At 47.4% G+C, this 109757-nt stretch overlaps 7 protein-coding genes and 1 long non-coding RNA gene across 17 annotated transcripts; 4 read left to right on the forward strand and 4 right to left on the reverse strand.

Moving 5' to 3' along the window:
- Nucleotides 1–525: 525 nt before the first annotated feature.
- On the reverse strand, nucleotides 526–12182 carry LOC122209892 (zinc finger protein 75A). Of its 5 annotated transcripts, none has more exons than XM_042922178.1 (9): nucleotides 12066–12182; nucleotides 9956–10474; nucleotides 8630–8795; nucleotides 7923–8014; nucleotides 7521–7647; nucleotides 6363–6454; nucleotides 5831–5957; nucleotides 3809–3919; nucleotides 526–3634 (listed from the first exon to the last, which is right to left on the reverse strand). In XM_042922178.1, the coding sequence occupies exons 2-9, from the start codon at nucleotides 10361–10363 to the stop codon at nucleotides 2955–2957; spliced, it is 1803 nt and encodes a 600-aa protein (XP_042778112.1). In that variant the 5' UTR covers nucleotides 10364–10474; nucleotides 12066–12182; the 3' UTR covers nucleotides 526–2954. The 5 variants fall into 5 exon arrangements, with proteins under 5 accessions (XP_042778112.1, XP_042778114.1, XP_042778113.1 ...); XM_042922181.1 differs by having other exon boundaries at nucleotides 3600–3684; XM_042922180.1 differs by lacking the exons at nucleotides 6363–6454; nucleotides 7521–7647.
- Nucleotides 11130–12954, forward strand: LOC122209471 (proline-rich protein HaeIII subfamily 1-like). The gene is made up of 3 exons (XM_042921339.1): nucleotides 11130–11175; nucleotides 11560–12505; nucleotides 12792–12954. The coding sequence occupies exons 1-3, from the start codon at nucleotides 11130–11132 to the stop codon at nucleotides 12952–12954; spliced, it is 1155 nt and encodes a 384-aa protein (XP_042777273.1).
- A 10397-nt stretch (nucleotides 12955–23351) lies between these two features.
- On the reverse strand, nucleotides 23352–73238 carry ZNF263 (zinc finger protein 263). 4 transcript variants are annotated; one of them, XM_042922353.1, is made up of 12 exons: nucleotides 72843–73238; nucleotides 60228–60384; nucleotides 55100–55196; nucleotides 50796–50927; nucleotides 50467–50524; nucleotides 41189–42563; nucleotides 29869–30650; nucleotides 28793–28973; nucleotides 28257–28330; nucleotides 27852–27978; nucleotides 25879–25995; nucleotides 23352–25393 (listed from the first exon to the last, which is right to left on the reverse strand). In XM_042922353.1, exons 7-12 carry the CDS (start codon nucleotides 30253–30255, stop codon nucleotides 24225–24227), a joined length of 2055 nt encoding a protein of 684 aa, XP_042778287.1. In that variant the 5' UTR covers nucleotides 30256–30650; nucleotides 41189–42563; nucleotides 50467–50524; nucleotides 50796–50927; nucleotides 55100–55196; nucleotides 60228–60384; nucleotides 72843–73238; the 3' UTR covers nucleotides 23352–24224. The 4 variants fall into 4 exon arrangements, with proteins under 4 accessions (XP_042778287.1, XP_042778288.1, XP_042778289.1 ...); XM_042922354.1 differs by lacking the exon at nucleotides 50796–50927; XM_042922355.1 differs by lacking the exon at nucleotides 72843–73238 and having other exon boundaries at nucleotides 60228–60674.
- Nucleotides 30595–35214, forward strand: LOC122210004. 2 transcript variants are annotated; one of them, XR_006197869.1, is made up of 3 exons: nucleotides 30595–30820; nucleotides 34441–34558; nucleotides 34746–35214. It is a non-coding gene; the product is annotated as an uncharacterized LOC122210004 (long non-coding RNA). The 2 variants fall into 2 exon arrangements; XR_006197870.1 differs by having other exon boundaries at nucleotides 30595–30809.
- Nucleotides 55382–69095, forward strand: MEFV (MEFV innate immuity regulator, pyrin). Its single transcript, XM_042922352.1, has 10 exons — nucleotides 55382–55673; nucleotides 58296–59132; nucleotides 60681–61060; nucleotides 61487–61582; nucleotides 64695–64925; nucleotides 65293–65315; nucleotides 67200–67315; nucleotides 67495–67527; nucleotides 67878–67910; nucleotides 68076–69095. Exons 1-10 carry the CDS (start codon nucleotides 55397–55399, stop codon nucleotides 68627–68629), a joined length of 2580 nt encoding a protein of 859 aa, XP_042778286.1. The 5' UTR covers nucleotides 55382–55396; the 3' UTR covers nucleotides 68630–69095.
- Nucleotides 73239–73346: 108 nt separating the features above from the next.
- Nucleotides 73347–89797, forward strand: ZNF200 (zinc finger protein 200). The gene is made up of 5 exons (XM_042922357.1): nucleotides 73347–73510; nucleotides 74260–74590; nucleotides 75197–75288; nucleotides 75622–75742; nucleotides 87526–89797. Exons 2-5 carry the CDS (start codon nucleotides 74344–74346, stop codon nucleotides 88275–88277), a joined length of 1212 nt encoding a protein of 403 aa, XP_042778291.1. The 5' UTR covers nucleotides 73347–73510; nucleotides 74260–74343; the 3' UTR covers nucleotides 88278–89797.
- A 3966-nt stretch (nucleotides 89798–93763) lies between these two features.
- LOC122210002 (olfactory receptor 1F1-like) lies at nucleotides 93764–101535 on the reverse strand. 2 transcript variants are annotated; one of them, XM_042922360.1, is made up of 3 exons: nucleotides 101459–101535; nucleotides 99550–100200; nucleotides 93764–95772 (listed from the first exon to the last, which is right to left on the reverse strand). In XM_042922360.1, exon 3 carries the CDS (start codon nucleotides 95766–95768, stop codon nucleotides 94815–94817), a length of 954 nt encoding a protein of 317 aa, XP_042778294.1. In that variant the 5' UTR covers nucleotides 95769–95772; nucleotides 99550–100200; nucleotides 101459–101535; the 3' UTR covers nucleotides 93764–94814. The 2 variants fall into 2 exon arrangements, with proteins under 2 accessions (XP_042778294.1, XP_042778293.1); XM_042922359.1 differs by lacking the exon at nucleotides 101459–101535 and having other exon boundaries at nucleotides 99550–100335.
- A 4572-nt stretch (nucleotides 101536–106107) lies between these two features.
- On the reverse strand, nucleotides 106108–107591 carry LOC122210003 (olfactory receptor 1F1-like). The gene has a single exon (XM_042922361.1). It carries the CDS (start codon nucleotides 107466–107468, stop codon nucleotides 106533–106535), a length of 936 nt encoding a protein of 311 aa, XP_042778295.1. The 5' UTR covers nucleotides 107469–107591; the 3' UTR covers nucleotides 106108–106532.
- Nucleotides 107592–109757: the final 2166 nt, after the last annotated feature.

Raw genomic sequence — 109757 nt, forward strand, 5'->3', positions numbered from 1 at the left:
GCAGGGAGAGATGGCTGCCTTGTCCACTTGAAAAAATGACCAACCTAGGGGTGCCTGGGTGGTTCAGTTGGTTAAGCGTGCAACTTCGGCTCAGGTCATGATCTCCTGGTTTGTGGATTCAAGCCCAGCGTCAGGCTCTGTGCTGACAGCTCAGAGCCTGGAGCCTGCTTCAGATTCTGTGTCTCCCTCTCTCTCTGCCCCTCCCCTGCTTGCACTCTCTCTCTCTCTCTCTCTCTCTCAAAAACAAACGTTTTCAAAAATTTTTTAAAAAGAAAAAATGACCAACCTGGATTGTCTCAGGTAAGAAATCAGTCCTTCTTTCCTATCAGCTAGTCATGTAAGCTCCTCATTGTGCCCACCAGTGTTACATTGGCTCAAAGGCAGATTTCTGATGAGGGTCAAAGTCCACATGGAACGACACAGAAAAGCTTCCGCAGCTCTAGTAGATAGCTGCCTCTATTTGTATGAGCCAGGTTATGCTGCAGAAACACACGACACCAACACCTCAGTGGTTTAACAAAAGTTTATTTCTCATTCCCATTAAGTCCATCACAGGTCTGGGACATGCTCCAGAACAGCTCCTCACCAAGGGGCCAGGGGGCGGGGCGCTCAGACTACTTTGACCCTGTGGCCCCTTCCTGTGTGGGCTTCCATGATTGACGCAGATGAGCACTACCGAGTCTTGCACCAACAATGAAAGGCTTCAGCCCAGAAGTGAGGCCTCTGCTCACAACCCATTACCCAAAACTACCTCGTGACCCTAACTTCAAGTAGCAGAAAACCACAACCACTCTCTCTACTCTTCACTAGAATACAAGTCCCGTGAGAGTGGATTTCCAGCTCTTTTGTTCACTACTATCTTCTCAGTCTAGAACGGTGCCTGGGCCCACGAGAGATCCCCATCAAAGTGAATGAATGTAGCACCAGGAAGATGTCCACATGTATCCCGGGATGACACAGTACCAGTAGTCGAAGGATGAGGGCGTTGGGTAACAGCTATGCAGACGGGAGCTTCAGAGCTGGCTGTGCTTACGAAATCATATTTGAATCATCTTGGAGAAAATAAATCTCATTGAGGGCGCCAGACCATCACGTGACTTATACCATAAAGCACTGAAGTCAAAGACCAAATCAGCTAAGCACTATCACCACCAGCAGCGCTCAACTCCTCAAAGGAGTTGCCAAGAGCCATAAGTGCACCTGCTTCCTAAGTGTAGTCAGTCTGCCCAGCGTATCATGGGGAGCAGGGGAAAGGGAAAGAAATGCACGGTGAGCATCTACTACTGGCCAGGCTGTGGGGTGCTTTTCCTTCACCAGCCCCTCTAGTCCCCAGAATAACCCTGAGTTGAAACAGTTTTCTCTCTTTCACAGAGGACATGGAGACTTAAGTGTTTCAGTAACGAATCAAGCCACAGGAATGTCTTATAAGCTAGAAACAGACACAACACATCATCCAGTCTGGCCCTGGAGGGATAACACACACATCCATCCTGCAAATCCTACCTCCAGGCCTGACTCATGCAACCAAGTGACAACCAACAGACCCACTAGCCATAGGGTATCCGAACCTGAACTTCCTTATTTATAAGGTATTTAGAAGAAATCATTGAACCTCTTTCCTGACACCACCTAAAAGCTCTAATGGGAATACATGAGAGTTGTTGTAGATAAGAGCTCTAAGAAGATCCACAGCCTACAGAGATTTTCAGCCGTCTATCATGTCTCACCCAAGGCTGTTGTTAGATGCTGTGTACAAAACAGAGACATATATACCCCACCTGCTTAGTAACAGTTTACAGTTTAAGACATCCATCCAACGTGGATGTGGAGTCACCCATTCTTACCCACCAGTCAGCATCAGTTCCCAAACGTTTTCTCTTGGGAACACTATCTTCCGCCATTCCCAGTGAACCACATCCTGCCTGCAGCACACATTCTGGTTCTAGTTTGTTCTTAAAAACCAAAGCCAAAGTACAGAGCAAATTAAAAAAACCTGAGAAGTTCATCCTGAACTTTCATTAATTCTCTTTAGGCTTCAAGAAAGTGCTAATTTTTATGCTTCATCATACTGAGATATAAGAAAAGGACTAGTTTATTTTACTGCAGAAATATCTTTACATGTCATACACAATCCATGGCTAAACATTCCAACCCGTTTTCATACGATCTCATTAGAGATGTTTATCTTTTTTTCAAACACCACCAATGAGGTATAAGATAGTGCATTATTAAGTTACCTGGCAGATTCACTAGTGGTGAAGTAAATAGCATTTCATCACAGTAAAACTGGCGCTAAAAGGATTCAAGAGCTAAAGTTGCTAAAATGTTCAGGAAGGAACTCAAGTGATGTCCAACTTTGGGAACAGTGTCCAATGACAGGGGAAAGGAAGAAAATCCAATTTAGCTCTTGGAAAACTTGACAACAGAACTCATTTTTTCCCACACGGGACTTAAAATTGTTAAGTCAACTACCTTGAAGGCAACTGAAGGCAATTAAATAAGTAGGTTATTGCTTTTTCTTTTGGGAGACCGTGCTATAAACGTTTCTGTTATATGTGTTTAAAAGTGACTGGGAATTCAATGCAAAACCAATAGAATTTACCCTCTGCGATCACAGAAGACTGAGTCATGGGCGCATCTGCTCATTAAAGCTGGCTTTGTTACTTTGCCAGATACTATTGCAAAATGTTTCCCTAACTGAGAATGTTTTTTTCAATACCTTTCTTACTAAGGAATTCCCAGAAGGTCATGTGTAAAAATGTAAGTAGTACAAAACTACTATAGAGATCCCTGCAGAGTCAACCTTGATTCCTTTCTGTGAAATATGTTTTTATCAATTTTTGCATCGATGAAGAATTACTCGTGCTTCACAACTTTGTATTTTTTCATAAATGTCAAGGTCAACCTCTACTTGGTGAATTTCTTCATGCTGAGGACACAAGATGAACTTCCGGTCAGCGGTGAAGTTTCTGGTGTCTAAGGAGGCTTGACCGCCTGCTGAAGTTTCTCCGGCAGGTGCTGCAAGTATATGGCTGCTCACCTGTGTGGGTTCTCCGATGCTTAATAAGGTGGGAGTTCTGACTGAATTTTTTTCCACATTCGTGACAGGTAAAGGGCTTCTCTCCAGTGTGAGTTCTTTGGTGCGTGTGTAGATTTGTATTTTGACTGAAGCTTTTCCCACACCAGGAGCATTTGTATGGTTTTATTCCTTGATGTGTTGTTAAGTGCTTATTAAGATCTGAACTCCATCTAAACCTCTTATCACACTGTTGACATTTATACGGTTTCTCTTCAGTGTGAATTCTTTGGTGCTTAATAAGGTCAGAGCTAACTCTGAAGCTTTTCCCACATTCTTGGCACTTAAATGGCTTCTCTCCAGCACGGGCTTTCTTGTGAAGATCCATAAGTTTCAGCAACTCTTGTTTCCAGCTTGAAAGTTTCTTTTTTTTCTTCACAGGAAATTCTCGATGCCACTTCCCTATCCTGTGTGTATCACCATGGTTTTCTTTGCCTGTTGTTTTCTGGGGAACTTTTGCTCGGGCCTTTTTTGATACTATGTCTCCTGGTGCTTGTATTTCCAAATCAGAAACACATATAGGCTGATGGTTTTCAGTGTCACTTTTGTGCTTTATTCCTGTCAGAATAAACGGAACAGTCAGCCCACTGCACAGCAGAGCAGAACAACTACAGGAATGGAGAGGAAAATCCAATGATTATTGACCACAAAATACAGACAGACAGAATTTAAAATGTTAAGCCCTGCGAAGGTTGCTATCAAGGCATTTATCCTGTCCCATGGTGTATTTACCTGTAGGCAGCTCTCCAGGACTGTCCTTGAGCTCCGTGGACCCTTGAACCCATGGCTCTTCCCCTTGCTCTAGATACGAGATCACCTTAGGTTTGGGGAGCACAAACAATGCTGTGAAATGCAAACAGTGAGATCAAGGACTGGCAACTCGACAAAGGTCCACCAACTCCATACGACTCCAGGAAGAGTAAAGGGCAGTGTACAGCGCTTTAACCCAAGGGTCACATGGGTAGACTCTGTCACACCCGCTATCAGGTTAACACGGTCTTCCATCTGCGGGTGGTACACAAGTGGACACGGAGAGATAAACCTAAGCTGGCTCCACGGAAAGGCGAAAGGGCATGGGAATCCACCCACAACGCCCCTCTCCTGCCACCGAGACCGCCCCATATTAAACAAGATGGCACCCAGCCCGAGAGGCTGCAGGGAATACAGATTCGTTCTATTAATTCTTTAGGATCCGCCCGAGTCTGGCGGAGCCAGGTGAAGGGCAGTGGGCTGCGTTATCACACGCACCAGTGATTCCTGTCATGGGAACAGTAAGTGTTTACTTAGCTCTTGAGCACCACGCACCGGACAGGGAAGCTTTTTCCCACTCTTAGCATTCACCGGTTCTTGTCCAGGTGGAAGAAACAGACCAGAATCCCTCAGTGAAACTTTTCTAATTATACACTGCCAAACCGGGAAGTGTGCATTACTCGGTCATTCAGGCAATGTGTACTGACTGCCTGTCGTGTGCCAGGCACTCTCCTTGGGCTGATGATACAGTGGTGAGTAAGTTAAAGCACCCTGGTCTCATGGAGCTTACCTTCTATTGGGAGAACGAGACAAGCAAACAGCAATCAACAAAGCGGTCAGCATGTAATAAATGTTTTGAACAAAACTAAAGCAGAATAACTCAGCATTTAAGAATCTGCTTCTCTGGGGCACCTGGGTGGCTCAGTTGGTTAAGCATCCGTCTCTTGATTTTGGCTCGGATCATGATCTCACTGTTTGTGAGATCAAGCCCTGCATCAGGCTCTATGCTACACAGTGGAGCCTGCTTGGGATTCCCTCTCTCTCTGCCCCTCTCCCACTCACGCGTGTGCTCTCTCTCAAAATAAATAAACTTTATTTAAAAAAAAAAAAAAAAGATTCTGCTTCTCTGAAGTTACTTGAGATGAGGTCGTATGGAAGGCCTCTTTGAGAAAGTGATATTGGACCAGAAAGGTAAAAGGGAGAGATTTAGTATGTGGCACAAAATGTGCCAGGCAGAGAAAAGGGGAAGGTAGAAATGTGCGTAGCAAGTTCGAGAAACAGAAAGATCGGTGAGGATCAAGAGGCCTGAGCAAGGGCACAAGTGGCAGGAGACGAGGGCAGGGAGGTGAGTAGGGTCAGATCCTGGAGGATCCGAATAAGCACTTCAGTAAGGTTTGGATTTTATTCTGAACGTGATGATAAGTCATTATAAGGTGCTGACACGGGAAACGTCACGATTGGATCAGTGTTTAAAAGATTCTGGCTGCTGTGTGGAAAACACAGAGTGGGAGGGCAAGAATGGTGGCTGGCGTACCAGTCAGAAAGTACCAAGGTCAGTCTGGTTAGACATGCTCCTAGCTTAAACCAGGAGGCTAAGAGCACGAGGGAATGAGACGTGGCTGTACTCGGGCTACACTGTGAAGGTTGAGCCACAAGACAGTGATGCGATAAAATGGGGTATGGCGGCAAGATCACCGTAAAGAATGACTGTATGTTCCTACCTCCGAGGAACTGGGTAAATGCTCTTTACTAAGTTGAGAAAAACAGGACAGGAACAGATTTGGAGGAAAAAGAAAAAAAATCAGTCAAGAAATCTAGACAGTGTACGAACACCTGGACAAAGCTCCCAGGTGATCCGGATGCACCTTTCCCCTGCCCATACACCATCTAGTTGAGAAACAACCAGTTACTAGAACAGAGCCTCTCACGGGAGTACATTCCCAGTAAGCAGCGGATATGACAGTTTACTTAATTTCTACCCAACGGGAGAGGGAGATTCTTTACCTAGAGAGATGACAGTCTCATAGTTTTCCCGCATGACATCATTGTAGAGGGCCTCCTGAGTGGGATCCAGGAACTCCCATTCTTCCTGGGAAAAATACATGGCCACTTCTTCAAATGTCAACAAGCTCTAAGGAAGACAACGGGCTTCAGCTCAGTACTTGCCACTAGAGAAGCAGCCCTTCCATCCAGTCCATGAACTACATGTTAGGTCAGGCACTGAACGAAATAAGAGCCAACATAAGTATACGTACCTATATATATATATGTGTGTACACACACACATACATACATATATATATATACATATATATATATATGTGTATATATATATATATATGTATATATATATATATATATATATTTTTTTTTTTTTAAGTCAAAGGGGAGAAAGGAAAGAGGCAAAAGGATCAGCAAGAGAGTAGGAAGAGCCTGGTTTCCAGGAAGAACACTGGCACCTGTGAGCACCTGCAGGGCAGCGTGGGTCATGGGCCCGGGGAAAGGCAGCCCTCGATGGCTGGACTGCACAGCTCACCTGGGACTCAGGCAAGACGAGCTCAGGTGCCACTGTCCAGTCTTTGGTGATTGTCTGCTCAGGAAAGGCTAGGATCTGGTGAGCAGGCACAGCTGTGGGTGGAAAAGAGCCAGAAGAAATGTCTCTCACTTCTATGAACATCCTTAGCTTATTGCTAAAAGACAGACAATCCTCAATTCTTTCATCAGAGATGTAATACCTTTAAAACTGTTGCCTGTTACCTAGAAGTGGCCTTCTGACCGGACGCAAGAACTGAACACCTACCGGCTTCTACACCAGGTTCCCCAGTTGACGGTCTTTGGTTTGATGAGTGAAAGCAATAAAAGGAAATGTTTTTTTCCCTTATGTCATAAATTGTTCAAAATTGGGCCAAAACTAGAGGTTTACAATTGCAGAACTCAGTCCAGTGTGCCAAGGAATGTAAAGGGGAAAGTAAAAAAGAACGTGGTGAGTTCAAGAAACAGCAAGATCAGTGTAGATAAAGAGGGCTGAGCAAGGGCACGAGTGGCGGATGAAAGGGTGCTAGATCTTGGAGGCTCCTGGGACCTTGGCAAAGAACTTGGGTTTTGTCCTAAATGTGTGAGAAATCATCTCAACATTTTAAACAGGGTAATCTCATGATCTGATCAAGTTCTTTAAAAATTTGGCCGCTGCGTGCAAAGTAGATTGTGGAAGGCTAAGAGCAGTGACAGAAGGAGCCAGTTAGGAAGTACTGAGGTGAGCCTGGTTACACATTCCCCTGGATGAGACCAACATGCTAACAGTCAGACTCAGGCTGTACTTGGCATGCGGAGCCCGAGGACATGGTTACATCAGTAGTATGGCAAGAGAACAAGATCAGAGTCAAGGATGAACACAAATGTTCTGGCCTCAAGTGTTGGGTGAGTAGTGCTGCTCTTTACGGAGATGGGAAAGACAAAAGAAAAGCAGCTTAGGAGAGACGGCAGGGAGCAATCACGAATTTTAGGGTAAGGAATGAGCGTGTGCATTTGCAAAAGGCTGTCCAGGTGATCCGGACATGCCTTTCCGTGCTCACACCATCTAGGTGAGAAACAACCGGTTACTGGAACACAGCCTCTCACTGAAGTCCGTTCCTAGGAAGCCAGGAACATGACAGACTACTCAACGTCTACCCGACGGGAGAGGGAGATTCTTTACCTAGAGAGATGACAGTCTCATAGTTTTCCCGCATGACATCATTGTAGAGGGCCTTCTGAGTGGGATCCAGCAACTCCCATTCTTCCTGGGAAAAATACATGGCCACTTCTTCAAATGTCAACGAGCTCTAAGGAAGAGAATGGGCTTCAGCTCAGAACTTGCCACTAGAGAAGCAGCCCTACCATCTGGCCCATGGTAGACCCCGGGCACTCAGCGAATTAACAGCATTGGATATTTTTTAAAGTGAGAGGGTGAAAAGAAAAAGGGCAATAGATCAGCAACAGACTCGGAGGTGCTCATTTTCACAGGGAGAACACTGGGGCTAACACGCCTGTGAGCTGGGCAGCGTGGGTCACGGGCCCGGGGAAAGGCAGCCCTCGATGGCTGGACTGCACAGCTCACCTGGGACTCAGGCAAGACGAGCTCAGGTGCCACTGTCCAGTCTTTGGTGTTTGTCTTCTCAGAAAAGGCTAAGATCTGGTGAACAGGCACAGCTGTGGGTGGAAAAGAGCCAGGGGAAATCTCTCTTGCTTCCGTCCATAAACATCCTCAGCTCATTTCTAAAATACAGATGATCGCGATTCTTTCAGCAGAGACAGGACACCCTTGCAAGTATATGTGGTGCCCTGGAGTGGTCTCATCATCATATACAAGAGCTAAGTATCTACCAGCCACTAGAATGGGTTCCTCAGCCTTTGAGAATGAATAAATGTAAGAAAAACCTTTTTTCCCCTCTCATGGTGTAAATTGCTCTCACTTAGGCAAAGTTAAACAAATTTGAAAATGAAGTACTCAAGATATCCGGTGTACAACAGATCTATTTTTTTTTTTAGCATTTATTTGTCTCCTGGTACAAAAGTGTGTTCATATTCTACCACCGCTTTCTAAAGAACAGAATATTTGGTGTTATTACCAGGGTTCTATAGTCTGGATGTTTCTGTATCCTGGGCCAACCTCCAAATTCACCCACAGCTGGTGCTCTACTGCCATCTAGGGGACATCGTAATTGCTACGTGGCTGAATCCGCCCATCCACATAGCTGGGCATGTTCTGGTTCAATAAGCTCTTATCACAGATCCCAATAAGGGAATTATCATGATGTGCCTTACCCCTCTCACATACAGGCTCAGATTCTTTATGAGTGTTCCCGCTCAGCTGTTCTTGCAAACCTTGGTATGTATTCCAGAATTCTTCATCCTGGGCCAGGCCCACTGGCTGGGACTCTGCTGTTTCTCTCAAGAGCACTGCCTCCTTTCCCAGCTCTTGGATGGCAACCTAGAAATAATCCCCACCTTTGTTACCACAAAAGTTATTTTTGGTTTTGGGGTTGATTGTAGAAGGAGGAAAAAGCGAACAGTCCAGATGGTAGAAGATATACAACACTAAAGGAAATGACAAAAAGGCTTAAAGAAACAACGGGCGACCAATTTTTCAAAAAGAATTCTCCACAAAATGTGGCAATATTGGGATAAAAGGAAAAGAAATGTGGCTCACGCTAGCCCTCCACCACAGCAGGCCCCACCCCTCTAAACACAGTGCAACTCAGACTACATAGGCCACCTGTTATCATGCTACTTTGACAGACCTTCTCTCTTGACTTTGATCCCTGCTTAATGTTTCTGTCTTCTCATTCTCTCAAAAGATTAAAGAACAAAGAAAACGGTCTCATCAACCAGATTATCCCCATGGCCAGGAAAGGCTTTCAGAGAATGGGGGACGAAATGGGAAAAGAGAGGGGAAGAGAGTGTGGCTCCAACCTACCTCCAGATGATTTCTGGCACCACACATATGCCTGCCTGTGTCTTCTTCCCAGTTGGCCTGACGCCAGCTGGTGTTCTGCCACGTGGCTAAGAACACACCCTGGATTCCCACGGACCAGCAGAGCCAAAGACCAACTGCGGAGGGCGCCGTGGAGGCTCTCTCATTTGAATCAGAGGACAACATCCCTCAATGTCTCTCTCCTCTCGGCTACTCTGCTAGGATTTCCAAAGCTGTTTCCCTTTTTTCTGCCTCCTTTTCTCTCCCCTTGCACTCTTCCTTCGTTGTTTGCGTTTTCCTTCTCTTTACTATCTCCACTCAACTTTTCGTTTCTAAGTGTTCTCCCTTTTTCAGGTCCTCCCCTTCCTCTCCAGCTCCTTATTTCCTTTTACTCATCTGTAACTCAAAACCCATGTCCTCGGGCAAGCCATACTAGGCTTATGACTCTCCATTCACCCTGGCTCTATAGATCACAAACGCAGTCGTTCTGGAAGGCCAGGAAAGTATCTGTGAAACCTGAGACTACTGCTGTGGGTCTGTGGTTTCAGGCTTTGCCTCAGTTGTACTAAAGGAACAATGGAACAGTGACCTAATTCACCTTATTTCTCAATGAAGTGCCCCCCCCAAATCCACTTTCACCCTATTTCATCACGGGAATCGGGAATCTTTCTTCTCACCCTGTTCCTCGTTTGACCAGATTCCCTCTCCAAGTGTTCCACCAGGGTCACGGCCTCCTCAATGCTTTGTAGATGGTCCTTCCTTATCTGGCTCTGGGTGTCCGTGGGCAGAATGGTCACAAACTGTTCTAGCACAAGCAGTTCCAGGATCTGCTCTTTTGAGTGGATCTCAGGCCTCAGCCACTGACGGCAAAATTCCTGAAGCCGGCCAACAACTTCACGAGGTCCGGGGGCGTCACGATAGTGGAAGTTCCGGAAGTGCTCGCGACAGCTTTCTGGACTGAGCCTGTCCGTTTGTGGGGTATACTTCTTACTGTGACTGGAACTCTCTATCTCAGGTCCCTTGCACTCCCACAGAGCCCTGATCTGAGGGCTCAAACAGTCAGCCACCTTCATATCTACCATCATTACTCTGCTGTAGGAACAGTTTTACTCCTGTGTTGGACACCCCGCCAGCACCACCTTTGGCAAACGAGGCCCAGTCAGCTCTGGAGCAAAATCAATAAAACGATCTTCGTCCTAGAGTAGTGAACAGAAAAAAAGTGCACGTCAGTGAGAGTGTCACAAGAACTTTGTTATCTCCTCTTCATAACAACAGACAAATGAACAGAAAAATCCTGCCTTGCTTTCCCTTTAAAAAATCCACTGCCAAGGGCACCTGGGTGGCTCAGTCAGTTAAGCCTCCAACTTCAGCTCAGGTCATGATCTCAAAGTTCTTGGGTCAGGCCCCCCTGTAGGGCTCTGTGCTGACAGCTCAGAGCCTGGAGCTTGCTTTGGATTCTGTGTCTCCAGCTCTCACTCTGTGCATGTGTTTCTCTCTCTCAAACATAAATAAATATTAAAAAAATTTAAAAATCCACCGCCAGACTCTTTGTCTCCTATTATTCAGGTGCAATAAGGTACAGCTCGTTGAGAGACAAACGTCCACTGAGGGCTTGGCCTTCCTAAAAATGGTCACAATTCAGGAAAGGTTGGACAGTGAGAACACCTACAGCTTCTAGCTGCAAAGAGCTTGTCCAAAGATTTCACTCTCGTGCTTCCTACCCCACCTTCCCCATGCCAAGGGGCCATCCGGACAACATTCTGAGTTTCTCTTCAATCTTAACGTGTCGTCCCGGTCTCCTGTCTATAGTAAGGGGGTACAACCTCTCTGACCCTTCATGCTGTCGTGAAGATGGAAGCCCACAGTGCATGGAACATTCCACCTTCTCAATTCCACGGTATGCCTACTGGCAGGAGACCTGGGACAGAGAAGCGACACCAGAGAAGGAAAAGTAATTAGGGAAAAAGGAGCCTTAGCATCCCCCCAATTAAGCAACTAGATGCTCAACACTCTCCTTCGGCACCTCTTTGCAAGAACTGTAAGAGGGCACCGTGCACACGACTCGTTCCTGCATTTTTAAATCTCTCCCTACTTCACCCAGAACAGTAAAGGCGGACCTTTGCTTACAAAATGTTTATCCAAAGGCAAAGTCGTAAAAGAGGAGAGGAGGGGAGTTGGGGATGATGAGGGTGACCCTTCAGCCCACCTGCCCTTTCTTCCACGGTCACTGAGACCTCGGGGCGAGGCTGAGGACAGTCTCGGGAGCCTCGCTTTCCCTGAGCGATCCCGCGGGAACGGCACCCAAATTCGTCCCGGAAGCCACGGTACTTCCCCGTGGCCGGCTCCCGGCTGCCCAGCGTGCTCAGCAGGCACGAGGACGCTGCCCAGGCTCGGCACCCGCAGAAGCAGCCGTCTCCGAGGCTGCACCGCCCGGGTGCCCGGCGTCCGGTGACACCGGCCCCCGAGGCGGGAAAGCCCGCTGCGCGCCCGCCCCGCTTCTGGACGCCCGGCCGGAAAGCCCGCGACCACAAGGCCCGCCCCGGTGACCGACGGGGTCCCAGCGCGGCCCCGGCACCGTCTGCGCAACGGGGGACAGCGACGTGGCCTTTAGAGCCCGAACTCCCCAACGGCGGAGTTCCCCAAGACGGTCCGGCTGTCAGGCTCCCGCCGCCGGGCCCGCCAAGTGCCGCCGCCCTCGGACAATGGCTGTCTCGCCCCCGCCCGGCGCGCAGCGACCGGTGTCCCTCGGGAGCTCCGGGACCGACGCTCCCCCCGCCCCGGGCTCACCTGCAGGTCGCCGCCCTCCGCCCCGCGCCGCTCAGAGGCGGGCCCCGCGAGGCACAGGCCAGACCTCAGCACACGCCCTCAGGTCCCCGTCGCCGCCCGCCGCCCATTCGACCCCGCGCTCCGGCCGGAAGCGGAGTGACGCGCTTCCGGGGGAGGGGCTCCGAGCAGCCGCGCCGCGGCCCGGGGCTTCGCGCGGAGGAGGCGGCCTTCCGCCCGGTGCAGCCCTGGCGGCGGGAAAGAGTTAATGCTACCGAGTGTCCCGGCCCGCCGCGGCCTAGAGGGGCCTGTGCGCGGCTCGGCGAGCGGCTGTCGCCGCCTCGCGTCGCCGCTCCGGGAGGCGCTGCGCACCCGGCGGCGCCCGGTGTCCGGGAGCCCCTCCCGGCGAGGGTGCCCGCCCCTGCGCGCGCGGGGCCCTCGGCCTTCCCGGGGCTTCCGTCCCGGTCACGATCGGCGGCCCCCAGAGGGCTCGTCCCTTTTCTGGGCCGCGCGTCCCCCACGACGATTACGTTTTCCTCGTGAGGTAGGTTTCAGCCTGTGAAACGGGATCCATGTGTGTGGTTGTCCTTGACCGGGAAATGGAGGCGCGGCTCGGCCTGGGCCCCACAGGTGACCGACCAGAGCCCCTAGGCTGGGATTTGGGGCCCCTGCGGTCCTGGCGCCCGCCTGTCCGCTACGGCATGCTCCCTGGAGGCTGGGAACCCCCTTTTCATCTGGCCTCCCCTGCAGTCTCTGCCAGAGTTGCCTGGGTAAAATGGGCATTCGTCCCACGGAGAGTTCGGAGTTCGTGAATCCCACCTTTCAGGACCGCAGTATCTCGAGGTGTCGCTGTCTCCTAGTCATCGGGGTTCTTGTAGTGTCGGCCTTCACCAGGCAGCGGGTTACTTACTAGGCGCACGACGTGCAGCCGGTGGTAGAGTCCGCAGGACCAGGTCTCTGATGCACGGAGTCTGGCCGAAAGACTGAGGCACTTTCGCGACCATCACTAGCTAGGAAGAGGGAGCCCTGAGCTGAGCGCTGCGGGATTCCAAGAAGTGAAAGTTGACCCGTGGTTGGGGAAATGGGAAAAGAAATGGGAAAAGGCTTGAGGGATCTGCCCGCCCCCGGGAGTGGGGCCACATCCACACAGAGAGGGAGAGGGAAGAGCAAAGCCTCGAAAGCTGGGAAAGATTGGGGTGTGAGAAGATCGGCGGTACCTTTTCACTAAGTGTGACTGGGCTACATTTGGAGGAGACTTGCCTTAGAAAAGAAGTTCTCGGGGACCTGCCGCGGAGTGCCTAACGGGAGTGAGGAGATGGCACTGAATAAAGTAACTCCCGGAGCATCCCCGCAGGCTTTCCGAGGGAGCTTCTTTCCAGGGCAGTTCGTCTGGAAGGAAGGTTATGGTGGGAATGAAAATGGGAGATCAGGTCCAGGCCATGATGTTAGTGGTGCTTTCAGATGGAATCGGGAGCCGCTCTCTGGTCCTTTTTGCGTGAGAGAAAAGGATTAAACACAGGCGGTAAGAAAAAGCATCTAAGTCACTGGAATGTTTCAAAGCAGGTTCATTTCCTTGGAACCTGAGTCAGGTTGGGACTTAATTTTTTCAAGAGCAATTATTCTTCCCAGGCTTCCAGAACCCGTGGACAGCGCTGCTCTTAGTTTTGAGATCCTGCCCATCAGGCCCAAGGCTGAGCATATAATGGAACTTATTAAAGTGAATAAGTGAAGTTGTGCTGGCGGTGCCCTTGCACAGTATTGGCAGGCGTGATTCATATCATGGGTACGGAGTTGGTTGGGGAAGCTGGGGAGAAAAAGCGGGGAAAGAGATCCTGTGAAGCAGGAAGGGGAAACAAGGCACAAACTGGTGAATAGTGAATGAGGACCAGTAATGATTTTTGTAGTTTGGAGTCTGGGGCCAACGTTGCCCACTCTTGCTGCGGAGCAAACCAAAGTCCCCTGAGATTCTCCTTGTGAAATCACATTCCCCTGTCAGTGCACCACCTGAAAAATGATGAGTGGGCAGCGATGACTGCAAATACATACACTTTATTCCGAGATACCACACAAGTGCCGTAGTGGGCTGAATGGTTTTGCTGGGTGACTGGCTGGAGTTAATCATGCTGCTACTGGCTAAAAAATTCTTTTTTCTCTTTCAATTTGTAATAGCTATGGATGAATAGTTCCCTTACTTATAGCTGCCTTTTAGAAAGCTGCTTGATCTTAGTCTGCATCGGTCTCCACACCGAGAACAGTCCTATTCTCTCATGATCTCTCAGTGCTCCACAAACCAGTTGTCATTTCTCGCAACAAATGTTAGCAGATAACTAGCGGCCTGGACTCTCCTGGGTTTCTAGATGAGAAGCTTGTGATAATTCTTTGTGGTTGAAGAATGAACGAAAGCCAGTCGGCCTGTGCCGTATAGGAGAGGAAACATGACTGAAATGCCAATCATTTTTCTCATTTCTCTGACATGCTTTTCTTTCTTCATAGCACCTGAAATGGATAAAAGTGGCAGTGTTTGTTACTTCTCATGAGTGTGTGTATCTGGAATGAAAACAATGAAATTAACCTAGAGTAGGACATTTGTAAGGACATGGAATGGCACTGGGCATCGCCAGGAGGACCTGCAAGGAATATTTGAGTTCGCAGAGCTACCAAAGACTTTGCCAGAAGAAGGATTTATAGGAGACAGTTGATCAGAAACACCATAGAGAAACCCTTTAAATTTCTCCAAGCAGGGGAAAAAGTGAGTATTCGTTCACATTAAGCAAAATCTACAGTAAAGAGAAACCAAGTGAAGTCTCAAATATAAAAAATCTGTTACTAAGCACCCTAATACAAATCTAGAAAAAGAAAGGAAAGGTCGAATCTTTTTAAAAAATTTTACCTATGATATTTTTAAAACTTCTGGATTGATCTATAAGCAACGCCAGGATTCTGAAACTTGATAATTCTGAACATGGAGAAGCGCCATTGAAAAACAAAACTTGTGAGTAATTCCAGATGTACACAAGGAAGGAGCTCTGAGAGCGGAAAAGTGCCACTCGCCAGTTTTTACGTACTTGCAGATTGCCTTGGTGAACGTAGGAAGTTAAAACTCAGTCTCTGAGAATGCTATATTGAATGTAATAAATGTTGGATTTCTTCACATGGACGACGGAACCTCCTAACTTTCTTGTCCGTCCGAAGATACTGTACAGCTGTTCAAGAATACCAGCTCTCCAGACATCCCAAAGTCAGGATAGCTTGAAGTCTTTATCCGGGAGGACGGACTGCTGCTGTCCAGTGAACACTACTTCCAGAGCAACACGAGCGCCGCTTTTTTTTCTGGCAGTGAGGTAAAATCGGGTCGTCTTGGAAGGGGAGAAGCCACGCTGCATCTCTGCAACACAAGACCGCTCTGTCTTTGCGTCTGAGGTTTTCCCACACCCTTCTCAAGCACCACCACTTTTTACGTAGACTTATCTCACCTGGGTCTGTCCTTGCGGCCTCATCTCGCCTCTCCTCCTGGTGTCTCTTCCTGTGTTGAGTCAGGGAGAGTATTCCGGTATTCCTGTTATTCCTGACCGGTGCTGCTGTATCTATCAAGAAAGGAGGTTGGGGTTCTGAGAACTGATCACGGTCATTCTGAGAACGTGTTGCAGGAGCAGCAGCTAGATAGGGCTTTGACTGTGGTGGCTTTCTGAGTTCATAAGACCTTCTCTCTAGACTAGCACTTCAGTCATGAGCCTTTATCCCTTTTAGCCCGTTACCCCTCCGTACAAAAGCCTGTGCCTTTGGGGGCTTTGAGCTAGTGTTTTGCTTTTAATTTTTTCCAGCTGTAAGGTTTTTTTTCCCCCTTCTTTCCTCCTGTTGGGTTGTTTGAAGTCAAATTCAGCATGAATAAAAGAGGAAAGTATACGACATTGAATTTGGAGGAGAAAATGAAGGTCCTCAGTAGGATTGAAGCTGGACGATCTCTAAAAAGTGTAATGGATGAATTTGGGATCAGTAAATCAACATTTTATGACATTAAAAAGAATAAGAAACTGATTTTGGACTTTGTACTGAAGCAGGACATGCCATTAGTGGGGGCTGAGAAGAGAAAGAGGACGACAGGAGCCAAATACGGTGATGTGGATGACGCAGTGTACATGTGGTACCAACAGAAACGCTCAGCTGGCGTCCCTGTTAGAGGTGTGGAGCTTCAGGCTGCCGCGGAGAGATTCGCACAGTGTTTTGGGCGCACGGACTTTAAAGCTAGCACCGGTTGGCTTTTTAGATTTCGAAACAGGCACGCCATTGGGAATCGAAAAGTATGCGGGGAACAAGTCCTAAATGCAGCTTCTGAAAACGTTGAGCCATTCCGACAAAAACTCTACACGCTTATGCAAGAGGAGAAACTGAGTTTGGCTCAGCTGTACAGTGGGGGTGAGACTGACCTCTTTTGGAAGTCGATGCCAGAAAACATTCCGGCATGCAGAAAAGAGATCTGCCTGCCTGGACGGAAAATAAACAAAGAACGGTTGTCTGCTCTCTTATGTGCAAATGCGGATGGAACTCATAAGTTAAAGTCCATCATTATTGGCAAGTCAAAGCTGCCCAAAAGCGTGAAAGAGGACGCGAGTACATTACCTGTGATATATAAACCTAGTAAAGATGTCTGGTTTACCAGAGAATTGTTCTCAGACTGGTTCTTTCAAACCTTTGTTCCTGAGGTCAGGCATTTTCAACTTAACGTTTTAAGATTCCATGAAGAGGACGTCAGGGCCTTGTTACTTCTGGACAGCTCTCCAGTTCACCCTTCCACCGAATCACTAACCAGTGAGGATGGCCGAATAAAGTGTCTGTTCTTTCCCGCTAACACTTCAACCTTGATTCAGCCAATGAATCAAGGTGTCATCTTGAGCTGCAAAAGGCTTTATAGGTGGAAGCAGCTTGAAGAGAGTCTTGTGATTTTTGAAGAAAGTGATGATGAGCAAGAGAAAGGAGAAAAAGGAGTGTCCAAGATTAAAATCTACAACGTAAGAAGTGCAGTTTTTAACTGGGCAAAGAGTTGGGATGAAGTAAAACAGATCACCATAGCGAAAGCGTGGGAAAATCTCCTTTACAAAAAGGAGCCCGAGTATGAATTTCAAGGCTTAGAAGATGGAGACGATGGAGAAATCCTTGAGAAATGTGGGGAGCTGGAAGCCACACTGGCTGATGAGAGGGTGTGGTTAAATGGGGATGATGAAGAAAAGGGTCATCCCCCAAAAGCGAAAAGTGAAATTACAAAGGAAGTTCCTCAGAAAGGAAGAGGAGCCAAAGAGCAGACTTCTGGATTTAAGTTATCTGCTGTAAGAGAGAGTTTGGACCACCTACTTGACTTTGTTGATGTCACACCTGAGTTTCAAAGGTTCCATTTCACGCTGAAAGAGATGCACCGAGAAATAGTGAAAAAGCAGTTCCAGAGTAGAATCCATTCTAGAATTGGTAGCTTTTGGAAACCTAGACCTCGTATTATCAAGGATTCCTTCAATATGCCTTCAACCTCTAGTAATTAGGCTTTGTGTTTACAGATTTCTGTAGTTCTATGATGTAGAATTGTTGTGAATTGTCATTGTGTTGATCAGCTGACCTCATTTTGCACAGCAATGCCCATTTATATATTGTTTCTAAAACATACAGTTTAAAAATAAATTTGCTTCTTTAAAGTATAAAAATATTCGTTAATCCATTTTTGCTTCTATTTTAGACAAAGATCTGCATAATAAGGAGTTTAGTGGTCCCGGATTATCTAAGGTGGAATGGATGGGAAAGCATTACATTCTGTCTCAGTCAGCACATATAACAAGGAAAGTATAGGCTATTTCTAGTTATTTTTAAAAAGACTAAAAAAGATAAAAATAGATTTGGTTTTTAGTTTAATGGTGTGACATGGTCTGCTTTCTTAAATCTGTACCACCTATTTAGTGTTTCCGTCCTCTTATTGTGGAATTAGCTGATTAAAGAAGATAGATATAGATATAGATATATAGATATATATATGATGAAAAGCACCCAACTTCTATCAACTAATGATAGCTTAACATTTTGGTATATTTTACATATTTAAAAAAATAGGCACATTACATTGTAAATACAATTTTATATCTTTTTGTCTGAACATACTTTAGGCCTATGCGTTAATAATACATTAGTGTTTGTTCTAAGCCTGGGGTAGAATGGATTGTGGAGGAAGTTGATGGGAAGGTCCGGTGAGCTTACTGTACCGCTTTTTAGTTCCTTTAAATTTAAGTGAGGGCACCAAACGCCCCTCCCCCGTGGGTGGTAAATTTCCAGAATAAGTGACCGGCAGTCACACCCTTTTGAAAAGTATTCACTAATTCTGGAAACTTCACGTTGCCTTTGCATGCTATGTACCGAGCCTGGTATTGGGCATTTAGACCTGAATTAGAAACAAACCGAATAGGAGCACACCCGCGTCCGATGTGTAAGAGCTAAGAGGAGTATGAAGAGGGCTTTGTGAGTGCTTGGGTAAAAGGGGAAGCATCTGAGAGGGTCAAAAGTGTCACTTCTGAGCTGGGCTTTAAAGTTTAATGAGGGCAGGGGCGCCTGGGTGGCTCAGTCGGTTAAGCTTCGGGTTTCGATTCAGGTCCTGATGTCGCGGCTAGTGAGTTCTCTACCCCCGCCCGCCCCCCCCCCCCCCCCAAGTCGGGCTCTGTGCTGACAGCTCCGAGCCTGGAGCCTGTTTCAGATTCTGGGTCTCCTTCTCTCTCTCTGCCCCTCCTCCCACTCGCACCGACTCTCTTTCTCTCAAAAATAAATAAACATTTAAAAATAAAGTTTAGTGAGGGCGGTGGCAGGGCAGTCCCCGCAAAGGGTAGCATGAGCTCAGGCTCTTCGATGTGAGTGCGCCCCCCTGGGAAGCTGCAAGGTCCCTGGATGATTGCCGTAGGGGCAGCTGGCAGAGAAGAGCAGGAAAGACAGGTCCGGGGCAGATCTTCAATGCCCTTCGGGGTCATCCTATGATTTTAGACTTCCTTCTGGGCCCGCATGAAATCGGTTCTGCGTCCCAAACGGCTTACCTTTTGACTCCGCTTGTCCCTTTCCGTTGCTCGGGTCCCGGCCCCGGCTGCCATCACCCCCTGCCCGGACAACTGCACCCGTCTCTAGTCTCTCTGCCCTCGTTTCTTGTCCCGTCTCCATCCTTTCTCAGCCGGTAGCCAGGGCGCGCGAACTGAAACCAGCGAGGCTTGAGGCCCTACTCGGGCTTCCCACCGCATTTGAGCAACGACGCCTCGCCTCAGGGCAGCCGGCAGGCCCGCCCTTCCCGGCGCCGGAACCTCCCCTTTCCCCGCGGCCGCACCACCCAGGTCTGCGGTCGCCCCGCTGCCGGACGGCGGGAGCCGCGCCCGCCGCACTCCTGAGATGCGCACGCACACCTGAGAGAACGGGGAGGCTTCGGGAGCGCGGTAGCGCCGCCGGTGTCCGCTGGGGAGGAGGGAGAGAGAAACCCTGCGGCCACAGGACCCGGCCCGGCCCTGGGAGGCGAGACCCGGGGGGGGGGGGGGGGGGGGTGGGGAGCGGCGCAGCGGTAGAGCGCCCGCCTGCGGGCCACAGCGTCCGGGACGGAGACGGGCTGCGGGAGGAGAGCGCCCCCGAGGGAAGGGCGCAGCCGGGAGCCGCCACAGAGCGTCCGCCGGCGGGCCAGAGCGGCCGGGGCGAAGAGGGTGGGCGCGAGCGGAGGCGCGGCCCGGCGCAGCCGCGGAGCGACCGCCGGCGAGCTAGGGGGGCGCGCGCGCCCGCTGCCTCCGGGGCGCGGTCACGGGCCCCGGGGCGAGAGCCGAGCGGCCCCAGAGCTTGGGCGCGGGGCGACGAAAGGTCTGTCGGGACGCGGCCGCCGAGCGCCCGCCCGGTCGGCACTGGATACCCCGCCCCCCGGCCCCGCGCGGGAGCGGTGCTCGATGGGACCACTCCGGCGGGGGGTTCTAGGGGCGCCGCGTCCCTTCCCCGAGGCGCGACGGGCTGGGCTTTGCCCAAGCCTAGGAAGGGACTTAAGTCTTTGCCTCTGGAAGTAACGTTTTCGGGATTAGAGCTCCTCCGAGAAACTCAGGCACTTCACCGCTGTTCCGGTGGCCGGGGCAGTCTTCCTAAACTTGAGCTGGCCGCCTCCCAGAAGAGCCGGGGCGGGGGGGGGGGGGGGGGGGGGGGCTCAAGGGCAGCTTCACCTTGAGGTAGGGACTCACACGACGGTTCTAGCACGTTTTCCTGCCTTGAGGGCAGGTGGGGATGGAGAGGCAAACACGACTCCACATTGTGTCCAAAAACATTCCAGGATTTCATTTTCTTTCCCTTCCCCTTTTTGCCTGGGGAAATCAGACCTGGAGCAGGTTTGGATCCCGGTGTGTTACCAGTTTTGACTTCTGACTATAGCTTCTGGGACAGCTAAATTGAGGATGTTAACTGGAAGATTTGACCGAAGTTCTTGGTGGTCTGAGGGATTTTTCAATCAACCATTTTGTCATTGTTGAATATACCTCGACCATTCCCACTGCCTCCTAACTGCATACATCAGGCAGCACACAGCTCCTCTGGGTAAAAATTACACATCAGAAAAAATTATCAGTCTCCCTTTCAAGAATGGGAGTCCATTCTTAAATCTAGAAGTGTTTGCAAGCTAGATCGAAGGCTAAAAGGATAAATGCACTAATATTTTTTGTAATGAATGCACTTTTGCTTTAATTCATCTTGATATTTTTGAGCTCCTGACACCCAAAGACATTAGTGTACTAGCAGTAATAACTGTGCTACTCTGTTTCTTGAAACACACATTAAGAACTTTTTACCTTAGTTGTTTCAAATGCTTGTGAAATAGTTACAAAAATTAGAAGTCTTAAAGCAGTGGAGGAGATTTTGCACTTTCCAAAATCCTATCGGTTGACAGTGTAATGATTCACATAGTAAACTCTTCTTAAAAGGGCTGGGAGTACAAAACCTGGAAGTTCAGATTATGATATTGAGACCCATAAATTTCTTGACTGCAATAAAAATTCTTAGTGGTTTCCAAGGAGTTTTTCTGGGGGAAAAAAAATGTTTAGGGTTTCACTGTTTCCAGTCTCTGGCCTTACAAGCTTTGTCCTCAGTGACGTGTGGCCTGCTGCTTTTGCTGTTGCTTTAAAGCGTGAGCAAGCAAGAGAGCGCGTGTGCGTGAGCAGGGCAGAGGGGGAGAGAATCTTAAGCAGGTTCCATGCTCAGAGCAGAGCCTGACGTGGAGCTGGATCCCACAACTCTGGGATCACGACCTGAGCTGAAATCGAGAGACCGAACCACCCAGGCACCCCTGGCCTGCTGCTCTTAACCTGCTTCTGCCAGGCCTTTTCAGTGCTTAAATGTGGTACCGATCCTCCACCCAGGAGCCCTTCTGCTGGTCTGTGCTACCTTTGCTACAAGGACTGTGGCTAGTGCTCAGGGTCAGTACGGTACCTCCCAGGTCTAGTTTGTACCCATACGGGCTGAGGGAGCAAGAGTATCGCCCCTGTGTCAGTCTCCCATTATCCTAAGAACCAGGTTGGAGACTGTTCTGGTTTCTTTTTCAAGGACTAGTGGGTAAGAGTCTATAAATGTAAAACATGTGTGCGCAACATAAAAATACGAATATAAAAAGCACACACTTGGCCATCCCTTGCAGTGACCTCACGGGAGCCTATGCGGAGGACCTCTGACCTGCTGTGATACAACCACAAGGAAAGAAATCATCAGTCCCGCCTCGCAGTTAACAGACTGCTCCCTGAAATTTCTGCCAGCAGGTCTTGTGTTGGTAGTAGTGGCGGGGGGCTTAGAGGAAAGAGTCTTGCCGGGATTATCTGCCCACAGATGACATGAATAAACGAGCACTTTCTATGTGCCAGATGCGGAGCTCAATGTTTTACATGCCGTATTCTGTGAGATCATCTCATTAAAACAGACAACAGCTCTGCTTGTGAATTTGTTGGAAGGGGAGCTAGCCCGGAGGCTGGGACTTGCGGCTTTTCCTGTTGGAAAGTCTTTTTAGTGCCAGGAGTGAACTCCTGGGGGCCCTCACGGCTCTAGCCTGACGCTTCAGTGCTCCCAGTAGGCGCAACGGCAGGTGGACCACGTCGGAAGGTCTGCATGGGTGATATTACGGGAGAGAGGGGTGAAAGGGAGAGGTGCTTTCCATTCTCGTGAGACTGACAATCCACGTAAATGGCAACCTCGGCTTTTTTCTTTTGACAGAGTGTGCAGTGGGTACGTGTGTCGGGCGGGGGGTGGGGGGTGCAGAGGGACAGGGAGAGGATCTTAAGCAGGCTCCCTGACCCACGACTCTGGGATCAGGACCTGCCCCGAAATCACAAGTGTTGGACACTTAACCGACTCAGCCACCCAGGCACCCCAGTTGCAGTCTTAACCAGAGAGACTGCTTCGTAACATCAACCTGACATCACCCACCCAATTTCATGCCATCAGCAGCCCAGCAGCCCTGTCCTGCTCTTACAAGGGTCCTAAATTAAGCTCTCCAATCTTCCTACTCTCCCCTGCCCCTCAACCCCTGCATTATCCCTGCCCTCTTGTGGAGAAAGGAGGAGAAATAACAAACTACGATTTTTAAAAATCAGCTCAGGAAACGAAGGAAAAACTCCCACTAAGCTGAGGCAGGGCCGAGACAAGGCTGATACGGAAACGCGGGAAAGGGGTAGGCAGGGTTGCTTCCCTCGCTTAAAATCGATAAATTTGGTGGCCAGTTACCAGGTAATGTTCCATCTTCCTCTCCCAGAAACAGTTAGCGATCTTCCTCCAGGGCCAAATCCTGAGAGGTTTTCCTACTCCTAGACTGCTTCTGGTATTCTACCTCTTTCTTATGACAACACACTCCTAGAATTCCCCGTTCTAAAACAGAATGCTTCCCCTAAAAAAAAAAAATGTGCCCTCCCCTGTATCTTCCCTCCATCAATGGGCTTAATTCACTTCTATGCAGGCTCGGAAGAGCCAGATTTTCCTTCAGCTTCATCACAAGAAAGTAAACACTCCCAACAAAGAATCAAAGACAATTTTACTGCTGTCCACCACAGAAAGGAAAGAAACCTTCTAGAAGACCCTTATGACCCCAAACAGCTACCGGGCATGACCCTTTGTTACCACAAAGCGGTCCTCACCTGGAGCCCGGCCAGGGCCGCACCCCACCTTATCTGTCCTCGGCCAACCTCATCGGAACCTTCTTTGACCAACCCAGGAAGACAGAAAAAGCAGGTCCTCTAGCCAAAGCAGACAAGAGACAAGTCAACACTGGAGGCCGAGACAAAAGGTCCTCAAAGAAGAGTCACACACTTTCTTATTTCCTGAAGACATTTATTACCGTCCAAACATATTTTCAACAAGGAAAAGCAAGATCCCTAATCTCCCCAGGATCCACACTTGCAAAGCCTCCCAGGGAACCCATCTTTCGTGGGACCCTCTGAAGACTCCAGAGCTCTGTTTCCTTCTTGGACAGAGGGGGGACTGAGTCTTAATCTCTGCAAGGGTGAACTAATCCACAGTCTGGCTTCCTCTGCCGACACCTGTGCCGAACTGCAAACTCCTTCTCACCACCTCCCTCAGGTCTCTGGTTCCTTTTTGCCTGAGGTGACGTTTACGTGCCTGGCCTGGGCGCGGGCACTCCGGCCAGAGAGGCGCTGTGGTGACGGCCCCGGACTGCCCACGGCTTCCCAGCCAGGGCTCTCAGGGAGCCGCAACTCACCAACCAGTCTTCTGTGGCCTTGAGCTGGTTTCCAGAACGCTCCGCCCTTCTTTTGTCCCAAGGGCCTCAGGAGCCCAAACGCCCCTGCTGGACATTCCAAGTGAGGAAGCAGTATCAGAAAATCACATGGATCCCCCAAAGTCGCTGGGACGGACAATGGACACGGTAAGGCACCCAAGTCACAACCTGCCTAAGTATACCGAGGCAGTCAGTGCGCCCTGGGACATGCGACTTCACGGAGGACTCTGTCCGGAGCAGGTCACCTCAAAGACTTGACACCCTCAGGAGTTCGGGCAGAATTGCATTCTAGTTCTAGGCTAAGCCTTTGCTGCCCCTGCACCTCCCTCACAGTGACCCCCACCTTGATCCCAGATGATCTGGTCGGCTGGGCAGAGAATATCAGCTCTTAACGGGACCCTGTGAGTAGGCCACCTTCTCTGGGCCAGAAAGAAATGCCGCTGTTTCTATCCCGTGTGGGTTCTCTGGTGACTCATAAGGCGTGAACTCCGAGAAAAGCTCTCTCCACACTCGGAACATTTATAGGGTCTCTCTCCCGTATGGGTTCTCAGGTGACGGATGCGATTGGAGCTGTGAGAAAAACTGTCTCCGCACTCATGACAGGTATAGGGTTTCTCTCCCGTGTGAATTCTCTGGTGCCTGATTAAGTTGGATCTATGAGAGAAGTTTTCCCCGCAGAGGTTACACTTGTACGGCTTCTCCCCCGTGTGTGTCCTCTGATGTCTGGTGAGGTGCATGCCCTGCCGGAAGCTTTTCCCACAGGTCAAACATTCGAAGAGTTTCTTCTCTGCCTTGAGGGTTCCGTGGTTGCTAAGAAAGAGGGTGCTGCCACTCACTGCTTCCCCACACTCCGAGAAGGGGTAAAGCCTCTCTTTCTCGTGAGTCCTTTCATGTATGACGAGGTGCGAACTGCGGGAGAAACTTTTCCCACACTCGGCACACCTGTAAGGTCTCTCGCCCGTGTGGATCCTCTGGTGCCTGAGGAGGTTGGAACTATGAGCAAAGATCTCCCCACACTCGGGGCACTTGTAGGGCTTCTCGCCGGTGTGCGTCCTCTGGTGCCTGTGAAGGTTTGAGTTGCAAGAGAAGCTTTTTCCACAGACGTTACACTGGTAGGGTTTCTCCCCCGTGTGGGTGCGCTGATGGCGAGTCAGGTGGGTATTCTGACTGAAGCTCTTTCCACATTCCAGGCACTTATGCGCCTCCTCTCCCAAGTGTGCTCTGTGTAGTGACAGAAAGTGCGGGTTCCCACCAAAGATTTCGCCACACTCCACGCCCACGCACAGTCTCTCTGCCGCATGTATTCTCTGGTGCCTAATTAGGTTCGAGTTGTTAGAGAAATTTTTGCCGCACAAGGGACATAAGTGGAGCTTCTTCGGCTGCGATTCCTTCGGTCGCCCCTGTTCTCTGCAACTTGTGGCCCCCACTAAGGACGGCTCCATCCCTTCCTCTGGGGGAGGCTCCCAGTGCCCTTCTGCCCTGTCCCGAGGCCTTCCCTGCTCAGGACTCCAGGGCACCTCCCCTCTGGCCTGGCCAGGCAGCAGCGCCTGCGGGTGGGCGCTCTCGGGGGAAAGGGACTGAGCACTTTCTTCCTGGTTCTCAAACTTCTCTTCTCCTGGCAGAGCGAGAGAAACCAAACCCCTACGTTATTCCTACACGAGACCAAAGGAAATCCCACAGACCTGCTCCTCCCTGTAGGCCAGACGTCCAGAAAGGCTGGTTCTATCTCAGTCTCCCATTTTCCCCATGTAGGTAAAATACCCTAGAGAGGATAAAAGGTGGGGCCGTCGCAAAGGAACAGAGCTCAGACCAGTCCTGACCTCGCTTGTACAGGCCCCCGACTCGCTCTACAACTGAGCCTCTGGCTTCTGCCCTGTGGAAATGGGTGGGTTGGAGCAAGGCTGGGATTGGGGCGGGCCCCAGGAGCGAGTGCCCCCTCACACTGGGCACCGTGGGATGGAAATGGGCAGCGGGGCGACGGGAAGCAATGCATCTTCCTGGCAGCGGTGATGGGCTAGCCCTCCGCCCCAGTGCTTGAGGGCTTCCCTCCCGACAGTGGGAGTCTAGCTGGGCAGGCTGCTCACCTCCGTTCCTTCTTACCTGGAGCTGGGCCTCTGGGACTCAGGCCTTCCTTGCAAGTCTGAACACTGGGATCCCATGGCTTTCCTCCTTGTTCCACCTGGGTACTTAGGGCCTCCCGAATGGGAACCTGAGCCTCTGTTCACAACGAAAGAAACAGATGTCTGTCACCACTCCCTCTACCAGGCAGAAGAAACAAAGACGGTCTTGGCCCCTGCGCTTAGTGGACATATCCACACAAGGCACACGGAGTCCGACAGTAGTAAGTCTGACAATACACTAAACTGTTCACAGTGGTTATCTCCAGAGAAAGAAATTGGAGGAGGGGGACTGTGACTTTTTTTTCTTGTTACGCTTTTGTAGTACTTGGGATATTTTGCAGTGAGAATGTACACTTTTGTCATTAAAACAACCAAACGTGATTCGAGTGATCAGTCCTTGCGGAATTAGTTTAATATTATAAAAGAGCCCCAACTCTCACAGATAAATATAAACTAGAACTACATTCCACAAGACAACTCCAGGATAAAACGTAACGTGGTGGACCATCAGAAAGAAATCTGGGGCTCTGAGATGCCCCGGAGGTTGAAGCCTAGGAGCGCCATTCCTGCGCGACGCTAAAACTAAAACCTCACACCAATCCCAACAAACCCGGACCTTAAACAGTTTAGTTCCAAGAACTCGTGAGCCCAACTTCTCTTCCCACGAAGCACTGAGAGCTAGGCTCAGCTCAGGGCACCAAACCATGGCCTGGTGATGGACAGCCTGGAGAAGGTCCCAGTGAAGGGAACCAAACCCAGCGATGACCCTTATGCAGAGTTACTGCAAGTGAACCGATAACTGTGCCTCTTTTTACAAAGACCGGATGTATGAAAACAAAGTGTGACTCTTTTCTGCCACGTGTCAGTATGGCTACAGTCGTAACATACACAGAATCGCTGTTATTTAAGACTTCCCACAACTTGCGGGGCGCCTGGGTGGCTCAGTCGGTTCAGCGGCCGACTTCAGCTCAGGTCATGATCTCACAGATAGTGAGTTCGAGCCCCGTGTCAGACTCTGCTGACAGCTCAGAGCCTGGAGCCTGCTTCGGATTCTGTGTCTCCCTCTCTCTCTGCCCCTCTCCTGCTCATGCTGTCTCTCTCTGTCTCAAAACTAAATAAAAGCATTAAAACGAATCAAAAAAAAAAAGACTTCCCACAACGTTTTAATGTAAGAATTTTCATACATCCAACGTTGAAGGAATTACACAGTGTCTGTATACGCTCTACCTAGATCCAGCTGTCATTTGTCATATTTCATAGGCATCATTTTTAATCTCTGCATAACAGTTTAACACATAGATACATCTTATTTATCCCATTATATACGTGTGTGTGTGTGTGTGTGTGTGTATATAATATATGTATATATTTATATATATATATAAATTTTCAAATTCCCAAAAGGCCTCCCCCCTCCTTCCTGAATTTTTAAGGGCTGGGATAGCTGCTGAACTGGAATGTTGATGCCAGTGCCCCCCGAAAGGTGGAGAAGGGCCTAGGAATACTAACGAAGCACAGAAAATATGAGTGAGACCAGAAGAATAAGCATCTCAAAATTGCAAGGCATCAAGAACGGAGAGTGTGTGCGAGGGGGGGTGGAGTGGGGGAGGCTGAACGGAGAGTGTGTGCGATGGCGGGGTGGGGGAGGCTGAACGGAGAGTGTGTGTGACGGGGGGCGGGGGGGGGGGGGAGGTTGTCAGCGGATTTGATTTGTTCTGCCCCGGGAAGTCCACTAAAACTCAGAGTCCCTGCCTCTGGCTCTGGCGGCTGGGGGCCGTAAGTCTGCCAACTGTGCCAACCGCCAGATATTTAACGGATCCTCATCCGGGGTGCTTTAGAGAAAGGGAGGTGTTCCGGCAAAACTCGGAACTTCCGTCCAGGAAGTGAGTGGCGAAGGGACAGGCCCCTGGTCAGAAAGGGCTGAGTCTTCATGCCTGGAAAAAAAGTCCTTACCCAGTGAGTCCACATTCTCATAACTCTCCTGCACCGTGTCCCTGGAGAGGGCCCTCTTACTAGGATCCTGATGCCCCCACTCCTCCTGGGAGATGTACATAGCCACGTCCTCTAAGCTCTCAGGCAACTGAAAGAGCACAAGATCTCCTTTAGCCCCTGAGGCGCCAGGAACAATTCAAGCAGAGTCATGAGTTACAGGGGCAAAACCCAGGGTGCCAAGGACACACTTCATGGGGGAGGAGGGTGCAGGCCCACAAGTGGGGTGTGGAGGAAATAAAGAAGGCGGGGAGGCGGCGCGTGGTGCGGGACAAAGGATCCTCTCCAAGAGGCAAAGAAGACCCCGTCCCCACAAGAACAACTGGGGGGAGGGGTGCCGGGGGGAGACAACGAGAACTTCCACATCACCTGGGGCCCAGTCATTTCCTTGTCTTCCATGTTTCCTTCAGCAGGAAAGAGAGAAAGCCAGGGAGCAGACAATGCTGAAGGTGACAGAAATCATGATGAGAAAGGCATCTGCAATTCTCGGGAGCCCAAGGATTATTACAACACGGTACCCATTCCCCAACACCCAGTCTCCGCTCAGGATCGAACAAGGAGCAAAAGGCGGCAACGGAGGCGTCGCAAAGCGATACCCAAAATGGCGGAGGTGGGCAAAGAGCACCAGGCGACTTCCCCGCCGGCCTGCGGCAGTCAAGCCCTCCATTGTTCAAAGCTCTAAACGTCTCTGTTCTGCATACACGGGGGCTTACTTAAAGATCCCCCCGCCCCCGCTCCCATCCCCCAAAGAACCCAGACCACCACGTTTAGGTCTTTGACTCCACGCCGGGGAACCCTGAGGTCAGAAATGCCCTCACCTAGGCGGTGATCCGCCACCTGCTGGTGTCAGGGAACGGCCCGGAAGCCCCTCCTCCCTCCCCCCAGCCCAGGTAACTGTTCCTCACCCCTCTCCTTTACAGCCTGGGGGTCCCTTTTGGGGCTGGGGCCTAGCAGCTCCTGCAGCCTGGGGCCAGGGCTTCGCTCAGTCTCCATTGGCTCCAGCTTGAAGCTCGGTGACTCTCGTGCCGTTTCCAGAGGCAAAGGCTCCTCCAAGAGCACTTCTGTTCCCCGCCTATGGTTTGTGACCTGGGAACCAACCCACATCACTCATCATCATAACAGGGCCCGAGAGGAAGGGACATTAGTACAGAATTCTGGGGGCAAGCCTTCAACGGAGAACTACCGGCGATCCCTTTGGGTCCAGCAAGAGAGGAGCATGGTTTCCACTTAACGCTTTTCTGATCCCCTGAGTGCTGGAGAACGTCGGAGCGGAAGACGTCCGCCCCCGGGGCACACCTTCCCCACACAGCTCTCCGGCACACCTGACTCCCTCTTGCCTCCTCCCCCCGCCCCCCATTGTATCTACAGGCTTCCATTCCTCACTTCAGGGTAAGTTAAACTTGACCGACCCCGGGGACCGGTGCCCTCGGAGCCTCAGTGCCAAACCGTGTTTCGCAATCTACCGTTAACCCGACCGAGCTCCGCAGAGGGGACCAGGCTACTGAACCCAACCTGACAACAGCTAACAGCCATGAAGCACTATTAGCCAGCAGTGGGGTCAAAACCACGTGATACTCTCCCCGTAACCCTCAAAACAACCCTAGGAAGATGTTTTGTCATTCTCACTTTACTACGTGGCAAATCCGAAGCCTAAAGAAATTAAGTAATTTGCCCAAAGTCGCAAAACTGCTACAGACCAGAGTGAGGATTTGGACCCTGCGAATTAACTCCGGGGGGGGGGGGGGGGGGGTCACACGAATGCACACCCCCTGCCTCCATGGGGAAAGAGGGCATTCTTCACTGCTGGTTCTGTCCTGCCGGGGAAAACCTGGAGAATGAATCTTCCTAACTGAACTATAAAAAGACCTCTTGCCCGTGTAAAGTCTACTCAGGGCACCAAGCACATAGGTATGGAGAACAGGGCGGCCGCGATGTCCTAGTCCTCGGGGCCAAACGAACCGAAGACAGCTCTTTCTCTCACCTGAAGTCTCAGTCTCCCAAGCTCTCTCTGCATGCCCTCCACAAGGGTGACCGCTTCCTCGCCGCTCTCCGGATGCAGCTCCTGCACCCTGCTCTGGATCTCCTGGGGCAGGATGGTCAGGAACTGCTCCAGGACCAGCAGCTCCAGGATTTGCTCCTTAGTGCGCAGCTCCGGCCGGAGCCACTCATGGCAAAGCTCCTGGAGCCGGCTGAGGGCTTCCCGGGGCCCGGCGGCCTCTTGGAAGCGGAACCTTCTGAAGCGTAAGTGGGAGGCCTCGGGACTCGGCCCCGGATCTGGCGGCGGCAGCTCCTGGCTCCAGGCGCAGTCCTCCTCCAGTTTCACGATCAGGAGCCCTTCCCGGTCTTGGGAGCCCGGGCCCGACGCCATCCTCAGGCCCCTCCGGAGCACCTCGGCCCCGAAACCAGCTGCACCCGCCCGAGAAGGCTTCCCGGGCCCCGCGGAGCCCAGCCTCGGCCCGGGCGCAGCCGGCTCCGGTGCCTTGGCCTCAGCCGATCACGGGCGCCGTCGCGCCGGCCCCCTACCCAGGAACCGGCAAGACCACCCCGCAGCAGGAGCTGAACACCGCGCTTTGACTCTCGTCTCCGACTCACGCAAGCCTAGGCGCTCGGCTGCACGCCGGAAGTCCCGGCGCGCTTAGGCGTCCACAGCCAACGGCGCAGGCTCAGGATCAACTTCCGGGTCACGATCTGCGAACTCTAGCGCCCATTGGGTCAGGTCTCGCCACAGACTTCACCGCCGACCAACCAGAGGGGAAGAGTTGCCTGCGGAGACGGGGCGAGCGACGGCCAATTGGAGACGAGAGGCAGGGCAGCTAAGTTTAGAGGAAAACATGCCTGAGGCGGGCGTGACCGGCTGACTACCGATCAGAATTCCCAGAAAGCTTACTAAAGTGAAAACCCGAGCCACGCGAAATCCAGCGCGTCAGTGTCGGGTGGGGCCAAACGACCCGAATTGTTAACAAGCTCTTCCCCCAGACAAGCTTGAGAATCACTGCCCGGTCATAACGGATTTAAAGGCAGTCCCCACCCGCTCTGGTTACTCGGGGCTGCACGAGAGAGCCCCTCTAGCCCGGCGGCCTCAGAAGCACGCAAGCCAGGGCTCTCTCCGCCGCCTCTCGGCGCCGGGTGGTCGGGAAGCCTGTAGACCGGCCCGGGTCGGCGTCGCTGCGGGGCTTGCCGGGAGATGTAGTCCGTTGCACGGCCCGCGCCTGCGCCCGAGGCAGGTGCCGGGAGCAGGGGCGGAGAGCGGAGGGCCGCGGCAGTGCTTCCGGCGCGCTGCTGGGGTCCTGGGGCTGGGCGCGCTTGGCCATCCCTTGCTCGGTCAGGGTCCTGCAGGCTGGGCGTCCACGAGAGCTCCTGGGGACCCGGGACGTGCTGCTTATTGTCCATCCCTGCGAGGGCGGGGTCGTTATTCAGCTCCCTCCTAGATCTTGTGATGAAAGTTGTGAACTTCACTGCGAGCGGGGAACAGAAGGAAACCCGGAGAGTGGGCTCAGCTCCTCCCTTCCCTCTAGCGACAGTCGGGCCCGTGGGCTCCGGAGAGTGTCGCAGGAGTAAATCGTGACAACCAGTAACCTTTTATCGAGCGCTTGCCTAATAGAGCTGGACCCTAACAGCACTCAAAACTGTAGGACGTAGATGCTGTTATCATCCCCCTGTAACAACGGCACCGAGTGTCAGCGAACACCCTTGTCCAGGGTCACGCAGCTAGTCCGTCGCTAAAGTCCAGGCTGCCATAATAGTAAAAAGGGTGAAGTGGGGACAGAGAGGCCGGCTTTGGACGACTGGGTGGAGAGAGTCCTGAGTATTTCGGTTTTTTCTTGTTCCACTAGAGGGAAAGGGCTCCACCGCTGTGGTGGCAAATGTGACCTCAGCAGCCTCAGCACACAGGCCGGTATAGGTCCATCTCAGAAACCCTTGCTGAGACATGTGACCTCAGAGTCCTCTAAGGCCATCCTCCTGTTTTCGACATATTTCAGGAGACTACAGATTCTAACCTAAAAGTCACTTCGCTGGCATTTACTACGTCATCTCAGACAAGTTACTCAATCTCACTGACCCCCAAACTTCAGTTCCCTCATCTGTTTTGAGGGGATAAGCCTATCTTCACTTTATATTTGGTGAGGATTAAATGAGCTAACGTGTAGGCTGCTTAGAACGGTACCTGGCAATTAGTACCAACTCAGTGAATGCTAGTAATGCACAGTAAACTCCTGAAGTCTCACCCTATGTCACAGAAAAGCCACTTGGATTTTTATTGCAGGATGCGGGGGCATGAGAATGTTTGCGAAACTACACATACCTGGAGATGGGAAGAATGAATCATCTGCTAGGTTTAGGTTATTAATGGGGACTTGAAGCAAGATGGACTGTTATTCAAAATTACTGTTAGTATTCTTCCTCCGTTTTTTGAGGCCTATCTATATTCAAACATAGAAAATAGCTGGTGTGTTACTAGGAGTGGGGTTACAGGCCAGTAGATCTACAGGGGGTCATTTGGGGCAGGAGTTCTTAACCCAGAGTCCATGAAATTATAGAGCGGCACCGTCCAGTATAACTTGCGGGGATGCTGAAACGCAGCTCGGGTTGCTAAGTGCCACCTAGTGGCTACTGTTTTGGCCATCACAGTTCTAGAGGGTCACACTGATGGATTTGGAGATCTTCTGAAGTTTCTGTTACTTTATACAATACTGCATGTATATGTGTATGTTCTAGGAAGCAAATCCATGGCTTCCGTCAAGTTCTCAAAACCACCAAAAAGATTAAGAACCACTAGTTTAGGTCTTCGGTGAAAAGTAAGTTAAGGGAAGTAAGTATGCCCTCCAGTAACCATTTTACTTGCTTCTATTTTCTTGTCCTCAGTGATAGGTGGCTCCCTGACTATCACAGAGAAAACACATTTGAATCTCAGATAAAGAGCCCCTACTAATCCTGGCCTTAGCTCTCATGGGCACTAGATTCTGTCTCTGGAGCTGCTTTCAGGCCTTCCCTAGGCCTTCTAGATTCCCTTGCACTCAAGTGGGGCAGCTGTCTCTGTGTGTGGTCTGCAAACTGGTATCCGATGAAACACACAGTGTTAAGACTTTCCGGTCCGTGCTTGTTGGTGAGGGAGCCGACAGACAAGCAGCTCTTAGCAGTCTGAACTGCTTCTTGCCCTGCCTCTGGCCTGAGGGTGCCCTGGCCTCCAGGCCTCTGCCACCTAAGCCTTTGCTTGCTATCTGCCACTCACCCTGGCTTTGGTTTCGTCCCACTTGACTAGACCACAGCTTTCTGTGATCAATGGATCAGGTGTACTTTTACGTATACCAAATCACGCTTTGATCTTAGTCTTAGCTTTGCAGTCCAATCATAAACAAAACGATGACTTTAAACGGCATTTCATTTGAAAAGCATTTTCTTTTTTTGTTAATCTGAAATGTGTTGCTTCTCTTCACGGAAGTATAAAATAAGGCATTTTGCTCCACTTCCTATATTTTGGTAAAGTGTTCTAGAATTTACATTTTTCTTCAGATTAACATTAACTTGCTAATATTGTTTGGTAACGTTAATATTTAAACATTTTCCTCCATGTGGATCATAAATGACTACTTACCAACCCACATTTTATTGCAGAGCAATAAACTCTGTTGGGGGTGGGGGGAGGTGGGGAGGGGAGGAGGGGGCACAGAAGAGGTGGCTCTCAGCGAGGGAAAGAGTGCTAGGATAGAGCAGGGAACTGAGCTGGGCACGATTTCACCAGCTGTCTCTGGACTGCCAGAAACACGGTTAGAGGGTTGTTTTAGTGAACTTCAAGATAACCCACTTCTAGGCTGCAGCTAAAAGAAACGTGTTAAGACAGCATTTGCCAGTCACCAGCCAACCCAGCTCACATATCGATTTTTATTTGAAAATCTCTGAACTGAAATGAATCCAGGACTCAGTTCCCAAATTCCTGCTTTTACCGCTTTTTCTCTCTTCTCTTGAACTCAATAAGAAAATGTTTCTCAGGTTTGACACAGTCAGAATTTTAGGAAGACTGACATCACACTTCAGTCCTAACTTCAATAATTCTCTTATCAAAATATTCAAAAGATAACGTAAAACTAAACATTTAGTACATTGAATTTTTTAAATTTATTTATTTTGAGAGAGAGAGAGAGAGAGAGTAGGAGAGGGGCAGAGGGAGAGAATCCCAAGCAGGCCCTGCGCTGTCAGCACAGAGCCAGACGCAGGGCTCGATCCCACATATCATGAGGTAACATCCCGAGCCAAAATCAATAGTCTGCCACTTAACCAACCAAGCCACCCAGGCACCCTAGTGCATTGATTTTAACACAGAACTAATTCACTCCTTGTTCACAGATTGGAGGACAACAGCCTTGAATTGAACACAAAAGAAGTTTCCCTCGTTTTGGTTTTGTTTTAATATTGAAATACTGCTGACAGAGGCTTCAGGTGAAATGATCCTAAGAGGAAATGGATACAGAGAGGCCATCTGCCCTAGAAATCGTCCTGAAATCACCCTCCCAATCAGTCGTGAGCCAAACTCTCATGCTTCCTGTCTTTTTTGTAGCCAGGATATCCAGTACCAAAGCCTGGCCTGGGCTTCCCATGGAGCACAGAGAAGAGCCACGGGTGAAGGGACTGCAGAATTTCAAAGAAATGAGACAAGGATTTGGCTTCAAGATGAGGTGAGTGTTCACTGCATACAAGGGGAGAAAGAAAAGAAAACTTCGGACTCAATTGATGTAAAAAGCTTTGAGATGTACTTAGGACTTTCTGTCATCCCATTACTGGTTTAATAAACCCCTTTTCTCGCCCTCACTTTCTTTCCCCTGGGGACAGGGTGACATTTTCAACTTTCATTTCTTCTCTCAGGTTTTAAGATCAGGAGAGAAGATAAAGAAGCTTCTTCAAAGCAGAAAAAACCTGGAAACTCTGCATCCACTCACTGTAACTTTAGGGGGGAATGCTCTCCAAGGGTCTACTTTACAAAAAAGACTAAAAACCTTTAGAAAACCAATGTGGAAATCCTAAGACTTAGCAGAACTTATAGAGCATCCAACCACTCTATAGGAAGAAAGCCCTGAGAACTCCAACCAGGAAGAACCTCTCAACATTAGATTCTCTGAGCACCAGGGGACTCATTCAGGAAAAGAACCTCACCGGTGCCTCGGTTGTGGGCAAAGCTCCCTTCGTGCAGACTTTTGTAAACGCTAACATCTCCCATCAGAGGAGAGATCCTGTGAATGTACTACATCTTATGGAAAGCAGTGTGACTGTGTTTTAAGAAAATTAAAATTTGGGGGTGCCTGGGTGGCTCCATCGGTTAAGTGTCTGATATCAGCTCAGGGCATGGTCTTGCGGTCGTGATATGGAGCCCTGAGTCAGACTCCATGCTAAGCGTGGAGCCTGCGTGGGATTCTCCCACTACCTGTCTGTCTCCCTGCCCCTCCCCCACTCATGCTCTCTTTCTCTCTCAAAATAAATAAACTTAAAAGAAGCTTAAAATGTTTCTCCTCTTCATTTTTTTTAAAGTTTATTTATTTATTTTTGAGAGACTGAGCGAGTGGAGAGGGGCAGAGAGAGGGAGGAAGAGAGAGTCCCAAGCAGGCTCCGCACGGCCAGGGTGGAGCCTGATGCAGGGCTTGAAGCCATGAACTTCAAGATCATGACCTGAGCCAAAGTCAGATACTTAACTGACTGAGTCACCCAGGCGCCCTGTTTTTTCTCTTTATTTATTATTTATTTATTTATTTTGAGAGAGAGAGAGCAAGAGCTTGTGAGTGGGGGAAAGGCAGAGAGGGAGGGAGAGAGAAAGAATCCCACACAGGCTTGGCTACGTCAGCACAGAGCCAGATGCAGGTCTCAAACTCCCACACTGTTTGATCATGACCTGAGCCAAAACCAAGAGTCGGATCCCTAACCAAATGAGCACCCCAGGTGCCCCTGTTTTTCTTTAATCAAGCAGTTCCACATCTGGGAAACTATTATGAAAGAGAAAAACAAAACAAAAGAGCAGCAACAAAAATAAAAGTCTTTACACACACATACACACACACCCCTCCTCCAGTGGTTCCCCACTGTCCTGATAATAAAGCACAGACTCCTCAACAAAGCTTTAAAGATCTTTGTGACACAGGCCCTGAACAGCTGACTCTGGCTCTCACCGCAAGTGAGAATAACTTTCTTCTGGGCTCCCAGGGTACTTTGTTTAGAACTTCTTTTTAGCACCAAACACAGTTGACTTAGCTGGGAGGCTTAGTTATAATCCTGTTCTGACCTGTGTCCTCTTCTGCTCTCCTGATATACCTACATCAACATCACACACATGACTGGGTCTTACAGGGTAGAGAACAATAAATATCAGTGTATTTTATTTCTAATCTCTGTTTAATGATAAAGGCATTTAAGGCTATGAGTTTTCCTCAAAGTACAGCTTTATTTCCCATAATTTTTATATACAACATTCTCTATCGAACATTTCAAAATAGCTTGTCATTGCAGTTTTTATTTTACTTCCCCTTTAAGCCAAGAGTTGGTCAACTGGTCAAGAAAATTTTCCTCTTAAAACAAATTTCAGGGGGCGCCTGGGCGGCTCAATTGGGGAAGCATCTGAGTCTTGATTTTGGCTCAGGTCATGATCTCAAGGTTTGTGAGATCTAGCCCCATGTCAGGGTCTGCACTGTCAGTGTGGAGCCTGCCTGGGATTCCCTCTCTCTCTCTCTCTCTCTCTCTCTCTCTCTCTCTCTCTCCCTCTCTCTGCCCTGCCTCTGCTCGTGTGTGCGCTCTCTCAGCACCGCCTCCCCCGCCAAGATTTTTTTCTGCATTGATTAGAACAAGAGGTTCATTCTACTCTGCTTTGAAAAGTTCATATAGGTTTTCCTATAGAAAAGGCTTGTTAAGTGTCCCCAAAGCCCTAGACAAGAAGGTTCTATTTGTAGGACATAAATGTACTCTTGGACCTCTCAAGTATTTTTGGATCTTTGGAAGCACCCTTGTGCTTATGTGAAGGGGAAGTGAGATGGAGGAGTTTGGGTGGCTTCCCATTCTGCCTCCCTGTGTGTGGTTTTTTTTTTTTTTTGAACTTCCTCTTCCCTTGTTAAGAGGTTGTAAAAGCAAACAAAAACATTCTAGGGACTTTATATAGCAATTGTTAACAGCTCCCTAGGTATTAAAGGTAGCAGTGAGAACAGGAGGCCAAAGGGCCTTGGAGAGGCCTCATCCCTTACTCCAGCCAAGTTGTCTTCCCAAAGATGCCATAGCTGTTTATCTTCTAGAAAGCAGAAAAAACCCTGCAGGGACCACGTTAAGATTTTTTCGATTGTGACCTTCCAGAATCTGCAGGGATTCTTTCACAGTGTGTTGTCTAGGCTAAAATCAAGGAAATCAGGGAAGAGACTGGTGACTAGGCCAAGGGGCTCACAACATGGGAGGGGAGTGGCAAGAGACAGTACACCTGGCCCTCCCGCACCTGCAGTCACCTTCACGTTCCTCAAGAAAGGTCCAAAGGGCCCTCCTGGAAACTCTGTGATCTTTAATTCTGAAATGAGTACTTGTCCTGAAATCCTCTCTCTCTCCTAGCCTAGTTATCTGGGCAGAATAATCTCAGAAACACCCACAGCTCAGACTTAAGCTTCCAGGCCCAGCTCCGTGCTTCCTCTCCCCAAGGGCCCGCTGAAGATGGAGAACAACGTGGAAAGGGGAGCTCAGCTCTTGCCTCTCCTCAGCACTTAGGATCAGTTCCGTCAGCCCCCAAGTCTGGGTGTTTGAACACCAGAGATGGGGGATTTTTCTATCCCCAGAATGAGACAGGTCCAACCTGTCTTTTCCAGTTGGTCAGACAGGACTTCTTAGAGGTCTAGCAAAGCCTATCCCCCCGCATTTTTTAAGGCTCCTAGAAAATTAAATATTATAAAAAGTGTGGTATAGTTTACGTGCTTGCATCTAGCATCTTTAACATCCAACACAAGAACACAACTAGGTGTTTTGGTGGGAAGAACTTAAAAGGGTGAGACCTTTCATGAAGGTGAGACCTTACCAAATGGCCCCCGAGAGGCCTGTCCATGCCTACTTTGCATTCCGTACAAACTCTTTCATCTCTCCCAAATGGGGGCCCTTGCCTGGGGGGCAGGGAGAGTGGAGGCCAGCAGGAAAGAACTAGTGGCCCCTCACCGTGTGCTCGGGGATGGGGCACCCTTCCACTGCCTTATCTCCTGGGACAATATAGTTCCCCCTGGGCAGGATGGAGTCCCTCCTCTTCAAGGTTTCTCTCGGGGTTGTCCAAATGCTAGAGGGCCCCCCGCCAACCTGGTTGACTAGAGGAATGAGCTCGAGAAGCCCACGGAAGTAGTCTGGCTGCCTCAGGGCACCACATGTAGGCTCTCAACACGTGAACAGTCCGGAGGTGCCTTCTCACAAAATAGAAATAACAAAATCAAGCAAGTAGACATCACGTTTGTTAATTATGGGGGATGGTGACGTCGGTATTCATGTTCTGTGTTATTAAAAATCTATCTATCTCCCAAGGTTATTCCAGCCAATCTCTGGCTGTTGGTTTGAAGCAGGGTGTGCGCTCCAGCCACAAGAAGAAGTCTCTTCCAACAACAAAGGGAAGAAAGAAAGCTGCAGGTTCTGCTGCGGGGAGGGCGGCAGGGAACGCGAGAGGTGGGGACCCGGGGTCCTGGCCCTGGCACAGCTTCCTGTCCACCCCGCCTGCTCTGCGATGCTGGGAGTACCCCTCAGGCCTTTGTATTTTTTTTCCTCAAGACCCTCCTGGCAGACAGACGAGCCATTCACACGAGACTTGTACTTCTCAAAGGCTCCCTTCTGTCTCCTCCCGGGAACTCAGGGTCTGCAAGTTCCCTCTGCAGTTCCATCAGGCAGCTCCAACAGCGTAGAGCTTCCCCTGGGAAGCAAGCAGGCAGCCTGTGGGACTGAAGCTATTTCAGAAAGTGCCGTGCTTTCTGTCCTTACAACCGTTTTGTTCAACAAGGTCCCTGGGCAGAGGACTTAGAGAGTAAGCATCAGACCCAGCACAGACAGAAGCCGCTCACCAAGACGTTTCATCCTCGGAGCTGGCTGTGGCCAGAGGGTGAAAGATGCAGAGCTCGAGCGGGCTCCGTGGCGCACAGCGCTCAGCCCTGGAAAGGGAGGACGCAGGCTCACTATCAGCCAAAGCTTCTCGCAATTCCATGACCAGGTGCGTACAGCCAACCCATCGCTTTGCCGACGAGGACTGCTGGCTGACAAGTGCTAAGCAGCCGCTTCTGAAACCGCTGGTGCCGGGTCAGTTACTCACAGTCTAGACCAGTGGTTCCGATTCTTGTAAACAATGGATTCATCTGCAGAGCTTTAAAAACTTCTAACACCCGAGGGGGCGCCTGGGTATCAGTCAGTTAAGCGTCCGACTTCGGTTCAGGTCATGATCTCACAGTTCGTGAGTTCGAGCCCCACGTCGGGCTCTGTGCTGACAGCTCAGAGCCTGGAGCCTGCTTCGGATTGTGTCTCCCTCTCTCTCTGCCCCTCCCCCGCTTGCTCGCTGGTGCTTGTGCGCACACGCTCTCTCTCAAAAATAAATAAACATTAAAAAAAATTAAAAACTTCTGAGACCCGCTGTCTTAGTCCATTTGGGCTGCTATAACAAAATGTTACAGCCTGGGTGGGTTATAAACAACAGGAATTTCTTTCTTTTTTTAAAAAGATTTTATTTTAAATAATCTCGATGCCTAATGTGGGGCTCAGACTCATAACCCCAAGATCAAGAGTCTCCATGCTCCACTGACTGAGACGGCCAGGCACCCCCCAGAATTTATTTGCCATGGTTCTGGAGGCTGGAAGCCGCAGATCAGGGTGCCGGTATGGTCAGGGGAGTGCCCTCTTCTGGGTTGCAGACTGCTGACCTTTGGTACTCACAGGGTAGAGGGGGCTTGGGAGCTCTGTGGGGTCTCTAAGAGGCTTAATCCCATTAATGAGGGATCCACCCTCACGACCCAAGAAACTCCAAAGGTCCCACCATCTAATCCCATCACACCAGGCATTAGGATTTCAACACAGGAATTTTGAGAAGACACAAACTTTCAGACCACAGCACCTGGGTGCCAGCCCCTGGAGATTCTGATGTATTTGGTCTGGACATCAAGATTTTTTAAAGCTCTCCAGATGACTCTAATGTGCTGCCAGAGATGAAAACCACTGGCCTGGACATTAATTTGAGGAATGGCATAAGAAACTTGGAAGGAAGCAACAGGCCCAGTAGAAGATTTCCAAAGAGACTCCGTTTGCAGTGACTGGTAAAAGAAACAAAAGGGGTGGGTGTGCTCTGCTTTAATGAAGGTCACTATAAATCATGGGTCAGGTTGAATTTCCTGTTGAAAGTCTTTTAACATCACGTTAAGTGTGGTAGGCTAAAAATGGCCGCAAATTCCTTATTACTTATTGACAAGGGGTGCCTAGACTGGCCTTGGTGACAAGCTTGGGCAACAGAACAAAGTGGACATGACCTTCTGGGCCTATCTGAGAAGTCTTGAAGCCACCACCTGGGGCTTCCTGGAATGCTACCTCTGAGAACACCAGCCGCCATTTAAGAAGGCTGATTATCTTGAGACCGCCACGCCATGAGGAAGCCCAAGCTATGCACACGGACAGAGACGGACGTGCAGCAATCTACCTGTTCCAGACAGCCCAGCGCAGGCACGCCACATGCAGGTGAAGAAGTCACTTGGATATTCCAGTCCCAGCAGACACAAGGGGGGCAAGCACCAAGGAGTCACCAGCAGACAGCCAGTACCGAAGCCACAGACACATAATCCCAGTCAAGCGTCCCATTCCTTTCCAGCAATCTCTGGACATGGGAGCCACCCCAGCTGAAGCTCCAGTCATGGAGCAGACATGAGTTGTCCCTGTTGTGCCCTGCTCAAAACCCTGACCACAAAATTGTGAGAGGAGAAAGGCTGTTTTTACACCACTAACTTCTGGGGTGTTGGTTATGCAACAATACATAACCAGAACCACAGTAGTACATAAATAAACAGTCACTGTACAAGATTCAAAGAATATAGATGGGGAAAATGGGGAAACTTTTCCATCACCCCCTCATGTCACTTTTTCTCCTTTTTATAGGTAACAGCTGGCTGTACATCCTACCCATTTCCTGACGTGTTTACGCATGTATATGTACTTGTTATGTGTACGTATGATGCGATACACATTTTCCCAGTTTTTTAAAATAACAGTGCGCGTGAATCAAGATGCACAGGCCTTGCGTACTCTTATCAGATGCACGGTATGCCACAGGATGGGCATACGACACTTGTACTTACTCTCTCTTCTACTGGTAGACATTTAGGTTGTTTTCAATTCTTGGTTTCACGAACAATTCTGTGAGGGACATCTTGTAGTGCGACTTTGCATACATCCAGTAATTTCTTTAGGATAGTCCTAGACATAGAATAACTGAATCAACGGGTATGCGCATTTTTTAGGCTTTTGGGGTGGTAGAACGTAACCTCAAATTTACCATTTTAACTACTGTTAAGTGTACAATTCAGTGGCATGAAGTACGTTCACATTATTGTACAACCATCACCAGCACTCATCTCCAGAACTTTTTCATCATCCTGGACGGAAAGTCTAAGCACTAAATAACCCTCTACTCCCCTCCCCTCCCAGGCCCTGATCATGACTACTCTACCTTCTGTCTCTACGAACTTGAATATTCTAGGTACATCATATAGGTACAATCATACGTTTGCTCTTTTGTGTCCGGCTTACTTCATTTAGCATAATGCTTTCTAGATTTATCCATGCTATAGCATGTATCAGAATTTCCTTCTTTTTCAAGGCTGAATAAGTGGGTAGGCACATCACTCAGCCAGGGCCACACAGCTGGTTAACGGTAGGCACTGTATTCTCACTGAGGCAGTCTGGCCCTGGAGCCTGTGCCATGAAGGCATATGAGGCACTCACAGGATTCTTACATCACGCATAAATTTAGTGCTAATATACGTTAGCTTCAACCGTTAAGTGTCACCCATGGCAGTTCCAAAGCTATGATTTTTGGTGTTTTGATACCCTCCTGCCACCACTAGATCAATCTTGGAAAATGTTCTGTGTGGTCTTTGATGTCTGATTTTAGCTTTGACTTACAAGGTTGTTTTCTCCTAACTACTGCCTGAAGCATTAAGAACTGTTTCTAACTGCTGTCTTCTGCAGATGGTCCTGGGGTGGGGGGTGGGAGGGGAGTGTCCACTGTGCTTCTACCGCCAGCCCCAGAGACCACGTGCGAGGGCACCCCCTCCAGGAAGCAGAAGTGCCACGTGAGCTTGGGGATGCACAGCTAGGTCACGCCCTGTGTGAAGGCTGTTGTGCAAATACTAAGACCTTCCTGGGCAAGTGGCCTTACCGTCATTTCAGCTCAAATTTTTTTAAATTGTGGCTTCTGTTGTGTGACATCAAGGGAGTCAAGGCTTGAGGCCGTAAGTCTGCATCTGCGTCAACTTGATGCCTGCAGCATGTGTGTGCGTGTGTGTGTGTTTAAGTTTAGAGGTAGGTCTGTGCTGTGTGTTTAACTTCAGAGGCAGGTCTGTTCTGTTTCTCCAGTATTGGCAAACCTCACATATTATTTGAAAATCTCACATATGTGTTTCTCTGTGGGCACAGTCTGCATTTTCAAAATCCTTTTCCTACTCCCCTGCACTGCAATGAAAAAAAAGCGTTCCAGTTAATGAGGTTTTATTTAAGTTTTTGTTATAAAGAATAATGAGCAGGGGCACCTGGCTGGCCCAGTCCTAAGAGCATGCAACTCTCAATCTCAGGGTCATGAGTTCAAGCCCCATGTTGAATATATTTACGGACTATGTTTCAAGCGTCACAAAAAGTTTAAATGTTCATTGAAAACCACAAAAATGTACGGAGCACAGAGTGAAAACCACAGCCCCTGTCTCTAATTCTACTTTCTACAGGTGCCGTGTTATTTCTTGTCTCCCTTCAGATACTGGAATTTTGAAAATACTTTTCACACTTTTTACAAACGTGGGATTATAGTGCCATATTGTACCATAAACACGCTTTTATTCAAGTTCTGTAGTGACCATCTCTGCACATCAGCACGTGGAAAACCACGGCACATTTCCAACAGATGCAGCGCAGTCCATGGAACAGGTTCACCGAAATTTACTCGGCCAGTGGTCTGGTGATAGGCATCAGGTTGTTCATGGCTTCTAACTAACTGCCAAGCGTGGCAGGCAAGGGAATGTTCCACAAGGTTGACAAGGATTTGAGTAAGAAGGTGTCCCTCACACTGATAGGGGAAAATCTGTCACTAGACGGCCGACAGGACTCACAGGGGAATTCCAGACCTTGCCCGAAGACTCTCCTTCTGGGTTCTTCTTCCCACCCCGCTTGCCCCGCTCCAACAGACTATAAATTGTCCCCGCTGCTGATGCTCGGGAGAATGATCTCCTCTGAGCCTGCCGGTGTAAAATAAACCTCCCGCCTTCCAAGATCTCCAAGTGCCGCTTGGTTCTTCCGCTGGTGATCCAGACCAGGTTATGTAACATTTGGTTCCCCGACGGGGAAACCCAACCGCGCTGGCCCACTGTTGCCACCGGTTTGGGAAAATGGAGAGGCGGTGACGGAACGAGGAGCCGCAAGGGAGAAGGCGCACCCTCACTGGATTTCGGCAGTCTCCCGCTCGGTAGCCTCGGGCCAGCCTGCTCTGCCATTCCTGCCGGACTCGAGGAGACTTAGCAGGTGAGGCCCTGGACCCAAGGTCGAATACCGGAAGGCCTGGGACCCAATTCTGTCCTGTCCAGCCCACCCATAGTGGTGGAAGGGGAACCTGATCATTCCCCGGAGACCTCAGGGGTCTCACAGGGAGACATTCTGTGGGAGGGAATGTAGCAACCTCTGGTGTGTACGTGAGTGTGAATGTGCGACTCGGTCTGGCTTGCCTGCTGAGTTCGATTCTGTGGCTCCACGGGCGGGCACCCGTAAGGTCCCCAAAAGCCCACGGAGTCTGAGTGGACCCATCTGCAATTCCATGGTGAACAGCACACAGTGTGTGCCGGCATCGGAATACTTTCCGATCGTAAGTCACAAAGCTGAGACTGCTACAGCTAAGTGTCACCCAGGTTCCTTCGGGACACGGCCAGACAGGCATCTGACTGGTCTCCTCATTAGAGGGGGCACCCTTACACCTCTGTCTCATGGGAACATTATGGGGGCGGGACAGAGAAAAAAAGGTGTTTTCAGGAGACTATGGAATTAATATAACCACCGGCAAGTTAAGGACCTCATGTGAGTTGGTGCAGGATGGCCCTCAGAGGGAACCTTGGATGTCCCAACGGTCCGCCACATCTGGCATGTTGTCGCCAGAGACCCAGGGTACCCTGATCAGCTCCCATATATCGAGTCCTCGTTAGAGACTGCCCAAACCCTTCCCCCTTGCGTGTGATCTACCTGCAACAAACAGGGACAGGCTAGGGTCTTCGTCACCTCGACAAAGTAGCTCAAGGAAGGTCAACAGAAGTCCCAACCTCCACAAGGTCTCACTGGCGATCCAGAGGAAGAACCAATCTTGCCCCCACCATATGAACCTCCCGGTTCCCGATACTCCGCCGCCTTCGGTCTCCCCACCACCTCTGGACCCAGCAGATCTTCTCTCCCTTGGATCAGTGGCCGGACTGCGCCCTCGGCCAGGCACAGCACTCTCCAGGTGCCGGTCCACAGCCACCGGTACCAAGAGGCTCTCCTCCGGGGGATCCGAGCAAGGGCTAAGAAGCCTGTGAGTCTGCCCAGCCCAAGGGGAATCCCCTGGGGATTATTGTGAGAGCCTACTCGAGGCTTACACCCATTTGACCTCGAGGCACAAGAGAGCCACAACAAAAGGACAGGGAAGGTCCAGCTGCCAAAAGGGGGAAGCCCAAAACCTCCTTAGCAAGGGATCAATGTGCCCACTGCAAAGAAAAAGGACATTAAAAGAATAAATGTCCCAACCAGGTAAAGGCCCTTGAAACCCAACCGATATGCACAAGAACCCTGCAAAAAAGACTTCATAGGCCTGGCAGGAAGAGATTCAGATTGAGGGGGACCAGGCTCACTTCTTCTCGGCCCCCACGAGCCCACAGCCAAAATAAAAGTAGGGGACCAAACTATGACTTTTATGTAAACTCGGGGGCCACACGGTACGGCACGAGTTCCTCTACCTACCTGAGTGCCCTATCCCTCTCGGCCAGGATATACTCTCAAAGCTGGGGGCCCAAATAACCTTTGGGCCAAAAGACGCACCAGCCTCCAACTGAATTAAAAAATAGAGGTTCTCCTGTGCCCAGGCCCAACCGAGCAGCCCACCTGAATTCAGGACTGCCCTCTCCACTGTATGGGCCTAGGACAACCCCCGCCGCCCCCCCCCCCCCACCGACTTGCCCACCACCGGCCCCTGTCATTGTAGAACTAATCCCAGGGGCTCGACCGCAGAGACAGCGGCAATACCCCCTCCCACAAGAGGCAAGGGCAGGCATCCAAGAACACCTGACAAGACTCAAAGAAGCAGGCATGCTGGCTGAATGCCAATCAACCTGGAACACCCCACTTTTGCCAGTCGAGAAGCTGGGAGGAGGGTATCCACCCAGTTCAAGAAGTGACCGTCTCCTTGCACGCAGTGGTCCCGAAGCCATACACCCTCTTCGGCCAGATTCCAGGCTCTGCCAGATGGTTTACCTGCCTAGACTTAAAGGATGTCTTCTTCTGCCTCCGCCTGCCCCCCCCCCCCCCAAGCCAACCCTTGTTTGCCTTCAAGCGGACGAAGCAGACACAGGGCGTCAGATGCAAATGACTTGGAGGTGCCTCCCACAAGGGTTTAAAAAACTCGCCTGCCCTCTTTGGGGAGGCACTGGCCAGAGACCTCGCTGGCTTTCAAAGGGAGGCCACACACTGCACCCTTCTCCAGTATGCGGAAGAGCTCCTCCTTGCCAGCAATACCCAAGAGAATTGTACAGAGGGCACAGGGCCCTCCTCCAACTTCTGTCGACCTCAGGGTATCAGGTATCATGGAAAGAGAGCTCTAGAGCTGGAGAAAAAGAAGGTCATCACTTCCCTACCCCAGACACAAACTAAGAGGGGGCTACAAGAATTCCTGGGGGCTGCGGGATTCTGCCGAGTCCAGATTCCCAGATTCTCAGTAGTAGCAAGATCTCTCTATGATCTCCTGTTAGGGCCAGATCGAGAATGCCCTGTCTGGCAGAGGAGGCCAAAGCTGTCTTCCTAGAGACAAAGGCCGCCTTGGGGTAGGAACCAGCCCTTGGCCTGCCGAATATAGAAAAGCCTTTATTCTCTTTGTGCATGAGAAGGAAAAGGTCATCCTCAGGGTTCTCACACAGACTGTTGGCCCTGTCGAAGAGGATGGGCCCAGGGGCAGCGGATGGCCACTATGCCTTAGGGCACAAGCGGCCACAGTTCTGCTCATTAAGGAGGCAGAGAAACTCACCCTGGGACAAGAACTAAGGCTCCCCATGCTGTCACATCTCTCACGCCTCTCCAACTCCCAGCTAGCACAATAGGAGGGGCTCCTCTGCAGGAATCCACGGGTCACTCTTAAAACAGTGTGGACGCTGAACCGCACAACCTTCCTACCTTCCGAGAAAGAGAAACCAGATCGTGACTGCTCTGAGGTGACCAAGAAAGTTTTCGCAAGCCGCCCGTATCTGCGTGACCAGGCCCTAGAGAACCCAGGCCTCACCTTGTTCAGGGACGGTGGCAGTTTCATCACAGAGGGCGTTCGAAAGGCAGGGTATGCGGTGACATGCCTTAATCCAAGCTCTCGCCATTAGCAAGGACAAGCGAGTCAACGGACTCCCGGTACACCTTTGCTACTGTACACATACATGGGGCAATCTACAAAGACAGGGGCCTCCTCACCACGGCGGAGAAGGCGATCAAAAACAAGGAGGAAACACTAAAGCTCCTCGAGGCCGTCTGGCTTCCAAAAGAAGTTACAGTTCTACACTGCAAAGGACACCAGAAGGGAGACGACCCTACAGCACGAGGAAATCGTCTAGCAAAGGAGCCAAGGTGGCAGCTAATAAGGAGGTAGACACAGCTCCCTCCCTTATCCGCGCCGCGACCCCCACCAGGAGTTCAAAGAAGAAATTGTCCCCCGGTTCGGCCTGCCGGCCACAATCCACGGTGAAAATGGACCTGTGGACATTATACAAACTTTAACCAGCTCCCTCAAAGCTTTACAATGCTTACCGGCCTCAAAGCTCAGGGAAAGTAGGGCGAATGAATCTCACCCTCAAGGGAACCTTAGCCAAGTTCTGCCAGGAAACAGACCTCCCATGGCCGGACCTGTTGCCCCTGGCCCTCCTGCATGTCCATTGCACACCAGGAACTCAAGGTTTGTCCCCTTTTGAACTAATATATGGAAGGCCCCCTCCATGTTAGGGAGCCTCCCAGAAAGGAAATAAGAAAACAACTTCAAGCGTTAGGGGCCACCCTACATGAGTTTCAACGATACCCTCGAGAAAGCACCAATCTCTTTAGGATCCCCTGTACATCACTTCTCACCGAGGGACTCACTCTAGGTCAAAGACTGGAAAAAAGATCCTCTCAAACCACAGTGGACTGGGCCTCATACTGTTATTCTGGCCACCCCCACTGCCCTCAGGGTCACAGCTATCACTCCACGGGCCCACCACTCCAGAGTCAAGAGGACCAATCCCGAGGAGCCTCAGACTTGGAAGAATGACCCAAGTCCGATCTTCAGCCCTGCTCCAGCCACACCCTGGAAGCTGGCTGGTCTATGCAGGGCAGAAGCTTGAGGACTCACCAGTCCTATAAAATAAATAGACTGTTCTTACTCCTTGCCATCAGATTGGCAGAGGCTGCCCCAGAAAGCTGGGGAAACAGTGAGAGGTTCCTGTCCGCAATCACCTTCCTCTTATGGATAGGATGTTTTGTTGGTTTTGATTGCCTCTAATCTGGGCCCCACTGTGGAAGAATCTGGGGGGTTTAAAAGCTTAAATGTGGTGTAACCTCTTTCAGTCTGCTGGTTTCCCTGCGAGTAAGGTTGCCAGTGCCATTTGGGGGAAGTGTTTGCACTAAAGTATATGCCTCAAGCTTCAGGAAAAAGAGATTAAAAGATTCTCAAGATAAAAGTTGGTGCTTAGATTACCCTTCAGTCTTAAGGCTTGGGCTAAACGAGCAGTGTTACTACCCCTCCTCCTAGGGGCAGTGATAGCCACGGGGATAGGGACATAGGCTCTTGTGTGGGACTAACGAGTGGCCAACTCCCTAGTGTCCCTACAGAGCCAAATAAGTTCCCTGGCAGGAGTTGCCCTCCAGAACAGACGGGCACTTGACCTCCTCACTGCCAAGAAAAGGGGCACCTGCATCTTCCTCAGAGAAAAATGATGTTACTTTATAAACCAGTCAGGAACAGTCACAACCAAAGTCAGGGAACTGAGAGAAAGGACCAGCCCGAAATAAATAAAGATGATGCCCTCTAATACGGCCTATATCCGTTTAAAGGGGCATCAAAGGGGGGAATGATAGGGGGAAATCTGTTATAAGACGGCCAACAGGACTGATAGGGGAATTCCAGTCCCTGCCACAAGACTCCTGTTCTGGGGTTTTTTTCCCACCCCGCTTGCGGTGCTCAAACAGACTATAAGTTGTCCCCGCTGCTTAAGCTCAGGACTCAGACCTCTGGAGAACGATCTCCTCTGAGCCCACCAGTGTAAAATAAACCTCCTGCCTTCCAAGATCTCCCAGTGCCGCTTGGTTCTTCTGCTGGGTGATCCGGACCAGTTTCCGTAACAACACTACCATGCAGGTGACAGTCTGGTTATGCTTAACCTGAGACTAGGAAGTAGTCTTGATGGGAAGGACTTAAACAAATAGAATGTTGGAACTAGAAATACAGATACACCTAGTGGAGTGTTCCTCCCTCGATTCTCCTGCAGTATACGCGGACCAAAGATCTTTCTTGAAGGTGAAATATGTAAGACAATGAAAAAGTACGGGCGCTTCGACTGACGTGAGCATCTATGGCTAGAGGTCCCTACTAGGTTCCCCCAGGTGGACTTCAGGAACTCCATGAACCCCCTGAAATGACACACGAAACTGCAGGTGCTGGTGTTTTCCTGAACAAAACCATTATCTCTACGGCTCACAGCACTTCCCTACATTTTTCAAAATGATATAGAAGGGTTTAAGAATCTCTACCCTAGGGGTCTTGCTGTTTGAAAACCAACAGAACGGCAGTGCTGGCGATGGGCTGAGTGACCCATTTCTTTCAATGCTCCCCTCAGGACCAGAAAACGACGGTTTTCTCCCCTCTCTGGAAGCCAGGAGACAAGGGCCCGGGGCAAGGGTGCCCCACGACCTGCCCGTCCTCGGCAGTGGGCACTCGGTAAATACTTGCCGTAAACACGAGTGAACGAGGTCTACAGGCTCTTACAGAGCGGAGGGCTGGGGGAAGCAAAGGCCGCGGCGCAGCCCCCGCGCACCCACGTCCGCCAACCTCGGGCCACCGTGGACCGCGACCACTGCCACTTCTCGGCGTCGCGCAGGGGATACCAGCGGCGACCGCCGCGCCTCCTTGGCGCTCGGCGCGGGCCGCTACGGGCAGACGCAGGTATAGGCTGCGGAGGCCGCCAATCCCGACCACGGCGCCGTGCCCCAGAGCCCCCTGGGGGACGTAGGCCCCGTGAGCCCACCCGCCCGCCCTCCGATTGGCGTTGCATACCCCCGGAGCCCCCTGGGAGACGCAGTTTAGGGCACGCCGGCCCGGCGCGGGAGACCCGGGCCGTGACCGCGCGGCCCGTGGGGCGCCAGCCCCCTGGGCGGGTCGCGTCTGCTCCCGCTCTCCCTCCCTCGGGTCGAGCCCTCGCGGCCACGGCGGAGACCGCGTGCGGTGTGGTTGTCGCTCCCAGCGCCTGGAGCCGACACTTCCCTTTTATCCTCGGGCTGCTCTTCCCGTACACCACCCCGTGCTGCCCGAGCAGCCTCCCCTGGGAGCGATTCTCCCACGGGGTTGCTGCCGGGCGGGAGACCCGCGGAGCGGGGTCTTCCTGCCCCCACGCGCCGAAGTGAGTGCGGCCGCGGGAACCGCGCGCCGTGGGCGGAGGGGGTCTCGGAGGTGATGGCTGTTCGGGGACGGGGATCTTCCGTCCGCCCCTCGGACGCCAACCACGACAAGCCCGGCGCTGAAGGAAGGTGATACTGACTCACGGTGCCAGGCTCTTTTGCATACATTATCTCACTGAAATTCCCAAACCACCCATTTGACTTAGAGGAGACCAGCTCAGAGAAGTCGAATAACTGGCCCCCGGTCACACAGGTCCTAGATCTCGGAGTCCCGTTTTTTCCCCCACTACTTTGTGCACATTGGAGACTCAACGACAGTTTCAATACAAGGTGCTGAATGACCGAAGCAGCACTCGGGGCAGCTTGGCCGCGGGGAGGGGGGTGGGGTGGGAGGCGGTAAGGAGACAGGGAGGTGGGAGTGAGGGCAGGATAATGTAAACCAAACCTCAAAGGATGCCAAAGAAGGGAGAGCAGTTGCCTTCTAGGCAACTGGGTTTTTCTCTTCACTAACCTGTAAGCCTTTGACGGTCAGGGACTGTACGCCCACAGCCAGCCTCCTAGTAGGGTCCCTAAAAGTATTGTCAGAACAAATTTTTTTCAATGTTTTAAATTGTAAAATGTCTACAAAAAAAAAATTGTAGAGAATAAAATGAATACCCTCTTACCCTCTATATAGATTTAACAATCAGAATAAATGATGTATAGCACTTTGTACCTTATGAAGCTTCTTACTGGGCGTTAACATATTGCAAATGAAACTCATTGGTGAACCAACCAAGGAACTATTCGACACCACAACTGCACAACATCCACAGTTCAAGGCCACCCACAGTAGCCTACCTTGGGGATCTGGCTTGCTCTCCGTTTCCATCCTGCTCGGGAGGTTGTAGGTGGCCAAAGAACTCAGTTTGTTCTCAGAAAGCACAGTTACAAATATGTGTCTCAATGGGAGGTTCATTGCCTGGAAATTCACTTTGAACTTGAGAAGTTAGCCTCTCAAAGTCTCAGATTTCTCCCTTAAAATTTAATAGACTGGAGTGTAGGGAGAGTTGGGTCACAATGGGATCTATTATTTTCAGCATCGTATTAACACAGGAACTCACTCTTCCATGATCTTGCCAATGGTTCGTTCTTTTTCTCAATAACAGATATGTACTATATTTAAATACCATAAGCCTTTATCATGATGGTTGGGGGGGCAGGACTGATACCCCCTTGAAGGCAAAGCTAATTATAAAATACTTTTTAAAAATGTTTTTTTTTTTTATTTTTTTTAACGTTTATTTATTTTTGAGACAGAGACAGAGCATGAACGGGGGAGGGTCAGAGAGAGGGAGACACAGAATCTGAAACAGGCTCGAGGCTCTCAGCTGTCAGCACAGAGCCCGACGCGGGGCTCGAACTCACGGACCGCGAGATCATGACCTGAGCCGAAGTCGGACCCTTAACCGACTGAGCAACCCAGGCGCCCCTTAAAAATGTTTTTAATGTTTATTTATTTTTGAGAGAGAGAAAGAGATGAAGTGCTAGTGGGGGAAGGGCAGAGAGAGAGGGAGGCACAGAATCGGAAACAGGTTCCAAGCTGTCAGGGCAAAGCCCGATATGGGGCTCTAACTCATCAACTGTGAGATCATAACCTGAGCCGAAGATGGGTGCTTAACCGACTGAGCCACCCAGGTGCCCCTCAATCAAACATTGTTTTTTTGTTTTGTTTTAATTTTTTTTTTTACACTTATTTATTTTTGAGAAACAGAGTGAGACAAAGTGTGAGTGGGGGAGGGGCAGAGAGAGGAGACACAGAATCTGAAGCAGGCTCCAGGCTCTGAGCAAGCGGTCAGCACAGAGCCTGACGCGGTTCTCGAACCCGCAAACTGTGAGATCATGACCTGAGCCGAAGTCAGATGCTCAACTGACTGAGCCACCCAGGTGCCCCCCCTCAATTAAACATTGTAAAGACATTCCGAGAGGGGCGCCTGGGTGGCTCAGTCGGTTGAGTATCTGACTTTGGCTCAGGTCACGATCCCATGGTTCCTGAGTTTGAGCCCTCTGTGGGCGGACTATAATCTTCTTTGCATGTTTTTTCATTAAAAAAAAAAAATTACTGGAACCTCAAAAAATGGAAGCTTAGTGATCTTCTCTTGACCTAGAGGCCTCAGTGGCATCAAAACACTACCTTATAAGTCCATGATCCAGAAATGCCCGTGTTGCAAAATTATCACTGCAATTGCAAAATATCCTGCTGTGGACTGGAAAGCCCAACTTCCTACCCAATCCTGTCGTTTGTACGTGAGCCTCAGCTCAAAGGAGTTTCCCGGCAAGGGAAGACAGGGCATGTTGTTGTACTATTCGGTTTCTGTCTCGGCAGGGGGAGGCTGCCTGCGAGGTAGCTGTGTTACTGCCTTCTGGAAGCTTGTACAGGTCCTGGTCCCAGAGACGCACAGTCAACACCCTTCTTGCCCAACCTGAGAATATCACACATCTAACATTTGCATCACACATATGCATTTGGATCCATCCATTTTTTTAGAGAATATGTTGGGTTTGGGGTTATTTTTCTCAGGAGGATCCAGAGAACCAAAAGCACTGGATACTCTGTAAAAATACGAAGTACGAGGACTGACTGGACAGTAAGAAAAACTCAACTAAGCAGAACTCAATCTAAGAACGATCCCAGGCTGGTCACACACTGGCAGGTGACACACGGTGCTGTTTGTCCTGCCAGGCATCGGAATGTTGTAACTGACCTGTGGTCAGAATGACCATTTTGAGCCTCCTTGGTCAGCTGGAAAAAGTGACATTACTGGTTAGTGAGGAATAGTAAAATAATAAATTATTATCATGCACGGGGCGTCTGGGTGGCTCAGTCGGTTGAGCGTCCGACTTCGGCTCCGGTCATGATGTCACAGCTCGCGGGTTCGGGCCCTGTGTCGGGCTCTGTGCTGACAGAGCCTGGAGCGTGCTTCTGCTTCTGTGTCTCCCTCTCTCTCTGCCCCTAACCCACTCGCATTCTGTCTCCGTCTCTCTAAAAAATAAGCAATAAATACATACATACATACATATCATGCAGATGGACAATATTGCAAAGTGGCTAAAAGAGGGAGTTTGAATCCTGGCTGAGTCACTGGGCAAGTGGCTAAACCACTAATCCTGGCTGTAAATGAGGATGATGAATCCTGCCCTAAGGGCTGCTGCAGAGATTCCAGGGATCATGCGTAGAAAGCAAGCCGTGCCTGGTACAGAGCACGCGCCGCTGGAGGGGAGCTGTGTTACCAACCAAACATCTGTAAGCCGAAAATTTCATGACAAAGACAGAAAGTTTAAACCAGGACTTGCAAATGACACCGACTAAGTGACAGAAAAGTCACCACTTTGCATATACCATTGTAGCAAATGATTTAGGAAAGGACTGCCGCCAAATGCCAAAATCATGGGGTGAAAGACATTTCCACACACTCGGGCTACTTATTAATTACAAAGAAAAAATACAGACATCCCAGGGAATGCCTGCATGTACCCTCAGTCTAGTAACAAGGAGACACCCAGACAGATCTAAACTGAGGGACATTCTGCTTGGAACGCACTTTTCAAAAACATTGTCTTGACAGAACTTTAAGAGGTGGGTAAGTGTGAGAGTGTTCTAGATACAAGCAGGCCACAGAGATGTGACAACTAAAAGTGATGCAGGATCTCTGACTCAGCCCCGGATCAGGAAGGGGGAAAAGCTGTCAAGGACATTATCACCACGGCAACTGAAGAAATCTGATTATGGATTCATTAAACTATGATAATGATGTTAATTTGGCAGAGTGTGATGACTGTATTCTGAGTATTTAAAATATCCTTGGGGCGCCTGGCTGGCTCAGTCAGGGGCGACTGGCTCAGTCAGTTAAGCATCCGACTTCAGCTCAGGTCACGATCTTGCAGTTTGTGGGTTCGAGTCCCATGTCAGGCTCTGCGCTGACAGCTCAGAGCCTGGAGCCTGCTTCGGATTCTGTGTCTCCCCGTCTCTCTCTGCCCCTCCTCTGCTCATTCTCTCTCTCAAAAAATAAATAAACATTAAAATAAATAAAATAGTATCCTTATATCCTCGTTCTTAGTACTTAGGGTATCTGGTATTTGGAGTAATATCTGATAATGTTTGAGATTCATTACCGAATGGTTCAGAGGGGGAAAAAATGAAAAAGAAACTTCATGCATGTGTGTATGTAAGAGAGAGAATCACCAAGTACTGGGAGATGTGAACAGTTGGTGAATCCAGGTAACTCTTCTCAACTTTTCCGTAGGTTTGAAATTTTTCAAAACAAAAAGTTGGGGATAAAAATCAGGGTATGCAGAAAGACAGAAGCAGTTAACTGTGGCAGAAGTCAGCTCACTACACATACGACTTGCGTTAGCTCTGGAGTGACTTCTAGAACCCCACACTGGGCCATGAGCTCCAAAGGACACCTATGCCTTTTTCACCCTTCTTTCTCCAGCATCCTGGCATGGTGTCCAAAATATGTGTTTAGGGCACCTGGCTGGCTCAGTCCATAGAGCATGTGACTTTTGATCGCCGGGTTCTGAGTTCAAGCGCCGGTTCAACCATTCTGAGTTCAACTGAGTTCAAGTTGGATGTAGAGCTTACTTTAAAAAAAAAAAAAAAAAAACAACTTGTTATACAAATGTGCGTGGACCAGCACCCTCCCTCGGAGGTATGCCCTCAGGAAGCCAGGGCAGAGTAGGAAACAAATCAGTTTGACATTTCCACGCAAGGTGTTTTGAGGCCTTCACGATGCTGCACGTACCAGACAGCTGGACCTACACCAGCAAGGGTGACACCAGGGCTTGTGTCCTGGCAGTGCCCTTCTGGCTTCACCTCCTTCTTGGTGAGGGAAGGGCAAAGCTTGTGGGGCTGCATTTGTTGATTCCATCCCCCCCCCCCACATTTTCTCTGGAGAGTCAATAAAATCCCAGGAGTCTGCAGGAGAACAAGTGGCCAAGGGGACTGACCCTTTTCCTCTTCAGCGTGGGACCAGGGCTTTGTTCCTATTCCCCACGCCCGCCCCCATATCCTGGGAGGAGAGAGGGAAGCATCTGAGTGCCTACTCAGGATGAAGGCTCTGGAATCCGATCCCAGACCCCCTTCCACGCACACACATATTTACCCGATGCTCTGCAGGCCGGTATGTGGAAGTGAGGGGTGGGACATCTGGAGGAACATGTGTCGGGAAAGGCGTTGTGCCCTCCCAGCCCTCTCCAAACCTGTCAGAAAGAGAACATGAGCCAGTGATGACACTGGGAACAAACAAACAATGACACTCACAGCTCCATTTTCACCAGAGTGCAGAGTGTTTCCTGTGCCTTTTCCGTTATTTCACAACCTGTCTCTTTTTACTCACCCTCTGGGCTCCAGGACAGAAGCTGTTTCAGACATCTGGCTCCGGCCTCTCCTGGTCAACACCATGATCAAGACCCCTAGTGACCATCTGCTGCACTCCCTGGAGGGGCTGGTGCCCAATGACTTTGAGAGGTTCAAGTTTAAGCTCCAGAACACCAGCCTGGAGAAGGATCAATCCCGGATCCCCCGGGGCCAGCTCCAGAAAGCCAGGCCAGTGAAGCTGGCCACCCTGCTGATCACCCACTATGGGGAAGAGTGTGCCGTGCGGCTGACCCTGCAGGTCCTGAGGGCCATCAACCAGAACTTCCTGGCAGAGGAGCTCCACAAGGCGACTGACCCAGGTAAGCAGGTCCCATGCCCTTGCATCCTGCAGCACGACTTCGGGCTGTTCATGGGGTGGGGCGGAGGTGCAAGAAAGAACTTGGTTCTGGACCAGTGTGTTGTGACCTGAGGATTAGGAGTCCCGGGTTTCCCAATGACCCCAGTGACACTGGCCGAGCAATTCCTTTCTGCCGCTCAGGTCTTTGGAGCTGGGTGAGTATAGCCAAAGCTCCCAAAGGCTTAAAAAAAAAAACAAAAAGACTGAGATTCTGACTGTGGGACAGAATCAGAAGAGGCAGGAGCTAGATGCCTGATCTTACAGGATCCTGTACTTCCTAAGTGCTTAACGCTTGTGGACCGACAAGTATCTTGGGGAGAGGACCCACCTAATTTCTTTTGAGCTCTCTGACCCATTTCACAACGGTATTCTAAAATTCTCAATCCTTTTTCTTCCTTTCCTCCATCTTTTCTCTTCCCTTGTTTTCCTCCCTTCTGCCTCTTGTTCTTCTGCTCCTGTTTGGTTGTAAGTTTCTGATTTCATTACACTGTGATCGACGAATGTGACCTATTTGATGTTTGCTTTTAAAGATTTTTTGTGTGTGAGATTTGGGGGGAGAGCTAATACGTGGTCGGCTTAAAAAAATATTCTTTCTCACTTCTCGGCCTTTTGGCTAAGATCAAGTGTAAAAAAACATACTCTTTAGTGTTTGAGTATTTCTTCTACCTCCAGACTCCAAGGACACATTAGAAATGCTTTCCATGTGTGTTTTTTGAAGTAGAAATGTTTAAATAACATGGAACTTCCTGCTCTTTGAAAGAGTGATGGATTAAACCGTAACCGGAGTCTAGAGTCATTTGATGAGAATTTTTTTTTTTTTTTTTTTTTGGATGAGGAGAATTTGTAAGTTACTTTGTTATGTTTTAAAACCTGGTTATTAGCATCTTCAGGGCTTTCCCCCGAGTTCTGGAGCCAGTTCCAAGAACTTAACATTTTCCTAGGAAGCAACATGTTTTTACAACAGCCAAGTGTTTTAAACCACTCTGAGGTCATTTCAATAAGAGCTTCTTCAAACGAAACATTAAGGTGCTAATTACAAAAAATCTTCATTTCTTTACTAGAGTAGCAGTTTTCAAGTTACATCCCAGGAAGATATCTCAGGGATTCTTTGGAATGTCAGCAAATACTTAATTCAAATTTTATTAACTTTTCGGGGCGCCTGGGTGGCTCAGTCGGTTAAGCGTCCGACTTCGGCTCAGGTCACGATCTCGCGGTCCATGAGTTCGAGCCCCGCGTCGGGCTCTGTGCTGACTGCTCAGAGCCTGGAGCCTGTTTCAGATTCTGTGTCTCCCTCTCTCTCTGACCCTCCCCCGTTCATGCTCTGTCTCTCTCTGTCTCAAAAATAAATAAATGTTAAAAAAAAAAAAAAACATTAAAAAAAATTTTATTAACTTTTCTAACTCACAAAACCAACAATTTCATATTAACATGTGTCATTAGGGGCGCTTGGGTGGCTCAGTCAGTTAGTCTGACTCTTGGTTTCGGCTCAGGTCATGATGTCACGGTTCATGAGTTCAAGCCCCGCATCAGGCCCTGTGCTGGCAGCATGGAGCCTGCTTGGGATTCTCTCTCTCCCACTCTCTCTGCCTCTCCCCCGGCTCATGCTGTGTCTGTCTCTCTCAAAAAAATAAATAAAAACTTTAAAAATAAACAAATAAAATAAAATGTGTCATTAACTGAATCTTGAAATTCTGGAGGCCACCAGGGTGACAGTTTGTACTGCACTTGAACTCTTTTTTTATGTAGACCTTGGAATTAAGGCTTTCCTGTCACTTCTGTAGTGAAACTATATCCTCAAATTTCCAAGCAAATAGTTAAAAAAAAAAAAGTCACCATTTAGACTTACTCATCTGTGTGTTAGGATTTTCTTCACATCGTGAAACCAAAGAATAAAACAGAAGTGAGTTTCTGAAGTTTTAACAGAGTCCTTCAAAACCTGTTTTCAAATTTTTGTGCCAAACACCTTAATACTTCTTTATTGAAGGATTTTATAAGTGAGCTTTGTACATGTATAATCATGCACACACTTATAGAAGTAAACTAGGGTTTTTACGTATTTTATGTATTAAGAATTCTGTGTAAGACTTTATATTGGATGTTCTCCTGTCAAAGACGTTTGAAAAGCACCATTTGGGAAATATATAACAACTAATTAGCATTTTCTTATTTGATGGTAATTGACTGCTGTTGCCTAGAACGCTCTGAACTTCTGCAATTTTTTTTTAGACAGAGCACGAGTGGAGGAGGGGGAGAGAGGGAGAGAGAAAATCTTTTCAAAATTTATTTGTTTTTTAAAAAGATAGAACGCACATGGGGGAGGGGCAGAGAGAGAGAGAGAGAGACAGGGAGACACATATTCGGAAGCAGGCTCCAGGCTCGGAGCTGTCAGCAGAGCCCGATGCGGGGCTCGAACCTGTGAACCACGAGGTCACGACCCGAGCCGAAGTCGGACGCTTACCCGACTGAGCCGCCCCGGTGCCCCAAAACCTCTGTAATTAAGAGGATTCCCCTTCTCTCCCTTCTCCCAACCCCTGGCCTCGAGCACCACACATTTTCATGCCTTTGCATCTTGCTGTCTTTGCAGAGTCTCTGATACAAGAAAGTGGCGCAGATGGTTCAGCAATGTCTTGTTCCTCCGGGGAGAATAAGCCCAAAGGCCTGAGGATACCAGATGTCCTGGAAGGTGACAGGCAGCGGCAAAGTGGTGACGGGGCCCCCAGTCTGCCATCCAGCCAGCCTGAGGCTGGAAGGGGGACCCAGAAGAAGCCTCAGGGAAAACGGAGAGATCAGAAGACCTCTGAAGGCCTGGATATGCTGGGCAAGCCAGGGGCTAGGAACGTGACTCTGTCCTGCAGGAAATGCCCATTCTCTGGCAAGCTGCAGGGGGAAAGGGGGATCGATCCCAGCGTCAGTCTACGCAGGAATGCCAGCTTAGGAAGGCTCCAAGGACTGAACTATGGGTCGCTTCCTGGGTCCCTAGGAAGGACAAAATCCAAAATAAATGAAGCACATTTACCTTCTGCACAGAAGCGCCCCAGAAGTCTTGAAATTACCATTTTTTCAGGAGAGAGAGAAGTCCCCAATCCAGAAACTCTTCTGTCTCAAGAGAAAATGAGAAGTGACAATCCAGACTCAGCAGCCACCCTCAGTGAAGTGGCCACTCTGAATGTAGGGGCTACTGTGACTCCAGAGAAAGGCGTTAGGAATCCAGAACATTCCATGAGCCTGAAAGGGGGAGCATTCAGGAATACACTTCCCAATGTATCGTTGACTAGAGCAAAGACGACGTGGGAGCATCCAGAATCTACAGGACCTTCTAAGAAAAACGGAATTGGGGGTCAAGAACCCCCTGAGGCCTTGACAGAGGTGGTAGGCGGTGAGCTCCATGAGCCTTCAGATCCAGAAGTTCCTCCTTCTTCAGGTGAGAAAGGACCCCAAAACTCACAAGACCTGGCATCCTTAGAGATGGTGACCAGTGCAGGTGTTCCCGCACAAACCTCCTTTTATCCCCACTGTATTTATGTCACCAGATGCCTGGGTTTCCCCTGACATCCCCGACCCTTTGGGAATCTGAGGTAGGATGTGAATCCTGAGAAAATGCACGTATGCACATCTTCACAAAATGCTGCATCAAAGTTCAGCAAGTCAGTTCTTAGACACCCTGAAGTCCTTTAGAATTCCAAGGGATTCATGGACTCCAGCTTGAGCATCTGGGAAAGACTGGGTAAAAATACCCGCTTCTCACAATGACCCCATGGCAGTATGTCACGGGGCCGAGATTCTGCCATTCACCCCTCTCTCTGGGCAGCAAGGAGAGCTGCTGGCTAAAATCCTAAATCTCTTTCACTTAGGAGGCAGAAATTAGGATTGTGCTGGGTTGTGGGTGACAGAAATGCCAACGTAATGCAAACTGACACAAGCTAGAAGTTTATTCTCTTTCATATACGTGACTCACAGGTGGTTCATAACAAGGAACCAGGCTCCTCCTGCTTTTCTGTTCCACCAAGTTGGCTCTCAAGCTCATGGTCTCATTCCGAGCAGCAGGGTGGAAGGACAAAGGAGAAGAGTATCACTTAGGCAAGATTTCCAGAAGTTTCTAGAAGCTGCTCGTGATGCCTCCATTTATATCCCTTTGGCCAGAAAGCAGTCAAATAGCCACACCTAACAGCAAGGGAGGCTGAGAAATGTAGGGGTTTGGAGGGGGGTTGGGGGTGGGAGGCAGCCATCAGTTGATGGGAAGCAATCAATTCTGTGATAGGAATTCCTGGGACCTTGTGAGAGAGGGTGGGAGGGGACTGATAGATCGTGTTTCCGTTTCTTGTACCTCCTGTCATTTCTGCCTCGTGAAGTTGTGCTGTGGTCCTGGGGCACAGCTGGTCGCAGCTGTTTGTCATCATGGTGGGTTAAGCCCTTCAGCCTTATAAAGTCAAATCCCTTTCTTTACTTCTGCTTAAGACTTCCTGAACTGGATGGGAGGAGAGGTCTTTCACTGCACACACACTTCTCAACTCCTTACCATGTGCCATCGACTCTCCTAGGGGTCAGGCTGCGAGTAAATCCACGTCCTCAGGGAGATCCCGCTCACGTCTTGAGCAGCCTGGGCGGTTTTCAGCGGCAGAGCAAACACTGGTCAGAATGTCTCGCTGCCTTTATATCACCTGCCAGATCCGCGTCTGTGTGGGAAGAAGGCATAGAATTTATAACAAAAGACCCTTCTTTAGGATAAATACCCAAGGATTGCAAGTCTCAGGACTGCCCTGAGATCTAGCCCTTAGCCCTCAGTTCCAGTGGGCGGTTGACTGCCTTGCTGGAGCGAAGTCAGGGGAGGACAAGCTAGAAGCGGCCACAGTCTAACCAGGAACTCGTGTGTCCCAGGCGTGGGCTCGCTCCCTCTGCTGTGCTTGGTAGCACCCCTGCATCACACCTTGGCTTTGTCACTCAGGAACTTTTTCCACTGCCGTGTCTCCAGGGAAGCCACGGGATGAGGCTGTGTATGTCCTTGGCCGTGCCCAGGAAAGAGACCCGGTTGGTGGCACGCATGTGCGCGATTCCTGCAGACGCTCCGTGGCTTCTAGGGATCCCAAGACCTCAGACAGCTGCTCAACTAGCTGGCTCCAGAGCCAGGCCCCACTCTTGGTAAAGAACTCAGGAGACTGCAAGCAGCAGGAGGGCCTGCAGATGACCAGCTTGAGCCCCAAGGTCCTGCCACAGTGTGAGCGACATATGAGGCAGGCCCAGTTACTCTTCTGCGAGGACCACAGGGAGCCTATCTGCCTCATCTGCAGGCTGAGTCAAGAGCACCGAGGCCACCGGGTGCGCCCCATCGAGGAGGCTGCCCTGGAATATAAGGTAGGGCTTCCTGTTGTGGCCGGGGGCGGGGGGCTTTCTCTGCCGGTCACTGGGACATGCCAGGGAAGCTTTATTTTCCCAACAACCCTGGGGGGTTGATGCATTAGCCAGCACTCTTGGGTTGTAAATGACAAAACACAACACAAACCAGACCAGCAAGGAGGGAATTTAGTGGTTCATGTAGCTGAGATCCGAGGGCACTGGCTTCAGGCATCGCTGAATGCAGGTGCTCACAGGTCTTTATGAATCTCTCACCACTTCTTGGCTCTGCTTCCCTTGTGAGATGGATTCATTCTTCCTCTTTCCTGGGCACCCTCCCTATGCTCTTGGCTGCAGCACCATCCGCCTTACTCCCTACGGCAGATTTTTCCCTCTAGAGTTGACACCAACTCCAAGTTTAAACTTCACAAAGTGCCCCTTTTCCAGGAGCAAATTCAAAAGCAGCTGGAGTATCTGAAGGAGTTGAGAAAATCTGGGGAGGAGCAGAGATCTCAGGGGGATAAGAAGACCGCGGACTTCCTGGTAAGGCCAGGGGTGTTCTGTGGCCAGTCCTCGCCTGGATTCACCCCTACAGAAGGAGGGAGGGGACCAAGTGTGAGCAGGGGGGGGGGGTCCCCAAATTATGTTCTGGTTCATAGGGAAACAGAACTGATCACATATTTAGAACCACCTGCTTTTGGGGCTCCTGGGTAGCTCAGTCGGTTAAGCATCTGACTTTGGCTCAGGTCATAATCTCACGGTTCATGGGTTCGAGCCCTGCATCGGGCTCTGTGCTGACAGCTCAGAGCCTGGAGCCTGCTTCGGATTGTGTCTCCCTCTCTCTCTGCCCCTCCCCTGCTTGTGTGCACTCTCTCTCTCTCAAAAACAAATAAACATTAAAAAAAAAATAGAATCGCCTGTTCTTGACGGGGCAGGAATCCAAGGATGAGCTTGCCCCTGGAGAGGGAGACCCACCTCCAGCAGGGAAGGGAATCTCCGAGGGCCCTGTGTTTCTCATACTCGCCGCAAAATGGTTCAGCAAATCTAACACCAGTGGCTGTTGCTGAGGGATGGGATTGAGGAAATGGGAGATGAGACTTTTCCATTTTGTTTTATTTTTTAAAAATCTTATTTATTTATTTTCAGGGGGGAGGGGCAGAGAGGGGGTAGAGAGAGAATCCCAAGCGGGCTCCAGCCTGTCAGCGGGGGGCCCCACTCAGGGCTCAATCTCACGAACCGTGAATTCATGACCTGAGCCAAAATCAAGAGTCAGATGCCTAGCCAACTGAGCCACCCAGGTGCCCCAAGACTTTTCCATTTTAAATAGTCCTCTGTATCGTTTTTATAATTGTTGTCCATTTTATTTTTTTTACAAACACCATATTGATTTTTAAAATTCAAATGGTTAAAGTCGACATTTCCTTTAAAACTGTCACTCTGTGGTGCCACGTATTTCAATAAATACACTTGTGGGCCTTCCTCTGTGGAACTTGGGACACATAAGTTGCTTCCTTTTTCCCTGCAGGCGAATTCGCCTCCCCGAATGAGCCTTAATTTGCCTGACGCGTTTCTGTGGCCTGGACACCATCTCCTACCACACCACAATGGGGAACAGGCAAAGATAACAAAGGGCAGGAATGGGGACAGGCATGGCATTGGCCCAGGTGTCTGACTTTTGGGAAACTCATGAAGTGTAATAAAAGAAAACCCTATCATCCTAAGTGGCTTGGAACGTGTGGGGGAAGGAGAGGTCAGGGATGCCCCTGTCATGAAGGCGAGGCAGAGCCTGGGTCGCAGGGAAACTCAGGTGGACAGGAAGGTCTGCCCTTCCCTTAAGACACTCACAATGACATGAGCCCCTGTAGAAAGGTGATGTTGTTTTCCCCTTCTGTTCTTCCTCCTTCTTTCAACAGTCAAAAAAAATTTTTTTGTTTAATCATATGGTAGGGGGAAGGGGAAGCTCTTTTTTATAGCGCAATGCCAGCTAAAACAAATATAGAAGAATAACTGAATTAGAAATTTTCCAGGGGCACCTGGGTGGCTCAGTCAGTTGAGCGTCTGACTTCGGCTCAAGTCACGATCTCACAGTTCATGAGTTCGAGCTCCACGTCAGGCTCGCTGCAATGAGCGTAGAGCCCACTTCGGATCCTCTGTCCCCCCCGCCCCCGTCTCTCTCTCCCCTCCCCCACACCCTCTCTCTCAAAAATAAACAATAAAAAACATTTCCATTATACGAGCACCAGTATAAGAATTGACATCAGCAGGGATCATCGACAGATGCTAAAAGTTTCAGCAGGAGATTGTAAGAGAACAGGATACTGACTCCTCCAATTACTTGATAATTATAAAGAAAATAATGTATATTTACAGTGGAGAGATGTGATAGACCCCTCCTCAACCAAGTGACGATCTCAGTCTCACAATAACAGTGAGGGGCAAAGTGGACACTCTGCCTCCCCGTGCGATGTGCTAGGGAAGCCAGAGCACTAAGTATATGGTATTCTTGTCCACGACATGTAGCCGAATTTAATCATGGGCAAAACTATCAAACGATTTTAGAACAGTAAACATGACAACTGGCCTGTCCTCTTTAAGAAAGAAAAAAGCCAGTGTTGCTACCATCAACAACCACCACCAAAGGTAAGGAGACATTTTTGGTTCAAAAGGACCGACGATGCTTTTGAGCCAAAAATGAAACGACTTTTTTTTTAAGTCCAGATCCTAGAGGATCCGAAGGGGTTTCTCTCTCCACGAAGGAAGGGGGAGGTGCCCTAGAGCCACTTCACCTCTCTGCAGGAACTCTCTAGTGATGAGGAGAAAGAGGGTGGTAGAGTATGGACCAAGGGCTGACCTCTGTGCAATGGTAGTGGAGGTCAAGTTCACTTCACATGAATGGACGACGGCCTCCATTCAGAGCCATACTGAAGACCTTCTACATGCCAACACTTTGACAGGGAGTGAGGTCTCCCTCCTGGACGATCTGGTAGTTATAACCTCGTCCATTTATGACCCCAGGTAGAGACCATCCGCACACTGGCTTTCAAGGAAGAAAGACGGTGACACCGGGTATCTTAGTGTCCTGTGGCTGCCGTAACAAAGTGCCACGGACAGAATGGCTTAAACCACAGAAATATATTCTCTACAGTTCTAGAGGCCAGAAGTCCAGCATCAAGTTGCTGGCAGGATTGGTTCCTTCTGAAGGTTTTGAGGGAAAGACACATCCCGGGATTCTCCCCTCAGCTTGTTCGCCTTCTGCCTACGTTTCTTCACATGGCGTTCTCCCCGTGTGTCTGTGTCCCAACTTCCCCACTCCAGGATGACCTCATCTTAACTAATTGCATCTGCAATGACGCTGTTTCCACATAAGATCATATTCTTTACGTAGTAGAGGTTGGGATTTCAACATAGGTATTTGAGGGGATACAAATCAACCCATGATACTAGGTTTCAGGGCATTTTACGAGAGCCAGCCCCTGCCACTCTCAGTCTGTTCTGGAAGGTTCTGTCCATTTTGCCTCCTGCTCTGAAATGCAGGCCTCCAAGAAGCTGAGGAAGCCTGCCTCTTACCCATCGCCAGGAGGTGGGCTTCTGGGGATTCTCTGGGCACACACATCCAGCACACTGCACAGACCCCCTACACCTTTCTGTTCCCCAGAAACAAATCGAAACCCGGAAACAGAGAATCCGGCACCAGTTGAAGCAGCTGTACCATTTTCTGGAAGAGCAAGAGAAGTTCTTCATGGCCTCCCTAGAGGAGCTGGGCCAGACCATTGGCCATGTCAGGGAGTCATACAGCACCCGAGCGTCCAGAGACATCGCCCTTCTCAATGAGCTGATTGGGGAGATGGAGGTCAAACAGAGCCAGCCGGAATGGGAGCTCATGCAGGTGAGTGTGGTTGGACCCGGCCTTCCCCTGCCCGCTGTGCCCAGCAGGACGACATGGGCTCCCGGCACTGCAATAGTTCTACCCAAGTCAGTACAGGACGAGAGTCTTACGCCCAGATCCCTTTGACGAGCTCTCAAGAGCCCAGGGTGTCCCAGCATTCAAGGGATCCCCTGGCATCTCTGAGAAGAGAAAAGCAGGGCTTGGGTGTGGTTCTGCTGCAAGCCCCACTGGGCGATGAGAATTAGAACCGGGGAGAGGTGCCCACTTTTACGGATACCCTGGGGCTGAGAGATCGGGAGGAAGGGTCAGGAGTCAGCACAGCCCCTAGGAGACTGGTAATGGAGAGCTTCCCTCTTTTCTCTCCTAGGACATCGGAGTCACCCTGCACAGGTACCGAGAGGTTCGCTCCTGTTTCCTTGGGTGTGCTACAAGAAGCAGTAGGGGAGGCATTCCTAGGAGGGAGATGCTCCCAACCCCGGGTTTGTGACTCCTCCTGGGCTTCTCCCATCTCCTGCAGCTTGCAAAGGCCTTTTTGGATTTGTGTAGGGAAAATGGGAGTGTGATCAGGAGGGAGAGCACGGGCTGAAGACCGGAAAGAACAAACACAGCCTGTGGTGCTAACGGTGGTTCCTAAGAAACCTCCCTAAAGGCGAATTGCCTCACCAAAACTGTTCCTGCAGAAGCGCCTCCCTCCCTGAGCCCACGAGTGCTTATGGGGAGGGAAACGCCTGCTAAGGGCGGAGATGCTACGCCCAGCCCACAGGGGAGGGAAGAGAAAGGGAGAGAGGACGACAGGGGAGGGAAGAGAAAGGGAGAGAGGAGGCTGGTTATAGTCATCCTGGGAGCTTTACAAAAGCCTGACATCCAGGCCCTGGCACACAAATTCAACCCAAATCTCCAAGAGTCTGACCCTGGCATCATTTTTCTTGTCCTTTCCCCGTTTTTTTTTTTTTTTTTTTTTTTTGGTGGTGGTGGTAAAACATATCTTACATGAAATTTACCACTTTAACCATTTTTAGATGTACAGTTTAGTGGCATTAAGTACATTCGTATTATCGTGCAACCGACACCACCCTCGTCTCCAGAACTTTTTCATCCTCCCAAATGGAAACTTCATACTATTAAACCTTAACTCCCCACTGCCCCCTCACCCAACCCCTGGCAACCACCAATCTACTTTGTGTCTTTGTGAATTCGACTACTTGAACCGCTTCAGAGAAGTAGAATCATTCCGTATGTGTGCTGTTGTGCCTGGCTTATCTCACTCAGCGTAATGTCTTCAAGGTCCATCCACATTATAGGATGTATCCGAATTTGGTTCATTTTTTTAGGCTGAGAAATACTCCATTGTATGTAGACACCAATATTTTTTATCCTTTCATCCATCAGTGGACACTTGGATTGCTCCCACCTTACAGCTGTTGTGAATGATGCTGCTACAAACACATCTGTTTGAGTCTCTGCTTTCAATTCTTTGGGGTATATACCCAAAAGTAGAATTGATGTGTCATATAGTAATTCTATGCTTGGTTTTTTGAGGAACCATTATACTATTTCCCACCGTATCTGCACCATTTTACGTTCCTACCACCAATGCACAAGGGTCCCAATTTTCCCAGGTCCTTGCTAATACTTGTCATTTTGATTTTTTTCAAAATAATAATAGCCATTCTAATGAGTCATATCTCATTGTGGCTCTTTGTTCTTATTGTCATTTCTATTTCAACAGCAAAAGACCGAAGAAGTGTAATTAATTTGACCTAGCTAATTCTGGGCTGAACATTTCAATATCAGCACCATTTTCAGGCCACTATTAAAACTGATTGTGGTTTTGATATCAGTGTTTTTTAAAAACCCCTAGGTCATGCCAATCTGTGGCCAAAGTTGAGGACCAGTGTTTAAAACTCAAAGTCCAGAGAAGACTTTCTTTGCAAAACCCAGGCAGACTGGGTGTGCCCTGTGGAGGTTGCACCTTACTTCCAGCTCATGGGAACTACCCCTAGGCTCCTGCCTTCTCTGGCCAACAGTCTTTTTTTAATTTCAGAGAAAGAGAGAGTGCTCGTGGGGGAGGGGCAGAGAGAGAGAGAGAGAGAGAGAGAGAGAGAGAGAGAGAGAAATCTTAAGCAAATTCCAAGCTCATTGTAGAGCCTGACTCGGGGCTCAATCCCATGACCCTGGGACCATGATCCCAAGATCATGACCTGAGTCAAAATCAAGAGCCAGACGCTCAACCGACTGAGCCACCCAGGCGCCCCAACAATCTTTTGTCTCTAGGGCCAAGATGGTGACTGTCCCTAAGCCATGGGCCACTCCTCCAGAGGTGGAAAAAAAGATGCACTTGTTCTACCAGAAATCGGAGTTTGTGGAGAAGAGCATGAAGTACTTCTCGGGTAGGTGGGCTAGGAAGAAAATGGGAGGTACCTGCTGACTTCCTCCCTGAGATCCACATAGCCCAGAACCCCCTGGCATCTCTTCCGCATCTCCCACGGCCATTCTGACGCCACCTTCAGCCTCTTCCTGATCTGTCCCTAGCCACGGAACCTAACTCAACCTCCCTTTCTTCTTTTAGAAATTCTGCATTCAGAAATGGACACCATCAACGGTGAGTATAGTGGTGGTATAATGTGCTTGCCAGGGGTTACTGTGATATTCCCTGTGCTGGACTTCTGGGCATTATTTAGAAGAGAGAGAAACACGCGTATCAAAGGCAGAAGAAAGCCCTCATAGGCTCTGTACTGGACTTGTTGGTTGGGTCGTCTCATCAGACCACAGAGTCTCCAAGGCAGACCCTGGGGTCTGGGAGGAATGGGGTTAATCCAAGCAGAGGAAGCAAGGTCCTGAGCTGGGATGGGGGTCCTTGTCTGTCCTGGTTGCAGTGACCAGAGTAGACTTAGCCTCTCTGAATTGGGATGCTCAGGGTTCCCCCCTCTCCCATCTTGTTTTTCTCTATAGTTCCAGAACTGATTTGCGCTCAGACACATGCCGGTAAGTGCCCAGACCAAGGCAAGTGGCCTTCACCTGCTGGGTCCCCGTGCTGACCTCCACTGAATTCTAGAAGAATGTCCCTTTGCATGTTTCCTGGAGGTGGGGAGGACCCTGTGGGGATGTTGCCCATGGACCCCCAGCTAGGTATTCTAATTCTCTCTGCAGTTAATGTGATTCTGGACACAGAAACTGCCCACCCCAATCTCATCTTCTCTAATGACCTGAAAAGCGTGAGACTTGGAAACAAGTGGGATCGTCTGCCTGACAGTCCAGAAAGATTCGATAGTTGCATCATTGCCCTAGGCCTTCCAAGCTTCCTCTCTGGCCGCCATTATTGGGAAGTGGAGGTAGGAAACAAGACAGGGTGGATCCTGGGTATCTGCAAGGCATCCATGAGCAGGAAGGGGAACATGACTCTGTCACCTGACAATGGCTATTGGGTGGTGATGATGACAAAGCGAAGCGAATTCCAGGTGTCCACCATTCCCCCAACGCGCCTGCAGATGACGGAACCCCCCAGACGTGTCGGCATCTTCCTTGATTACACCACCGGAGACATTTCCTTTTACAATGTAACAAACAAGTCCGTTATCTACACATTCACCGGCTTCTCTTGCTCTGGGCCCCTTCAGCCTATCTTCAGCCCTGGAACACATGATGGAGGGAAGAACACGGATCCTCTGATCATCTGTCCAGTGGGTGGCCAGGGGCCTCCCTGAATGCCCAACACTTTGCATCTCTCTTCTGGCTCCCAGCCTTGTATCTTGAATCCGTATACTCGACTGTCATTATTGAACACTTACTGGGTTTCAGCTGCTGTGGGTAATATATTGAGTAAGAGAACAGCGTCTGTGTCCAAAATGCCTATGGGATGGTAGCAGAAATAAGCTAGGTACACGAATATTGGTAAAACAAGAGTGAAGAGAGCACATGTACTGATGATACCTCAAGGGAGGAAGTACATGGCTGTTGCTTAATAAATCCTTGTATGAATTAGCACCCTAAGATGCCCCCGAGACAGAGACCTCACCCTCAGGTTCCCTCAGAACTCTATGGCAAAGATGTGTCCCTTCATTCCATCCCCCTCTTTTCTTGAGGACTTGGAAAGCTGAAAAATCAATCAAGCAGACTGGGCCTCATAAATAAACCGATTTGAAAATTTGGTCGTCATCGCACTCGGTTTGCACTCAATTTGTTGTCACTTAGTCGGTCACTGTGAGATCCCACTTCCCTACTGAACACCACGAGAAAGATGGAGTTGCTCGAGTGGGAAAAGAGACGCACATTTCAAGTGTCAGCTTTTTAAAAAAATCTGTCCTGATCCATGGAGAATCTGTGGAATATTGGGTGTTCTAGTTCAGGTACTCCCTCTGTCATCCCCCATTTAAAGAGATGCAAAGAGAAAGGATGTAAGAGGGAGGGAGAAAAGAATCAAAAGAATATTAGACTCTAAACCTCTCCTACTCCAACTCATCTTTCCACTTTCATGCTAGAACCTAGACTGGACTCAAGTTCTCCACAGTTGTGGCCAGAACGTGAAACAAGGCCTTGGTTCCTTCCTGGAGTTTGGTTCTATGCACACAATTGATACTCCAACACAGTTCGTGTGTTCTATTTGCTTAGCTGTTCCCAATTTCCCCTCGATGAAACCTTTCCATGAACATCTTCCTGTATTTTCTCCACCACCTCCCCGTACATATATATTTTCTCCTGTTATTCATAAAATGGCTTCAGAATGTGAACTATTTGATGACACTTGTTACAGCTGGCCATACGACCCTTCAGAAAGATTAAATAATGTTTCATGCCCAAAGTAATGTTTGTCATTTAAACATTTTTTTTTTGCGGACTCAGTAGAGATGTCATGGGGTTTTACCTATGTTTTAATTTATTTCATTTATTTCATCACCTGTTAGTGAGGCTGTGAATTTTCCATATGAACTCCTACTTTTCACTTCATTCTACAGGAACAGCACAGTTCCTTTAACTACTTGCTAGGTAGAATCTAGATATGGAACTCAGCTGTCTGTAGTTCCATAAATATTTTTATGGAACTACATAAATATTTTAGATACTAAACATTTGTATTTGTAAGATGAAAATTTACGTTTTGTTTTTTTTTTCATTGAGATAGAATTCACATACCATAAAATCCACCCTTTCAAAGTGTATATTAAGGGGCACCTAGGCATGCAACTTCGGCTCAGGTCAAGATCTCACGGCTTGTCACTGTGCTGACAGCTCGGAGCCTGGAGCCTGCTTCGGATTCTGTGTCTCCCTCTCTCTGCCCCTCCCCTGCTTGCGCTCTGTCTAGCCCTCTTAAAAATAAGCATCAAAGTATGTATCAAGCGGGTTTTAGTATATTCACAATATGTAGAAACATCAGCACTAAATCCAGAATATTTTCATCGCCCTCAAAACAAGCCCTACCTCCACTGGCAGTCACTTGCCATTCTGTCCTATCCCCAGCCCCTGGCAACCACTACCCACTTTTTGTCTCTGTGGATTTGCCCGTTCTGGACACTTCATGCCAGTAGAATCGTACAATATGCGGGCTTCTACGACTGGGTTCTTTCGCTTGGCATGTTTTCTAGGTCCATCCATGTTAAATGATGTGTTAGTACTTCATTCCTCTTTTTATTGCTGAAAAATAACCCATTGTAGGGACACACTACATCTTGTTTAGCCACTCATCAGTTAATAGACATCTGGATTGTTTCTTTTCAGCCATTATGAATAATGCTGCTATTCCCATACAAGTTTTTGTATGGAACTATGTTTTCATTTCTCTTGAGCTTATACCTAAGAATGGAATTGCTGGGCCACGGTAATTCTGTGATATCATTCTGAGAGACTGACAAAGTATTTCCAAAGTGCCTAAGCTTCTTTTCAAATATTAATGGCCATTTAGTTTTCGTGACTTCATAGGTTTGCCTTTTGTCTTTTATCAGTTGGCAGGAGTTCTTTGTATGTTGGCAATGTCTAATTCTTTATCTGGTCTTTCTTTTACAATTGCTTTCCAGTCTATTCATTATTTGACTTTATTAATACTGTTTTTTAAAGTTTTTTTTTTAATGTTTATTCATTTTTGAGAGACAGAGAGAGACAGAGCATGAGCATGAGGGAAGGGGCGGAGAGGAGGAGACATAGAGTCTGAAACAGGATCCAGGCTCTGAGCTGTCAGCACAGAGCCTGATGAGGGGCTAGAAGTCACAAACTGCGAGATCCTGACCTGAGCCGAAGTCGGATGCTCAACCGACTGAGCCACCCAGGCGCCCCAAAAGTTTTTGTAAAATACAGTTACACAGGATTATATTTTACTTTAAGGCATTTCAGTTTCTTGTTTTGCGTCTACATTAACGTTCTTTTGTGTTCTTTTACTGGTTATTAAATTCCATTTTTTTGTGTACGGTATAAGGAAACGAGCCTTACTTTTTTTCCAGAAGAAGAGACAATCTTTGCTCAGCATCATCTATTTTACACTAAGCTGAAATGCTACCCTTCATACAGGTTCACATACATTCAGGTCAATTTTGGCATTTACTATTCTTTTCTACTGTTCTATTTATTTACTCCTAGTTCAAATCATACTGATCTTATTTATTTTGAGAGAGAGAGAGAGAGAGAGAGAGAGAGGAGGAACGTGAAGGAGGGGCAGAGAGGCAGGTAAAGAGAGAATCCCAAGCAAGCTCCACACTGTCAGCATGGAATCTGATGTGGGACTCAAACTCACTAACCATGGGATCATGACCTGCATACTTTTTTTTTTTTTTTTTGAGGGGGCAGGTGACAGAGAGTGCAAGCACAAAGGAGGGGCAGAGAGGGAATCCCAAGCAGGCTCCGAGCTGCCAGCAAGGAGCTAGATGCAGGGATGGAACCCACGAACCATAAGATCATGACCTGAGCTGAAATCAAGAGTCCCCCACTTAACTCACTGAGCCACTCAGGCCCCACCAGCACCCTTTTTTTTTTTTAGTTTATTTATTAGAAAGCACACGCCTGAGCAAGGGAGGGGCAGAGAGAGAGGGAGAGAGAATCCCAGCAGGCTCCATAATGTCAGCACATAGTTCAATTCAACACAGAGCTCTGCCTCACCAACTGTGAAATTATGACCTGAGCCCAAATAAAGAATTAACCGACTAAGCCACTCAGGTGCCCCCAAACCATACTGATTTGCTTGAAGGAATTTTTGTTGCTGTTTGCTTTGTTTTGTTTCTGATGCCTGGAAAGGCAAGTATTCTTTATTTTTACAAACACTTGTGGTAGAACACAGTTTTGACACTACTCTGTAACATATTAAAAAAAAATTTTTTTTAACGTTTATTTATTTTTGAGAGACAGAGCACGAGTAGTAGAGGAGCAGAGAAAGAGACAGAGAATCTGAAGCAGGCTCCCGGCTCCGCACTGACAGGCTGACAGCAGTGAGCCTGATGTGGGGCTTGAACTCCCAAACGGCGAGATCGCGACCTTAATCGACTGAGCTACCCAGGCGCCCCTTCTGTAACATATTTTAAACCACGGCTAAGTGAGTCACCTACAGTCAAGGTTAAGAAAAAAAAAAAAAATTGTATTTTTACTTTTGTCATCCAGCCGGAGGCTGGTGTTGCTTAGAGGAATAAGGCAATCCCTGCCCCGAGGCTGTCACAACCCTGAGCAGTGCCTCACTGGGGAATAAACCGAGTACAGGAACAACGCAAGGAGAAAGGATGCTTAGGCCTCCGTGAGAGGCTGAGGACGGAAACGAAGGCGACTGGAGAAGGACCACTAGGATTTCTCTGAAAACAAGATGACCCGTTCAGAACGCACGGTAGAAGCTGGCAAGCAGGGAAAGGGAGGGTCGCCCGGCTCTGACCTACGGGCCGCCCCCGTCAGGAGGGACAGCTGGGACAGGACCCAGAACCCGGCAAAGACCTCGACCCTCCACCCACTCACCGCCTCCGCAGTCCTTTGACCCACACCGGACGCTCTGGCGGAAACAGCCGCCGCCTCGCGCAGATCTTCCGGTCCGAGAGGCAGCCCACATCCGGCCGAGCCGCAGGGGTGGGGTGTGGGTGGGATGGGAGTGGGACTGCCCCGTCGCCACCGCCGCGCCTGGCGGTCTCCCGTTGGCTATTTGGGGCCGAACTACATTTCCCAGCAGGCCATGGAGCTACGCCGCCGGTACCTGGGGAGGTGCCAGTCCGTCATGGAGGACTGGGGCCAGCTTTCTGCCTTTCGTCTCCCAAACAGAGCCCCAGACACAGCGGCTGCCGCCAGTCTAACCTCCCTCTGTCGCTGAGAGGTCTGTCGCCGGCCTCGAGCCTCGCCTTCACAAGCGCAGACTGCTCGCTCCGAGCGGGGAGACCAGGCTTCCGCACCGGAAACGAAGTACCGGTCGTGACGTAGCAGCTGCGGGGGCACCCGGTCTCCCAGAAGGCACCGCGCCCGGCCGTGCTCCTGAACTGACGGCGGCGCTCGCCAATAGTCGCCGGCGGCCCGTGAGGGCACTCCGAAGGGCGAGGGGAGGGCTTGGCCTCTCGCGCCCAGTTTCCCCGTGTCTCTGCGCCTGGGTCTCTGGACCGTCCCCTGCAAGCTCCCAGAGGCGGCACAGCCCCCGAGAGGTGAGGGGCTCCGCGAGGGCGGGAACCAGGCTGACGCGGCCTCTAGGGAGCAGAGCTTGGTCCGTTGCTGGGGGTGCCTGACCGCCTGGGGAGCCGGGAACGTACCCCGGGCAATGCCGCTGGCTGGTCGTTGTGGTAAAGGTGCCCCTTGGCCGGTGGGAGAGGCTCTAGAGTGGGCCTGGCCTGCTGGCCCCTACTGGGATGTCCCTTGCCGCTCTCCACGGGGCTCTCACGGCGGAAAAGTCAGCATGCCATGTATGGACAGCTCTTGCGGCCTTGCGATTGCTCCTTGAGCCGTCAACTGCCCCCCCCGCCCCCCCCCCCAGGGGCATCTGAGGGACCCGGGGTCCTAGGTGTGCGGTACAGCTTGATTCAGTGGCCAGGCCAACTTATAAGCAGATGCCCTTGGTGTCGGACCCCAGGTGTCCTGTCTTCCAGCCCATCGCTCTTCCTACCTGCTTGAGTTCACCCGCTCTTCCCAGTGGAGTTTGCATCTCCTATTTCTCGGGAGGAATGACCCTTGAGGTTTGGACATCGTCCGGCTTTCATTCTCAGATCTTCCTCTCAGGCCAAGCTTGTTACGAGTGTCTAGTTCAGGGACCTTCCGTTTCAGTTAGGAGTTCCCCCCACCCCAGCTTACCTTTCCTTCTGCTTTACATTTCGTGTGGCCTCACTCTCCAGGCCATGTACTGGGGTGCAGGCATGCCTACCTGGTTTTGTGGGTAACCCGTGGTTTCTCTTGTCTGCAGCTTGGCTATCTGACAGATTTCCTTCAGTAAGAGGGGACTCCTGAAGCTCTGCAAAACGAGTGTGGTGTGTGATTTCAAGGCGCGATGGCTGCAAAAGTGGTTCCAATGCCCCTAAAGCCAAAGCGGTCCTTTATACTGAGAGTTCCTCCGGACTCCAAGCTGGGCCAAGACCTACTTCGAGATGCTACTAGTGGGCCCAAGACCATCCACCAGCTAGTTCTGGAGCACTTCCTCACCTTCTTGCCCAAGCCAAGCGTGGTGCAGCCCAATCAGAAAGTCAAGGAGACTTTGGTTATTATGAAGGATGTGAGCTCAAACTTTCAGAACAGATGTAAGAAGCATATGCTGTTTCACTAGAAGAGAAGAGAATGGTATTGGGGTCCGAAATAGGTGTTCATGTTAGTAATGAATTCAGGTTAGGATAGTGGGTATTGAAAAAAAGGAGTGGATTTTAATAAGTCAACATACTGGGGAGAGGGAGTATTGTTTTTCTCAAGCTGGAGCTTGAGTGGATTGCTGGGTGTGTGTAAAGCCATGGAATAAACTGTGTGTAACTTTCCATAGTGGAGGGGGAGTGTATATCTTTTTACCATAAAGAAATTTGGATGAATTGTTTAATTGACTGCCGTTTATGTGGAATTTTGGAAATTTTGTGCTTGTTACGAGCATCTCCAGACTTTACCCTCCCCTTTACTGGCGAAGAGAATTTAAAAAACCCTTAAGGGAATCATTCTTTTCATAATGAGGAGACCCTAGATACAGGTTCAAGACCCTGTGATTTTTATGGCTTAAGCTCTTCCCTGGGCTCATAGAAGCTGAAAAAAAACCATGAGTTGCCTTCTGAGGGAGTGAGGACAGTGTGGCCTCAAGGTGTGGTTAGGGTTTCCATATTAGAGTCACTGACATTTCCATTAACTACAGCTTCCTCTTTCCCCAGTGCAACCTCATCCCATAGTGAAGCTTCTACCCAGAGAAGGAATCCAGCAGAAACAGGACACATTGTCTCTGTATCTGAAAACTGAGCCTGAGGTGGGTTCGGTTTTCCCGTTCACTGTTTTGAGTACATCACCTTCTCTGCTCTTACAGCCCTCCCCGCTCAGTCAACCCATATATATATATTTAAAAAAAAGACATACCCTTGGAAGGAGAGTGGGCTTGTTTTCATTGCCTCTTTGGATGTTTCTCTTCTGCTTATCCTTTGGCTCCTGTCTGAGCCTGGGTTTCCTGTCTGCTGCATCTGCGTAGGATTTATAGGTCCCTTTCACCTTCCCTTCCCTGATCCTCGGGCTCCAGCCTATTTTACCAGCAAGGATGTCAAACAACCTCTGTTATTAAGAGGAATGGGGTCTATTGCTCTTTCAGGAACTGGTGGTCTTTGAGGATTTGAATGTATTTCACTCCCAAGAAGAATGTGTGAGCCTAGATGCTACTCAACAACCCACCTCAGAGAAGGAAGACAGTGTTGGGGAGATGATGTTACTGGGTAAGAAATCTTGTGTGTTCATATTGAATGCTATGGAAAAAGCATGTTCTTCTATTGCATCAGACTTTTTACTTATTTATTTTTTAAATGTTTATTTTAATTTTGAGAGAGAGAGTGAGTGAGCAGGGGAAGGGCAGAGAGCGAGGGAGAAAGAATCCCAAGCAGGCTCCGTGCTGCCAGCACAGAGCCCGATGTGGAGCTCAAACTCACGAACTGTGAGACCATGATCTGAGCTGAAATCAAGAATTACATGCTTGGGGTGCCTGGGTGGCTCAGTCAGTTAAGCGCCTGACTTCGGCTCAGGTTATGATCTCGCAGTTTGTGGGTTTGAGCCCCACGTTGGGCTCTGTGCTGACAGCTCAGAGCCTGGAGCCTGCTTTGGAGTCTGTCTCTCTCTCTCTCTCTATGAAAAATAAACATAAAAAAAAAAAATTGGATGCTTAACCGACTGAGCCACCTAGGCACCCTTCATCAGACTTTTTAAAGACCTGATTAACACACTAGCTAACGTACATGTTCACACTCGTTTAATTTTTATTACATGTGGCAGAGCTTGCACCAGCTGTGGGTGGCCATTTTTTGTGTATCTTTAGGGCAGCAATGGTGGAGGGGACTTCTCTTGGGAAGCAAGACCTAGAGCTAATGTACTGACATCAGATATTCAAACAGATAAAAAATGCAGCCGGGTTGTTTCTCAATCCATTTTCTGGATCTAGTGCTAATCTCCCAACATGTGTATTTTAAATTGTGTTTTCATTGGGTGCATGAGTCTTTTTTTCCTTGATGTCCAAAGGCTAAGAAGTCTACTAGTGTGAATGAAAATATATCACACTATTGGTAGAAATGATATCTAGCACTTAGTACTTGTGTGTTATTATGTACTAGGCACTAGTCTGAGTGCTTTGCGTGCATTTATTACCTCATGTATTTCTCACAATACTGTAGGACGTAGGAATTATTACTATTTTAAGATGGTGAAACTAAAGCAGAAAAATGTCAATTGCTAGAGGTCACACAGCAGTAGTTGGCAGAGCAGGGATCTGGACTCAGGGATTCTAACACCAGAGCCTGCAGCCTTAGCCCAGAGTTGTACCACCTTCTTGATGCATTTCTCACAATTGTTTCAGTGAGTTTCCTGTATGGTTGGTGAATGGATCCTTCTTCACTTCTGCTTATTTCCCAGTAATGGTTAAGCAGCATTCGCAAATGAGAATACCGCACACGCACTCATGTGTCAGCAGTTCTCTGAAGCTGTTGAGAGATGATTCACCTTTCTCTACAAATACACTGCTACCCAAGAGTGACCAGCCTTCAAAAATCGCTTTGCTGAGCGCCTAATACTTCTTACTTTGCCTTCAGGGCTGTTTGCTTCTGAGGCTGAAGCAGAGCAGAAAGTGGATTTTGTGAGTTGCCTGGGGTGACAAAAATCCATGGCTGTTGAACTCTAGTTGTCTTATGCTGTATGGTCAGGGTAGTAGTACATAGTGAGCCTGCTTCATTTTCCACAAGTTATTTATTCTATGTAGTATTTTTTTGTTAAGCATATATATATATATATATTTATAATAATAATAATTATTATTATTATTATTATTTAGAGAGAAAAGAAAGCTCACGAGTTGGGGAGAGGCTCAGAGGGGGAGAGAGAATCTTAAGCAGTCTCCGTGCTCAGGGCAGAGCCCGACATGGTGTTCAATCCCATTACACTGGGATCATGACCTGAGCTGAGATCAAGAGTCAGACACTTAACTAACTGAGCCACCCAGACACAGACACACACACATGTTTTTTTAAAGTAAATTCTGTGCCCAGGATGGGGCTTGAACTTATGACCCTGAGATCAAACACCGCATGTTCTACAGACTGAGCCAGCCAGGCGCCCCTGTTTTTCTTTGCTTGTTTTTTTTAATTCAAGTTAACATATAGTGTAGTATTGGTTTCACAAGTAGAATTTAGTTATTCATCACTTAGACATAATACCAGAGCTCATCCCAGCAAGAGCCCTGCTTAAATGCCCATCACCCATTTAGCCCACCTCCCCTTGACCAGCCCTGTTTGTTCTCTGTATTTAAGAGCCTCCTAGGATTTGTCTCCCTCTCTGTTTTTATCTTATTTTTCCTTTCCTTCTCCTGTATTCATCTGTTTCTTAAATTCCGCACGAGTGAAATCACATGATCTCTGTCTCTGACTTATGTTGCTTAGCACAATACGCTCTAGTTTCATCCACGTTATTGCAAATGGCAAGATTTCATTCTTTTTGATCGCTGAGTAATATTCCATTATATATATATTTAATATTCCAATACATATGTATTATACTACATCTTCTTTATCCATTCATCAATAGATGGACATTTAGGCTGTTTCAATAATTTGGCTATTGTTGATAACGCTGCTATAAACATTGGGGTGCATGTGCCCCTCCAAATCAGCATTTTTGTATCCTTTGGATAAATACCTAGTAGTGCACGGCTGGGTTGTAGGATAATTCTATTTTTTAACTTTTTTTTTCCCCTAAGTTTACTTATCTATCTTGAGAGAGCAAGAACACACAGGAGGGGCAGAGAGAGAATCCAAAGCAGGCCCCGCACTGTTAATGCAGAGCCCAACGCAGGGCTTGAACTCACACACTGCAAGATCATGACCTGAGCCATAATCAAGAGACGGACGCTTAACGGAGCCACCCACACGTCCCTATTTTTAACTTTTTGAGGACCCTCCATACTGTTTTCCAGAGTGGCTGCCCCAGTTTGCATCCCCACCAGCAGTGTAAAAGGGTCCCTCTTTCTCCACATCCTTGCCAACATCTGTCGTTGCCCGAGTTGTTCATTTTAGCCATTCTAACAGGTGTGAGGTGGTATCTCATTGTGGTTTTGATTTGTATTTCCCTGATGATGAGTGATGTTGAGCATTTTTTCAGGTATCTGTTAGCCATCTGGATGTCTTTGGAAAAGTGCCTATTCATGTCTTTTGCCCATTTCTTCACTGGATTGTTTTTTGGGTTTTGAGTTTGATGAGTTCTTTATAGAGTTTGGTTACTAACCCTTAATCGGATATGTCATTTGCAAATATCTTCTCCCATTCTGTCGGTTGCCTTTTAGTTTTATTGATTGTTTCCTTCACTGTACAGAAGGTTTTTATCTTGATGAGGTCCCAATAAGTTCATTTTTGCTTTTGTTTCCCTTGGCTCTGGACACATGTCTAGTAAAAAGTTGATGCAGCCAAGGTCAGAGAGGTTGCTGCCTGTTTTCTCCTGTAGGATTTTGATGGTTTCCTGTGTTACCTTTAGGTCTTTCATCCATTTTGAATTTATTTTTGTGTTTGGTGTAAGAAAGTGGTCGAGTTTTCCCAACACCATTTGCTAAAGAGACTTTTTTCTATTTTGTCAAAGATTAGTTGGCCATATGTTTGTGGGTCTATTTCAGGGTTCTCCATTCTGTTCAATTGATATATGTGTCTGTTTTTGTGCCAGTACCATACTGTCTTGATGATTATAGCTTTGTCATACAACTTGAAGTCTGGAATTGTGTTGCCTCCAGCTTTGGTTTTCTTTTTCAACATTACTTTGGCTATTCGGGGGATTTTCTGGTTCCATACAAATTTTAGGATTGTTCTAGCTCTGTGATGAATGCTGGTGTTATTTTGATAGGGATTGCATTGAATGTGTAGACTGCTTTGGGTAGTATCAACAGTTTAACAACGTTTGTCCTTCCAATCCATGAGCATGGAATGCTTTTCCATTTCTTTGTGTCGTCTTCAATTTCTTTCATAAGTTTTCTATAGTTTTTAGTGTAGAGATCTATTACCTCTTTGGTTAGGTTTACTCCTAGGTATCTTAAGGTTTTTGGTGCAATTGTAAATGCGATCGACTCTTGCTCTTCCTGATGCTTCATTATTGGTGTAAAGAAGTGCAATAGATTTCTCCACATTGAATTTATATCCTGCAGCTTTGCTGAATTTGTGTGTCTGTTCTAACAATTTTTTCGCTGGCATCTTTTGGGTTTCCACATAGAGTATCTTGTTGTCTATGAAGAGTGAACATTTGACTTCTTCCTTGCCAATTTGTATGCCTTTTATTTTTGTTGTCGTCATCGTCTGATTGCTGAGGCTGGGATTTCCAGTACTACGTTGAACAGCAGTGGTGAGAAATGTACATAGCCATCATGTTCCTGACCTTAAGGGAAAAGCTATCAGTTTTTTCCCATTGAGGATATTAGACTAATGTTTTCTCATTGTAGGGAAGAACATAAAGAGATCGGATTTATTACACTGACTTTTTCTTCAGTCTTGGGTAAAACTAGCATTTATTTTAGGTGACTGGTTGGTGGGTAGGTTGTCAATTCCAGGAACACTTTGGCCATAGACCTTGAGGCCCAATTCTCACCCTTTCCATTCCCCTCCCTTGCCTATACCACAAAGCTGAAGATTTAAACTTAGAATCATTCACTAACATTTAATAAATGCTACTTGCTTTTTCCTTAGGCAGGGTTGAATTCTGGAGTTATCAGTGAGTTAAAATGATACATAGTGCTCCATTCCTGCCCTCCAAAGCTTCCGGTTAAAGAATAGACTTATCTTTTAAGTCTATTAAAAGTCTTAAAAGATAAGTCATTCACCTAAAAAGATAAGCAGTATGGGGGCATCTGAGTGTCTCAGTCAGTTAAGCGTCTGATTCTTGGTTTTGACTCAAGACATGATCTTAGTTTCGTGGGTTTGAGCCTTGCGTTGCGCTCTGTCTGCACTGGCAGCACAGAGCCTGCTTGGGATTCTCTCTCCTTCTCTCTCTGCGCCTCCCCACCTCATGCTGTCTCTGTCTCTCTCTAAATAAAGTTTCTGAAAAATTTAAAAAAATTTTTTTAATGTTTATTTTTTGAGAGAGACATAGAGTGCGAGCAGGAAAGGGGCAGAGAGAGAGGGAGAGATAGAATCTGAAGCGGGCTCCAGGCTCTGAGCTGTCAGCACAGAGCCCAACATGGGGCTTGAACTTAGAAACCATGAGATCATGACCTGAGCCAAAGTCAAACAAACACTTAACCAACTGAGCCACCCAGGTGCCCCTAAAAAAATTTTTTTAATAAAAAAAGATAAGCAGTGTGAAACCATTTTAACTATAAAGAGCTATGAGAAGGTCAAGGCCAGATTTGGAAGTAGGAATAGAGTTTAGAAGAAGATGGATTTGATTTTAGATGAGATTGAATCCATGATAGGAAATAAAATGAGATTATTTTCTGGGTACTTGAACATTAGAAATTGGAGGTCACATGTAGAGATCTGGGAGTCAGTAACATTTGGTCAGTTTGGAAAGGGAAAAGTGTAATGGAATGAACCTTGTGGGGAAAGGAATCACAGGAGTGTCCTTGACCGAGGAGGACAGAATGTGTGTCTCAACTCAAGTGAGCCACATAAAACAACTAAAAATGTAGAAAAAAATTCTTAAACACATTCTCAGTGAGACAGTTCTCATGTTTGTATCTGACGTCTCCTGTGGCAAGAGAATATAAACCTTTTCAAGATTATTTACTTACTATGGAAGAAAGAAAGATTCAGTAGATTCCAAAAAGTAGAAATAACACAGTAGGATCTATCACAATGTGATACAACTAGAAGGTAAAAATGAAACTTGGGGGGAAAAAGTCCCCTTCACCTAGAAATTTTAAAACTATTAAGTAACCTTGGATTAGAGGGGAAGTACAAATTAAAGTTACATAACGTTTGGAGACTATACTCTGTGTTAGCATCTACAGTATAACCTCAAGTGGTACTCAGAAGAAAATTTATGCCTGTATAAACACACACATTAAGTTAGAAAAATGAAAGTAGGAGCACCTGGGTAGATCAGTGGGTTGAGCATCCGACTTCGGCTCAGGTCATGATCTCATGGTTCATGGGTTCGAGCCCCGCATTGGGCTCTGTGCTGAACGCTTGCTCAGAGCCTGGAGCCTGCTTCAGATTCTGTGTATCCTTCTCTCTCTGCCCCTCCCCCACTCATGCTCTGTCTCACTCTCTCAAAAAAATAAATGTAAAAAAAAATTAAAAAGAAAGAAAGGAAAATTAAGCCTCTGGTTCAAAGTTAGGAAAACAGTACAATGAAGGAAAACAGAAAGAAAGTATTAGTAAATACAAAATTGGAAATCAGTAAGTTAGAAATAGAGGCACTAATACGTAGAAAGATGTAAACAGAAGTAGATAAACCAGTTTCCATAGAGGAAGTTGGAATTGTCAAAAAAACTAGCCCCCAACCCAGGGAAAGGACCCTCAGTTTCATAGGAAATTCTTACAAAGCTTTAACAATTGCACAATTTAAATGCTACGAAAATTTTCAGAGTGAAAAAAAAGGAAAACTTCCATATTCTTCTTGTGAAACTAGTGTGACACAGATACTACAATCTGATAAAAAAAACTGTCCTGACCAAGGAAGATTTATTCCAGGAATGCAAAAGTGATTTAATAATAGAAAGCCTATTATATTTTATAGTAAAGGAGAAAAATCCTATGATCAATTTCATAGTTACTGAAAAGATATTTGACAAAATACCAATGCCTTGTGCCTTCTTCGCAAAAACACTGAACAAAAAACAGTAACTAATGGATACCTCCCTTATGGGATATGCATCCTTTCGGTCTGGAAGGACCGAAACACTGGAAACACTGGAAGGCATTCCCACTAAAATCAGAACAACAAAGCCCATTATCACTACTACTGTCTAATACTGTGTTTTAGGTATTGGCCAGAGCAGTTAAATGACAAAGAAATTAAATGTTTAAGAATTTAAGAATCTATTACGTATGATATAATTGTGTAACTAGAAAACCCCAGGAAGTGTCTGAAAATTATAAATAATAAAAGCATTCAGTAAGGCAGTGGGATGAAAAATTATTATATGGAAATCATTAACTTTCATATATGCAGTCATTTAGAAATTATAAAAATAGGAACAAACAAGATTAAACACCTAGAAATAAACTGAAGAAACATGCAGAAATTATGAGGAAAACTTCAAAACATTTCTAAAGGACAAAGAAGTCGATCTGAATGAATGGGAAGAAATACCATGTTGGCCAGGAAGATTTAACATTAAAAGGTCAGTTCTCCCCAGGTTCATTCATGAAGTGAAGGTAATCCCTTTAATAATGCCAGTAGGATTTTTCCCCCTGGTACCGCACAATCTGATCTCTAATTCAAATGGAAATAAATAAATACAATGACCAGGAAAATTGAAAAGAGCAGCGAAGCAGAGGAGCTCATAAAAGGTGTTGGGAAAACCCAGCCATTTGGTGCATCATACTTTGTACCCCAAGAGAAAGACCAACAGATTCGCTTAGGAATACAAATGACCCATGAACACATGAAAAGCTGTCCAGCCCAACTCATAATTAGAAATGCAGATTAAACCTTTGCCAAATTACCATCTTTTTTCATCCATCAGATTTCTAGAAATCCAATAACGACACACTGGTGGTGAGTGTGTTGAGAAATAAGTATAATACTGGCGGACATGCAGAATGACTCCCTATATACGGCAGTCTAATTACCAGTATTAAAGATGCATTCACCGGGGCGCCCGGATGGCTCAGTTGGCTAAGTGTCGGACTTCAGCTCAGGTGATGATCTCGCGGTTTGTGAGTTCGAGCCCCTTGCGGGCTCTGTGCTGACGGCTCGGAGCCTGGAGCCTGCTTCGGATTCTGTGTCTCTCTCTCTCTGCCCCTCCCCTGCTCATGCTCTGTTTCTCTCTGTCTCAAAAACAAAACAAAACCAGATGCATTCACCTTTGAAAACAATCCAGGTGTCTCTGGTTGAATGTGATGTGTCCACACAGCATACCAAGGTAATCTCTATGCACTGGAATATAACGATCAAAATAAAGCAAGTTCCAGACATATACAGTGTACTACCTTTTGTATAAGAAAAGAGGAGAAAGGAAAATATGTCACCTAGATAAACAATGAAAAAATAAAAAGAAACTAATAAAACTGGTATCTGTCCGGGGGGCAAGTAGAATGGATGGGGATAGGGACTGGAGGAAGGCTCCTTAGCGTACACCTTTTCACATTGAGTTTTGTACCATGTAACTATATTAGCTACTAAATTTTTTTATCATAAGAAAGAGTACACTAAAGGAATATAAGATATATTCATTGACACTCTCAGGAAAATCAGAAAAATTCCTATGAGTTTTGATGAATTGTCTTCAAAACAGATAGCCCTTTACTATAACATGACATTTATGGTCATTCATCAAACACTGATGGTAATTCTTTTTTAAAAAAAAATTTTTTTTTTAATGTTTATTTATTTTTGAGACAGAGAGAGAGCATGAATGGGGGAGGGTCAGAGAGAGAGGGAGACACAGAATCTGAAACAGGCTCCAGGCTCTGAGCCATCAGCACAGAGCCCGACGCGGGGCTTGAACTCACAGACCATGAGATCGTGACCTGAGCCGAAGTCCGACGCTTAACCGACTGAGCCACCCAGGCGCCCCTGATGGTAATTCTTTAAAAATGAGAATAACGGGTGCCTGCGTGGCTTAGTCAGTTACAAGTCCGACTTCAGCTCAGGTCACAATCTCACGGTCCTGAGTTCAAACCCCGCATCAGGCTCTCTGCCCTCAGCCCAGAGCCCACTTCAAATCCTCTCTCTCTCTCTCTTTGTCCCTTCCCAGCTCGCTCTCTCAAAAATAAACAAACATTAAAAATTATGAAAATGAAATAAGGAAACCTGCCATCACTATTATTAACTAGATAAGGCAAAAAGATAAGGGGTTAAGAAGAATAAATATTGGAACCAAAATATGGTTTGTATTTAGAAAATCTAAAAGGACCAACAAAAACACTGTATTTAATAGTTTTAAAGTAGGTAAATAGGGAATGTATAACAATAGCATTCTTTCTTTAAAAAAAATTTTTTTTAATGTTTATTTATTTTAGAGACAGAGCATGAACAGGGGAGGGTCAGAGAGAGGGAGACACAGAATCTGAAACAGACTCCAGGCTCTGAGCTGTCAGCACAGAGCCCGACGCAGGGCTCGAACTCACGGACCGCGAGATCATGGCCTGAGCTGAAGTCGTCTGCTTAACCGACTGAGCCACCCAGGCGCCCCAACAATAACATTCTTAAATTAACAAAATGGGGGCGCCTGGGTGACTCAGTCGGTTAAGCGTCCAACTTCAGCTTAGGTCATGATCTCATGGTTCATGGGTTCGAGCCCCTCATCAGGCTCGCACTATTAGTGCAGAGCCTGCTTGGGATTCTCTCTGCCCCTCATGCTTTTTCGCTCTGTCAAAATAAATAAATTTTTTAAAAAATTAACACGGGCACCTGGGTGTCTCAGTCAGTTAAGCATCCAACTTCATCTCAGGTCATGATCTCACAGTTCATGGGTTCGAGCCTCTCATCGGGCTCAAAGCCTGGAGCCTGCTTCGTATTCTGTATCCTCCCCCACTCTGCCCCTCCCCACTCATGTTCTGTCTCTCTCAAAAATAAACATTAAAAAAATTTTTATTAAAAAATTAACAAAATGATGGAAGCTGTCATTCAGAATGGCTATAAAATAGGAGTGAACCACAGATGTTTCATTGGTAAATATAAAAGTTTTTTGTTTTTTTTTTTAAGTTTCTTTATTTTTGACAGAGACAGAGTGCAAGATCATGACCTGGGCTGAAGTCGGATGCTTAACCGACTGAGCTACCCAGGTGCCCCTATAAAAGATTCTTAAATATCGGACAGACACGGATGTAAATGGGAAAACAAATCGTGTAAAGATATTGGTGCCCTCCAAATTTATTTACACTGTAGGTAACAGAGTCAAAATTTTCAAAAGGATATTGTGGCTGGTTTTACCAATATTAGACATGTTACAAACAATAACATACAGTGTGATACTAAGCTCCAAATGTATTAAAAATTAACTGTAGGGACGCCTGGGTGGCTCAGTCGAATAAGTGTCCAGCTCTTGGTTTTGACTCAGGTCATGATCTCACAGTTTGTGACTTCAAGCCCCGCATATGGCTCCACACTGTCGATGCTTGGGATTCTTTCTCCCTCCCTCTCTCTCTGCCCCTCCCCTGCTCATGCCCTCTCTCTCAAAATTAATAAATAAACTTAAAAAAAAGAGTTAACTGTAAAAGTAAGTCATAAAGGAATGGCTAGAGAATAGAACATTTATCTGATTTTGAAAGACTGATACTTTTTGATGGTTTTAAGTTGTGCAGTGACAGAGGTAGGCTTCAGTTAAATATTTACATTAGTAGTGACTGCCTACACAGGGATTAAGATTTGCAAAATGTAAAATTTATTTAAATTTATGAGTCTCTCAGCCCAATAAATTAGTGGTTTGTAGTAACAAAGTACAAAATAAAGCTACAACGAGAAACCATTTTATACCTATTAAATGCTGACAAGATTAGGTAAAATTGATACCCATATCTTGATGCTTGTGCTGAAATTGGTACAGCCTCTTTTGAAAGAAATATGGCAGTGAGTGTCAAGGACTGTGATAAAAATTGCCATATGCTTTGACTCAGCATTTTCATTACCTAAGGGAATAAATGAAAAAGAAAACGCCTGTTAGTGTGAAACTACTAATCCAGCAAAAATTCATATCCCAGATCTGTGGTTAGCTGTCTATCTAAGAGGTTGACTTAGCCCTTTAATATCCATAAGTTGCCCAGAGTTTAGGGGGTCCCTTGTTGCTCTACCTTTTCACAGCATACTTTTCTTTTTTTAATTTGTTACTTAATCTTTGTATGTTATTTTACACAGACTTCTTTCGGAGGTAATAAATACAGAAAACCCTACAGATCAAAAGTGTACGCCTCACGTTTTCACAAAATGTACACGTCTGTCTGACCATCACTCAGACCATTCCTGGCATCCAAGAAGTCCCTTTTGTGCCCACTGCCCAGTTACTACTCCCCTTTCTCCCCCAAAAAGACCACTATGGGTTTCTACCATAGTTTAATCATTTTTAATCACCCTAATGCCCAAATAATCATCTACGGAGTGAACATGATAGGCCTTCATTATTTTTGGTCATTTGAATTATTCCCACTTTTTCCCTATTATATAGGGAAATACTGTAATATATATATTACAGTATTATCTAATTCCATACTATTGTAATACTTAACATAGTGAAAACCTAGAAGTAACTCATTGTACCTTTCACTTACTAGCCTCCTAAAGAATTGGGATGGTGTACCCTTGAGTATTGATGTCTTTCATCCCCTGGCCCTTAGCTCACTGTTCTACACAGAATATAAGATCAATATGAACTTCTTGAGGAATTAGTGCTTACTCAGAAAGCAAAACTATAAAATCTTTCAGTGTAGTCCCCCTCATTTCATTAAAAAAAAAAAAAAAGGAAGAGGGTAACTGGGTGGCTCAGTCAGTTGAGCGTCCGAGTCTTGATTTCTGCTCAAGTCATGATCCCAGGGTCATGGAATCGAGCCCTACATCAAGCTGCGCACTGAGCATGGAGCCTACTTGGGATTCTCTCTCTCCCCCCCTTTGTCCTTCCCCACTTGAGTGCTCTCTCTCTCTCTCTCAAAAAAAAAAAAAAAAAAAGAAAGAAAGAAAAAGGACTGTGTGCTTGCAATGCATTGCATAGAAAGATTTATCAGTCATATATTCCATCCACAGAGTGGAAAACGAGTGTTGGTAACAATTATCTGCTAGTCCTCAGACTTCTGATACTCAAGATTATTGTTTGATGAGAAATCCAATTTGTTTTTTTCCTGCGGTATCATATCCTGCAAAAGTTATTCAATTCTCTTTGTTTCCACAGACAATGACATTAATCCTGAGAGTGACGATCTTCAGAAGGAACCCGGAGAGAGTGAAGATCATAGAGAAAAGACTTCAGATTGTGATGAAGTGGACTGTTCTATGGTCTCGGAGCAATCTCCATATTGCCATAAAGACAGACTAAGCACATCCGCTCCAAAACAAAGGAAAGTGAGAAATCTTCTAGTTACTATTGAAAATGATACTCCACTAGAGGAACTCTCAAAGTATGTGGATATCAACGTGATTGCACTTACCCGAAATCGGAGAACGAGAAGATGGTACACTTGTCCATTGTGTGGGAAACAGTTTAATGAAAGTTCTTACCTTATATCCCACCAGAGGACTCACACCGGTGAAAAGCCCTATGACTGTAGTCACTGTGGGAAAAGCTTCAATCATAAAACAAACCTTAATAAACATGAGCGAATCCATACAGGAGAGAAACCTTATTCATGTTCTCAGTGTGGGAAAAACTTTCGTCAGAACTCTCATCGGAGTCGCCATGAAGGAATCCATATAAGGGAGAAAATATTTAAGTGTCCAGAATGTGGGAAAACCTTCCCAGAGAATAAAGACTTTGTGCTTCATCTGCAGAGCCATGAGGCTGAGAGGCCGTATAGTTGCAAAAAATGTGGGAGAAGATTTGGTCGGCTTTCCAACTGTACCCGGCATGAAAAAACCCACTCAGCATGTAAGACACGAAAGCAGAAATGGGATCAGGAAAGGTCTGATGGTCCTGCCTTGACCTGAAATCTTTAATAGGGAATTCTAAATTCCCAGGCTTCTGAAAAGACGCAGATATGTGCAAACCTCATTATAGTCAAAATTGGGAAAATACCCATCTTGGCTGAAACCTCAAAGTTTTAGAAAATTTCACAGGGAAGAAGACATTCTCAAGGGCTATACCTCAGTCAGCATCCACATTTTCTGGATTAAGGAGCTCTCTTTTGTGAACTTCTACAACAATGTACAGGCCACAGATCCCTTTTCCCAAAAAGGCTTTGAATAGGAGTCTGGAGGCCACTTACCTGCAAGGTGAACAGAGTGGCTCATGTGTACGGAAAGTGTATCCATTTTCCCCCCACATAGGAATTCACACTTGTGAAAAAAAAAAAATAATATAATAATGCAAAAGTCCTTACCTGGAACTGTGTTCCCCTGCGAGAACCAAACTACTGATTTATTAAGCCAAGAGCTTCTATTAGCAGTTCACATAACCTTCTAAGAATACCCTGTTGAAGCTTGAGTGTTGAAAGGGATTGTTTACTTTGGAATATAGGAAAATAACAGCAAGTGAATGTCAAAGACTTACTCTGTCATTTGTATGTGATCTAAACTAACCATCGATGTCAGTAACGTTTGCATTTTGCAGTGAAAAGTGACTTTTACAGGAATACTTTTCACAACATACTTTTAAAGTGTCTGTTGTTCTTACTGCATTTTTTGTCCAGCTCTTCGCCGCTCAGATAGCACTCATGCCTTTCCATTGCCAAAAGAAGTTTGGATCACTCAGGCCCAGCCACCCAGCCCTACTACTGGTAAAGCTCTTCAGGATCTTGTCCCTCTGCTGAGCCAAGAAGAAGGCCTGCTAGGAAGGAAATCCAGGTGCTGGAAGAGGAAGACGTCGGCTTGGACACATGACTGGCCAGTAACCTTACCATGTGCTCACTTCGCCTCCAAGCTGTCTTCAGACCCTTGGCAATGGGTGGTCACTACCTCACAAGCAAAGTGTTTTATTTTTAACAGTTGTCTCCAGTGGCTAGTTCACATTGCCCCTCGAGAGGCAGGATTCCAGAGTCTTCATTGTAGTGGATGTTTGTTCTCTTTGGCCTCCTGATACCCAGACTTTCCTGACGTGTCCACCCAGAGGCCAGGCCAGCGGTGCCTTCACGGGACCGATCCTGTGGTGTGTTATTTTAAAGATTCTTGATCAGTTTTGCTTTATTTTAGGTTTCCTGGAAGTTTACGTTGGTATTTTGATTGAAATAGGTTAATCCTATAAACTATTTGGGAAAACTTGTTAGCTTTACAAATTTTGTTTCCCATGCCTTTATTAAAGTATTGTATTCCTGAGTAAATGTTTCTAATTTTCTTAACGTAAGTTGTATACGACTTTGTTATTGCAAATAGTTTTTTTTTCCATTGTATTTTTCTAGTTGGCTCTTGCTTTTACATAGGAAAGTTATTTTTAATTGTATATTTGTGAAACTAGCCACTTCATCGAATGTTAATTTTCAGTAATTTCTCAGTTCTGTTACAATCTGTGGTTCAAAATTATACCATCTTCAAATAATAGTTTTGTTTCTTTCTGCCTATTGCTCTTTTTTTGTTTGTTATTTTTTGCTTTTTTTTTTAATGTTTGTTTATTTCTGAGAGAGACAGCGTGAGCCAAGCAGGGGAGGGGCAGAGAGAGAGGGAGACACAGAATCCAAAGCAGGCTCCAGGCTCTCAGGTGTCAGCACAGAGCCTGATGCAGGGCCTGAACCCACAAATCCCAAGATCATGACCTGAGCCAAAGTTGGACACTTAATTGGCTGAGCCACCCAGGCGCCCCTTTTCCAATTATTTTTTAAACCTGTAGTTCTAAGTTTTGTTTTGGTTCAAAGCATACTAAAAATGAAAGACATCTGATGATACAATTCAGTCCTGAGTCCTAATTCAGACACTTAAAGGCCACAGACACTTAAAGGCCAGGGACAAAACTGGATGCCAGCAACGTTCTTCTCTTATTCCTCAGGAAGACTGGCTGGGGTCTTCCTGGTTATCACACCTAGAAAACAAAGCCTAAGTGGCTGCTGGGCAGTAACTGGAGAGGGTGGGGTCTATGGGGCGAGACTGTCCCCATAGGGACACAAGGATGCAAGGGTCAGACCACACAGTACTCAAGGCCGGTGGGTGTGTGATAACTCCCACGACGCAAACCCCTCCCCCCGGGAGCTGCTCTCTGCCGTGGGCTGTGGTGTAGGCGAGGGCCCAGCAGTCAAAGTCCTTGTCACCTGTCCCCAGAGGATGGGGCCTGGGCCGCCTGACTTCCCTACACCTACTCCCTGGATCCTGGAGGGTCTGGAGCAGAATGCTCCTCACCCCTGCTCTGGAGTTCAGAGGCAGGATGCCCAGGGTCCACACCCCCGAACAGGAGAGCACTAGGAAGCCGTTGGACGACTAAGTGCTCGATAAGGAGCTGACAATTAGTTCATGAAAATCAGTAAACACTCAACAACGAATGGTTTTCCAATAGAGCAGCAAGGGCCAGTTAGCACATCTGAAGGCCTAAGGTACCCGGGTGGCTCAGTCAGTTGGGTGTCTGACTCAGTATCAGCTCAGTGGGTTTGTGAAATCGGGCTCCTCGAAGTGACAGTGTAGAGCCTGCCTGGGATATTCTTATTCCCTCCCTCCCTCCCTCTCCCTCTCTCTCCCCTTGCTGCCTCCCGTGCACACGTTCTCTCTAAATAAATAAATAAACTTAAAAAATCTGAAGGCCCAGATATCCAGTTAGAATAGCAACTTCAAATTGAAGGCATGCATCCCCTAAAGACACAACACAAGGACCAGGGGTTGTAAAGGGAAGCAACGCACCCATGGAGTTTCCTGGGATGGAGGATGGGGAGAGGGGGTCAGAAACTCAATAAAACTAAAAAAACATATACAGCTCCAGAATGACAAGTGCTAGGAAAGGAAGAATTCTAGAAGGGTGTTATAAGTGGATTTTCCAGGGAGGACCCTGGGGAAGTGGCCTTTAAACCGAGACCAGAAGGATGAGATAAGGGGAAGAAGTGGGCAGCAAGGGAACATTCCAGTAAGACATGAACAGATAACTGTTAGGTAAACTTGAATGGCTACAAGAAGTCTGAAAGAATGTTCAGGCTTACTAGTAATCTAAGAATGGTAAATTGAAAGAACAAGGTGTCAGGTGTATTAAATGAGCAGGCTGTGTGTATGTGAGTACGTAAATGTTTGGCTTGGCAAAAGAGGAATAATGGTATCCATCTACTGGGACAATCTTAAAAAAATATATTACTATTAGTCCCATCAATTACGTTCTCAATACAAGCAAAAATACAACACTGTAATACTGAAAATTAAAAACAGCCCAAATGAATAAATATGTAGAATATTAGATAGCTAATAAACGAATGCTTTTCATCAAAAAAAAAAAATTTAATGTTTATTTATTTTTGAGAGAGACAGACCCTGAACGGGAGAGTGGCAGAAAGGGAGACACAGAACTTGGAGCAGGCTCCAGGGTCTAAGCTGTCAGCACAGAGCCTGACGCAGGGCTCAAACTCCAGAACCGTGAGCTCATGACCTGAACCGAAGTTGGACGCTTAACCGACTGAGCCACCCAGGTGCCCTGCCCCCAGTGCTTTTCATTTATTTTTGTTGGTAGGGTGGGTCTCGTCCTCTCTTTCCATTCTCTCAAGCCCACACCGGTTTCACCTTCAATTCCAACACTTCCCTGAACATTTATAGAATATTTCATCCAAGAGCAGCAGAACACACATTCTTCTCAAGTGCACAAGAAACATCACCAAGACGGACTGCATATGGGCCATGAAACACACCTTAGCAAATTTTAAAAAATAGAAATCATACAGAGTATGCTCTCCGATCACAGTGAAACTAAACTAGAAATTAATAACAGAAAAGATAACTGGAAAATACCAAAATATATGTGGAAATTTAACAACTCCCTTGTAAATAACAAATGGTTATTTAAATCTCAAGAAATGTAAAAATATTTTTGAACTAAATGAAAACGGACATACAACTTACCAAAACTTGTGGGATGCAGTGAAAACAATGCTTAGAGGAAGATTTATAGCCCTGGATGCATATATTAGGAAAGAAAGACCTAAAATCAATCATCTAAGTTTCTACCCTGACATCTACAAAACAACAGAAAATTAAATCCAAAGTGAACAGAAGAAAACCCAAATAAAAATCAGAACAGAAATCAACGAAATTAAAAACAGGAAGCTAATAGAGAAAACTAACAAACGAAATCAAAAGCTGGTTCTTTGAAAAGATCCATGCATTTGATAAACCCTTAGCCAAGCTAACCAGCAAAAGAAGAGAGAAGGCACAAATACTACTGTGAGAAATGAGAAAGAGGTCATCGCTGTGGATCCTTTGGACATGAAAAGGGCCCTAAAGAAATATCATTGTGAAAATTGATAAAAGGAAACTTCACTCTGAACGGAGTAGGGAGGCTTAACCTCCCCACTGTGTGAGAATGACAAGCTCTCACAAGCTGCCGTTGGCCATCAACCGTAGACCCAACAGGAAGACAGGCCTCATGAGTAGATACTACCGCCTACCGCAGCAGGAGAAAGAAAGGTTTTGTCCTTGCCTAGAAAGAACCAAGCCAGGGACAATCACAACTCAGCCAATAAGGAAGCACGACACTTCAGAACGCCATTTACTCCAATGGACTTTTTGCTTATGACGGCCCCTCCCAACTCCCCATCTTTCTCTATACAAGAGCAGTCCTCTTTGTCTTCTGGGAATGCCTGTGGTTTCGTCATTGCATGCTCGTCACTAATTGTAGTTCTCTTCTAGTTCCAGATAAACCCATTTTTGCTGGTAAGATAACTGACAGTTTTATGTTTAAAGTCAACCATATGAACAACTCTATGCCCATAAATTTTATTTCTAGGCAAGGACAAAAAGGATAAAAGGATGAAACAGGAATAAATAAAAATTATAAACATATATGCATCTAACTACAGGCCACCAAAATACATGAAACAAAAGCTGGGGGATTCCTTCAAAATTTCAAGGAACAGGTACTTTCCATCTTATTATGAAGAATTCCTGGATATGTTGACTAAAAATTGAAAATGTTACCATATATTCCATTTGGCAAACATATGGAGACGCAAATATGTCAATATAAAAATTACATGATAAACTCAGAAACACCCCCTGATTCTGAGTTCTGTCAGTGTTTATGCAAGATGTCATTTTGCCTCTCTCTCTGAAATGAAAGGAAACTACCCTATTTTCCTCTTCGTTCCTCAAAATCCAGAGCATCCTTTTCAGTGATGTTTTGACCAGTTTCAATATTGGTCAGGTTATGTTCTGCAATCACTTTCAAAATAAATTGAGTTATAATTTTATAGTAAACTTCCCTTACGTTTTATTTTAGAAACAGAATTACTAGTCAGCAGATTTTGCTAGAACAACTTGATGGAAATATATCAGTATAGCAAAATACAATTGTGGAAGACTATACAGCAATTTTGAAAAGCTTTATTATAAAATTATAGTGGGAAATCAGGATACAAATTAGTAACTATGTAAAATATCTCAGCGCACTGACATAAACTGAAGGCAGTGTGGAAAAAAGATGCAGTTCATTGACACAGTGGAGATTTTCGAAGATATTCTTGTGTATCTCACACTTATTCCTGCTGTAATGCTGTGTGACCCAGAAAGCTCAGATAAGAAAATAACAAATAATTAGCTCGAATTCGTGGCAGAATTAGGGCTTCTTGGAGCCCTAAATGAACCCTTCCCTTTCCTACCCCCACCGGTCTGAGCTTCCCGTAAGATGTACTCTTATCTCTGCGTCTCTGTTGTGAGAAAGACAAACCAGTCCCGACACCCAGGAGATGGCCTGGCACTCACAGATCGATGCCATGTTCTCAGGATGAACACAACCACAGTACCACACGGGGCCGCTCTGTGACTGACCATCATGGAGCAAGACAAAGAGAGACCACTCTGTAATCATGTCCGAACACTGTCCAAGCCACAAAAATGACCAAACTCCCCCTATGTTGGCTGATACGAATTAATGCTACTTCTCTGCCAATCACAGTCTTGCCTTAGTCTAGTCTTCCCTCCTGGATAAAATATTTTAAGATACTCCATCAGAATCATCCCTACCATGTGACAGTGTGAAATCCAGAGCACAGACCCATTTCCTTAAATCCTCACTAAATTCACCTCAGACAACAAGCCTTTTGTAAATCCTGTCTAACACCTTCCTGCTAAGATGCCTCACAACTCCCGATGGTATGCATTCTCCCCTCTGAGCCTAATAAACCACACTCATTCAACAAGACATGTGTTGCTAGTGGGTTTGGGCTGCAGGGCACTAACAGGTGCAGTAAGTTATTTGGTAAAAGGATCTTGCTTTCCATCCTTAGCTGAAGAGGCTGTATCAAATCTGGTCTCCCAAGACAGACACTAGATGATTCTCTCACACGACAAATGCTGAGCTTTGCACAATAGAAAAAACAAATATGGTCTTCTTAGAAACTAGTTCCCTGCCTGATTTTCTTAGCCCATTTGATTATCAGGTAGAAAAATATTCAGAGCAACCACTTTTCCAAGAGCCCCTTTTATGTCCTTGTTCCTCAGGCTGTAGATGAAGGGGTTCAGCATGGGAGTCACCACCGTGAACATCACAGCAGATGCTATATCTGCCTCAGCTGAGTGTGAGGCTAAAGGGTTGAAATACACAGCAATGATGGTGCCATAGAAGAGGGAAACCACGGCCAGGTGCGAGCCACAGGTCGAGAAGGCTTTCCATCTTCCCTTCGTGGACGGGACTCTCAGGACAGCGCAGGTAATATGCACATACGAAGCCAGGATGCAAATAAATGGAGAGATCATGATCAACCCTGCTTCGATAAGAACCATCATCTCATTGAGGTGGGTGTCAGAGCAGGACAGTTTCAGGAGGGGAGTCACATCACAGAAGAAGTGGGGGATGGCATTGTCTGCACAGAACGAGAGTCGAGCCATCAGCAGGGTATGCAGTAGGACATCCAGGTTGGCAATGACCCATGACCCAGCAACCAGCAGGGCACAGAGCTGCTGGGTCATCTTTGTCGAGTAGTGTAAGGGGTGACATATGGCAACAAAGCGGTCATAGGCCATCACAGCCAGGAGGAAATTGTCCATGTCCATGAACATGAACACAAAATACATCTGTGTGAGACACCCAGAGAAAGAGATGGTCTGAGTCCCAAGGATGTGGTTGGCCAGCATCTTGGGGATGGTGGTCGTGGAGAAGCAGATGTCCACAAAGGACAGGTGGCTGAGGAGGAAGTACATGGGGATGTGCAGGCAGGGGTCCACGCTGATGGCCAGGAGGATGAGCAGGTTTCCCAGGACCGTGGCCAGGTACATGCTCAGGAAGAGCGCAAAGAGGGCCTGCTGCTGCTGGGGCTGCCTGGAGAGCCCGAGGAGGAGGAACTCGGAGACACTCGACTGGTTTGCTCCTCTCATGGGGCTGGACTCAGATGCAGAGAAGAGAGGCAGAGCTCAGAAACCTAGAAGTTCTGGGTTTGGACACATCAATCTAAGCTCCATCCAGCCACATGGTCACGTTAACGAAACCTGCATTAGAATTGCTCAGTCGGGATCCACCCCTGGTCTCTACACCCTGAGCTTCCAACTCCCAGTACTAGATGATGCTGGTCCCATTGCACTAATCTTTAAAATTGTATCAAATATAAAAACAACAAACAGGCACAAACAGAGCCCTTCTCTGCCATTATGTAATGTTTCTTCTAACATTGCCAGGCTTTCTCCCACTTCTTAGCAGCTCACAAAGATAAGTGAAACAGTTGATCATTACCGGGTTTATCTCAAGCTCTAGCTGATGGATTCAGGACTCTATTACTCCTTGGATCTGGGTTGTTTTTTTTTTTTTTTTTTTAAGTTTATTTATTTCAAGAGAGAGCAAGTGGGAGAGGAGCAGAGAGAGAGAGAGGGAGTGAGAGAATCCCAAGTAGGCTCTGCATTGTCAGTGCAGGGCCCGATGCAGGGCTAGAACTCACAAAACGTGAGATCATGACCTGAGCCGAAACCAAGAATCAGATGCTTAACCTACTAAGTCACCCAGGCACCCCATTGGATCTGGAAGGTTTGATAAAGAAAGCTCTTCGCATTAGTGGAAAAAATACACACACACATACACACATATATATGTATGTATGTATATATATATATATATATATATATATATATATATATATATATAATCTGTTATAATCCTACCTGGAAGAAGTTTGTACTGTTGTTATCAAGGGTTCTTTACCTTTGAGGAACCAAGCAATGCTCCTCTTTAATATAAGGAATGGAAAGTAGTGGAAATATTGGTAGATCCCGAGCAAGTGAGAAGCGGAGGTTCACGGTCTGAGCCCTCTGTGTAGAGAAGGATGTTGGGGAGGATCTAGAAACAGGTATTTACAGTGCCTTCCATGGGCATTGGGACCAGATTCCCTGAGAGCCTCGTTAGAGACAAGCAGAAATTAATTGTCCCACCTATTTCCTGGTCCCTGTGGACCCAACAGTGATGACAAAGTGTAAGGATTTAACCCCTGGGTCAGAACTTGGGAGACAAAACAATCTGGGCAGAGATAAGTCTCAGAGAAAATTCCCTGAGACCTCAAATTGCATCACCTTGCTGATCTGGGCTTATGCCTGTGGATGTGAAAATCTTATTGGTTAAAAGATTTTTCTTATTTTCTTAGGTCAGAAACTAGGGTTATTGCAGTGTTACCTGAGTGAACCCCTTTTTTTCTTTCATGTCTCGTCACTTGCAGATGGGGATGCCGGGAAGGGGTTCAGGGTAGCATTACGGAGTTGTACTAAGTCCTTTAAAGCATTTGGTGTAAAGGATAACCTGTTTGTAACTGGGGGGGTGGGGTGGGTAACAGATCAATCAGAGATGGCAGAGCACACCATGACTGAGAAACCCCAGGCTCCTGGAGTAGATGTTTTCACAGTGTCTTCCCAGCTCACAACGGATCTCCCTTTTCTGAAAACGGTCCCCTAATCCGAGCATCACAGGGGTGTGGAATCTAGCAGCCCGGTTTACACTCCAACACGTCCTGTCCAGTGATGATTCGTGACTGGCTTAGGGAACCTGGAACTGAGGCCGAGGACCTGTGGGTAATTCTCAGTGTTTCCTTCTTTTTCCTTTTCTCTTTTCTCTCCTTCCTTCCCTCTGTCCCTCCCTCCATCCCTTCCTCCTTTCTTCCCTTCCTTTACTTTCTTTTTCTCTCTGCCCCCTTTCCTTCTTCTTTCCTCCCCCCCCCCCCTTTCTTTCTTCCAGAAGTAGCTAGGGGAGGGAGGACTTGGCCTAAATATGTAAATCTAGAAGCTTGCAACTCTTTCCTAACTGCCTCACAGATGCAGAAGCAAAGTCTATAGAGAAGGGCAAAGAATGCAAACACAGAGAAAAGTAGAGATGAGCTGGAGACATGGCTATCCAGCTCAGAGTTCAAGACCTTTTCTGATGATTGGCTACATCGTAGCCTCACTCACAGTTCTTAGTTGCGAATGACAAAAATCAAGTCTCACTGAGGTAATCAGAAAAGGATTTCTTGAATGGATATCCTTCAAAAACACTGAGCAGGTGGGGAACGAGGCCCAGAAGGTCACACACCAACTATAATGGCCCAAATCACACCACAGAACTGGTTTGATTAGCACAGGTGTTTCTGCTGACGCCAAGCCGAAATGTTACAGTTCACGGCTCTGACACCGCTATCACTGGACATGGGATGCCACCAGCAGCACTTGGGAATCCACTTCCGGCAACGACTGCCACTGCTGGAAGAGGTCCTCCTGGTCTCCCCTTCTTCCTGTCAGAGGCAGGGTCAGGATACCTGATGGGCAGTCATATGCCCACATCTTAGCCGCAAGAGCAGCTGGGAAATGAGTTATTCAGGGTGTCCTGTTACGTAGGAAGAAGCTGGCTTTTTCTCAACCAGAATTATGAAGTGAGAAATTACCTAAGCTTGAGAAATGTCACAGAAGCTGGGAAGCCAAAAAGCAGGATAAATGCCCTCTAGAATTCACCCCTCCAGTTGCACACAACATTAACACATACCCCTCTTACCAATTCATGCTTCAGTAGAAGAGAAACTATCTGGCCTAAACATAATGCAACTATACTGCTCACAGTGTGGAAACAACTCAAGCCCATCAGTTACTGTATCCAGGCCCATAACGGGATCTCTGCTACTCCAATCATGTTCCCAGCGTGACATTCTATTACTTCTGAATCAAACTTGAAAGCCAACCAGTAACTACATATGCTACGTGTACGTAAAAGAGAGGAACGAAGGCAGAGAAAAGAAGAAGAAAGCTAGCTGGCAAAAATACATAGACGAAAACACAACACGGGAAGGAAGAAAATATGACTGGAAGTTGTAGTGTTCATTTCCACAGGTAGCCATGAATCCTTAGTTGATATTAGTAATTTTCCTTATCCACAATTTAGTTCACGTTCCCTTTGTCTTTAGCCAGCATCTTGGCTGTTCAAGTTTCGAAAATCTGATATAGTAAAAATTTATCATAATAAATAATATTAAAAAATAAAAATAAATAAATATAAAATAAAATCTGATATAGTCACCCAAACTTTCATGTCAGAGAGAGTTGACCTCTTTATGACCTTGCCCATATAAGATTATCTTAGTCTTTCATTAGCTGCCATCACAGGTCATGGCAATTCCAGAATCCTCTCCAGGAGATCTTTCCATCCATATTCCTCTCTGCTACCATCGTGTAGCAGCAAAACTATTTTCTAGTCATCGTCAAATTCATAACAATATTAGAATCTCTTTTTTGGTCAGTTTATCCAGCAGCAAAATGAGTCCAAATTGGCCAGCAAGAAGTCTCTTCAGAGCCCAGTGTTGCTGGGATAAGAAGCAAAATTGTGCAAGGAGATCATCAGGTATTACAACAAGGGGTGCGAGTCTACTCCTCCTACCTCTTGTTTCCTTGCCCCATAAATTCCTGGTTGGTAGAAAGTTCAGCAGATATTGTCCACTGGTATGAAACTTACACTGTATACTGAAAAACAGCACCCTAACCTCAACTGGTGCCCAAAGTGAGTCTTTAAAAGACCATTTCTCTATTCCATAAGGTCAATTGCTCCTGGCGATGGTGCACAAGTAAATACCATTGAATCACATGGACCCCAGCCTTATCCTTTCTATTAGTTATCTATTGTCAAGAAACAACTTAGCAACTTAAAACAGTAAACATTTACCTTACACAATTCCTATGGGTCAGGAACCTGTTAATGGTTTAGATGAATGGTTGTTCTCGACCAGGACTTGTCATGAGACTGCAGTTAAGTTGTCCGTAGGGACTCAGTCATCTGAATGCTTGACTGTGGCTGCAGGATGGTCCTCCAAGGCGGTGCCCTCATGCTACTTTTGGCAAGAAACTCAGTCCCTCACATGAACTTCTCCATAGAGACAACTTCATATGTCCTTGCAACAGAGTTAATCGGCTTCCCACAGAACAAGAGATTCGAGAGAGCAACATGGAAATCACAGGATCTTTTATGATGGAGCTCCTACCATCACACATCATCATTTCCACAACATTCTGCTGTTTGCACGGTGCTAAGGAGAGAATGGTTATGTCCCCAGCAAGTTCATAGACTGAAATCCTAGCCCCAAGGTGATGGCAGGGTCCTTAGGAGGCAGGGCCTTTGGGAGGTGATCCAGTCATGAGGGCAGAACCCTCACTAAGAGTATTAGTGCTCTTATAAAAGTAGGTCCGAGAAAGTTCCCTTGTCCCTTCCACTGTGTGAGGTTACACTGAAAAGAAAAGCCATCTATAAACAGGAAGTGGGCTCTCACCAGACACCAATGCACCAACACCTGGATCCTGGATTTCCCAGCCTCCAGAACTGTGAAAAAAACATTTCTGTTGTTTATAAACTACCCAGTCTAGGGTATTTTGTAATAGCAGCCAAAATGGGTTAAGACACAAAGTCAGGGGCACCTGGGCGGCTCAGTCGGTTGAGCATCCTTCTTGGCCTCAGGTCATGATCTCACGGTTCCTGAGTTTGAGCCCCACTTTGGGCTCACCGCTGTCAGCGCGGAACCCGCCCGCTTCGGATTCTCTGTCTCCCTCCTTCTCTGCCCTTTCCCCGCTCCCACTAAAAAATAAATAAACGTTAAAAAAAAAAAAAAAAAAAAAAAAAAAGGACACAAAGTCATCCTAAGTCAATGTGGGAAGGGACTACACACCAGGATCACTGGGGGCCATCTTGGCAACTGGTGACCACATTCCTTTTATTATAAAGTGAATTCCTTGCCTAGAAACTATGTTTGTGGGACGCTAAGCAGGTGGAATAGATTCATTCCTAATACACATCCTATCCGTCTTTAAACCTCAGGTTGACTAATGCCTCATTGCGTATATTAGTTTCCCTTTCCTGATTGCTTCTGTACACTCCCTGATACCTATGCTCACATAGCTTATCTACTTGTATCATAGCACTTTCATTATACCACCTTAAGTGACAAGGTGACTCAAGTGACCTGGAATGCATAAAGATCCTAAGTCTGACGCACAAGACTCACACCTTAACCTCTCCTTTAGGTCTGCAGTATAGGCCACCGTCTCCAGAACCAAACGCATTCATCAACATTGCCTTCTACACCAGAAATCACGCGAAGCTTAAAGCAGCAATTCGCAAACAGTAACGTGCACAAAAACCACCTAGGCATGTCGTTAACGTGAAGATTCTGATTCAGGAAGTATGGGATGCAGCCTGAGATTACGCATTTCTAGCCATCACCCAGGCTCTGCCTGGTCCTCGAAGAAAGAGGTGCCCTTACTCTGAGAAGGACCCGAGCCACCTGCACCCGTTCGTGCGCCGCTGGCTCCTCAGCCAACCTTGCCTTTTGAAAGGATATTCAAAATCGAAGTCAGACCTTGACCTCCCACAGTCCCAGCCTGTGGAAGTAGGAGACAGGAGTCGTGAACACCTGTAGCCCATCCCAACTGGGAAGGGCAGACGATCCCGCACAGCCCTAAAGGACTGGCGCAGGTGGGCTGAGGAAGGCTCATGGAACCCGCCAGTTGCCCAGGTTTGGTAGGCACCAACCGCAGAGTGCCTCTTCACGCCATTTCCGGGTAAAAGGGTCAGAGCCACTTACGGCAACGCACAGCCCCCACTCCACGCTGGACTTGCCAGCCCGCTGCACTTCGGAGAAAGACTACGCCGCACCTCCCCTCGGAGACTGCACAGAGCGGAGGCTGCGCAGAGCGGAGGCTCCGCCCCTCCCGTCTAATTGGGCAAGAGCCCGGGGGGCGGGAGCGACGCATCCTCTGATCGCATCCGTTTGAGGGCGTGTACAGCGCTTCCGGGAAGTGATACCGCCTGGTCCGCCTCTCCCGCGCTGCGCCTGCGCATGGCCTAGGGAGGTGCTTTTGCGCGCCTGAGTCTCCAGACACCCCGGATTGGGAGGCGGAAGTGCAAAATGTAAAGGGACCCAAAAAGTTTAGTAATCAAAGTAAATAATTCACCAATGCAGTGTTTTTTTTTTTCCCAAGCAAAGTTAACCGTTTAGCAAAGTATCAGAATTTTAAAGATACGATCAGTAAGCTGGCAGTTAATCTAATTTAAGACCTTCACTTAGTCAAGAGAAATTATCAAATAGGGCATTTCTCTCAGTTGAAACAGAGATAGGCAAAGGTTTTGAAAGCTTTACTGATGAGTTTACCTCTACTAAGTTAGTGTCAAAGATTAACACAGCCAGGCATTAAAGCTGTGAAAAACGATTTTATCCAGTAAATACTGACGGTAGGAGAAGGAGCTGAGCTCCATTCCATTCTCTGCAGAGGTGATTGGACATTTTAAAGGGAGAATGGGGAAGTAGGGAGAGGGAATGGAGGGAGCTTGAGCAGTCAAGGAAATGAAAAATTACAAAAAGCTGGGTAACGGGGTTGGTCCTTGTGAAATCCAAGCGGCTATCTTCAGGTGTTTCTGGAACTAGTTCATTCTTATGGCAGCCTTGGTTTTTCTGAGGCAGGCAGTAAGGGTACCTAGGGTGATACTAGGAATGTGGCCTTGAGATGTTAGATGCTGTGTTAGTGTTTGTTCAAGTCTTCTAGGTCAAAGTTGAGCACAGTCAAGGAGAGGGAGAAGTCAGACTAGAGTTTGGTCAAGAAAGGACTCTGTCCTTACACAAGTAAAATTGTAAAAGATATTGGTTTGGGTGTAATAAAATATTGTGGTTAAAATAATGTGAGTTTAGGGGCACCTGGCTGGCTCAGTTAGTAGTAAAAAAAAATTTTTTTAATGTCTATTTATTTTTGAGAGAGAGAGAGAGAGAGAGACAGAATCCAAAGAAGGCTCCAGGCTCTGAGCTGTGCTGACAGCTCAGAGCCTGAAGTGGGGCTCGAACTCACAAACTGTGAGATCATGACCTGTGCCAAAGTCACACTCTTAACTGACTGAGCCACCCAGGTGTCCCAGCATGGAGCCCACTTCACATCCTATGTCTCCCTCTCTCTCTCCCCGCCCCTTCCCCACTTTTGTGCATGTGTGCACACACTCTCTCTCTCTCTCTCTCTCTCAAATATTAAAAAAATTAATATACCTACTTTTAACTTTTTCAATATTTTTTCAACCACTTTAAATGTAAACAATTAACCATTAACACCTTTAAACCATTAACCATTGAAATACATTAAAACATGCATATCAGGCTTCATTAAGGTCTGATGTGATGTGGCAGAGAGCTGAGCCAAGCCCATCAACTCCTTTAGAAAACTTTTTCATCATCCTCTACAGTAACCTCCCCATAGTAATTCATTCATATAATCATTTATTTGGGTAAATAATTACTGAGCAACTCCCACATTGCAGATACCTTTGAAAAACCTGGTCCCTGCACTCACAGCCAACAGCCTAATTAGGGCAGGGAGAATAGGAAGAAAAACACAAAGTAATTCCCCGAGGGTACTGACTTTTGCTACTCATTATTCATGAAACATGCACTTTATATGTACCAGACCCAGGACCTAACACTGTGTATAAATGTGAATAATGAACCATTTCTTAATTCAAGGACCATATATATTCATGGTGGAAGACCCCAGAAGAATGCAGACATCTGCAGTAGAAGGTTGTACAGGTCCTATAGGAAGGATAAGGCAAGCAGTTCGATTGTGGTGTATTGGTTTTCTAGGCCTGCCATAGCAGAGTACCATAAATTAGTACAGAAATTTATTCTCTCACAGAGAGATAAATTTGGCTAGATGTCCAAAATTAAAGTGTTGGCAAGGCTGGTTCGTTCTGGAGACTCTGAGAGAGAACGTGTTTCATGCACCTTTTCAAGCTTCAGTGACTGCCATCAACCCTTAGTGTCCCATCACTTAGGATTGCCTGGGGTCAACAATCCTTAGTGATGCTTGTAGATGTACCACTCCAATGATTGCCAGTCTTCACATGGCAAAGGGTGAAGACTTTTCCCATCCCCGAGGGTCTTTGTGTCTAAGTGTCTTCACATGTGTTCTCTCTGTGGGTGGCTATGTCCAAATTTCTCTCTTCTTAGGAAGACACCAAGTCATTGCCGCATGGCCTACGCCAATTCTGTCTGAACAAATCTTAACTTGATTACATCTGTCAATACCCTACTTCCAAATAAGGTCATATTCATAGGTACTGGGAGTTAGGGCCTGAACATCTCTTTTGCCGAATGTGGAACACTATGGTAGGGAATAACATCGAGGAATGATAGGGAGGTAGAATGCAGAGGACTTAGTGACTGATTGGACCTGTGGGATTATGGAAAGCATAGGAGGATTGCAACGTTAATTGGGAACCATTCAGTGAGATAGGCAGTGCAGGCAGGAGAGAAATGTGTCTGCGCTTGGTGGGATGGATCATGGTGTGGAAACCACATGTGGTGCCCCATGGTGGCAGTGGAAACTTGACGGGTTCCACTTAGGAAATGTGGGATGTGAAGACATCCAGGTTGGACTCTGGATACACAGGTTAAGGGGAGGTCAGACCGATATGGCTTCGGAAGTCACCAGAACAAGGAGGTGGTTAGACACAAAGTAGATGTAATTTCCCAGGGACAGCGTATAGAGTGAAAAGAAATCCAAGTATAAAACCCAAGAGGAAAACAAATGCTTATGAGATGGTAGAAAAGGAGGAGGTGGCAAAACAAAGGGGGCAAAAAGACACAGTCAAAAACAAGCGTTTTAAGGAGCTAATGGGGTAGTGAGTTTTAAAAAGAAACAAATGCTAAACAAGGCCACATGCACAGAAAAATCAAGCAAAATGACTCAATAGCAACACTGTATTTTGCAAAATTATATCCTCAAATTAAAAAATACTGAATGTTTCAATAAATGGTTACTAATGTGGCAAATGGACTAGACCCTAGTGCTTAACCTTTTGTTACACAACAGGGTAGATCTGTTCTTTTCCTTTGTTGTCATTCTGCTACAATTATTAAAAGATGTCTCAGGTTGGGTTCTCAGAAGGCACATGCTTTTTGTTGACCTATTCAATGTTAAAGGTTTGCTTGTGTAATATGGGTCAGGAGCCAAGATTTTTATGGTGCCCAAGGTGAATAGTTTCTGTATGTGATCCCTGAACATCCACAATTTATAGAGGGCCCTAAGGGCAAAGAGGAAAAGCGGAGAGGAAGCAGCAATAAACAGACGACACAGAATCACGTACATAATAAGTCAAAGAGGAGTTTCCTGTGGGAACTCAGGAGAGAGAATGAGAATCTAAGCCTAGAGGAATCATCAAAGGCTTCCTAGGGGAAATATCGACTTGGATCTTGAAGGTTCAGAGAAGGTTTGGCCCTCGGATAGAAGGACTAGGCGCCCTGAACACATGACATAGCAAATGTTAATCTGTTTCTCCAAAATCAAAGGAACATCTTATGCTAAATATACTCCCATAAGGCAAGGCAATCAAATTGGGTGATGAGACACTGACACAGATTGTTTCTGCCCCCCCTCCCCGCCAAATTAATATGTTGAAACCTAACCCCCCAATGGGTAGTATTTGGAGGTGGGACCTTTGGGAGTTGACTAGGTCATGAGCTGCAGAGCCTTCATGAAGGGATGAGTGCCTTCATAAAACAGACCCCAGAAAGCTCCCTCACCCCTTCCACCACATGAGGACATAGAAAGAAAAACCAGGAAGCCGGCTTTCATCAGACACGAAATCTGCTGACACCTCGATCTTTAAGAAATAAAAGTTTGTCGTTCAAGCTACCCCAGTGTATGGTATTTTTGTTAGAGCAGACTAAACGGACTAGTGAGAGCACTAAAAATTATGAAGTGTTCTTTGGATTCTATGTGACGCTAAGAAATGTACCTTGAGCCAAAGGACGGGCTGTCTCAGCACAGGAACACTTGAGCCCAGAGAGAACCTCAGTGAGTGGTTTTCACCTCTATTGTTATTACCCTCAGTAGACATCAGATTTCCTTTTGGGGTTTCTAGGCTCACTCTTTTTTTTAAATGTTTATTTCTATTTTTGAGACAGAGAGAGAGAGAGAGGAAGCACAAGCAGGGGGAGGGGCAGACAGAGAGGGGCACACAGAATCCCAAGCAGACTTCAGGTTCTGAGCCATCAGCAGAGAACCCAACAATGGGGCTCCAACCCATGAACTGTGGAGATCATGACCCCAGCTGAAGTCGGATGCTGAACCGACTGAGATGCGCCAAGGCTCACTCTTGATAATGAGCAATCATCCAGTAACTCCAAAGCAGCATGATGGTCAACTCAGAAAATTACACTAGAACCTCCTGCAGACATTAAAGGGGAAAAAAATACCAATTCCTGGATCCCACTCCAGAAAATAAGATTTAATTGGTCAAAGTTGGGTCCAACATCTGTATATACGCTGTCAAAGCTCCCCAAGTGATACTATTATGTATCCAAGATTGAAAAAACACTGCCTTATTCTGAGAGCATTTCCAAAAAAGGAAGTGGGGAAAAAATTATTACATGTAACTTTTTAGCGCGATCACCCAGAAATGAAAAACTTGTCCTTAGGCAAAGCAATATGAAATACAATAATTAGAAACAAATAAAATTACCTATTTAAAGGAACAGGGTTGTACTTAAGTCTGAGTTCATTCATAACTGTGTACTGAGAGTATTCTAAGTTCCTTGCAAACACTTTGATTACTACATTCAGTGAATTGGCAAAGATTAAAATGCTGGGAATGATAGGTCCATTCTACTGTCATCACTAAGAGCATGTCTTCCTGTCCATCATTTTTCGTAGGGCCCCCTTCAAGTCCCTGTTCCTCAGGCTGTAGATGAAGGGGTTCAGCATGGGGGTCACCACGGTATACATCACAGTAGCTGCTGTGTCCTTCTCAGAAGAGTGTGAGGACAGAGGGTTGAAATACACAGCAATGATGGTGCCATAGAAGAGGGAAACCACGGCCAGGTGCGAGCCACAGGTCGAGAAGGCTTTCCATCTTCCTTTCGTGGACGGGACTCTCAGGACAGCGCAGGTAATATGCACATACGAAGCCAGGATGCAAATAAATGGAGAGATCATGATCAGAGAACCCTCAGTCAGAATCATCACCTCATTGAGGTGGGTGTCAGAGCAGGACAGTTTCAGGAGGGGAGTCACATCACAGAAGAAGTGGGGGATGGCATTGTCTGCACAGAACGAGAGTCGAGCCATCAGCAGGGTATGCAGTAGAGCATTCAGGTTGGCAATGACCCATGACCCAGCAACCAGCAGGGCACAGAGCTGGTGGGTCATCTTTGTCGAGTAGTGTAAGGGGTGACATATGGCAACAAAGCGGTCATAGGCCATCACAGCCAGGAGGAAATTGTCCATGTCAGCAAGCTCAAAGAGAAAAAACATCTGTGTGAGACACCCAGAGAAGGAGATGGCCTGAGTCCCAAGGATGTGGTTGGCCAGCATCTTGGGGACGGTGGTGGTGGAGAAGCAGATGTCCACAAAGGACAGGTGGCTGAGGAGGAAGTACATGGGGATGTGCAGGCGGGGGTCCACGCAGATGGCCAGGAGGATGAGCAGGTTTCCCAGGACCGTGGCCAGGTACATGCTCAGGAAGAGCGCAAAGAGGGCCTGCTGCTGCTGGGGCTGCCTGGAGAGCCCGAGGAGGAGGAACTCGGAGACACTTGACTGGTTTGCTCCTCTCATGAGGCTGGACTCAGATAAATAGACAGCAGTGAAATCAGATACCTATACAGGGATCATTAACAAATCAGACTCCAGGCACGATCACTTTTGCAAATCAGTTCATAGAATCGCTAAGAGGATGTGCCCGTCCAACCCATACTCCCAACTTCCGAACAGAGTTCTGATGTTTTTCCTACTGGATTCACTAATCCTTACTTTGTATTGAGAAACACACAGTAGGGGTGCCTGGGTGGCTCAGTCAGTTAAGCGTCCTACTCTGGGTCAGGTCATGATCTCACAGCTCCTGAGTTTGAGTCCTGACTTAGACTCTGTGCTGAGAGCTCAGAACCTGGAGCCTGCTGTGGATTCTGTGTCTCCCTCTCTGTCTGTCCCTGTCTTGGGCTCTCTCTCTCTCAAAAATAAATAAACATAAAAAAAAACAGAAACATTAACACTTAAAAAGAGACAGATATCCACACACCTGACTCTATGTGTCTCTGCTTACATTTCCTAGTTCTCCCCCTGACCCACTCAACTCCTATATAGTTCATAAAGAGATGAGAGAAAAAACCGATTATTACTGGGTTCTTCCTAAGTAACATACGATGCCACTCTGGCATTAACTTCCTCTATTTGGAAGATAGAGCAGAGGAAGTTTCTAAAAAAAAAAATATATATATATATATAGATAGATATAGATATAGATATAGATATAGATATATAGATATATAGATAGATATAGATAGATATATATATAGATATATATATCTTGATAGAAACCAATGTCTCTACTGCTGTCATCTTACCTGAGGGAGTTTGGGGCTATTTCTACCATGTGTTATTCACCTCTGCATAACTGGTCAACACCTCTCTTCATTGTAGGGATTGGAATGTCTTGCAAACAGAGGTAGGTACTGAGTGACTGAAGAGCAGGGGGTTCATGGTCTTAGTCCTCTGTTTGGGAAAGATGTTTGGGGCAATCACAGAGCAAGCATTTACAGGAGCTTCACATCCACTGGGACCAGATTCCCTGAGAGCCTCATTAGAGAGGAGAAAAGAATGATTGTCTTGCCAACTTTTGGCCCTTTGGACGAAACAGTAATGACAAAGAATACTATCTAAGGTTTTATTGGTAACCCTTGAGACAGAACATGGAAGATACTAGAAATGAAGCCAGCTTGATGGAGACAAGTCCCAGACAAAATTCTCCTGGACCTGAGTGATCTGGGCCTGTGCACATATATGTGTGAAAATTCAGTTATTAAATCCCTGTCCTTCTTACTTCCTCTTTTAAGACCCTGGGCTATTCTTTCGTTTCCATATAACTCTGGTTTTCTTAGGCCTACTTATCTTCAGAGAAGATGAGTGATGCCTGATCTTCTCCATTTTGCAGATGGGAATGTTGAGAGCACAGTACAGAGCTGAGCATAATCCATCATGGCATCATGGATAAAGGATAGCCTGATTCTAAGGGATGTTGTCTCTAGGAGAACTCAGCATGCTGTCATTTGCAAACTCCAGGCCTCAGGGGCAGATACCTTTGGGATTTCAATCCAACTTACATTGTTTTACCTTTTTTCCTGGACAGAAGCTCCTAATCCAAATAGTAGTAACTGTGGGGCCCCAGACGCCATTTTTGGTCCATATGCCCTTTCCTTCACCATAGCTGATTGGACCAGGGTATTTGGAACTAGGATTGAAGGAGAGCCAGTCCATCTCATTATGTGGCTTGGCTGGAATGTATAGATCCAACCATCTTCTGCCTGCCCACTGCCATCTGATGGACTGAGAGGCAGAGAAGGGTTGAAGAAATAAATATAGAGAAAGAAGATATTCATTGGAGAAAATCTTCATGGTGTTCCAATTCTGGGATCGAGTGTTTTCCTGACGATTGGTTACATTCCAGCATGTTTCACTCTGGGTTCTTGCTTGCAAACAAGAAACAGCAATAGTGGTTAATTTTAGCAGAAAAAGAATATTGATTCCATCAGTGAATGAGTGGATAATCAACTCGTACTCTATATGACCTGAGCTGAAATCAAGACTTGGCTGCTTAACTAACTGAGCCACCCAGGCACCCCTAAGTGACATTTTCAAAGTATATAATATGCAATACAGCCTTGTGGTTGAGCATATGTGCTCTGGTCAGCCAACATGGCTCAGCCCTCCTTATTGTTGTCAGAGCATCATCATAATTAAAATGATAAATGAAGAAGTAGGAAACAAAAATATTCAGAATTCAGGTTTTTCTGATACTTTTTCTTTCTTCTTGATCATCTTCTGCATTTTCCAAAAACTTTTTTCAATAAG

Source organism: Panthera leo, chromosome E3 (genome assembly GCF_018350215.1).
Source record: "Panthera leo isolate Ple1 chromosome E3, P.leo_Ple1_pat1.1, whole genome shotgun sequence".
In the NCBI taxonomy this organism is placed as follows: Eukaryota; Metazoa; Chordata; class Mammalia; order Carnivora; family Felidae; genus Panthera; species Panthera leo.

Bases quoted from the DNA above. Each gene is read 5' to 3' on its own strand.
- LOC122209892 (XM_042922178.1), bottom strand. From the start codon at position 10,363: ATGATGGTAGATATGAAGGTGGCTGACTGTTTGAGCCCTCAGATCAGG. The intron at 7,648-7,922 runs GTGAGCTGTGCA...TCTCTTCCTTAG, and splicing joins TCGTCTTGCCTGAGTCCCAG to AGCTCGTTGACATTTGAAGA. The intron at 6,455-7,520 runs GTAAAGAATCTC...TTCCACCCACAG, and splicing joins TGAGACTGTCATCTCTCTAG to CTGTGCCTGCTCACCAGATC.
- LOC122209471 (XM_042921339.1), top strand. From the start codon at position 11,130: ATGGAAGCCCACAGTGCATGGAACATTCCACCTTCTCAATTCCACG. The intron at 11,176-11,559 runs GTATGCCTACTG...GCTTTCCCTGAG, and splicing joins TCCACCTTCTCAATTCCACG to CGATCCCGCGGGAACGGCAC. The intron at 12,506-12,791 runs GTCACGATCGGC...CCTCCCCTGCAG, and splicing joins TTCCCGGGGCTTCCGTCCCG to TCTCTGCCAGAGTTGCCTGG.
- ZNF263 (XM_042922354.1), bottom strand. From the start codon at position 30,255: ATGGCGTCGGGCCCGGGCTCCCAAGACCGGGAAGGGCTCCTGATCGTG. The intron at 28,974-29,868 runs GTGAGAGAAAGA...GTTGGTTCCCAG, and splicing joins TTGGGAGACTGAGACTTCAG to GTCACAAACCATAGGCGGGG. The intron at 25,394-25,878 runs GTAAGAAGGAAC...TCGCTCTGCCAG, and splicing joins TCCCAGAGGCCCAGCTCCAG to GAGAAGAGAAGTTTGAGAAC.
- MEFV (XM_042922352.1), top strand. From the start codon at position 55,397: ATGATCAAGACCCCTAGTGACCATCTGCTGCACTCCCTGGAGGGGCTG. The intron at 65,316-67,199 runs GTACCGAGAGGT...TTTTGTCTCTAG, and splicing joins ATCGGAGTCACCCTGCACAG to GGCCAAGATGGTGACTGTCC. The intron at 67,528-67,877 runs GTGAGTATAGTG...TTTTCTCTATAG, and splicing joins AGAAATGGACACCATCAACG to TTCCAGAACTGATTTGCGCT.
- ZNF200 (XM_042922357.1), top strand. From the start codon at position 74,344: ATGGCTGCAAAAGTGGTTCCAATGCCCCTAAAGCCAAAGCGGTCCTTT. The intron at 74,591-75,196 runs GTAAGAAGCATA...CTCTTTCCCCAG, and splicing joins CTCAAACTTTCAGAACAGAT to TGCAACCTCATCCCATAGTG. The intron at 75,289-75,621 runs GTGGGTTCGGTT...TTGCTCTTTCAG, and splicing joins ATCTGAAAACTGAGCCTGAG to GAACTGGTGGTCTTTGAGGA.
- LOC122210002 (XM_042922360.1), bottom strand. From the start codon at position 95,768: ATGAGAGGAGCAAACCAGTCGAGTGTCTCCGAGTTCCTCCTCCTCGGG.
- LOC122210003 (XM_042922361.1), bottom strand. From the start codon at position 107,468: ATGAGAGGAGCAAACCAGTCAAGTGTCTCCGAGTTCCTCCTCCTCGGG.